At 44.8% G+C, this 141,051-nt stretch overlaps 7 protein-coding genes and 3 long non-coding RNA genes across 17 annotated transcripts in view; 7 read left to right on the forward strand and 3 right to left on the reverse strand.

Annotated features, from left to right (window-relative positions):
- nbeal2 (neurobeachin-like 2) overlaps positions 1-225 on the forward strand; it is a 140,251-nt gene extending 140,026 nt beyond the window's left edge. Inside the window, 1 exon segment of the mRNA XM_046334980.1 lies at positions 1-225. This exon segment is cut by the window's left edge and continues 212 nt beyond it. The gene's annotated coding sequence lies outside the window, so the exon portion shown is untranslated.
- Positions 226-16,705: 16,480 nt separating this feature from the next.
- Positions 16,706-42,179, forward strand: nradd (neurotrophin receptor associated death domain). The gene is made up of 6 exons (XM_046334988.1): positions 16,706-17,446; positions 37,007-37,139; positions 37,272-37,637; positions 39,866-40,109; positions 40,351-40,493; positions 40,745-42,179. Exons 1-6 carry the CDS (start codon positions 17,405-17,407, stop codon positions 41,065-41,067), a joined length of 1,251 nt encoding a protein of 416 aa, XP_046190944.1. The 5' UTR covers positions 16,706-17,404; the 3' UTR covers positions 41,068-42,179.
- Positions 42,180-49,948: 7,769 nt separating this feature from the next.
- setd2 (SET domain containing 2, histone lysine methyltransferase) lies at positions 49,949-94,867 on the reverse strand. The gene is made up of 24 exons (XM_046334981.1): positions 94,557-94,867; positions 92,825-92,946; positions 90,058-90,079; positions 85,407-89,836; positions 85,026-85,157; positions 81,999-82,127; positions 81,206-81,246; positions 80,819-80,907; positions 80,480-80,557; positions 78,067-78,164; positions 75,563-75,713; positions 70,960-71,094; positions 70,122-70,250; positions 68,456-69,907; positions 68,313-68,361; positions 67,849-68,167; positions 65,479-66,157; positions 65,014-65,220; positions 64,706-64,831; positions 64,143-64,291; positions 63,803-63,920; positions 54,622-54,696; positions 53,279-53,380; positions 49,949-52,318 (listed from the first exon to the last, which is right to left on the reverse strand). Exons 2-24 carry the CDS (start codon positions 92,851-92,853, stop codon positions 52,157-52,159), a joined length of 8,901 nt encoding a protein of 2,966 aa, XP_046190937.1. The 5' UTR covers positions 92,854-92,946; positions 94,557-94,867; the 3' UTR covers positions 49,949-52,156.
- Positions 94,868-95,702: 835 nt separating this feature from the next.
- On the reverse strand, positions 95,703-99,015 carry LOC124019588. 2 transcript variants are annotated; one of them, XR_006835804.1, is made up of 4 exons: positions 98,215-99,015; positions 97,178-98,093; positions 96,159-96,606; positions 95,703-96,045 (listed from the first exon to the last, which is right to left on the reverse strand). It is a non-coding gene; the product is annotated as an uncharacterized LOC124019588 (long non-coding RNA). The 2 variants fall into 2 exon arrangements; XR_006835805.1 differs by having other exon boundaries at positions 95,703-96,606.
- Positions 98,256-101,532, forward strand: LOC124019589. 3 transcript variants are annotated; one of them, XR_006835807.1, is made up of 4 exons: positions 98,256-99,204; positions 99,650-99,773; positions 100,299-100,386; positions 101,072-101,532. It is a non-coding gene; the product is annotated as an uncharacterized LOC124019589 (long non-coding RNA). The 3 variants fall into 3 exon arrangements; XR_006835806.1 differs by having other exon boundaries at positions 100,302-100,386; XR_006835808.1 differs by having other exon boundaries at positions 98,256-99,200; positions 100,302-100,386.
- Positions 101,533-104,511: 2,979 nt separating this feature from the next.
- On the forward strand, positions 104,512-115,849 carry LOC124019587 (RNA-binding protein 12B-like). 4 transcript variants are annotated; one of them, XM_046334975.1, is made up of 7 exons: positions 104,512-104,689; positions 113,256-113,335; positions 113,726-113,778; positions 113,892-113,976; positions 114,191-114,297; positions 114,509-114,561; positions 114,810-115,849. In XM_046334975.1, exons 2-7 carry the CDS (start codon positions 113,257-113,259, stop codon positions 114,817-114,819), a joined length of 387 nt encoding a protein of 128 aa, XP_046190931.1. In that variant the 5' UTR covers positions 104,512-104,689; position 113,256; the 3' UTR covers positions 114,820-115,849. The 4 variants fall into 4 exon arrangements, with proteins under 4 accessions (XP_046190931.1, XP_046190927.1, XP_046190932.1 ...); XM_046334976.1 differs by lacking the exon at positions 104,512-104,689 and adding an exon at positions 110,336-111,589; XM_046334972.1 differs by lacking the exon at positions 104,512-104,689 and adding an exon at positions 112,092-112,415.
- Positions 115,850-118,046: 2,197 nt separating this feature from the next.
- On the forward strand, positions 118,047-124,476 carry upp1 (uridine phosphorylase 1). Of its 2 annotated transcripts, XM_046334983.1 has the most exons (8): positions 118,047-118,305; positions 118,553-118,609; positions 119,169-119,286; positions 120,051-120,209; positions 121,437-121,551; positions 122,436-122,645; positions 122,907-123,053; positions 123,457-124,476. In XM_046334983.1, exons 2-8 carry the CDS (start codon positions 118,557-118,559, stop codon positions 123,651-123,653), a joined length of 999 nt encoding a protein of 332 aa, XP_046190939.1. In that variant the 5' UTR covers positions 118,047-118,305; positions 118,553-118,556; the 3' UTR covers positions 123,654-124,476. The 2 variants fall into 2 exon arrangements, with proteins under 2 accessions (XP_046190939.1, XP_046190940.1); XM_046334984.1 differs by lacking the exon at positions 119,169-119,286 and having other exon boundaries at positions 118,048-118,305.
- LOC124019597 lies at positions 120,246-121,428 on the forward strand. Its single transcript, XR_006835810.1, has 3 exons — positions 120,246-120,512; positions 120,643-120,923; positions 120,979-121,428. It is a non-coding gene; the product is annotated as an uncharacterized LOC124019597 (long non-coding RNA).
- Positions 124,477-125,892: 1,416 nt separating the features above from the next.
- Positions 125,893-138,680, forward strand: stmn2a (stathmin 2a). Its single transcript, XM_046334990.1, has 5 exons — positions 125,893-126,056; positions 131,646-131,744; positions 132,705-132,877; positions 133,447-133,638; positions 136,934-138,680. The coding sequence occupies exons 1-5, from the start codon at positions 126,038-126,040 to the stop codon at positions 136,991-136,993; spliced, it is 543 nt and encodes a 180-aa protein (XP_046190946.1). The 5' UTR covers positions 125,893-126,037; the 3' UTR covers positions 136,994-138,680.
- Positions 138,681-139,015: 335 nt separating this feature from the next.
- Positions 139,016-140,468, reverse strand: LOC124019601. Its single transcript, XM_046334989.1, has 2 exons — positions 140,261-140,468; positions 139,016-139,801 (listed from the first exon to the last, which is right to left on the reverse strand). The coding sequence occupies exons 1-2, from the start codon at positions 140,378-140,380 to the stop codon at positions 139,193-139,195; spliced, it is 729 nt and encodes a 242-aa protein (XP_046190945.1). The 5' UTR covers positions 140,381-140,468; the 3' UTR covers positions 139,016-139,192.
- Positions 140,469-141,051: the final 583 nt, after the last annotated feature.

Raw genomic sequence — 141,051 nt, forward strand, 5'->3', positions numbered from 1 at the left:
GTGCCTATTGGGTTCTGGTCAAGGACAGCAGTATATAGGGAACAGGGTGTCATTTGGGACACAGACATTTTTCTACCCACCAGCAGTGGATTTGCTGGATCAGAATGAAGGGAGTAGAGACCCTGGATGTTGGCGTCAGAAAGCCCACCCAGAACTTTACTGGACTGATAGACTGCTAAACGGCCTCTCCAAGCCTCTATGGGTCCCAGCCTCTCTGGGTTCAAGCCTCTCCAAGCCTCTATGGGTCCAAACCTCTCTGGGTCCAAACCTCTCTGGGTCCAAACCTCTCTGGGTCCAAACCTCTATGGGTCCAAACCTCTCTGGGTCCAAACCTCTCTGGGTCCAAACCTCTATGGGTTCAAGCGCTCTGAGAGAGACACGATAAACAAAGGCTTTTTTTCTACTAAAGGGAAAATGAAATATTTTTTGATTTAGGTGGTTTTATACTCTATTTTTAAAAAGGCATCATTCCAAAGATGACTCGTGTTTTGTAGACAAGAAAGGAGACTCTGTTTTATGTGACTCCCAACCCCTTTTACTGGGTTGTTCCGAGGCCAGTTGTGTGGCAATGGCACCTTGTCTAAAATTCCTTGAAACTTGAAAACCATAAACGTTGCAAGAGATTTCCATGGTGAAGTACCAGTGTAGACCACTAGGGGTGGGATTTCACTCTCTACATGTGTGCAATCCTGCTGAAAATAAAATGCAATAACCCGGTTGGAGTGGTCCAGACGGTATGTGCGGTTTGTATTGTCACATGATGGATGGTGATGTTCACAACAAATGGAACCACTGTTGCCTTAAATAGGAGAGAAGAGATGTTGTATGACTTGTACGGTATATAGCATCTGTATGTGCAGCTCACATATTACTGCTTTATAGAGGTCTGGTTTGATTGGTTGTGTGCTCCTGATGTGTTGCATTAATTGATGACTCATGTAGTTTGTCTGTGTCTTCATCTTCACTCTTTACACAGATACTATTTTCCAGCAGAAACCTTACTGTCGCTGTTGTTGTTGTTGTTTCAAACTAGTTTGAACTGAAAAGTGCCCGTCATCTTTTCCTCCAGCACTGATTGGCTGGAGATGAGATGATCCCCCCCCCCTTCCTTCTTTTTTTCGGTCTCTCATCTGCCTGCCATCTTTCCCTCCCTCCCTCCTGCTCTGTCCATCACTTTTTCTTCTGTAGCAGGCCGGTGTTTCACAGTAGCTCCAGTCTTCGTAAGAACCTGCGTGTCCTCGGCAACCAAATCTGCATCACTTGTAACTAGCGGTCATATTGTTGGTAAACTGTTATACAGCTGTGAAAGGGTCCTCATCCATCAGGACCATTTAACCTTTTATACTGCTGGCATCTTGTTCTTTTCTGAAGCACTGAGTTGAACCCTTTTGAACTAGAGATGGCTTGTGTCCCAAATGGCACCCTTTCCCCTATTATAGTGCACTACGTTTTGCTCAGGGCTCCGGTCCAAAGCACTGCACCATATAGGGAATAGGGTGCGATTTGAGAGGCAGTCGTGGTGTCTGTAGAACACATGGGTGGAAAGATAGACTTGGGCTCCCAACGAGCCAGTAGAGGAATGTACTTCCTGTGAAAACCCCCTTTATTCTGCGGTTGGGTTGGAGAGAGACTGTTGTTATGCACTGTCATGTTGGGATGGAAGAGACGCAAAGGGAGCGTTCCAAATAGCGCCATGTGTAGTGCACTACTTTTGACCAGGGCCCCATATATGGTGGCATTTGGGACTCAGTCACAAAGACAAAAGGGAACTGTTGGGGAAATGCAATGGCAACAAAATGGCGTCCACCAGCTAAACGCCTCCAGTCTCTACAAACAGGCTGCAATCTGGGATTGGATGGAGAGTGACTTTCAGAGACAAAGAGAGAATATTGCTGTAATCTTTTCCACCATTCCGACTCTCTCAGTAGCACTTGAGTCTGGGAACGAGGTTAATATGGCTGTAACTTTGATGGTTGTTTTACTGCGTGTCGCTATACTTTGTGTTTAAAAGGTCAAGGGTCACAATATATGGTAATGCGTTATTACATGTCTGTGTTAATGATCTGGCTGTGATGTTGACAGAATGTCTGGGTTTTATTGAAAAAGGTGGGCCTGAAATGCCTGCAGAAATTATACATGTCTGTTTGCTTTATTGTCTCTTGTCAATAGTTTCTCTATTGGCCCTGGTCCAAAGTCCTACACTATATAGGGAATAGGACCTATGGAACCCTGCTTTTTTTTCATAATCAGTTCATCCACTTTTATTCTCCTGACTGATCTCTCACCAGACCTGGGTTCAAATACTATTCAGAATCATTAAAAATACTTTATCTGAGCTTGATTGAGCATGCCTGATTTGATGGACCAATAGAATAGTCCCAAAATGGGAAACGCCATTTGGCATTCCTGGCAGGCTAGAGCCAAACTCTCCAAATATCTGAAAGATTAAAAGTAGTATTTTGATCCCAGGTCTGTGTCCCACACCACAGTCTAGACACGGATCTAGAATCAGGTCCCTGAGCCCCAGGACACTACTGCTGAATAAAGAACTCCAGGTGGAAGTTGCCTCTAGATACTGATCTAGAATCAGGTCCCTGAGCCCCAGGACACTACTGCTGAATAAAGATCTCCAGGTGGAAGTTGCCTCTAGATACTGATCTAGAATCAGGTCCCTGAGCCCCAGGACACTACTGCTGAATAAAGATCTCCAGGTGGAAGTTGCCTCTAGATACTGATCTAGAATCAGGTCCCTGAGCCCCAGGACACTACTGCTGAATAAAGAACTCCAGGTGGAAGTTGCCTCTAGATACTGATCTAGAATCAGGTCCCTGAGCCCCAGGACACTACTGCTGAATAAAGAACTCCAGGTGGAAGTTGCCTCTAGATACTGATCTAGAATCAGGTCCCTGAGCCCCAGGACACTACTGCTGAATAAAGAACTCCAGGTGGAAGTTGCCTCTAGATACTGATCTAGAATCAGGTCCCTGAGCCCCAGGACACTACTGCTGAATAAAGATCTCCAGGTGGAAGTTGCCTCTAGATACTGATCTAGAATCAGGTCCCGGAGCCCCAGGACACTACTGCTGAATAAAGATCTCCAGGTGGAAGTTGCCTCTAGATACTGATCTAGAATCAGGTCCCGGAGCCCCAGGACACTACTGCTGAATAAAGAACTCCAGGTGGAAGTTGCCTCTAGATACTGATCTAGAATCAGGTCCCTGAGCCCCAGGACACTACTGCTGAATAAAGAACTCCAGGTGGAAGTTGCCTCTAGATACTGATCTAGAATCAGGTCCCGGAGCCCCAGGACACTACTGCTGAATAAAGAACTCCAGGTGGAAGTTGCCTCTAGATACTGATCTAGAATCAGGTCCCGGAGCCCCAGGACACTACTGCTGAATAAAGAACTCCAGGTGGAAGTTGCCTCTAGACACTGATCTAGAATCAGATTCTAACCTTAAATGATAATGGGGAAAATTAAAAATGTATCTAATGGCCGAACTGTGTGTGTGTGTGTGTGTGTGTGTGTGTGTGTGTGTGTGTGTGTGTGTGTGTGTGTGTGTGTGTGTGTGTGTGTGTGTGTGTGTGTTCGCATACACCCCTAAAAGGCCTTCGCTTGAAAAAAATGGAAATAGTACTGTTTGTCCATTTTGAGACGCCGTAGCCAGTATACACTTCCTCAAAATTAATCAGAATTAGTCTAAGATAATTTAAGAAATCTGTAATTAATTTTTATGTTTTTGCTGCGCAATTTTACGGTGGTGGGAAAAGTACTCAATTGTCATGACTTAAGTGAAAGTAAAATACTACTTAAGTAAAAGGCTAAAAGTATTTGGTTTTAAATGTACTTCAGTATCAAAAGTAAATGTAAATGCTAAAATATACTTAAATATCAAAAGTAAAAATATTTTTAAATTCCTTATACTAAGCAAACCAGATGGCACAATTGTCTTGTTGTTTTAATTTACCGATAGCCATGGGCACACTCCAACATCATTCACAAACCAAGCATTTGTGTTTAGTGAGTCCGCCAGGTCAAAGGCAGTAGGGATGACCAGGGATGTTCTCTTGATAAGCTCGTGAATTTGACAAGTTTCCAAATGGGTGCCATTTGGGATGCATTCCATATAAATACTGTACATATCTGAGAGAGACTAAAAAGTGTGCTCATTTGCACCCAGCACAATCCCAACTGAAACCTGATGTGATGTGAGGTGAGGTGAGGTGAGGTGAGATGTAGTGAGGTGAGGTGAGGTGAGATGTAGTGAGGTGAGGGCAGGTGAGGTGAGGTGAGGTGAGATGTAGTGAGGTGAGGGCAGGTGTAGTGAGGTGAGGTGAGGTGTAGTGAGGTGAGATGAGGGCAGGTGAGGTGAGGTGTAGTGAGGTGAGGTGAGGTGAGGTGAGGGCAGGTGAGGTGAGATGTAGTGAGGTGAGGTGAGGTGTAGTGAGGTGAGGTGTAGTGAGGTGAGATGAGGGCAGGTGAGGTGTAGTGAGGTGAGGTGAGGTGAGATGAGGTGAGGTGAGATGAGATGAGATGAGGGCAGGTGAGGTGTAGTGAGGTGAGGTGAGATGAGATGAGATGAGATGAGGGCAGGTGAGGTGTAGTGAGGTGAGGTGAGATGAGGGCAGGTGAGGTGTAGTGAGGTGAGGTGAGATGAGGGCAGGTGAGGTGAGGTGAGATGAGGGCAGGTGAGGTGAGGTGAGATGAGGGCAGGTGAGGTGGGATGAGGGCAGGTGAGGTGAGGTGAGGTGAGATGAGGGCAGGTGAGGTGAGGTGAGGTGAGGTGAGGTGAGATGAGGGCAGGTGAGGTGAGGTGAGGGCAGGTGAGGTGAGGTGAGATGAGGGCAGGTGAGGTGAGGTGAGGTGTAGTGAGGTGAGGTGAGGTGAGGTGAGGTGAGATGAGGGCAGGCCTGTCTTGGTTTGGACCTGTTCTACTGCTTCTGAACTACTGGTTTGGTGTCTCTAATGTTCTTCTAAGCTGTTGAAATAACAAGCTTTTCTAATCAAACTGCTTGTCTGTCATGTGTATCCAGAAGCACACAGCTCACATTGTCAAGGTAATTCTCTCTGAGGTTGTTATTTTTCTCCAGTGTGAGGATCATCAAAATCAAGACAGTGCCGATCTGATGTTACTTCTTCAACTCAGCCCATTTCTATCTGATGTTACTTCTTCAACTCAGCCCATTTCTATCTGATGTTACTTCTTCAACTCAGCCCATTTCTATCTGATGTTACTTCTTCAACTCAGCTCATTTCTATCTGATGTTACTTCTTCAACTCAGCCCATTTCTATCTGATGTTACTTCTTCAACTCAGCCCATTTCTATCTGATGTTACTTCTTCAACTCAGCCCATTTCTATCTGATGTTACTTCTTCAACTCAGCCCATTTCTATCTGATGTTACTTCTTCAACTCAGCCCATTTCTATCTGATGTTACTTCTTCAACTCAGCCCATTTCTATCTGATGTTACTTCTTCAACTCAGCCCATTTCTATCTGATGTTACTTCTTCAACTCAGCCCATTTCTATCTGATGTTACTTCTTCAACTCAGCTTCTTCATTTCTATCTGATGTTACTTCTTCAACTCAGCCCATTTCTATCTGATGTTACTTCTTCAACTCAGCCCATTTCTATCTGATGTTACTTCTTCAACTCAGCCCATTTCTATCTGATGTTACTTCTTCAACTCAGCCCATTTCTATCTGATGTTACTTCTTCAACTCAGCCCATTTCTATCTGATGTTACTTCTTCAACTCAGCCCATTTCTATCTGGTGTTACTTCTTCAACTCAGCCCATTTCTATCTGGTGTTACTTCTTCAACTCAGCCCATTTCTATCTGGTGTTACTTCTTCAACTCAGCCCATTTCTATCTGGTGTTACTTCTTCAACTCAGCCCATTTCTATCTGGTGTTACTTCTTCAACTCAGCCCATTTCTATCTGGTGTTACTTCTTCAACTCAGCCCATTTCTATCTGGTGTTACTTCTTCAACTCAGCTCATTTCTATCTGATGTTACTTCTTCAACTCAGCCCATTTCTATCTGTTACTTCTTCAACTCAGCCCATTTCTATCTGATGTTACTTCTTCAACTCAGCCCATTTCTATCTGATGTTACTTCTTCAACTCAGCTCATTTCTATCTGATGTTACTTCTTCAACTCAGCCCATTTCTATCTGATGTTACTTCTTCAACTCAGCCCATTTCTATCTGATGTTACTTCTTCAACTCAGCCCATTTTGTTGTCAATACAGGAGATCATTCATTCACATGTATTCATTCACACAGGAAGAGAGGACATTTCAACGCTGCTTATTCTACCGCTCATCAACAGTTTTTCTGTTGTAGAGTTGTATGTTTTTGTTGAAAAGGTCACAGCAGGTTCACCACATTTACTTAAAGGGGATCCTTTGAGCCAACATCCTGTCAGCCGGCCCATAAACACCTCTAGGGGACAATTCAGCAGGCCGTGGGGGGGGGTAAAACAGGCCTGTAGCCCTTCCAGTCAATACAAGCAGAGAAGAAGAGGGGGTCAGGAAGGGATGGATGGAGGGGAGGAGGGATACAGAGGCTATTCTCCCTCTGATGTGGTCCTGTTGACAATGGGAGGAGGGCTTGACACCTTGCTCTCGGTTCTAGCAGGTAGATTGCTCTTGCTGTCCTATCCTCTCCTGTCTTGAGGGGAGTCCTTCCCTCCGCATCTCCCTGTCTCGCTCCCTCCCTCCCTGTCTTCTTCTCCCCTTCTCTCCCTCCCTTCTCTCCTTTCCTGTTTCCTTCCCTGTCTCGCTCCCTCCCTCCCTGTCTTCTTCTCCCCTTCTCTCCCTCCCTTCTTCTCTCCTTTCCTGTTTCCTTCCCTGTCTTCTCCCCTTCTCTCCCTCCGTCTTCTCTCCTCCCTGTCTTCTCTCGTCCCTCCCTCCCTGTCTTGTTCTCACCCTCCCTCCCTGTCTTCTCTCGTCCCTGTCTTCTTCTCCCCTTCCCTCCCTCCTCTTCTTTCCTGTTTCCTTCCCTGTCTTCTCCCCTTCTCTCCCTTCCTGTCTTCTCTCCTCCCTATCTTCTCTCGTCCCTCCCTCCCTGTCTTCTCCCCTTCCCCCCTTCCCTGTCTTCTCCCCTCTCCCCTTCCCTGTCTTCTCCCCTTCTCTCCCTCCCTGTCTTCTCTCGTCCCTCCCTCCCTGTCTTCTCTCATCCCTCCCTCCCTGTCTGCTCCCCTTCCCTCCCTCCCTGTCTTCTCTCGTCCCTCCCTCCCTGTCTTCTCCCCCCTCCCTCCCTCCCTGTCTTCTCCCCTTCCCTCCCTCCCTGTCTTCTCCCCTTCCCTCCCTCCCTGTCTTCTCCCCTTCCCTCCCTCCCTGTCTTCTCCCCTTCCCTCCCTCCCCGTCTTCTCTCCTCCCTCCCTCCCCGTCTTCTCTCCCTCCCTCCCTCCCTGTCTTCTCTCCTCCCTCCCTCCCTCCCTCCCTCCCTGTCTTCTCTCGTCCCTCCCTCCCTGTCTTCTCTCCTCCCTCCCTCCCTGTCTTCTCTCCTCCCTCCCTCCCTGTCTTCTCTCCTCCCTCCCTCCCTCCCTGTCTTCTCTCCTCCCTCCCTCCCTCCCTGTCTTCTCTCCTCCCTCCCTCGCTCCCTGTCTTCTCTCCTCCCTCCCTCCCTCCCTGTCTTCTCTCGTCCCTCGCTCCCTGTCTTCTCTCGTCCCTCCCTCCCTCCCTGTCTTCTCTCCTCCCTCCCTCCTTGTCTTCTCTCCTCCCTCCCTCCCTCCCTCCCTGTCTTCTCTCCTCCCTCCCTCCCTCCCTCCCTCCCTGTCTTCTCTCCTCCCTCCCTCCCTGTCTTCTCCCCTTCCCTCCCTCCCTGTCTTATCTTCTCTCCTCCCTGTCTTCTCTTCTCTCCTCCCTGTCTTCTCTCGTCCCTCCCTCCCTGTCTTCTCTCCTCCCTGTCTTCTCTCGTCCCTCCCTCCCTGTCTTCTCTCCTCTCTCCATCCCTGTCTTCTCCCCTTCCATACCTCCTTGTGTATTCTTGGCTGTAGGACAGACAGATCAGGGTTGTATTACTGCCTGACCTCTCGTCCTGAGGGGAGACTGAGGGAAGCAGAGGATGGCGGTCAGGGGGAGGGTGGATATCATGAGTTCCCCCTATCTTGGTGGTCTTCCTGACCAGAACCACAACTACCCTCAAACTATCTAACTATTCTCTGCTCTGACCTCTAGCTCCCTCCCTCCCTCCCTCCCTCCCTCCCTCCCTCCCTCCCTCCCTCCCTCCCTCCCTCCCTCCCTCCCTCCCTGTCTTCATCCTCTCCCTCCCTCCCTCCCTGTGTCTTCATCCTCTCCCTCCCTCCCTCCCTGTGTCTTCATCCTCTCTCTCCCTCCCTGTGTCTTCATCCTCTCCCTCCCTCCCTGTGTCTTCATCCTCTCCCTCCCTCCCTGTGTCTTCATCCTCTCCCCCTCTCCCTGTGTCTTCATCCCCTCCCTCCCTCCCTCTCTCCCTCCCTCCCTCCCTGTGTCTTCATCCTCTCCCTCCCTCCCTCCCTCCCTCCCTGTGTCTTCATCCTCTCCCTCCCTCCCTCCCTCCCTGTGTCTTCATCCTCTCCCTCCCTCCCTCCCTCCCTCCCTCCCTCCCTCCCTCCCTCCCTCCCTCCCCCTCCCTGTGTCCCTCCCTCCCTGTGTCTTCTCCCTCCCTCCCTCCCTCCCTCCCTGTGTCTTCTCCCCCCTCCCTCCCCCTGTGTCTTCATCCTCTCCCCTCCCTCCCTCCCTCCCTCCCTCCCTCCCTCCCTCCCTCCCTCCCTCCCTCCCTCCCTCCCTCCCTCCCTGTCTCTCCCCCCCTCCCTCCCTCCCTCCTCCCTCCCTCCCCCCCTCCCTCCCTCCCTCCCTCCCTCCCTCCCTCCCTCCCTCCCTCCCTCCCTCCCTCCCTCCCTCCCTCCCTCCCTGTGTCTTCATCCTCTCCCCCCCTCCCTCCCTCCCTGTGTCTTCATCCTCCCTCCCTCCCTCCCTGTGTCTTCATCCTCTCCCTCCCTCCCTCCCTCCCTGTGTCTTCATCCTCCCTCCCTCCCTCCCTCCCTCCCTGTGTCTTCATCCCCTCCCTGTGTCTTCATCCTCTCCCTCCCTCCCTCCCTCCCTGTGTCTTCATCCTCCCTCCCTCCCTCCCTCCCTGTGTCTTCATCCCCTCCCTGTGTCTTCATCCTCTCCCTCCCTCCCTGTGTCTTCTTGGCTGTCGGACAGACAGACCAGGGTTTTAATTATGTCCTTTACACTGAGCTGCTATTTCTCACCCTGGTATGATGACCACGGCCTGACCACTGACCTCCACCCCAGCCACTGGGCAATATGAGGATGCTGATGGTCTGGAGAACCTAGTCATCTCTGACAAACGCCTATGTTCAAAAAGACGCCCTTTTCCCTACGTAGTGCACTACTTTTGACCAGAGTCCTATGAGCCCATCACCACATTGTGACAGGGTGCCATTTGGGACTCAGCCCTAGTAATCACTGACTGTAGCCTATTGTTGTCGCAAGGATTTAGTCCCGAAAATGTACGATAAACTCACTTTTTGTGAAGTATACAGTTTAGAACATTTATAAAGTAGTGGTGTTTATATATTCTTTGTCTTGCCCATTCATCTCTGAATGGCACACACACAATCCATGTCTCAATTGTCCTCATGTTTAAAAATCCTTCTTTAACCCGTCTCCTCCACTTCATCTACACTGATTGAAGTGGATTTAACTTGTAACCTCCAATAAGGGATCATATCTTTCACCTGGATTCACCTGGTCAGTCTGTCACGGAAAGAGCAGGTGTTCTTAATGTTTTGTATACTCAGTAGAATCCATACAGTATTTCACTGCAAAGAATCATTTTAGAAAAACATTTTTACAAGGTTGGTTGGAAAACAGAGCTGAGCCTGAGAGAACGAACCACCAGAATAAACCAATAGAAATGTGTCAACTCGAACTGTCAGCACAAGCAGCTCACAGATGTTGTACTGGTCTTTATTGATCTAACACTAGATGTTGTACTGGTCTTTATTGATCTAACACTAGATGTTGTACTGGTCTTTATTGATCTAACACTAGATGTTGTACTGGTCTTTATTGATCTAACACTAGATGTTGTACTGGTCTTTATTGATCTAACACTAGATGTTGTACTGGTCTTTATTGATCTAACACTAGATGTTGTACTGGTCTTTATTGATCTAACACTAGATGTTGTACTGGTCTTTATTGATCTAACACTAGATGTTGTACTGGTCTTTATTGATCTAACACTAGATGTTGTACTGGTCTTTGTTGATCTAACACTAGATGTTGTACTGGTCTTTGTTGATCTAACACTAGATGTTGTACTGGTCTTTATTGATCTAACACTAGATGTTGTACTGGTCTTTATTGATCTAACACTAGATGTTGTACTGGTCTTTATTGATCTAACACTAGATGTTGTACTGGTCTTTGTTGATCTAACACTAGATGTTGTACTGGTCTTTGTTGATCTAACACTAGATGTTGTACTGGTCTTTGTTGATCTAACACTAGATGTTGTACTGGTCTTTGTTGATCTAACACTAGATGTTGTACTGGTCTTTGTTGATCTAACACTAGATGTTGTACTGGTCTTTATTGATCTAACACTAGATGTTGTACTGGTCTTTATTGATCTAACACTAGATGTTGTACTGGTCTTTATTGATCTAACACTAGATGTTGTACTGGTCTTTATTGATCTAACACTAGATGTTGTACTTTTTATTGATCTAACACTAGATGTTGTACTGGTCTTTATTGATCTAACACTAGATGTTGTACTGGTCTTTGTTGAACTAACTAGATGTTGTACTGGTCTTTGTTGAACTAACTAGATGTTGTACTGGTCTTTATTGATCTAACACTAGATGTTGTACTGGTCTTTGTTGATCTAACACTTGATGTTGTACTGGTCTTTGTTAAACTAACACTTGATGTTGTACTGGTCTTTGTTGATCTAACACTAGATGTTGTACTGGTCTTTATTGATCTAACACTAGATGTTGTACTGGTCTTTGTTGATCTAACACTAGATGTTGTACTGGTCTTTATTGATCTAACACTAGATGTTGTACTGGTCTTTGTTGAACTAACACTAGATGTTGTACTGGTCTTTGTTGATCTAACACTTGATGTTGTACTGGTCTTTATTGATCTAACACTAGATGTTGTACTGGTCTTTGTTGATCTAACACTAGATGTTGTACTGGTCTTTGTTGATCTAACACTAGATGTTGTACTGGTCTTTGTTGATCTAACACTAGATGTTGTACTGGTCTTTGTTGATCTAACACTAGATGTTGTACTGGTCTTTGTTGATCTAACACTAGATGTTGTACTGGTCTTTGTTGATCTAACACTAGATGTTGTACTGGTCTTTATTGATCTAACACTAGATGTTGTACTGGTCTTTATTGATCTAACACTAGATGTTGTACTGGTCTTTGTTGATCTAACACTAGATGTTGTACTGGTCTTTGTTGATCTAACACTAGATGTTGTACTGGTCTTTATTGATCTAACACTAGATGTTGTACTGGTCTTTGTTGAACTAACTAGATGTTGTACTGGTCTTTGTTGAACTAACACTAGATGTTGTACTGGTCTTTGTTGATCTAACACTAGATGTTGTACTGGTCTTTGTTGATCTAACACTAGATGTTGTACTGGTCTTTATTGATCTAACACTAGATGTTGTACTGGTCTTTATTGATCTAACACTAGATGTTGTACTGGTCTTTGTTGATCTAACACTAGATGTTGTACTGGTCTTTGTTGATCTAACACTAGATGTTGTACTGGTCTTTGTTGATCTAACACTAGATGTTGTGCTGGTCTTTGTTGATCTAACACTGGTCTTTGTTGATCTAACACTAGATGTTGTACTGGTCTTTATTGATCTAACACTATATGTTGTACTGGTCTTTATTGATCTAACACTATATGTTGTACTGGTCTTTGTTGATCTAACACTAGATGTTGTACTGGTCTTTGTTGATCTAACACTAGATGTTGTACTGGTCTTTATTGATCTAACACTAGATGTTGTACTGGTCTTTGTTGAACTAACTAGATGTTGTACTGGTCTTTGTTGAACTAACACTAGATGTTGTACTGGTCTTTGTTGATCTAACACTAGATGTTGTACTGGTCTTTGTTGATCTAACACTAGATGTTGTACTGGTCTTTATTGATCTAACACTAGATGTTGTACTGGTCTTTATTGATCTAACACTAGATGTTGTACTGGTCTTTATTGATCTAACACTAGATGTTGTACTGGTCTTTGTTGAACTAACACTAGATGTTGTACTGGTCTTTGTTGATCTAACACTAGATGTTGTACTGGTCTTTGTTGAACTAACACTAGATGTTGTACTGGTCTTTGTTGATCTAACACTAGATGTTGTACTGGTCTTTATTGATCTAACACTAGATGTTGTACTGGTCTTTATTGAACTAACACTAGATGTTGTACTGGTCTTTATTGATCTAACACTAGATGTTGTACTGGTCTTTATTGATCTAACACTAGATGTTGTACTGGTCTTTGTTGAACTAACTAGATGTTGTACTGGTCTTTGTTGAACTAACTAGATGTTGTACTGGTCTTTATTGATCTAACACTAGATGTTGTACTGGTCTTTGTTGATCTAACACTTGATGTTGTACTGGTCTTTGTTAAACTAACACTTGATGTTGTACTGGTCTTTGTTGATCTAACACTAGATGTTGTACTGGTCTTTGTTGATCTAACACTAGATGTTGTACTGGTCTTTGTTGATCTAACACTAGATGTTGTACTGGTCTTTATTGATCTAACTAGATGTTGTACTGGTCTTTGTTGATCTAACACTAGATGTTGTACTGGTCTTTATTGATCTAACTCTTGTACTGGTTGTTGAACTAACACTAGATGTTGTACTGGTCTTTGTTGATCTAACACTTGATGTTGTACTGGTCTTTATTGATCTAACACTAGATGTTGTACTGGTCTTTGTTGATCTAACACTAGATGTTGTACTGGTCTTTGTTGATCTAACACTAGATGTTGTACTGGTCTTTGTTGATCTAACACTAGATGTTGTACTGGTCTTTGTTGATCTAACACTAGATGTTGTACTGGTCTTTGTTGATCTAACACTAGATGTTGTACTGGTCTTTGTTGATCTAACACTAGATGTTGTACTGGTCTTTATTGATCTAACACTATATGTTGTACTGGTCTTTATTGATCTAACACTATATGTTGTACTGGTCTTTGTTGATCTAACACTAGATGTTGTACTGGTCTTTGTTGATCTAACACTAGATGTTGTACTGGTCTTTGTTGATCTAACACTAGATGTTGTACTGGTCTTTGTTGAACTAACACTAGATGTTGTACTGGTCTTTGTTGAACTAACACTAGATGTTGTACTGGTCTTTGTTGATCTAACACTTGATGTTGTACTGGTCTTTGTTGATCTAACACTAGATGTTGTACTGGTCTTTGTTGATCTAACACTAGATGTTGTACTGGTCTTTGTTGAACTAACACTAGATAGCTGCTTTATTGACTGTCGTGTTTTTATCGTACCAAACGTTTGTTTGTTTACATTCCCCTCAGTTGAGTCACACTGTTAATCTTTGTTGACATGTTCCTCTTGCAGTGAGAGAGTCTGATGTGCAGCGTTTTGGCCCCGAGATCTTCAAGTGGTCGAGTCACTTTCAAAGCCTATAGTTATTTTTCCTAGTGGTTACTGATATTTATATCTGTGGCTAATATTCTCCCCCGCCAGTCTTTTATTAACATGAATAACACTAATATTAGCCTATAGTTTTAGTAAATACACTACATGACCAAAATCATGGGCATTAATATGGAGTTGGTCCCCCTCTTTGCTGCTATAACAGACTCCACTCTTCAGGGAAGTCTTTCCACTAGATGTTGTAACATTGCTGCGGGGACTTACTTCCATTCAGCCACAAGAGCATCAGTGAGGTCGGACACTGATGTTGGGCGATTTGGCCTGGCTCGCAATCTGTGTTCCAATTCATCCCAAAGGTGTTCAATGGGGTTGAGGTCAGGGCTCTGTGCAGGCCAGTCAAGTTCTTCCACACCAATCTAAATAAATAATTTCTGTATGAACCAAGCTTTCTGCTAGTTGGCATTGTCATGCTGAAACTGGAAAGGGCCTTCTCCAAACTGTTGCCAGAAAGTTGGAAGCGCAGAATCCTCTAGAATGTCATTGTATGCTGTAGCGTTAAGATTTCCCTTCACTGGTACTAAGGGGCCAAGTCCGAACCATGAAAAACTGCCCCAGATCTTTATTCCTTCTCCACCAAACTTTACAGTTGGCACTATGCATTCGGGTAGGTAGCATTCTCCTGGCATCCGCCAAACCCAGTTTCATCCGTCAGACTGCCAGATGGTGAAGCATGATTCATCACCCCAGGTAATGTGTTTCCACTGCTCCAGGGTCCAATGGCAGTGAGCTTTACAACGCTCCAGACGACGTTTGGCATTGCGCGTGGTGATCTTAGGCTTGTGTGTGGCTGCTCGGCCATGGAAACCCATTTCATGAAATTCCCGACTAACAGTTATTGCGCTGATGTGGCTTCCAAAGGCAGTTTGGAACTCTGTAGTGAGTGTTGCAACTGAGGACAGACGATTTTTACGCGCTACGTCCTTCAGCACTCAGCTATCCCGTTCTATTAGCTTGTGTGGCCTACCGTTTTGTTTGCGGCTGAGCCGTTGTTGCTCGTAGACGTTTCCACTTCACAATAACAGCACTTACAGTTGCCTGGAGCAGCCCTAACATGGCAGAATAACAGCACTTACAGTTGCCTGGGGCAGCTCTAACATGGCAGAATAACAGCACTTACAGTTGCCTGGGGCAGAATAACTCCACTTACAGTTGCCTGGGGCAGCTCGAACAGGGCAGAATAACAGCACTTACAGTTGCCTGGGGCAGAATAACAGCACTTACAGTTGCCTGGGGCAGCTCTAACAGGGCAGAAATTTGATGAACTGACTTGCTGGAAAGGTGGGCATCCTATGACGGTGCCACAATTGAAAGTCACTGAGCTCTTCAGTAAAGCCATTCTACTGCCAGTGTTTGTTTATGGAGATTACATGGCCCTGTGCTCAATGTTATTCACCTGTCAGCAACGGGTGTGGCTGAAATATCCGAAGCCACTAATTTGAAGGAGAGTCCACATACTTTGTATACATAGTGTAGGTACATGCTTATAAAAGTATATGTTGTATACAAATTATATTGGATAATTAGTATGTCAATGTATAATATAACCTAGCACTTGTAAAACCAATATGTAGGCTAAGCTCTACTGTAGTAGCATGTTGAAGGACAATCACTGATATTTAGCTTAGGCCTAAATAATGTCTGGGCTATTTAATAGGCCTATTAGTTACAATCAGAGGTCATCCATTTTATGGGCGTGGCCCAGGCATGCAGAAAGTAGCAGCTTTTCAAGTTCATGTTAAATCTTTTAAATGATACAAAAGGATTTCTAGGACAAACATTGGGTGAATGACACACCTTGTAAATAGTTAAGAAGGCACCGCATGGGGTCCTGGGACTTCAGAGGGGGACAAATGGAGACGTCTCTCAGACACAATAGCAGTACCACTTCAAAGACTGTCTGGCTGCTGGAGAGAGAGAGAGACAGAAGAGAAGAGACAGAGAGAGAGAGAGAGAGAGAGAGAGAGAGAGAGAGAGAAGAGAAGAGAGAGAGACAGAGACAGAGACAGAGACAGAGACAGAGAGAGAGACAGAGAGAGAGAGAGAGAGAGAGACAGAAGAGAAGAGACAGAGAGAGAGACAGAGAGAGAGAGAGAAGAGACAGAGAGAGAGAGAGAGAGAGAGAGAGAGAGAGAGAGAGAGAGAGAGAGAGAGAGAGAGAGAGAGAGAGAGAGAGAGAGAGAGAGAGAGAGAGAGAGAGAGAGAGAGAGAAGAGACAGAGAGAGAGAGAGAGAGAGAGAGAGAGACAGAAGAGAAGAGAGAGACAGAATAGAACAATCAACAGAGAAGGTCACTGATATGTTACAACTCTGGTCGGCTACTGTCGGAATGTCCCAATGGCACCTTATTCCCTATCTAGTGCACTACATTTGAGCAGGGCACTATATAGGGAATATGGTGCCATTTGGGAAATAACATTAGGCTACTGTGTGAGACTACTTTCTCGGCTACTAAAATTAAGAAGTACCTGAAATGAGTTGTGTATAGAGGCAGCTGGTCCAAAAACCTAAAATATAGAGGCTATACCATATACCTTCCCTGTATATTTGAAAACTGTTTAAATAATGTCTGGGTATATTTTAGTCATTAGCAGACGCTGTTATCCAAAGCGACTTGCAAATAAGTACATTAATTAAATAGCCCTGACATTATTTAGGACTAAGCTAAATATCTGTGTTTGTGCTTCAATAGTCTATTACTGTACAGTTTAACCTACTTACCGGTATTACAACTGCTAGGTTACAATATTCTACATTGATATCTTAATTATCCTATATAATTTATATACAACATATATCATTTTATAAGCACGTGCTTATTTACATATATACTATAATAAAAAAAGAGTGTGACGGAGAATATTAGCCACAAAATAGTCATTTCTGTAACCCCACTGGAGAAATAACCGGGGGTTTAAAAATTAAGACCGCAAAATAAAGCCCGCAACATCAAAGTCCCAACGTCCATTATTTAAACCGATCCCTAAAGGCATCTTCCGGAATGTATCCCCTTTATTTATTACAGTGTATCAAGTTTCATCTCCATTTGAATATCACTTCAATGTGTTTATTGCCGTCGCGTATCAGCCAATCACAAAGCGAGGACCCGGGCTCCAGCCGTAGAGAGCTGAAGGCGTTGAAAGTGAACCAAGCGCTTGAAGATCGAGGGGCCAAAACGCTGCGCTTCAGACTCACACTCTGCAAGAGGAACATGCCAACAAAGATTGAAATGTGACTCAACTGTAGGGAATGTAACAAAGAAACGGTCTACAGTAAAAGTAGATGGTGTGTAGCCTAAAGAAGATGATTTTTTTACTGTTTTCCTTACGTTTCCTTTCATGGCAGTTGATTTCACTGAAGAGAAGCGGCACTCGGACTTGCTGTTGAGTTTTGGGACATTTTTTCTTCCGCCGTATGTGTAGGATACATTGATGCAGTTTTAAAAAATGCTCTCATTTGGTCGTGTTCTTGTTGCTCTCAAAGTGGTTTCTTGACAGCTGTGAAGAGTTTTTAGGAACCTAGGTGCGCTTTTTTGGCATTTACCTGGGTTACGTCTCACGGAGTAGGCTATTGAAGCATTCTTTGGTCCCAAAGACTTTTGAAGGGGTACAGCCAACTCATTGTACTGGATTTTCCGTCGGCGAAGAACTGTGACATGGATGCGCTTTGGGTCTGCACACTTTTTCTGCTCGTAAATGTAAGTGTCATATCGCTCCTATTCCTGATATACATAGGCTGTAACTCACTAATATATCTCATAGGCTACTATACAGTAATACACGAACAGAGCAATTCCCTCCCTGTTATTTTCTGCTGAGAGTGCAATGTATAGTAACGCACATTACTGTCCAACATGAGGCGAATTCATTATTTAGCCAATCTGCATAAAGTTAATGATTTTGGCTACATTGTAAACTGTTGGCATTACGCACGCGCTACATTGTAAACTATGTTGGCATTACGCACGCGCTACATTTTAAACTATGTTGGCATTACGCACGCGCTACATTGTACTTACATGCATTTATTTTATTTAACCAGGTCATTTGACTGAGAACACATTCTCATTTACTGCAGCGACCTGGGGAATAGTTACAGGGGGGAGGAGGGGGGTGGTGAATGAGCCAATTGGAAGCTGGCAATGATTAGATGCCTTGCGTCTTGGTTGTGTTACATTGTAATCTAGCCTACTTCTCACTCTACATTGACAATGTTCTGTATAGCTACAGAATGTGACATATTGTCATTATCTACAACTTTCCTGCTTTTACTCAGAGATAAACTCTGTTTTTCTTTTCTGATCTTAGTTTATCTTCCTTACCAATTGATAAGGCTTAGGCTGTATTATAAGTGTGTGTCATTTAAACGTTAATGCAGGTAGTTAAAGTTAGAGATTTGATTTGTACAGATCAAAGTGTCAGAATAAATCCTTTCCACAGCTGGAGAAGATGACACTGTGACACTCCATCTCCTTTCAAGTCCAACAGAGCCGAGGGCCTGTAGAGGAGAGGAGAGGCAGCATGTCTTGTCATGTTCTCAGGGCCTAACCCTTTCTTCAAGATCAAAGCGCTGGAGATAAAACTCCATCAGATCTTCATTCACTCTGCATTCATGTGACCCCGGAAAGATATTTATCTGTTTAATGAGGGGATAATAACAACAAACGTTCATTTTAAATGGAAAACAATTGTTTTCTTTCCCCAAAACACACCTTTGTTTCTATCACAGAGGTTTGTTTGAAAATTTAAAAAACAAACATTTTTTTTGGTGAACTTCTCCAATTAGTTCTCTGCTTAATATGAATGTTTGTTCAAACCTCAATGTATTAAAGATAATTATACTTCTCGTTGAATCACACCAGCCCACTAATGTTAGTGGTTTGATTGTCCAAGGTTCTCTGTTACATTACCAAACTGTATTACAATTCATAGATAAGTGCCATAGTCCTTCCTTGCGGCAATTCCTGGTAGAAATGCGTCATGAGTAAAACTATCGCTGCGGTCTGGAAATCCGGAGCAAAGAAATTATAATTTCTCTCAGTCTGTGGCGAGAGAAGGGCGACCCTGTTTGTAACAGAACAGTAAATGTAATTTCCATGTTGACGCTAAGCAGTTTTCTGATTGGTTTCCACTTGAACTCGCGACCGCCGCTTTGCTTTCCCACAGCGACATCTTTGAGACAGTAAATCAGCATATTGAGAATTTTAATAATAAATTGCAGACAGACAAACAGGCTTACAGTGGCACGGATATTGGTATCCAGTAGTTTGTCATGCTGTTAGGAGGAGATGGAAAGCTCAGCATATTCCCTGGCTGGAACAAAACATGGTTAACAAAAAAGAACAGTTCCAGATTCCGAACGTTGACTTTTTAAAGATGACCTGCTACTGCTGATGACGGTAATCAGTGTGCAGATTAAAATCATGGACCAATCAGACAGGCAAGCAGCTCTGGCTCCACCCTCCCTACACGTCCCTCTGCCTTAGTGTGTCTGTCCCAAAATGGCACCCTATTGTGTATATAGTTCACTGCCTCCCAAATGGCACGCTATTGCGTATATAGTTCACTGCCTCCCAAATGGCACGCTATTGCGTATATAGTTCACTGCCTCCCAAATGGCACCCTATTGCGTATATAGTTCACTGCCTCCCAAATGGCACCCTATTCCCTATATTGTGCACTACTTTTGACCAGGGCCGATAGGTCCACATTTTGACCAGACTTGCCCAGATAATGAGTCATGGAGGCAATTATGTGCATCCCAAATAGCACCATATTCCCTATATAAGTTCACTACAGGACCTCTATCTACATCTCCTGTTCTTCTGTCTGCTGGACGTCTCAGGGTGGAGGTGGTGACACCACGCTGCTGTCCTCAGTGTGGAGGTGGTGACACCACGCTGCTGTCCTCAGTGTGGAGGTGGTGACACCACGCTGCTGTCCTCAGTGTGGAGGTGGTGACACCAAGCTGCTGTCCTCAGGGTGGAGGTGGTGACACCACGCTGCTGTCCTCAGGGTGGAGGTGGTGACACCACGCTGCTGTCCTCAGTGTGGAGGTGGTGACACCACGCTGCTGTCCTCAGGGTGGAGGTGGTGACACCACGCTGCTGTCCTCAGGGTGGAGGTGGTGACACCACGCTGCTGTCCTCAGGGTGGAGGTGGTGACACCACGCTGCTGTCCTCAGGGTGGAGGTGGTGACACCACGCTGCTGTCCTCATTGTGGAGGTGGTGACACCACGCTGCTGTCCTCAGGGTGGAGGTGGTGACACCACGCTGCTGTCCTCAGGGTGGAGGTGGTGACACCACGCTGCTGTCCTCAGGGTGGAGGTGGTGACACCACGCTGCTGTCCTCAGGGTGGAGGTGGTGACACCACGCTGCTGTCCTCAGGGTGGAGGTGGTGACACCACGCTGCTGTCCTCAGGGTGGAGGTGGTGACACCACGCTGCTGTCCTCAGTGTGGAGGTGGTGACACCACGCTGCTGTCCTCAGGGTGGAGGTGGTGACACCACGCTGCTGTCCCCAGGGTGTGAGGGTCAGGGTGGAGGTGGTGACACCACGCTGCTGACCCCAGGGTGTGAGGGTCAGGGTGGAGGTGGTGACACCATGTTGCTGTCCCCAGGGTGTGAGGGTCAGGGTGGAGGTGGTGACACCATGCTGCTGTCCCCAGGGTGGAGGTGGTGACACCATGCTGCTGTCCCCAGGGTGGAGGTGGTGACACCAAGGTGCTGACCCCAGGGTGGAGGTGGTGACACCACGCTGCTGACCCCAGGGTGTGAGGGTCAGGGTGGAGGTGGTGACACCATGTTGCTGTCCCCAGGGTGTGAGGGTCAGGGTGGAGGTGGTGACACCATGCTGCTGTCCCCAGGGTGTGAGGGTCAGGGTGGAGGTGGTGACACCATGCTGCTGTCCCCAGGGTGGAGGTGGTGACACCACGCTGCTGTCCCCAGGGTGGATGTGGTGACACCATGTTGCTGACCCCAGGGTGTGAGGGTCAGGGTGGAGGTGGAGGGAGAGCCCTGCCTCCTGGGGCTCCGCACCCTTTCATGTGCTCATCACTCTCACGTGGAAACTCCATGCTGCTGCAGACAAGGAGTCAAATATCATGTCAAATGGGATTGCATTGCAAAAAGACCAAAGGGCGGCTTTAGGGAGTGTGTGTGCATGCTCACGACTGAGTGACTGCACGCTTCTGTGTGTACGTGCGCTTCTGTGTGTCCATGTGCTTCTGTGTGTATTCACACTTTTGTGTGTGTGTGTGCGTTGCTTATGTGTGTGTGTTGACGGAGTGACCGTGACAGCCGTGGAGTTCACAGCCCCTTTTGAAAGCAGATAGGGCTCCATGGAGGTCTCCTCTCACCAGGGAATCAAGTCCTCTACTACTGAAGTGGAGAGAGCAACTGCGGCCCCTCAACTCTCTCCAGTGGCCCTGGAGCAGACAGATCGGGTCTGTGTGTTCTCTTTTCTCATGGTCCTTGAGCCAACGAGGTGTCGACTGTGTAGGCTGCTTGGCTCTGTATGTAAGCAAGTCCGGAGCTACCACATAACAGTCTGAAAATGGTTTATATAAGCTAGCATATAACAGAACAGTACACAATGATTCTAATATAGTTCATCAAAATTCTAACAAGTCAGCACTTTTTTGGAACAAGATCTCACCCTGATGTCATAATGCAAATCGGCTCACGTTTCATGTTGACTTTCTCAACTGCCTATTCCTGTTCAGTAGGCGAGTACGGAGACCTTTTACACAGTCACACATTCCCTCTGAGGTCCATCAATCAGAGCTCTGTTAGTCCCAGTCCTGATTACTGTGGTCATTAAGCCCCGGGCAGGGTGGATGTTTATACACACACACACACACACACACACACACACACACACACACACACACACACACACACACACACACACACACACACACACACACACACACACACACACACACACACACACCACCCCATAAACTGGTGCACGGAGGGGAATATTTAACTCTATATTTGGTCAGCACAAGAGGAAATGCCAATTGGTCTGGCTCTGCAGAGCAAAGTAGAGCTGGAGTGGACCCTGTCTGGACTTTCTCGTGTGTGTGTGTGTAGTGTGTGTGTGTGTGTGTGCGTGTGTGTGTGTGTGTGTGTGTGTGTGTGTGTGTGTGTGTGGTTGCCAGTTTCTGGTCTACAGCACGATGAAGCAGCAGTTGGAGACACTACCAGACAGCATCGCTGCAACAAAACATTTATAATCCAGTGGATGGGTAATTGTATGTGTTGGGTACAGAGATGAGGTAGTCAATCAAAAATCATGTTAAACACTATTATTGCACACAGAGTGAGTCCATTCTACTTATTATGTGACTTGTTAAGCAAATGTTTACTTCTGAACTTATTTAGGCTTGCCATAACAAAGGGGTTGAATACTTAATGACTCAAGACATTATGGGGTCTTTTGTTTAGGTGAGTTACACAAAATCTGAATTGAATTCATTTTAAATTCAGGCTGTAAAGCAACAAAATGTGGAAAAAGTCAAGAGGTGTGAATCCTTTGTGAAGGTGCTGTACGTTCCCAGTTTAAAATGATACCAGTAGACAATGTACACCAGATTTAGGTACATGCCTTTTAAGTGCTGAAATATAAAATAGTTTAGTGCAAATCCAACCCTTGTAATTTAGGTGCAGGATGACATTTGTTTTAGATGACAGTTAGGCTACAGGAGGTGAACATTACAGGTAATATTCAAGATGCTGTGAAGACCAGCTGTAAACATTCTAGAATGCTGTGAAAACCAGCGTGCTGTAAACATTCTAGAATGCTGTGAAAACCAGCGTGCTGTAAACATTCTAAAATGCTGTGAAAACCAGCGTGCTGTAAACATTCTAAAATGCTGTGAAAACCAGCGTGCTGTAAACATTCTAAAATGCTGTGAAAACCAGCCCAGCGTGCTGTAAACATTCTAAAATGCTGTGAAAACCAGCATGCTGTAAACATTCTAAAATGCTGTGAAAACCAGCGTGCTGTAAACATTCTAAAATGCTGTGAAAACCAGCATGCTGTAAACATTCTAAAATGCTGTGAAAACCAGCGTGCTGTAAACATTCTAAAATGTTTTGTCACCAGTGCTTGTTTTGTTGAACTGTTGTCGTCCTCACTGTTTCTCCTACGACACTAATCTGGTGAGCACCTTTTGGAGCTCCGCCCAAGCAGGTCATTGGATTGGTTTGACATGTTGTGAGGGGTCACTGATTCCGGGTTCTGCCATGATTTCTGCCATGGAACTTCCCCGGGAAGCCTGGTTCACAACAAGGCTTGTGCATTCCAATTGGAACCCTACAGGATTCTGATCAAAACAAGTGCACCGAGTAGGGAATAGGGTGTATTTGGGACATAAGCTAAATACACGGCCGTTGAAAGAGACTACAAGCCATTGGCCAAGCTCTTCTCACACAACTCACTGTGATGGGCCATTCTCACATTTACATTTTCTGTCATTTAGCAGAGACTCTAATCCAGAGGGATTTACAGTCAGTAGTTATTTAGCAGAGACTCTAATCCGGAGTGATTTACAGTCAGTAGTTATTTAGCAGAGACTCTAATGCAGAGGGATTTACAGTCAGTAGTTATTTAGCAGAGACTCTAATGCAGAGTGATTAACCGACAGTGCATTCAACTAAGGTAGGTAGAACAACCACATATCACAGTGATAAGACAACCACAGCTCACTGTAGAAGCGCATGTGATCACTGAGATGAATACCTGTTGAAACTGAGCTCCCATCACCCTGATACTGCAGATCTGTGCTAGCTGAGGTTCAGATCACCCTGATACTGCAGATCTGTGCTAGCTGAGGTTCAGATCACCCTGATACTGCAGATCTGTGCTAGCTGAGGTTCAGATCACCCTGATACTGCAGATCTGTGCTAGCTGAGGTTCAGATCACCCTGATACTGCAGATCTGTGCTAGCTGAGGTTCAGATCACCCTGATACTGCAGATCTGTGCTAGCTGAGGTTCAGATCTTGTCTGGCTCCTCAAATAATGGTGCAATAAAACCTCTGTGCCGTTTGTCTTGGCATGAAACATACCCTCCTTCCCTTCAAAGCTGTGATGTTGTTCTTGGAATGAAACATACCCTCCTTTCCTTCAAAGTTGTGCTGTTGTTCTTGGAATGAAACAACCTCCTTTCCCTTCAAAGTTGTTCTCTTTCTAGTGGTGGAATTGTTTCAGTGCAGTTTTGTGACAGGAATGATCAAATCAAATTAAATATTATTTGTCATATTGGCCGAATACAACAGTGAATTCTTACTTACAAGTCCTTAAAAATAGAGTTATATTTACTAAATAAACTAAAGTAAAAATGTTTTATTAAATTAAAAGTAAGACAATAAAATAACAATAACGAGGCTATATACAGGGAGTCAATGTGCAGGGGTACAAGTTAGTCATTTGCACATTTGGTCCGCACATGCTCTGAGTACACATCCTGGTAATCTTTCTGGTCCCGCGGCCTTGTGAATGTTGATCTGTTTAAAGTTCTTGCTCACATCGACTACGGAGAACGTGATCAAACAGTCGTCTGGAACAGCTGGTGCTCTCATGCATGCTTAAGTGTTGCTTGCCTCGAAGCGAGCATAAAAAGGCATTTAGCTCATCTGGTAGGCTTGCGTCACTGGGCAGCTCGTGACTGGGTTTCCCTTTGTAGTCCATAATAGTTTGAATGCCCTGCCACATCCGACGAGCACAAGAGCCAGTGTAGTATTCAATCCTTGTCTTGTATTGACACTTTGCCTGTTTGATGGTTCGTCTGAGGGAATAGCGGGATTTTTTATAAGCATCCGGATTAGTGTCCTTCTTATTGAAAGTGGCAGCTTTAACCTTTAGCTAGGTGCAGATGTTGCCTGTAATCCATGGCTTCTGGTTGGGATATGTACGTACGGTCATTGTGGGGAAGACGACACAGATGCACTTATTAATGAAGCCTGTAACTGAGGTGGTATATTCCTCAATGCCATTGGATGTATCGCGAAACATATTCCAGTCTGTGCTAGCAAAACAGTCCTGTAGCGTAGCATCCACATCATCTGACCACTGGTATGGTGTGTGTGTGTGTTTGCGTGCGTTCATGTGTGCATTCTCGTTTGTGTGTTTGTGTGCGTTGGTGTGTGTTGGGCTCGTTGGAGAATCCACATGTTGACACAAGCTGCTTCTTGGAGCAGACATCGGAGACAGCGGTTTCTCCCAAATGGCACCCTATTCCCTACGTAGTGCCCTACTTTTGACCAGAATCCTATTGGCCCTGGTTAAAAGTGTGTACTATAAAAGGGAATAGGGTGCCATTTAGGAGTGAGTCGGGGAGAAATCAGAGGGTTGTTTAGCTGTTAGCAGGAGGTTAGTTGTTAGACATCTGTTAGTTCCTGTCTACCCTCAGGCTCCAGGGATAATGGCTAGTGGGTCAATCAGCCCTCAACATGGGCATGTTTCAGATGCCTGACTGCTTTAGAGGAGGGCCTTGATGGGGGGGAGGAGTGTGTGTGTGTGTGTGTGTGTGTGTGTGTGTGTGTGTGTGTGTGTGTGTGTGTGTGTGTGTGTGTGTGTGTGTGTGTGTGTGTGTGTGTTAGACATAGTGAGGGGCGGTCGGGAGGGAAGGGGTGACACACACACACACACCTGCAGGGCTGGGGGGGGGGACATCAAAGGCCCCCTCAAAATAGACACACATGCTGGGCTGCGGGGGCTAACTGACACACCCGCCTGGGGCTACAACGGTCTCCCCTCCTCCTCACCCTCCCTCCCTTCCTCCCACCCCTCACTGTGTCTGAGGACAAGAGACACACACACACATTGTGACTATAATGTCATTCACACCCATGTGGAATGTGTCAATGTGGGAGGAAGCCCTTTCTACTCCTTCCTCTTCCTCATGTCTCAGTGTTTTCCTTCTCCTTTGTTTTATTCTTTCCATGGGATTAAAGGCAGTCTGTTTATAGCCAGTCTGATTAAAGGCAGTCTGATTAAAGGCAGTCTGATTAAAGGCAGTCTGATTATAGCCAGTCTGATTAAAGGCAGTCTGATTAAAGGCAGTCTGATTAAAGGCAGTCTGTTTATAGCCAGTCTGTTTATAGCCAGTCTGTTTATAGCCAGTCTGTTTATAGCCAGTCTGTTTATAGCCAGTCTGTTTATAGCCAGTCTGTTTATAGCCAGTCTGTTTATAGCCAGTCTGTTTATAGCCAGTCTGATTAAAGCCAGTCTGATTATAGCCAGTCTGTTTATAGCCAGTCTGTTTATAGCCAGTCTGTTTATAGCCAGTCTGTTTATAGCCAGTCTGTTTATAGCCAGTCTGATTATAGCCAGTCTGATTATAGCCAGTCTGTTTATAGCCAGTCTGATTGAAAGGCAGTCTGATTGAAAGGCAGTCTGATTATAGCCAGTCTGATTATAGCCAGTCTGTTTATAGCCAGTCTGTTTATAGCCAGTCTGATTGAAAGGCAGTCTGATTATAGCCAGTCTGATTATAGCCAGTCTGATTGAAAGGCAGTCTGTTTATAGCCAGTCTGTTTATAGCCAGTCTGATTATAGCCAGTCTGATTGAAAGGCAGTCTGTTTATAGCCAGTCTGATTATAGCCAGTCTGATTGAAAGGCAGTTTGATTATAGCCAGTCTGATTATAGCCAGTCTGTTTATAGCCAGTCTGATTGAAAGGCAGTCTGATTATAGCCAGTCTGTTTATAGCCAGTCTGTTTATAGCCAGTCTGATTATAGCCAGTCTGTTTACAGCCAGTCTGTTTACAGCCAGTCTGATTACAGCCAGTCTGTTTATAGCCAGTCTGTTTATAGCCAGTCTGTTTATAGCCAGTCTGTTTATAGCCAGTCTGTTTATAGCCAGTCTGTTTATAGCCAGTCTGTTTATAGCCAGTCTGATTATAGCCAGTCTGATTATAGCCAGTCTGAATATAGCCAGTCTGAATATAGCCAGTCTGATTATAGCCAGTCTGATTATAGCCAGTCTGAATATAGCCAGTCTGATTATAGCCAGTCTGAATATAGCCAGTCTGAATATAGCCAGTCTGTTTATAGCCAGTCTGTTTATAGCCAGTCTGTTTATAGCCAGTCTGTTTATAGCCAGTCTGTTTATAGCCAGTCTGATTATAGCCAGTCTGATTATAGCCAGTCTGAATATAGCCAGTCTGAATATAGCCAGTCTGAATATAGCCAGTCTGATTATAGCCAGTCTGATTATAGCCAGTCTGAATATAGCCAGTCTGATTATAGCCAGTCTGAATATAGCCAGTCTGAATATAGCCAGTCTGAATATAGCCAGTCTGTTTATAGCCAGTCTGTTTATAGCCAGTCTGTTTATAGCCAGTCTGATTGAAAGGCAGTCTGATTATAGCCAGTCTGATTATAGCCAGTCTGTTTATAGCCAGTCTGATTGAAAGGCAGTCTGATTATAGCCAGTCTGTTTATAGCCAGTCTGTTTATAGCCAGTCTGTTTATAGCCAGTCTGATTATAGCCAGTCTGTTTATAGCCAGTCTGATTGAAAGGCAGTCTGATTATAGCCAGTCTGTTTATAGCCAGTCTGTTTATAGCCAGTCTGTTTATAGCCAGTCTGTTTATAGCCAGTCTGTTTATAGCCAGTCTGTTTAGCCAGTCTGATTGAAAGGCAGTCTGATTATAGCCAGTCTGATTATAGCCAGTCTGTTTATAGCCAGTCTGTTTATAGCCAGTCTGATTGAAAGGCAGTCTGATTATAGCCAGTCTGATTATAGCCAGTCTGTTTATAGCCAGTCTGTTTATAGCCAGTCTGTTTATAGCCAGTCTGATTGAAAGGCAGTCTGATTGAAAGGCAGTCTGATTATAGCTAGTCTGATTATAGCCAGTCTGTTTATAGCCAGTCTGATTGAAAGGCAGTCTGATTATAGCCAGTCTGTTTATAGCCAGTCTGTTTATAGCCAGTCTGTTTATAGCCAGTCTGTTTATAGCCAGTCTGTTTATAGCCAGTCTGTTTACAGCCAGTCTGATTACAGCCAGTCTGATTATAGCCAGTCTGATTACAGCCAGTCTGATTACAGCCAGTCTGATTACAGCCAGTCTGATTATAGCCAGTCTGTTTATAGCCAGTCTGTTTATAGCCAGTCTGTTTATAGCCAGTCTGTTTATAGCCAGTCTGTTTATAGCCAGTCTGTTTATAGCCAGTCTGATTGAAAGGCAGTCTGATTATAGCCAGTCTGATTGAAAGGCAGTCTGTTTATAGCCAGTCTGTTTATAGCCAGTCTGATTGAAAGGCAGTCTGTTTATAGCCAGTCTGATTATAGCCAGTCTGATTGAAAGGCAGTCTGTTTATAGCCAGTCTGTTTATAGCCAGTCTGTTTATAGCCAGTCTGATTATAGCCAGTCTGTTTATAGCCAGTCTGTTTATAGCCAGTCTGATTATAGCCAGTCTGTTTATAGCCAGTCTGTTTATAGCCAGTCTGATTGAAAGGCAGTCTGATTATAGCCAGTCTGATTATAGCCAGTCTGATTGAAAGGCAGTCTGTTTATAGCCAGTCTGATTGAAAGGCAGTTTGATTATAGCCAGTCTGATTATAGCCAGTCTGATTATAGCCAGTCTGATTATAGCCAGTCTGATTATAGCCAGTCTGATTATAGCCAGTCTGTTTATAGCCAGTCTGTTTATAGCCAGTCTGATTGAAAGGCAGTCTGATTATAGCCAGTCTGTTTATAGCCAGTCTGTTTATAGCCAGTCTGTTTACAGCCAGTCTGATTATAGTCAGTCTGTTTGTAGCCAGTCTGTTTATAGCCAGTCTGTTTATAGCCAGTCTGTTTATAGCCAGTCTGATTATAGCCAGTCTGAATATAGCCAGTCTGAATATAGCCAGTCTGATTATAGCCAGTCTGATTATAGCCAGTCTGATTACAGCCAGTCTGATTATAGCCAGTCTGTTTATAGCCAGTCTGATTGAAAGGCAGTCTGTTTATAGCCAGTCTGATTATAGCCAGTCTGTTTATAGCCAGTCTGATTGAAAGGCAGTCTGATTATAGCCAGTCTGTTTATAGCCAGTCTGTTTATAGCCAGTCTGTTTATAGCCAGTCTGATTGAAAGGCAGTCTGATTATAGCCAGTCTGTTTATAGCCAGTCTGTTTATAGCCAGTCTGATTGAAAGGCAGTCTGTTTATAGCCAGTCTGATTATAGCCAGTCTGTTTATAGCCAGTCTGATTGAAAGGCAGTCTGATTATAGCCAGTCTGTTTATAGCCAGTCTGTTTATAGCCAGTCTGTTTATAGCCAGTCTGTTTATAGCCAGTCTTTTTACAGCCAGTCTGATTAAAGCCAGTCTGATTATAGCCAGTCTGTTTACAGCCAGTCTGATTACAGCCAGGCTGTTTATAGCCAGTCTGTTTATAGCCAGTCTGAATATAGCCAGTCTGATTATAGCCAGTCTGATTATAGCCAGTCTGATTATAGCCAGTCTGATTATAGCCAGTCTGTTTATAGCCAGTCTGTTTATAGCCAGTCTGTTTATAGCCAGTCTGTTTATAGCCAGTCTGTTTATAGCCAGTCTGTTTATAGCCAGTCTGATTGAAAGGCAGTCTGATTATAGCCAGTCTGATTATAGCCAGTCTGTTTATAGCCAGTCTGTTTATAGCCAGTCTGATTGAAAGGCAGTCTGATTATAGCCAGTCTGATTATAGCCAGTCTGTTTATAGCCAGTCTGTTTATAGCCAGTCTGTTTATAGCCAGTCTGATTGAAAGGCAGTCTGATTGAAAGGCAGTCTGATTATAGCTAGTCTGATTATAGCCAGTCTGTTTATAGCCAGTCTGATTGAAAGGCAGTCTGATTATAGCCAGTCTGTTTATAGCCAGTCTGTTTATAGCCAGTCTGTTTATAGCCAGTCTGTTTATAGCCAGTCTGTTTATAGCCAGTCTGTTTATAGCCAGTCTGTTTATAGCCAGTCTGTTTACAGCCAGTCTGTTTACAGCCAGTCTGATTACAGCCAGTCTGATTACAGCCAGTCTGATTACAGCCAGTCTGATTACAGCCAGTCTGATTACAGCCAGTCTGATTATAGCCAGTCTGTTTATAGCCAGTCTGTTTATAGCCAGTCTGTTTATAGCCAGTCTGTTTATAGCCAGTCTGTTTATAGCCAGTCTGTTTATAGCCAGTCTGATTGAAAGGCAGTCTGATTATAGCCAGTCTGATTGAAAGGCAGTCTGTTTATAGCCAGTCTGTTTATAGCCAGTCTGATTGAAAGGCAGTCTGATTATAGCCAGTCTGATTATAGCCAGTCTGATTACAGCCAGTCTGATTATAGCCAGTCTGTTTATAGCCAGTCTGATTGAAAGGCAGTCTGTTTATAGCCAGTCTGATTATAGCCAGTCTGTTTATAGCCAGTCTGATTGAAAGGCAGTCTGATTATAGCCAGTCTGTTTATAGCCAGTCTGTTTATAGCCAGTCTGATTGATTGAAAGGCAGTCTGATTATAGCCAGTCTGTTTATAGCCAGTCTGTTTATAGCCAGTCTGATTGAAAGGCAGTCTGTTTATAGCCAGTCTGATTATAGCCAGTCTGTTTATAGCCAGTCTGATTGAAAGGCAGTCTGATTATAGCCAGTCTGTTTATAGCCAGTCTGTTTATAGCCAGTCTGTTTATAGCCAGTCTGTTTATAGCCAGTCTGAGCCAGTCTGATTAAAGCCAGTCTGATTATAGCCAGTCTGTTTATAGCCAGTCTGTTTACAGCCAGGCTGTTTATAGCCAGTCTGTTTATAGCCAGTCTGATTATAGCCAGTCTGATTATAGCCAGTCTGATTATAGCCAGTCTGATTATAGCCAGTCTGATTATAGCCAGTCTGTTTATAGCCAGTCTGTTTATAGCCAGTCTGTTTATAGCCAGTCTGTTTATAGCCAGTCTGTTTATAGCCAGTCTGTTTATAGCCAGTCTGATTGAAAGGCAGTCTGATTATAGCCAGTCTGATTATAGCCAGTCTGATTATAGCCAGTCTGTTTATAGCCAGTCTGATTATAGCCAGTCTGATTGAAAGGCAGTCTGATTATAGCCAGTCTGATTATAGCCAGTCTGTTTATAGCCAGTCTGTTTATAGCCAGTCTGTTTATAGCCAGTCTGATTGAAAGGCAGTCTGATTAAAGGCAGTCTGATTATAGCTAGTCTGATTATAGCCAGTCTGTTTATAGCCAGTCTGATTGAAAGGCAGTCTGATTATAGCCAGTCTGTTTATAGCCAGTCTGTTTATAGCCAGTCTGTTTATAGCCAGTCTGTTTATAGCCAGTCTGTTTATAGCCAGTCTGTTTATAGCCAGTCTGTTTATAGCCAGTCTGTTTATAGCCAGTCTGTTTACAGCCAGTCTGATTATAGCCAGTCTGATTATAGCCAGTCTGATTACAGCCAGTCTGATTATAGCCAGTCTGATTATAGCCAGTCTGATTATAGCCAGTCTGTTTATAGCCAGTCTGTTTATAGCCAGTCTGTTTATAGCCAGTCTGTTTATAGCCAGTCTGTTTATAGCCAGTCTGTTTATAGCCAGTCTGATTGAAAGGCAGTCTGATTATAGCCAGTCTGATTGAAAGGCAGTCTGTTTATAGCCAGTCTGTTTATAGCCAGTCTGATTGAAAGGCAGTCTGTTTATAGCCAGTCTGATTATAGCCAGTCTGATTGAAAGGCAGTCTGTTTATAGCCAGTCTGTTTATAGCCAGTCTGTTTATAGCCAGTCTGATTATAGCCAGTCTGTTTATAGCCAGTCTGTTTATAGCCAGTCTGATTGAAAGGCAGTCTGATTATAGCCAGTCTGATTATAGCCAGTCTGTTTATAGCCAGTCTGTTTATAGCCAGTCTGATTGAAAGGCAGTCTGATTATAGCCAGTCTGATTATAGCCAGTCTGATTGAAAGGCAGTCTGTTTATAGCCAGTCTGTTTATAGCCAGTCTGATTGAAAGGCAGTTTGATTATAGCCAGTCTGATTATAGCCAGTCTGATTATAGCCAGTCTGATTATAGCCAGTCTGTTTATAGCCAGTCTGTTTATAGCCAGTCTGATTGAAAGGCAGTCTGATTATAGCCAGTCTGATTATAGCCAGTCTGTTTATAGCCAGTCTGTTTATAGCCAGTCTGTTTATAGCCAGTCTGTTTGTAGCCAGTCTGTTTGTAGCCAGTCTGTTTATAGCCAGTCTGTTTATAGCCAGTCTGATTATAGCCAGTCTGAATATAGCCAGTCTGAATATAGCCAGTCTGATTATAGCCAGTCTGATTATAGCCAGTCTGATTACAGCCAGTCTGATTATAGCCAGTCTGTTTATAGCCAGTCTGATTGAAAGGCAGTCTGTTTATAGCCAGTCTGATTATAGCCAGTCTGTTTATAGCCAGTCTGATTGAAAGGCAGTCTGATTATAGCCAGTCTGTTTATAGCCAGTCTGTTTATAGCCAGTCTGTTTATAGCCAGTCTGATTGAAAGGCAGTCTGATTATAGCCAGTCTGTTTATAGCCAGTCTGATTGAAAGGCAGTCTGATTATAGCCAGTCTGTTTATAGCCAGTCTGATTGAAAGGCAGTCTGTTTATAGCCAGTCTGATTATAGCCAGTCTGTTTATAGCCAGTCTGATTGAAAGGCAGTCTGTTTATAGCCAGTCTGTTTATAGCCAGTCTGTTTATAGCCAGTCTGTTTACAGCCAGTCTGATTATAGCCAGTCTGATTATAGCCAGTCTGTTTACAGGCAGTCTGATTACAGCCAGGCTGTTTATAGCCAGTCTGTTTATAGCCAGTCTGAATATAGCCAGTCTGATTATAGCCAGTCTGATTATAGCCAGTCTGATTATAGCCAGTCTGATTATAGCCAGTCTGTTTATAGCCAGTCTGTTTATAGCCAGTCTGATTGAAAGGCAGTCTGATTATAGCCAGTCTGATTATAGCCAGTCTGATTGAAAGGCAGTCTGATTATAGCCAGTCTGTTTATAGCCAGTCTGTTTATAGCCAGTCTTTTTACAGCCAGTCTGATTATAGCCAGTCTGATTATAGCCAGTCTGATTGAAAGCCAGTCTGATTGAAAGCCAGTCTGATTGAAAGGCAGTCTGATTGAAAGGCAGTCTGATTATAGCCAGTCTGATTATAGCCAGTCTGATTATAGCCAGTCTGATTATAGCCAGTCTGTTTATAGCCAGTCTGATTGAAAGGCAGTCTGATTATAGCCAGTCTGTTTATAGCCAGTCTGATTGAAAGGCAGTCTGATTATAGCCAGTCTGATTATAGCCAGTCTGATTGAAAGGCAGTCTGATTATAGCCAGTCTGATTATAGCCAGTCTGATTATAGCCAGTCTGATTATAGCCAGTCTGATTATAGCCAGTCTGAATATAGCCAGTCTGAATATAGCCAGTCTGATTATAGCCAGTCTGATTATAGCCAGTCTGTTTATAGCCAGTCTGATTGAAAGGCAGTCTGATTATAGCCAGTCTGATTATAGCCAGTCTGTTTATAGCCAGTCTGTTTATAGCCAGTCTTTTTACAGCCAGTCTGATTATAGCCAGTCTGATTATAGCCAGTCTGATTGAAAGCCAGTCTGATTGAAAGCCAGTCTGATTGAAAGGCAGTCTGATTGAAAGGCAGTCTGATTATAGCCAGTCTGATTATAGCCAGTCTGATTGAAAGGCAGTCTGTTTATAGCCAGTCTGATTATAGCCAGTCTGATTATAGCCAGTCTGATTGAAAGGCAGTCTGATTGAAAGGCAGTCTGATTATAGCCAGTCTGATTATAGCCAGTCTGATTGAAAGGCAGTCTGATTGAAAGGCAGTCTGATTGAAAGGCAGTCTTGTTATAGCCAGTCTTGTTATAGCCAGTCTGGTTATAGCCAGACTAATTTAAAGCCAGTCTGATTGATAGCCAGTCTGATTATAGCCAGTCTGATTGAAAGGCAGTCTGATTATAGCCAGTCTGATTATAGCCAGTCTGATTATAGCCAGTCTGATTATAGCCAGTCTGATTTAAAGCCAATCTGATTTAAAGCCAGTCTGATTATAGCCAGTCTGATTATAGCCAGTCTGATTATAGCCAGTCTGATTATAGCCAGTCTGATTAAAGCCAGTCTGATTATAGCCAGTCTGATTATAGCCAGCCTGATTATAGCCAGTCTGTTTATAGCCAGTCTGAATATAGCCAGTCTGATTGAAAGCCAGTCTGATTGAAAGCCAGTCTGATTATAGCCAGTCTGATTATAGCCAGTCTGATTATAGCCAGTCTGATTAAAGCCAGTCTGATTAAAGCCAGTCTGATTAAAGCCAGTCTGATTAAAGCCAGTCTGATTAAAGCCAGTCCCTCCTGCTAGGCTGCACTGGGCTCTATAAGCCCTTAGGAATGTCTGATGTATCCCTCATGTTTAACACACACTGGGGCTGCCTCCCAAAAGGCACCCTATTCCCTATAGAGTGCACTACTTTTGAGCAGAGCCCGGCGAGCCCTATAGACCCTGTTCCAATGTAGAGCCCCATATAGGGAATAGGGTGCCATCTGGGCCTCAGTCTGGCCCCTCCATTACCCGGCCGGGGCAGATAAGCGCTCAGCACTCTGAAAACAGAGCCAGATCAAAATATAAAGAAATACTATTTTCAATACGCCCACCTTCTCCCCATTCTATTTTCAATACGCCCACCTTCTCCCCATTCTATTTTCAATACGCCCACCTTCTCCCCATTCTATTTTCAATACGCCCACCTTCTCCCTATTCTATTTTCAATACGCCCACCTTCTCCCCATTCTATTTTCAATACGCCCACCTTCTCCCCATTCTCTCCATCCGATGGCGAGGCAGGCAAAGGGGTCTGTGTAATTGATTTCCTGATTTCTACACGAACATTGAGGTCTTATTTTTGAGTCTTTGGTTCCTGTCGTTCTCAACCAACATCAAGGCGGTGGCCCGTTCCTGTAGGTTCATGCTCTACAACATCCGCAGAGTACGACCCTGCCTCACACAGGAAGCGGCGCAGGTCCTAATCCAGGCACTTGTCATCTCCCGTCTGGATTACTGCAACTCGCTGTTGGCTGGGCTCCCTGCCTGTGCCATTAAACCCCTTCAACTCATCCAGAACGCCGCAGCCCGTCTGGTGTTCAACCTTCCCAAGTTCTCTCACGTCACCCCGCTCCTCCGTTCTCTCCACTGGCTTCCAGTTGAAGCTCGCATCCGCTACAAGACCATGGTGCTTGCCTACGGAGCTGTGAGGGGAACGGCACCTCAGTACCTCCAGGCTCTGATCAGGCCCTTCACCCAAACAAGGGCACTGCGTTCATCCACCTCTGGCCTGCTCGCCTCCCTACCACTGAGGAAGTACAGCTCCCGCTCAGCCCAGTCAAAACTGTTCGCTGCTCTGGCCCCCCAATGGTGGAACAAACTCCCTCACGACGCCAGGACAGCGGAGTCAATCACCACCTTCCGGAGACACCTGAAACCCCACCTCTTTAAGGAATACCTAGGATAGGATAAGTAATCCCTCTCACCCCCCCCTTTAAGATTTAGATGCACTATTGTAAAGTGACTGTTCCACTCGATGTCATAAGGTGAATGCACCAATTTGTAAGTCGCTCTGGATAAGAGCGTCTGCTAAATGACTTAAATGTAATGTAAAATGTCTGGAACTGGACTGGCCTTGACTGAGACCAGCCGAGAGAGACGCTTGTGCTCTTACTCCTCCAAACATAGCTTGTCACCATAGTTTCCATCATAGTCTTGAACATGTCTGTGTGTTGGCTTGTTACCATAGTTTCCATCATAGTCTTGAACATGTCTGTGTGTTGGCTTGTCACCATAGTTTCCATCATAGTCTTGAACATGTCTGTGTGTTGGCTTGTTACCATAGTTTCCATCATAGTCTTGAACATGTCTGTGTGTTGGCTTGTCACCATAGTTTCCATCATAGTCTTGAACATGTCTGTGTGTTGGCTTGTCACCATAGTTTCCATCATAGTCTTGAACATGTCTATGTGTTGGCTTGTCACCATAGTTTCCATCATAGTCTTGAACATGTCTGTGTGTTGGCTTGTCACCATAGTTTCCATCATAGTCTTGAACATGTCTGTGTGTTGGCTTGTTACCATAGTTTCCATCATAGTCTTGAACATGTCTGTGTGTTGGCTTGTTACCATAGTTTCCATCATAGTCTTGAACATGTCTGTGTGTTGGCTTGTCACCATAGTTTCCATCATAGTCTTGAACATGTCTGTGTTGGCTTGTTACCATAGTTTCCATCATAGTCTTGAACATGTCTGTGTGTTGGCTTGTCACCATAGTTTCCATCATAGTCTTGAACATGTCTGTGTGTTGGCTTGTCACCATAGTTTCCATCATAGTCTTGAACATGTCTGTGTGTTGGCTTGTCACCATAGTTTCCATCATAGTATTGAACATGTCTGTGTGTTGGCTTGTTACCATAGTTTCCATCATAGTCTTGAACATGTCTATGTTGGCTTGTTACCATAGTTTCCATCATAGTCTTGAACATGTCTATGTTGGCTTGTTACCATAGTTTCCATCATAGTCTTGAACATGTCTGTGTGTTGGCTTGTTACCATAGTTTTCATCATAGTCTTGAACAGGTCTGTGTGTTGGCTTGTTACCATAGTTTCCATCATAGTCTTGAACATGTCTGTGTGTTGGCTTGTTACCATAGTTTCCATCATAGTCTTGAACATGTCTGTGTGTTGGCTTGTTACCATAGTTTCCATCATAGTCTTGAACAGGTCTGTGTGTTGGCTTGTTACCATAGTTTCCATCATAGTCTTGAACATGTCTGTGTGTTGGCTTGTTACCATAGTTTCCATCATAGTCTTGAACATGTCTGTGTGTTGGCTTGTCACCATAGTTTCCATCATAGTCTTGAACATGTCTGTGTGTTGGCTTGTCACCATAGTTTCCATCATAGTATTGAACATGTCTATGTGTTTGCTTGTCACCATAGTTTCCATCATAGTCTTGAACATGTCTATGTGTTGGCTTGTCACCATAGTTTCCATCATAGTATTGAGCATATCTATGTGTTGGCTTGTCACCATAGTTTCCATCATAGTCTTGAACATGTCTGTGTGTTGGCTTGTCACCATAGTTTCCATCATAGTCTTGAACATGTCTTTGTGTTGGCTTGTCAACCACTTAGCACTCATCAGTTTGATCTATAAAAAAGAGTTCCCTCATCACTGGCATCTACAGCACCGATAAATAAATCACTATGTATCTATCTGATCATTGATGCTAAGCTAACTGTTTTGTTTCTCCTTCCAGGTTGCTCTGGGAGATGCCTGCGTCAGTGGGCAGTTCAGCCAGTCAGGGGAGTGCTGTAGCCCGTGTCCTCCAGGCCATGGGGTGGAGGTAGAGTGTGGGATAGAGGACACCAAGTGCCAGCCTTGCCCTGAGGGTGAGTCATGGAGGCAATAGGGTTTAGATGCTGTTGCTTATGCCATTCCCCCAGTAGACATACAACTATAGTACATACATACTGATAACACTGTGAGATACATTCAAATCACCTATACCTTGTATGTTCTAGGAACGTTCTCCCCATCAGACGGTCTCTCCCCGTGCCTCCCCTGTGCCCGATGCCCAGCTGGCATCCCAGAACTCACCTCTTGCAGCGCCACCCAGGATACCCACTGTGACTGTGACCAGCACTTCTACCTGTGGCGGGATGGGGAGAGTGTGGCAGGGCTGTGTGCCGCCTGCACCATGTGTGGCCGGGGCGAGGGGGTGGTGAGGCTGTGTGGTGCCCAGGGGAACACCCAGTGCCAACCATGTCGCCCAGGAACGTTCTCAGAGGAGAAGAGTGATATCAAGCCCTGCCAGGCCTGCTCTCAGTGCTCTGACACTGAAGTGGAGATCAGAGCCTGCCAGCTCAACTCTGACACCCTCTGCATGGGTGCGTCTCTGTGTGTATGGTGTGTGTATGGACTTAAGTTGACCGGGGCAGCTTTAGCAGGGCAGACCGGGGCAGCACTAGCAGGGCAGACCGGGGCAGCTCTAGCAGGGCAGACCGGGGCAGCTCTAGCAGGGCAGACCGGGGCAGCTCTAGCAGGGCAGACCGGGGCAGCTCTAGCAGGGCAGACCGGGGCAGCTCTAGCAGGGCAGACCGGGGCAGCTCTAGCAGGGCAGACATTTGACAAACTGACTTATTGGAAAGATAGAATCCTATGACGGTGCCACGTTGAAAGTCACTGAGTTCTTCAGTAAGGCCATTCTACTGCCAATTTTTGTCTATGGAGATTGCATGGCTGTGTGCTCGATTTTATACAGTTGTCAGCAACGAGTGTGGCTGAAATAGCTGAATCCAATCATTTGAAGGGGTGTCCACATACACTATATATACAAAAGTATGTTTCCCATGCCAATAAAGCCCCTGGGAGAGCGAGAGAGCGAGAGAGAGAAGACATGTGGCCCACACCTGTACCCACACCTAATCTGAACACTTAGCAACACTTGAGGAAACATGAGCACAGTCCAACAGAGAGAAAACACTCTTAAGTGCTGCAGTCAAATGGCTCGGAGCCGACAGCTCTTAAAAAGGGCCTGACAATATAACTACCCCCACACCAGACCCCAGGGCCTTGGCACATTGGTGACCCCAGCATGGTAACCCCTCACCGGCTCCAAATGACCAAGCCTTGGTCTAGTGGCCTGGATCTCCCCAGGAGTCTGGTCATCTGAACACACACAGGACACCCCATCTGACACTGTAGATAGAGATATGTTGAGACGGGGATAAGGACAGGGCAGATATGTTGAGACGGGGATAAGGACAGGGCAGATGTGTTGAGACGGGGATAAGGACAGGGCAGATGTGTTGAGACGGGGATAAGGACAGGGCAGATGTGTTGAGACGGGGATAAGGACAGGGCAGATGTGTTGAGACGGGGATAAGGACAGGGCAGATGTGTTGAGACGGGGATAAGGACAGGGCAGATGTGTTGAGACGGGGATAAGGACAGGGCAGATGTGTGGAGACGGGGATAAGGACAGGGCAGATGTGTGGAGACGGGGATAAGGACAGGGCAGATGTGTGGAGACGGGGATAAGGACAGGGCAGATGTGTTGAGACGGGGATAAGGACAGGGCAGATGTGTTGAGACGGGGATAAGGACAGGGCAGATGTGTTGAGACGGGGATAAGGACAGGACAGATGTGTTGAGACGGGGATAAGGACAGGGCAGATGTGTTGAGACGGGGATAAGGACAGGGCAGATGTGTTGAGACGGGGATAAGGACAGGACAGATGTGTTGAGACGGGGATAAGGACAGGACAGATGTGTTGAGACGGGGATAAGGACAGGACAGATGTGTTGAGACGGGGATAAGGACAGGGCAGATGTGTTGAGACGGGGATAAGGACAGGGCAGATATGTTGAGACGGGGATAAGGACAGGGCAGATATGTTGAGACGGGGATAAGGACAGGGCAGATATGTTGAGACGGGGATAAGGACAGGGCAGATATGTTGAGACAGGGATAAGGACAGGGCAGATATGTTGAGACGGGGATAAGGACAGGGCAGATATGTAGAGACGGGGATAAGGACAGGGTAGATATGTTGAGACAGGGATAAGACAGGGATAAGGACAGGGCAGATATGTTGAGACAGGGATAAGGACAGGGCAGATATGTTGAGACAGGGATAAGGACAGGGCAGATATGTTGAGACAGGGATAAGGACAGGGCAGATATGTTGAGACAGGGATAAGGACAGGGCAGATATGTTGAGACAGGGATAAGGACAGGGCAGATATGTTGAGACAGGGATAAGGACAGGGCAGATATGTTGAGACAGGGATAAGGACAGGGCAGATATGTTGAGACAGGGATAAGGACAGGGCAGATATGTTGAGACAGGGATAAGGACAGGGCAGATATGTTGAGACAGGGATAAGGACAGGGCAGATATGTTGAGACAGGGATAAGGACAGGGCAGATATGTTGAGACAGGGATAAGGACAGGGCAGATATGTTGAGACAGGGATAAGGACAGAGCAGATATGTTAAGGCAGGGATAAGGACAGGGCAGATATGTCAGGTGGCCCCCTTCTATCCTTAGTGTTTCCTTCATGGTTCAGTGGTTCTCTAATAAACAGTCTCCCATCTCTCTCCAACCAACAGATAAGAAGCTCCACATCCTGTCTCGTCCCCCTGAGTCTGACGGCCCTCTGGCCGCTCCTCGCCTGCCTGGGTTAGGGTTGGTGAATGATGGAGAGGAGGCCAGCCCTGCCCCTGGAGGAGGAGCAGCCCCCAGGGCCCCCGGGTTCACCCCTCAGGATGATGGGAGCAGCAACCACATCCTGGTCTACGTATCTGTTCTGGCTGCTGTGGTGCTGGGCCTGCTGCTCTACGTCGCCTACAAGTGGTGAGTTGACAGGAGACACGCTGCAGTCTCATTGGCTGCATCCTGATTCTCCACACTTGAAGCGTTGCATTGGTGTGAGCATTGGCTGGAGGGAGTTGTTAAATGCATAACGGAGGGGTGGAGAATTGTTTGCAAACCTTTGGATTGCCGTGGTGTATTTCTGTTCTTGGTTGTGATGGAAATGATCCTGTTGTTGTGTTTAGTAAAGAGTGTAAACGCGTTTCCTCCCATGTCTCGTCAGCTGGATGTCGTATAAGCAGAAGCAGGCGTTGAGTAAAGCCCGCGCTGCAGAGCTGGGGACGTGTCCTGAAGGAGAAAAACTCCACAGTGACAGTGGCGTGTTCCTGGACTCACACAGCCTGCAGGATGGCCAACCAAGTAAAGGTAACAGCCAACAGCCATCTCACGACTACGCCACAATTAACCTCACTGCACTACACTGTTACTGCAGTGAGAACAGAAGCCCAAGTTAAATACATGTTCTAATCTCTCTCAATGTAGAGCACATTTAGCATTTATCAGACACTCTTATCCAGAACAACATACAGACGTCTTTTCTTATTGGCTTTTCTCATCTATTATAACTGTTGAATGGACTTGTGACGATGTGTGTCTGTTGTGTATTCTACCCCCAGGTAGTAAGAGGGACAGTAAGCAGGACGGCCGTCTGTACATCAACCTGCCCCCCCACAGACAGGAGGAGGTGGAGCGTCTGCTCCAGGAGGGGAGTGGGGGCCGCAGAGGCTCCTGGAGGACCCTGGGGGCCGCGCTGGGCTACGAGCCCGAGCAGATGGACCTGTTTGGGCACGGCGAGGCTCCTGTACACACCCTCCTTTCCAACTGGGCTCAGCAGGAGGGCTCCACTCTGGGGCTTCTGTGCTCGGCGCTGGCCCGCATCGAGAGGCCCGACGTAGCCGCCACCCTCACCTGCCCTGCCCAGGGGGTGTCTGTGGTCTGAGGAAGGAGCCATGGTTGGTCCCAAATGGCACCCTATTCCCTATATAGTGCACTACTGGTAAGCTAAAGGTCAAAAGTAGTGCACTATGTAGGGTGCCACAGAGCCATCATAAGGTGAATGCACCAATTTGTAAGTCGCTCTGGATAAGAGCGTCTGCTAAATGACTTAAATGTAAATGTAATGAGCCTGATAAGACTGGGTGGCATTCATTAGGAACCAAATGCAAGAAAACGGACTGAATCAGGGAGTGACGATCTGAACTTGAACCAATAAGAAATGTTTGTTTTCCGTTGCAAAACATACTGCTGCGGTGTGTATTAATGAATACGACCCTTGTGGACATAGGAGAGGATGGATGGGGCAAACAGCCCTCCTTCTCGCCCACTGGGATGGCATGGCATGCCAGGGGAGGTACTCTTGACTGCCCCATAATGCCTCAGACATTTGAACTGAAGAGGACAGTGGAAGTGTTGTTGCTGGCTTGTTCATCCTCTATTGGAAATGTACAGTATATCCACCATTCTTCCAGTATATATATATATATTTTACCATATTTGTGTATAATCTGCCCAAGCGTTCTAGGAATGGGTATTTATTTGCAGCAGTCAGAAGGATCCACTCTCTTTCCTGATTTGTTTTGCAGCAATGTGAGGAGGATGCACAACAGCTGACTAACTAACTGAACAGGCATGGGAATGAAATACTCTGTAGAATATTCTTTACATGAAATAAAGGCATTCTGTTCATATTAACAATCAGTCATGAATTTTAAGACCTTTGTAAATATTTGATCATACATTCATTGTAATATAGTGTTAGAAAGGTTTTCAAGCATGAAGGGGCAATCGCAAACCTCTGACTGAGGATGCATGATGACTCTCTCTCTCTCTCTCAGCTTCTCCATCTTAAAGACATTGGGAGGCCTCAAATCAGTGATGTACTATCAGCGTTGCTAGTCACTGCCTCTCTCCTATCATGGTTTCTGGTGTGGCTGGCTATCCAGAACATTATCGTTATGTAACAATCAATCACTTATTCTGGTCTATATTCTAATGTCATGGTGTGTGTTTTTCTAAGACGTCGTTTCATATAATAAATGCTTTTGAAGGTGAGTGAGTGAGAGTCAAACGGTGCTCTCTGAGCTTGTTGTGTTACATGCTCTGACAAGTACAGTGGTTTCTGTCCTACCCGGACGTAAAAGCAAGCAGCTACCTGCTCTGTGGTAGTTTATTCTGAAGATAATCAATGGCCGTCTTTGTTTGTCTCAGTCACCTAACTGAACAGGGGTGTGACTTGTAATAAATTAAACAAGTATGTGGTCATGTCAGAGGAAAGTATGGAAGACTTCCATTTACAGTTGAAGTCGGAAGTTTACATACACTTAGGTTGGGGTCATTAAAACTAGTTTTTCAACCACTCCACAACTTTCTTGGTAACAAACTATAGTTTTGGCAAGTTGGTTGGGACATCTACTTTGTGCATGACACGTATTTTTTACAACAATTGTTTACAGACAGATTATTTCACTTATAATTCACTGTATCACAATTCCAGTGGGTCAGAAGTTTACATACACTAAGTTGACTGTCCCTTTAAACAGCTTGGAAAATTACAGAAAATGATGTCATGGCTTTAGAAGCTTCTGATAGGCAAACTGACATCATTTGAGTCAATTGGAGGAGTAGCTGTGGATGTATTTCAAGGCCTACCTTCAAACTCAGTGCCTCTTTGCTTGACATCATGGGAAAATCTAAATAAATCAGCCAAGGCCTCAGATAAATATTTTTAGACCTCCACAAGTCTGGTTCATCCTTGGGAGCAATTTCCAAATGCCTGAAGGTACCACTTTCATCTGCACAAACAATAGTACGCATGTATAAACACCATGGGACCACGCAGCTGTCATTCCACTCAGGAAGGAGACGCGTTCTGTCTCCTAGAGATGAACGTACTTTGGTGCGAAAAGTGCAAATCAATCCCAGAACAACAGGTACTTGTGAAGATGCTGGAGGAAACAGGTACAAAAGTATCTATATCCACTGTAAAACGAGTCCTATATCGACATAACCTGAAAGGTCACTCAGCAAGGAAGAAGCCACTGCTCCAAAACCGCCATAAAAAAAGACTACGGTTTGCAACTGCAACTGCAAAAGATTGTACTTTTTGGAGAAATGTCCTCTGAAATGTCCTCTGAAATGTCCTCTGGTCTGATGAAACAGAAATAGTGTGGTTGGCCATAATGACCATCGTTATGTTTGGAGGACAAATGGGGAGGTTTGCAAGCTGGAGAACACCATCCCAACCGTGAAGCACGGGGGTGGCAGCATCATGTTGTGGAGGTGCTTTGCTGCAGGAGGGACTGGTGCACTTAAAAAATAGATGGCATCATGAGGAAGGAAAATGATGTGGATATATTGAAGCAACATCTCAAGACATCAGTCAGGAAGTTAAAGCTTGGTCGCAAATGGGTCCTCCAAATGGACAATGACCCCAAGCATACATCCAAAGTGGTGGCAAAATGGCTTAAGGACAACAAAGTCAAGGTATTGGAGTGGCCATCACAAAGCCCTGACCTCAATTCCATAGAAAATTTGTGGGCAGAACTGAAAAAGAGTGTACGAGCAAGGAGGCCTACAAACCTGACTCAGTTACACCAGCTGTGTCAGGAGGAATGGGCCAAAATTCACCCAACTTATTGTGGGACGCATGTGAAAGGCTACCAAAAATGTTGGAACCAAGTTAAACAATTTAAAGGCAATGCTACCAAATTCTAATTGAGTGTATGGAAACTTCTGACCCACTGGCAATGTGATGAAAGAAATAAAAGCTTAAATAAATCTCACTACTATTATTCTGACATTTCACATTCTTAAAATAAAGTTGTGATCCTAACTGACATAAGACAGGAATTTTTACACTGATTAAATTTAAATGTCAAGAATTTTGAAAAACTGAGTTTAAACTTCCAACTTCAACTGCAACTCTCGCCATTAGTACTGAATCTGAGAAGACTTCCATTTAACTCTCCCCATTAGTACTGAATCTGAGGAGACTTCCATTTAACTCTCCCCATTAGTGCTGAATCTGAGGAGACTTCCATTTAACTCTCCCCATTAGTGCTGAATCTGAGGAGACTTCCATTTAACTCTACCCATTAGTGCTGAATCTGAGGAATATAATGTTATACTAGGAATAATTTAATTTGTTTATATGGAGATGTCATAATAATTTACAGTTATTACATGTTGGTCTTGAATCATAATACCACTCTTTAACAGTTTTATTAAATACTCAATTACACCACTTGACAGGTCACACTGTTAAGAGGATTGGATTTAGGAGGGTATTTAAAGGGGTTGGGGCAGAGAGAGTATTAGGGGGTATTTAAAGGGTTTGGGACAGAGACAGTATTAGGAGGGTATTTAAAGGGGTTAGGACAGAGACAGTATTAGGAGGGTATTTAAAGGGTTTGAGACAGACAGTATTAGGAGGGTATTTAAAGGGGTTGGGGCAGAGACAGTATTAGGAGGGTATTTAAAGGGTTTGGGGCAGAGACAGTATTAGGGGGTATTTAAAGGGGTTGGGACAGAGACATTATTAGGAGGGTATTTAAAGGGGTTGGGCAGAGACAGTATTAGGAGGGTATTTAAAGGGGTTATGATAGAGAGTATTAGGAGGGTATTTAAAGGGTTTGTGGCAGACAGTATTAGGAGGGTATTTAAAGGGGTTGTGACAGAGACAGTATTAGGAGGGTATTTAAAGGGGTTGGGGCAGAGACAGTATTAGGAGGGTATTTAAAGGTTTTGGGACAGAGACAGTATTAGGAGGGTATTTAAAGGGGTTGGGGCAGAGACCGTATTAGGAGGGTATTTAGAGGGGTTGGGGCAGAGACAGTATTAGGAGGGTATTTAAATGGTTTGGGACAGAGACAGTATTAGGAGGGTATTTAAAGGTTTTGGGACAGAGACAGTATTAGGAGGGTATTTAAAGGGTTTGAGACAGTATTAGGAGGGTATTGGAGGGTATTTAAAGGGTTTCAGACAGTATTAGGAGGGTATTTAAAGGGGTTAGGATAGAGAGTATTAGGAGGGTATTTAAAGGGGTTATTAGGAGGGTATTTAAAGGGTTTGAGACAGTATTAGGAGGGTATTTAAAGGGGTTGGGGCAGAGACATTAGGAGGGTATTTAAAGGGGTTGGGGCAGAGACAGTATTAGGAGGGTATTTAAAGGGGTTAGGATAGAGAGTATTAGGAGGGTATTTAAAGGGGTTAGGATAGACAGTATTAGGAGGGTATTTAAAGGGGTTGTGACAGTATTAGGAGGGTATTTAAAGGGGTTGTGACAGAGACAGTATTAGGAGGGTATTTAAAGGGGTTGGGGCAGAGACAGTATTAGGAGGGTATTTAAAGGGGTTGGGACAGAGACAGTATTAGGAGGGTATTTAAAGGGGTTGGGGCAGAGACAGTATTAGGAGGGTATTTAAAGGGGTTGGGATAGAGACAGTATTAGGAGGGTATTTAAAGGGGTTAGGATAGAGACAGTATTAGGAGGGTATTTAAAGGTGTTAGGATAGACAGTATTTATTTAAAGGGGTTAGGATAGACAGTATTAGGAGGGTATTTAAAGGGGTTGGGACAGAGACAGTATTAGGGGGTATTTAAAGGGGTTGTGACAGAGACAGTATTAGGGGGTATTTAAAGGTGTTGTGACAGACAGTATTAGGGGGGTATTTAAAGGGGTTAGGACAGAGACAGTATTAGGGGGGTATTTAAAGGGTTTGTGACAGAGACAGTATTAGGGGGGTATTTAAAGGGGTTGTGACAGAGACAGTATTAGGAGGGTATTTAAAGGGGTTAGGGCAGAGACAGTATTAGGAGGGTATTTAAAGGGGTTAGGATAGAGACAGTATTAGGAGGGTATTTAAAGGGGTTAGGATAGAGACAGTATTAGGGGGGTATTTAAAGGGGTTAGGACAGACACAGTATTAGATAAGTCTTCACTCAACCTTTTTTTAAAGATATGCTTTCCCTTTCCTTGAGATTCCTGCTCCCTCCCCCCTCCATCCCAACCCCCTCCACGACTTCTACTCACTCTGTCCTCAGCTGAAATCTGTTCGTGATTTCTCTCTCTGCCTTTACTCTGTGCTCTAAGTGGGAGCAGGCCTGCGTCTCTCTCTAGCAGGGCCCGGGGCAGGCAGCGTTCCATGATTTCTCTCTCTGTCTTTACTCTGTGCTCTAAGTGGGAGCAGGCCTGCGTCTCTCTCTAGCAGGGCCCGGGGCAGGCAGCGTTCTATGTCGTCATGGACACCAGACACTCCAGCTTAACTGCGGTCTGGAGCACACAGGCATGGGGCTGTGGAATGCACATTAACTCAGAGTGGGATGGAGGTGAGGGGGGACCCGATACAGTGCACTTCTTTAAGACAGGACCATAAGGGTCTGTTCCCTATATAGTGCACTTCTTTTGTCCAGATCCCTATGGGTCCCATTTGAAATGTAGGGTGCCATTTAGGATGCAAGTCAGAGGCTTTCTGCCAGAAATGTTCCATAATTTGGCACAAATTTGTTTACATCTCTGATAGTAAGCACTTCCTCTTTGCCAAGATAATCATTCCACCTGACAAGTGTGGAATATCAAGAAGCGGATTAAACGGCATGGTCATTACACAGGTGCACCTTGTGCTGGGGACAATAAATAAAAGGCCACTCTAAAATGTTCTGTTTTGTCACACGTCACAATGTCACAGATGTCTCAAGTTTTGAAAGAGCGTGCAATTGGCACGCTGACTGCAGGAATGTCCACCAGAGCTGTTGCCAAATAATAGAATGTTAATTTCTCTACCATAAACTGCCTCCAACGTGGTTAAACGTGGTTTAAGAAAACAACCGCAGACTACATGTCCATGCGTTGTGTAGGCGAGCGGTTTGCTGTTGTGAACAGAGTGCCCCATGGTGGAGGTGGGGTTATAGTACGAGCAGGCATAAGCTGTGGACAACGAACACAATTGCATTTTTATTGATGGCAATTTGAATGCAAAGATACCGTGACGAGATCATAAGGCCCATTGTCGTGCCATGTTTCAGCATGATAACGCACGGCCCCATGTCGCAAGGATCTGTACACCATTCCTGGAAGCTGAAAATTATATACTCACCATATATATATATATATATATATATATATACACACACACTCACCAGACATATATACTCACCAGACATGTCACCCATTGAGCATGTTTGGGATGCTCTGGATCGATGTGTACGACAGCATGTTCCAGTTCCCGCCAATATCCAGCAACTTTGCACAGCCATTGAAGAGTGGGACAACATTCCACAGGCCACAATCAACAGCCTGATCGACTATGCGAAGGAGATGTGCCGTGCTGCATGAGGCAAATGGTGGTCACACCAGATACTGACTGGTTTTCTGATCCACGCCCCTATCGTTTAAAAAAAATGGTATCTGGGACCAACAGATCAGTGGAGGCTCCTCAGAGGAGGAAGGGGAGGACCATCCTCAGCAAATTTCATAAAAATGTTAAGACATTGAAAAAGTTGACCTTTTTAGATAAAAAACTACACTAAATATATTCACGTCACCAAACGATTAAAACACTGTTTGCAATGACTGTCTACAGCAGCCTCAACAGCAGTCTGTAAGGGTAGCACCATGGTGTAGCCGTAGGACAGCTAGCTTCCGTCCTCTTCTTGGTACATTGACTTCAATACAAAACCTAGAAGGCTCTTGGCTCCCACCCCCTTCCATGGACTTACACAGTAATTATGACAACTTTCAGAGGACGTCCTCCAACCTATCAGAGATCTTGCAGTATGAACTGACATGCCCAACCAATCAAAGTATCAGACAATTAATCTAGAGCTTGCTAGCACTGCAGTGCATAAAATGAGGTGAGTAGTTGACTCAAAGAGAGAAAGAAAATAGTTTAACAGTTGTCAACAAATTAATTTCTTAAAAAATGAAGGAGAAGCAAGAGAGCTAGTGTCATTCTTTTTCACTTTCAGTTTCACTTAACTAGCAAATGCAGCTGGCTAGTTTAGCCTACTAAAACACCCTGCTCAAACAGAGGGATGCTATGTTAGCTAGCTAGCTATGACAGAGGGATGCTAAGTTAGCTAGCTGGCTATGACAGAGGGATGCTAAGTTAGCTAGCTGGCTATGACAGAGGGATGCTAAGTTAGCTAGCTGGCTATGACAGAGGGATGCTAAGTTAGCTAGCTGGCTATGACAGAGGGATGCTATGTTAGCTAGCTGGCTATGACAGAGGGATGCTATGTTAGCTAGCTGGCTATGACAGAGGGATGCTAAGTTAGCTAGCTGGCTATGACAGAGGGATGCTATGTTAGCTAGCTGGCTATGACAGAGGGATGCTATGTTAGCTAGCTGGCTATGGCAGAGGGATGCTATGTTAGCTAGCTGGCTATGGCAGAGGGATGCTAATGTTAGCTAGCTGGCTATGACAGAGAGATGCATGTTAGCTAGGCTATGACAGAGGGATGCTATGCTAAGTTAGCTAGCTGGCTATGACAGAGGGATGCTATGTTAGCTAGCTGGCTATGACAGAGGGATGCTATGTTAGCTAGCTGGCTATGGCTACCCAACACAACACTGGATCTATTCCAAGTCAAGGTAAAGTTTTAGTTGTATTCAGTTTTTGCCACTGGACCGCCGGTGTGACGTTACTACATGATTGTAGCGGGTTTACTAACGCATTAGATTAGATCTATTAGCTGTTGACTAGGACATTACTTTAGCTGATAGGAGGACAGCAATGTAGGTTGTGTGTAGCGGTTATGACTTGGTTTGGTTTAGAAAGTTTTTTTCGTCTGGTCACATAAACGAAGGGAAAAGGTTGAGAGGGAATACGTGGCTGCTCTAACACTGAACTGTGTTTATGCGTGATCAGTGGTGTATTCATTCCGCCTCTTCTGTTGAAAAACGTTTCTTAAACGAAAGCAAACGAAACAAGGATACAAATTCCATGCATTTGTCCAATAGAAAACTCTCGTTTGCAACTGTTGGACTAATGATTAAACCCTAGATCAAATCAAATCAAATCAAATTTATTTATATAGCCCTTCGTACATCAGCTGATATCTCAAAGTGCTGTACAGAAACCCAGCCTAAAACCCCAAACAGCAAACAATGCAGGTGTAAAAGCATGTTCCCTGTAGATCAGCTAGAAGCAGGCAAGAGTGTGCAAGGCTGTATTGCATGTGTCACTGTCATCTTACATTTTTATCTTGACCTGTGTTGAAAACGTTCATTCATTGACTAGGTTGTAGCAACCTCATGATGGGTACAGGGAACATTTGACTATCGTGTAGTAGCCTAAACCTATCGATGTTACATTGAGCTGGGTGAATGGAATATGAATGACAGTCATCCAATATGCTGGAATAGAAATAAGGCCATGCTCATGAAAAATAAGTGCTCCCCCAGATAGTCAACAACAGACTGCCACTGTAACAGATGCATATCTGTATTCCCAGTCACGTGAAAGCCATAGATTAGCGCCTAATGAATGGTTTTCATTATATGAACTGTAACTAAGTAAAATATTTGAAATTGTTGCATTTATGTTTTTGTTCCGCATACATATTTCAAAATCAGTAAACAGGTCATCTACATCTTGTCAAAAGTAGTGCACTAAATAGGGAACAGGCTGCCATTTGGGATGTAGCCAGCCTGTCCCTCCATATGCACCCTGTATTGAAGGGGTAAGTACACAGTGAAACGGGGATTGGGTGGTATATGCAGTGCACTACTGGGTGTCTAACCATGTAGTGGAGGTACTTCTCATTTGGTTCTGGGTAAACTATAGAAATATTTCAATAGTGTGCAAGTTGAAAATGGAATACACATTTTTACAAAAACTTTATTTTTCTTTTAAAATGTTTGTACACTCAGTATGACAATGTGCTTGCACAGTACTTACAGTAGAGTTGGGGTGAAACTCTTTGTACAAAAAAAAAAAAAAAAAAAAAAAAGTCTCAAAACAAACAAAACAGAAAAATGCTGCAACCCCCACCACCAAAATAAAATAAAATTCAAACAAGAGGCTGTGAATAGGTGGAATCCTGGCTTTAGCTTACAGAGGAAGGAGGTGTTGATATGAGCTGCTGGAGCAGACAGGGGTACTCACCTCGAACCCCCCCCTTCATTCACCTGCGTTTGGTATACTGACACCAGGCTATTGACAGGTTATATCACGGACCAACTGTCCATCCTTTCACAAAGACTCACCTTACCTAAACATTCTCAAACTATTTCTCAATATATTCACATATAAAGCACTATAATACATGTGTTTGAACATGGTTTTAATGCAATTTAAATGGTGGTGTGAGAGTTACCTAAAGGATTAACAACCCCAAGCCTATGAACCGGTAACCCTGACGACAGGACACAAACCTTGTTACCCCGGAGACTAAGGAGTAAAACAGCTTGTGTAGCAACAAGACGACAGCACAGGCGCCTCTGATGCCCATCTAAAGGAATTATAATAGTAAAAAAAAAAAAAAAAAAAAAGTTAAAATGACCACGCCACACCCCATTGTGGAGGAGGGGGGTCGAAACGGAACGAGGGACAGACTGACTGACACATAAGCATCATGTGTCTGATAGCATCCAAATCCTGTTCACTTCATAGTACAAGTTAATTAAAGACAAAAACATTGATCAGTAACCCCGTCCCCTGCTGTTCCTTATTCACCACCAAGTCGTCCGTCCGTCCGTCCGACCCACTGAAGAGAACAAGCTTCATAATAAAGTTCATTCTTCAATTTTTGTATATAAAAAAAACATGTACTCAAGGAGGGAGCATTGGAACATGGACTATGTCCCAAATGAACACTATTCCCTACATAGAGCTCTCGTCTAAAGTAGTGCACTCTGGGATTCCCCTATGGGCCCTGGTCTAAAGTAGTGCTCTTTTTAGGGAATAGGGTGCTATTTGGTAAGTAGCCATGGAGGAATTCCCATAAGTACACCAGTCAGCACGATAGAACCGAACCCAGCCTCCATCCGGACCGAACCCAGCCTCCATCCGGACCGAACCCAGCCTCCAGCCGGACCGAACCCAGCCTCCAGCCGGACCGAACCCAGCCTCCAGCCGGACCGAACCCAGCCTCCAGCCGGACCGAACCCAGCCTCCACCCGGACCGAACCCAGCCTCCACCCGGACCGAACCCAGCCTCCATCCGGACCGAACCCAGCCTCCATCAAGCATTCATATAACAACAGAGGCTCCGGAGGATTGTGGTCTGAAGGCAAGGAGGGCACCAGATACCCTAGTCGAGTCAATGGCTGGCTTGGGGGTGTGGCGGGCGGGTGCACCAGGGGAAAGCCAGTCATATGGACAAACAGCGATTTTGTCTTTCTTTACACAGATCCATTTTGACCAGTTAATTGCCACTGCTGGACTTCATACAGCAACATCCCAACAGTGGAAAAACATTGAAGAGCATTTTAAAATGATGGTATGTCTGACTCTTTCATGAATCCTTTTCAGACAGAGGAGGAAGAGTTCTAGAGAGAATATGTAGATAAGATTTGAAAACATTGTTAGTTAGGTAAGAAAGTTAAACTGGAAAAAAATGTAGAAAGCTAACATGATAGTGACACTATAGGTCAATGTAGCACCCCTCTCTGGGTCTGAGTGCCAAACAGCACCCTATTCCCTACATAGGGCACAGAGAATAGGGTGCTAGTTGAGACGCAGACTAGGTGTCGCACACTTCTCTGTGGACACTTCACCTGGAGCCTCCGCCCCTTGGGAGACACCTCCCTCCTCGTCATGATTCTCGCCCCCCTCCCACTAGTCCCCTCCCATTAGTTAGTGGGCCCGGCGGCAAGCCTTCAAGGCATCAGTTTAAGACACAGTCTTAGTCAACATAAATATGTGTCTGGAGTGATCCCACCTCCACAGCTCAGTTTCCCAGCGTGACTTGACTTTAATCTGGGTTTCAGTGTGTCTCCTTTCACCGTTTGTGGGCCCCAAACAACTGTATCCTAATCATATTTTCAAGTCTTGATCCCCGTTCTGTTCCTCCAGTCAGACTCAGTGTTAGTCCAGCTCAGTGTCCTCTTTGGGCCGGTAGATGTTGCCGAACTTCTGCATGTATTTCTTGATGTACTCCTTGGTCTTGTGCTTGACGTTCTCGTTGCACTCCAGGTCCTCTGGGTTCTTACAGGACTTCAGCTCCTTGTTCATCACGCCGTGAGTTAGCTGGAGGAATAGAAAGGGGGAGACAAGGAAGATGTTTCTCCTGACAACAACATCGGTAATGGGTAACTTTCCCATAATTCCCAAGTTTTCTAGAATCCTGGTTTGAGGATTCAGGATCTTCTGCTAATTCCATCCTGATTCCATGAATCTTCCAAACATGATTTCTGGAAAACCTGGAAAGTTATGAGAATTTTACAACCCTGCAACAACAAAAGTGAAACTAACTCCATCATAAGGAAGAATGGAGGTTAGGTCACATTGTGAAGAGATGATGCTTTCATTCTGACTGATCCATTTCATGAGCTTTGTTCTCCTCCTAAAAATGTAGACAGTCAAATGTCAGGGCTGCGTCCCAAAAATCTCAGCTTTCTATATAAAACGAGTCAATCCAAAACGTTAGCTAGCGCTCTAGTTTAAGAGGTTCTGCTTTAAGGGTTTGTTCTGCACGGTATTAAATAAAAATGTGAACATGCCAGTTTACTTGGCCTCTCTTTTGTTTATTGTGACCATGTGCTCAAGAGTACTAGTGTGTCCAAATGGCACTCCATTTAAACAAGTCCCCAGCGAGTTGTGGTTGTCAACCCAGAGAAACACTCAAAAGTACTTGAGGGGGAAAAACAGAGCTTTATGCCCTTTGAAAAAAGGAATGCAGGCTGAGCATTGAGAGAGAATGTCCCAAATGGCACCATTTTCAATACATAGTGCACTACTTTGGAATAGGGTGCCATTTGGGATACAAGCAGAAGCAGTGTGAGCTGAAGGTTCAGGCGTTTAGTTCTGGTCTGGGGGAAGAGCTTTAGTGAGATGTGAAGGGGAAAACCTTAATCCTTTGAAGTTAATTGCTATCCAGGACTTTAATTCAATACTCTGACTGTTGGGAGAGGTTCATGTTTTCCATGGTTTGAGACAATAAAATACAAATATCCAAATGATCGCTTTCCACACACAACCCCCCCCTACCTTTCTGGCAAGGTGTTTGAAATCCTCGGTGTTGACAATGCGTCCCAGTTTGCAGTCTGGTTTCCGGAATGGATTCAAGCAGGTCACAATGAACTGTGACATCTAAACACAGGAAATAGGAGGTCAAATCGATCGTGTAGAGATGACATTCATTACATTTCAGTCATTTAATAACAGACACTCTTATCCAGAGCCACTTAAAAGTGCATTCATCTGAAGATAGCTAGGTGGAACGACCACGTATCTCAGTCATAGTCAGATGGGCTTGACATTAACTTGTAGCTTTTTTAGTCACTTGTCAAATGTGCAAACGCAGTTTTGCTAAACAAAAAAACAACATCTGATAAATACATAATTGAAAGACCACTCAACGCAAGCCTACTATAATTATACTCTGATAAGCTCTGCAGAGACCGGTAGGACCGAGAGTAAAACATCTCATCCCGGAGACACTTTCCATCCCTTTCTGATCGGAGTAGACTAATTGTTTGATATTGTTATTTTTTAACTTGTCCATTCAGACAACTTAAAGGTGTCGAAAGAGTTCCACAGGGATGCTGGCCCATGTTGACTCCAATGCTTCCCACAGTTGTGGCAAGTTGGCTGGATATCACCATGTGCAATGCCAAGTGTCATTTGGAGTGATGTATCACAGTTCACCATCTGGCAGTCAGACAGAAGAATCTGTGTTTGGCGGATGCCAGGAGAACACTACCTGTCCCACCCAATGCATAGTGCCAACTGTAAAGTTTGGTGGAGGAGGAATAATAGCCTGGATCTGTTTTTCATGTTTTGGGCGAGATCTCTTAGTTCCAGTGAAGGGAAACCCTAACACTATAGCATACAATAACATTCTAGACAATTCTGTGTTTCCAACTTTGCGGCAAGTTTGGGGAGGGCCCTTTCCTGTTTCAGCAGGACAATGCCCCGTGCACAAAGCGAGGTCCATACAGAAATTATTTGTCAAGATTGTTGTGGAAGAACTTGACTCGCCTGCACAGAGCCCTGACCTCAACCCCATCCAACACCTTTGGGATGAATTTTAACCCCGACTGCGAGCCAGGCCTAATCGCCCAACATCCGCGCCCGACCTCACTAATGCTCTTGGCTGAATGGACGCAAGTCCCTGCAGCAATGTTCCAACATCGAGTGGAAAGACTTCACAGAAGAGTGGAGGCTGATATAGCAGCAAAGGGGGAGACCAACTCCATATTAATGCCCATGATTTTGGAATGAGATGTTCGATGAGCAGGTATGCACATACTGTTGGCCATGTGTAGTTGAGGAGGTGAGGTGAGGAGAGGAGGAATCACAGGAAGACTGAGATATGGACGTTGACTCACCTCTTTCCGGAATGTCTCCTTGCTCCTCTTGGCCAGCTCACTGGATGTGTCTGCCTCTGCTGTCTTAGTAGAGAACTGTGGACACACACACACACACACACACACACACACACACACACACACACACACACACACACACACACACACACACACACACACACACACACACACACACACACACACACACACACACACACACACACACACACACACACACACACACACACGAGAGAGAGGTCAGGAAAATGTCAGTCTATAGAACAGTCACGTTTCGTTTGACTAGCTTAGTTCGGCCGTGGATTCATCTAAACGATCGCCTAGCAGTCTGTCTGGGTTATAGCTACTGACATTTTCTCAGCTGTGGCAGACAGCAGCAGGCGGCAGCCATTTCTTGGAGCTAAAAGGCCCAGATCAAAGGAAGTGAGGCTGTATCAGCCACAGCATGGAGACCATGGATGAAACATGGCAGGTGTTGAGCCGAGGCCCTGGACTTCAAGGCCAGTGGGGAAGGCAGGCAGGCCACACCTGGTCACCAGCCCCCTCCAACAGGAAAGGAGGGAGCCACACAAAGCAGGGATATCCTGCCAGGATAAAGGCAGGGCTCCCTCTCCGGCTAACAGTACCCACCCTACTCAGCCCCAGAGACAGGCAGTAGACAGTTGATGCCCTCCCACCCCCCAGCCCCAGAGACAGGCAGTAGACAGTTGATGCCCCCCAGAGACAGGCAGTAGACAGTTGATGCCCTCCCTCCCCCAACCCCAGAGACAGGCAGTAGACAGTTGATGCCCTCCCAGAGACAGGCAGTCCCCCCAGAGACAGGCAGTAGACAGTTGATGCCCCCCCCCAGAGACAGGCAGTCCCCCCCAGAGACAGGCAGTAGCCAGTTGATGCCCCCTAGCCCCCCCCAGAGACAGGCAGTAGCCAGTTGATGCCCCCCCCAGAGACAGGCAGTAGCCAGTTGATGCCCCCCCCAGAGACAGGCAGTAGCCAGTTGATGCCCCCAGAGACAGGCAGTAGCCAGTTGATGCCCCCAGAGACAGGCAGTAGCCAGTTGATGCCCCCCCCCAAGACAGGCAGTAGCCAGACAGGCAGTAGATGATGCCTCCCCAGAGACAGGCAGTAGACAGTTGATGCCCCCCCCCCAGCGACAGGCAGTAGACAGATGATGCCCCCCCCCCAGAGACAGGCAGTAGACAGTTGATGGCCCCCCCCACACAGTTCTCCTTCGTGCATCCTGAGGGGTGGTGTGCCCACGGAGAGTACCAGGGAGAAGCATTCAGACTGATAAGAGAACACTTTATGAGCCAGTGTTTAACCTAGATTATTTTCCAGGTGGGATGCAAAGCGCTCTAACCAAAACACCAAATTATTATCAGGGGTCAACAGAGCTGGGGAAAATAACATTTAAGTGGTGTCAGAAACTCAGTGGTTATCATTTCAGGTCCTGGTCAGTAGAGACAGACAGAGACAGACACAGGCACCACTATCAAGACATGTTGGAAATGGTCCTTGAGCTATTGCTTTTATTGGCCAATGACATCCCATCATAAAAAAAGAGATGGAGACATCCCATCGTAAAGAGAGAGAGATGGAGACATCCCATCGTAAAGAGAGAGAGAGATGGAGACATCCCATCGTAAAGAGAGAGAGATGGAGACATCCCATCGTAAAGAGAGAGAGATGGAGACATCCCATCGTAAAGAGAGAGAGAGATGGAGACATCCCATCGTAAAGAGAGAGAGAGATGGAGACATCCCATCGTAAAGAGAGAGAGAGATGGAGACATCCCATCGTAAAGAGAGAGAGATGGAGACATCCCATCGTAAAGAGAGATGGAGACATCCCATCGTAAAGAGAGAGACATCCCATCGTAAAGAGAGACATCCCATCGTAAAGAGAGAGACATCCCATCGTAAAGAGAGAGACATCCCATCGGAGACATCCCATCGTAAAGAGAGAAGATGGAGACATCCCATCGTATCGTAAGAGAGAGACATCCCATCGTAAAAGAGAGAGACATCCCATCGTAAAGAGAGAGACATCCCATCGTAGAGAGAGACATCCCATCGTAAAGAGAGAGAGACATCCCATCGTAAAGAGAGAGAGATGGAGACATCCCATCGTAAAGAGAGATGGAGACATCCCATCGATGAAGACATCCCATCGTAAAGAGAGAGAGATGAGACATCCCATCGTAAAGAGAGATGATGGAGACATCCCATCGTAAAGAGAGATGGAGACATCCCATCGTAAAGAGAGAGAGACATAAAGGAGACATCCCATCGTAAAGAAGAGAGAGATGGAGACATCCCATCGTAAAGAGACATCCCATCGTAAAGATGGAGACATCCCATCGTAAAGAGAGATGGAGACATCCCATCGTAAAGAGAGATGGAGACATCCCATCGTAAAGAGAGATGGAGACATCCCATCGTAAAGAGAGATGGAGACATCCCATCGTAAAGAGAGATGGAGACATCCCATCGTAAAGAGAGAGAGATGGAGACATCCCATCGTAAAGAGAGAAAGAGAGATGGAGACATCCCATCGTAAAGAGAGAGATGGAGACATCCCATCGTAAAGAGAGATGGAGACATCCCATCGTAAAGAGAGAGATGGAGACATCCCATCGTAAAGAGAGATGGAGACATCCCATCGTAGAGATGGAGACATCCCATCGTAAAGAGAGAGAGATGGAGACATCCCATCGTAAAGAGAGAGAGACATCCCATCGGAGGAGACATCCCATCGTAAAGAGAGATGGAGACATCCCATCGTAAAGAGAGGAGACATCCCATCGTAAAGAGAGATGGAGACATCCCATCGTAAAGAAGAGAGATGGAGACATCCCATCGTAAAGAGAGAGAGATGGAGACATCCCATCGTAAAGAGAGAGAGATGGAGACATCCCATCGTAAAGAGACATCCCATCGTAAAGAGAGAGAGACATCCCATCGTAAAGAGAGAGAGACATCCCATCGTAAAGAGAGAGAGACATCCCATCGTAAAGAGAGAGAGACATCCCATCGTAAAGAGAGAGAGATGGAGACATCCCATCGTAAAGAGAGAGAGACATCCCATCGTAAAGAGAGAGAGATGGAGACATCCCATCGTAAAGAGAGAGAGATGGAGACATCCCATCGTAAAGAGAGAGAGAGATGGAGACATCCCATCGTAAAGAGAGAGAGATGGAGACATCCCATCGTAAAGAGAGAGAGAGATGGAGACATCCCATCGTAAAGAGAGAGAGAGATGGAGACATCCCATCGTAAAGAGAGAGAGAGATGGAGACATCCCATCGTAAAGAGAGAGAGACATCCCATCGATGGAGACATCCCATCGTAAAGAGAGAGATGGAGACATCCCATCGTAGAGAGAGAGAGATGGAGACATCCCATCGTAAAGAGAGATGGAGACATCCCATCGTAAAGAGAGAGATGGAGACATCCCATCGTAAAGAGAGAGAGAGATGGAGACATCCCATCGTAAAGAGAGAGAGAGATGGAGACATCCCATCGTAAAGAGAGAGAGAGATGGAGACATCCCATCGTAAAGAGAGAGAGAGATGGAGACATCCCATCGTAAAGAGAGAGAGAGATGGAGACATCCCATCGTAAAGAGAGAGAGAGATGGAGACATCCCATCGTAAAGAGAGAGAGATGGAGACATCCCATCGTAAAGAGAGAGAGATGGAGACATCCCATCGTAAAGAGAGAGAGATGGAGACATCCCATCGTAAAGAGAGAGAGAGAAAGAGAGAGAGAGATGGAGACATCCCATCGTAAAGAAGGAGATCGTAAAGAGAGAGGAGACATCCCATCGTAAAGAGAGAGAGAAACCATCCCATCGTAAGAGATGGAGACATCCCATCGTAAAGAGAGAGAGAGATGGAGACATCCCATCGTAAAGAGAGAGAGATGGAGACATCCCATCGTAAAGAGAGAGAGAGATGGAGACATCCCATCGTAAAGAGAGAGAGAGATGGAGACATCCCATCGTAAAGAGAGAGAGAGAGATGGAGACATCCCATCGTAAAGAGAGAGAGAGAGATGGAGACATCCCATCGTAAAGAGAGAGAGAGATGGAGACATCCCATCGTAAAGAGAGAGAGAGATGGAGACATCCCATCGTAAAGAGAGAGAGAGATGGAGACATCCCATCGTAAAGAGAGAGAGATGGAGACATCCCATCGTAAAGAGAGAGAGGAGACATCCCATCGAGACATCCCATCGTAAAGAGAGAGAGAGATGGAGACATCCCATCGTAAAGAGAGAGAGAGATGGAGACATCCCATCGTAAAGAGAGAGAGATGGAGACATCCCATCGTAAAGAGAGAGAGAGATGGAGACATCCCATCGTAAAGAGAGAGAGAGATGGAGACATCCCATCGTAAAGAGAGAGATGGAGACATCCCATCGTAAAGAGAGAGAGAGATGGAGACATCCCATCGTAAAGAGAGAGAGGAGATCCCATCAAAGAGAGGAGACATCCCATCGTAAAGAGAGAGAGAGATGGAGACATCCCATCGTAAAGAGAGAGAGAGATGGAGACATCCCATCGTAAAGAGATCGTAAAGAGAGAGAGATGGAGACATCCCATCGTAAAGAGAGAGAGAGATGGAGACATCCCATCGTAAAGAGAGAGAGAGATGGAGACATCCCATCGTAAAGAGAGAGAGAGATGGAGACATCCCATCGTAAAGAGAGAGAGATGGAGACATCCCATCGTAAAGAGAGAGATGGAGACATCCCATCGTAAAGAGAGAGAGATGGAGACATCCCATCGTAGAGAGAGACATCCCATCGTAAAGAGAGAGAGATGGAGACATCCCATCGTAAAGAGAGAGAGACATCCCATCGTAAAGAGAGAGAGAGAGATGGAGACATCCCATCGTAAAGAGAGAGAGATGGAGACATCCCATCGTAAAGAGAGAGAGATGGAGACATCCCATCGTAAAGAGAGAGAGATGGAGACATCCCATCGTAAAGAGAGAGAGATGGAGACATCCCATCGTAAAGAGAGAGAGATGGAGACATCTCATCGTAAAGAGAGGGTCTCTCACTCTCTGGAGACACACATATGAAAACATTTCAGCTCAGAGACAAAAGGGCCCAGTACGTAGACGCTAAACCAAGAAACCACAAACCTGGTTTCCATTACGATCAAAGAAGAGGGGAAACAAATGACAGAAAAGAGCGAGCGAGCGAGAGCTCAAGGGAGAAATTCATAATAACCATTCCTACAACCCATATAGGCCCCCTCAGATCAGACCTATGCCACTCCTGCCCACCCCATGCCCCCACTCCCACAAAGAGGGCCTCAACAAGCCAATGGCATGTACCAGATGCTCAGCAGGTTCTGCTCACACTTACTGGTCTGAGGCCAAACCACACGATTAACAACATTGGACACTTTATGGAACACAAAGCCTTCACTATATCATCCTGGAATATCCAAGGCCTGAGGTCATCTGCCTTTGGCCTAAAGAGCAGGAACTTCACTAAAGAAATACAGACATTGTCATCCTACAAAAAACACGGTATAGAGATGGACTCATTGGTTACCCTCTAGGTTACAGAGAGCTGGTAGTCCCATCCACCAAACTACCAGGTGTGAAACAGGGAAGGGTCTCAGGGGCTTTGCTTATTTGGTATAGAGCAGACCTAACTCACTCTCTTAAATTAATCAAAACAGGAACATTTTATATTTGGCTAGAAATTCAAAAGGAAATGAACTAAACAGAGAAAAATGTCCTACTGTGTGCTACCTATACCCCCCTACTAGAATACCTTTACTTTAATGTAGACAGCTTCTCCATCCTGGAGGGGGAAAATCAACCATTTCCAGGCCTAGGGACATGTACTAATTTGTGGCAACAAACACCTACCTGGAAGTGACAGCATTCCCTTACCCATCCATATAACCCCCTAGGCACAACGACAACAATCTAACCAACAAAACAGGTCAACTCCTGCAGCTCTGTCACACACTGGGTATATACACAGAGTCCATGGAAGGCTTCGAGGGGACTCCTATGGTAGGAACACCTACAGCTCATAGACTACTTTATCACTGACGTCAACCCACATTCTCTCAGAGTGTTCAGTCAGCCCACTGACACCCCTATCAGATCGCAGCAACATCACAGTCTATTTGAACAGAGCAATACTCAATCATGAAGCATCAAAGCCAAGGCAACTGAATAATATTAAGAAATGCTACAGATGGAAGGAAAGTAGTGTGGAAACCGAACCAAAAAAACAATTAGGTAAATTCAACCCCTGTTAGACAACTGCCTGGACAAAATGTAATACTGAAGATGTAACCTTGGCAGTAGAAAACAAACAGTATATCTCAGCTTCCCTATCAAATCAAAACTGTCAAGACAACATAAGAAAAGTAGCATCAATGACAAATGGTTTGATGAAGCAAAAAAAAACTAAAGAAAGAAATTGAGAAACCTGTCCAACCAAAAACAGACCCAGAAAACCTGAGTCTACGCCTTCACTATGGTGAATCACTAAAACAATACAGAAATACACTACGGAAAAAGAAGGAACAGCACGTCTGAAATCAGCTCAATGTAATTGAAGAATGCATAGAATCTAACCACTTCTGGGAAAATGCTAAAGAAACAACACAAAGAGCTATCTATCCAAAAACAGAGATGTGTGGATAAACCACTTCTCCAATCCTTTTGGCTCTATAACAAAGAACAGCAAAAACATATACATGATCAAATACAAATCTTAGAATCAACTATTAAAAGACGACCAGAATCCACTGGATTCTCCAATTACATTGAATGAACTACAGGACAAAATACAAACCCTCCAACCCAAAAAGGCCTGTGGTGTTGACAGTATCCTTCTTTCCACAGGGCCATGGGCTAAGACAGGGATGCAGCTTAAGCCCCACCCGCTTCAACATATACATCAACGAATTGGCGAGGGCACTAGAACAGTCTGTAGCACCCAGCCTCACCCTACTAGAATCTGAAGTCAAATGTCTACTGTTTGCTGATGATCTGGTGCTTCTGTCCCCAACCAAGGAGGGCCTAGAGCAGCACCTACATCTTATGCACAGATTCTGTCAGACCTGGGACCCGACAGAAAATCTCAGTAAGACAAAAATAATGGTGTTCCAAAAACGGTCCAGTTGCCAAGACCACAAATACAAATTACATATAGACACCGTTGCCCTAGAGCACACAAAAAACTAGACATACCTCGGCCTAAACATCAGCGCCACAGGTAACTTCCACAAAGCTGTGAACGATCTGAGAGACAAGGCAAAAAGGGCCTTCTTTGCCATCAAAAGGAACTTAAATTCAACATACCAATTAAGATCTGACTAAAAAAAATATATACTTGGATCAAACCATTGCCCTTTATGGTTGTGAGGTTTGGGGTCCGCACACCAACCAAGAATTCACAAAATGGGACGAATACCAAATTGAGACTCCACATGTAGAATTCTGAAAAGATCTCCTCGGTGTACAACGTAAAACACCAAATAATGCAGAGCGGACCAGGAATGATGTGTGGGTTGGATCTTGTAGCTCCTAAACCTAGTTCACCCTTACCTTCAGATGTTGATGAAGATGTGTGCGTTGATTTAACAGCTCCTAAACCTAGTTCACCCTTACCTTCAGATGTTGATGAAGATGTGTGGGTTGATTTAACAGCTCCTAAACCTAGTTCACCCTTACCTTCAGATGTTGATGAAGCTTTTTAAAAGATGTGATTCACTGCATCAAATCAACTGCATCTGCAGCTAGCGGTATAGTGTCTGTCTACATCTCAAATGGAACCCTCACCCCTATGTAGTGCACTACTTTAGACCAGGACGCATAGGGTAGTGGTGCACTATGTAGGGAATAGGGTGCCATTTTAGGATGTAGCCTCTGTATGACACTCCAGACTAGAGGCCCTTCGGAGGGGGTGATTTTCTCTCCCAGGAGAGGAACCACAGCTGAAAATAATCCCTTTTCCAACATCTTCAATTAACCGATGGGAGGAACACCATCATCATGTTTTACACGCAAGCACAGACATTCCAGGAAGCAAACCAAGCTCAAATAGTTTTGCTTTCGCACCGATGAGTTAGACTAGATCTGTTTTTCACACCATCATCTATTAGAAAAACCTCTCGTGTCCAAAAACCACAAGGCAATGTAATGGATATTATAGCAGGGTTTCTACTCCTAGACTCACAACACTAGGGGCTCGGACCTAAAAGACTGTATGGAACTCTGCTGACCATGTATGACCATAGTCCCGTGGACAAATGACACCGCAGTCCCTGGACAGTGCACTACATTTGACTAGTCCTGTGTGAATCTGATTCAACCGTGAGACATGAGAACATGCGTCATGTGATGACATGTTGTGTGGTCCTCCCACTACGACTGGTCAGGAACGCCTGCAGTTTATTAGGCTGCAGATGAAATAAATTATTCACTTCACAGGGTGATGAGCTTGATGCTCCTTTCCAATAAACATCCAGAGAAGACCATCAATAGAGTTGAAAATGAGACGGAAACCCATTTCACTTGGATTTAAAACGCAAAAAGTATTTTTTTAACCTTTATTTAACTAGGCAAGTCAGTTAAGAACAAATTATTATTTTCAATGACGGCCTAGGAACAGTGTGTTAACTGCCTGTTCAGGGGCAGAACCACAGATTTGTACCTTGTCAGCTCAGGGATTCGAACTTGCAACCTTCCGGTTACTAGTCCAACGCTCTAACCACTAGGCTACCCTGCCGCCCCAAGTACACTGTCATCACACACAGCCTTTCATCTGCAAGAAGTCAATTTGATGGAAACATGTCTGGGGGAAAAATACACAATGGTTTTTATGCAGATTTTAGAATATTCGTCACCAATTGGATGGAATCTGTCACCGATTGGACATCTGTCACCAATTGGACATCTGTCACCAATTGGACATCTGTCACCAATTGGACATCTGTCACCAATTGGACATCTGTCACCAATTGGACATCTGTCACCAATTGGACATCTGTCACCAATTGGACATCTGTCACCAATTGGACATCTGTCACCAATTGGAAACCTAGCTAGTGATTATATCACTATATCACCTTATATGATTATAAGGATGAAAGGATGCATTTGAAAGGTCTTGGCCTGTGTGTTTTCAGGGTCAAAGGTCACCTTGGAGGGGTTCTCGTCGTAGGTGGGCGTCCCCAGGTCCATCTCAGCCTCGTGGTCTAAGCTGTGAGAGTCTTCACTGACCCCGTCCCAGCTGCTGGGAGGATCCCACTGAGTCTGCCTGTAGGAGGGAGGGGTTAGATACACAGTAAGACACACAATTCCAGGCAGACAAACGCAGCCAGACACACAGAGCTAGTCAGACATGTGCAGTCAGACCGACAAGCTGACAGATACACACAGTTACAAAAGCAGACAGGCAGAGACCCGGGGCAGAGACCCGGGGCAGAGACCCGGGCAGAGACCCGGGGCAGAGACCCGGGGCAGAGACCGGGCAGCCTACCTGGTGATGACGTGATAATAGTAGATCTTTCCTTCTCCGTCCCGTGCTACCTTCCAGCTGGGGGGCAGGACAATGGTTTTGGGTTTGGGAGGAGAGGGAGGGGGCAGGTCTATCATACTGTTGGGGACTAACAGAGTGTTGGGCATCTCCTGCACAGAGGAAAAGAGGCAGGTGAAAAGGCAGGAAGTCTCCTCTAGTGGTTATAAAACAACTGTTTATGAGGCCTTCATCATGATAAAAAACATAGTATGAAACTGCTGGACAAGAATCAAGACGACTATCACGTTGATACACTGCCTCCCCCTTGTGGTAGCTTGGGGAAGGGTACGGCCAGACAGATGTGGTGTATGAGGTAGTGAGACAATGTTTTTGTTTAGTTTAAGAGTCATCCACTGACGGATGATGGACAACCGAGAGGACGCGCAACATGTCGACCTTTGTGAGTCTGCAACTCGTCTGAAAGTCATTGACTTTGTGTGAAGTTTTAACAGACAACTACGGACAACGATTAATGCATATATTTCATCAGTGTTCATGCGTCTGGGTCTGGTTGGAGGCCTTACCTGCTGGACAGTCTGTGAGGTGACGATGGTAGTGACCGTACCCCCCTGCTGAACCACCACTCCTTGCTGGTGACCTGTGTACACCGGCTGACCATGGAGGTAGTTGGCAGCCGGATCAGCGTAGGCCTGGCCAGAACAGGGTTGACAGATCACACAGAGATCACACAGAGATCACACAGATACTCAGAGAGAGACCTTCTGATCTAGTCATGAAACAGGTATTTTTTCATGCGTTGTTTGAAAGCCTCTATCTACGAAGGGCGATATGTGTTGAGTGTTCATAGACACTGTGCAGTGTGTGTGCCTACCTGCAGGACAGGTGTGTTAGCCTGTGGATAGGCAGTGGGGATACTGTAGATGGTCTGACAGGGCTGGCCCTGGTAGTAGATGGCTGTCTGGGTGGGAGGTGGTGCTGGGACAACCTGGTACTGTGGTGCTACCTGGGTCTGTACCGTCACAGCCTGCTGGGTGGTAGGGTCCCACAGCGTGGCGTAACTCCCCTGGCCCGCCGACACCTACAACAATAATATAGGACGTTTTGAGTTAGGGGACCAGACGGAATTTGCAACTTGCACCGATGCGGCCAATTAAAACTGTTTACTCGCATAGTCAAGTCAAAGGGACCAAAATGAGACCAATGGCAGCACTCTGGAGCCATGAATAATAATGAATGTTATTTACAGCGCTTTTCAAAACACCGAAAGTCACTTTACAATAAAAAAAAATCAAATAAAAACCCCATTAAAATGATGAGAAATCTAAAGGTAAAGCACCTGAGGGGGCGCTGACACGGCTGACAGCACGCCTCCACCTGGGTCCTGGCCCGCCACGCTGGGCTGCTGGGCATACTGCTGGGCGGTGCCGGGGTGGAGCTCCAGAGGCCTAGTGGGTTGGTGGATGTGTTGGGAGATGCTGGAGAGGTTGGAGACTGGAGGGGGCTGGGAGGTAGAGGAGGGAGAGGTCATGCCCAGCTCGGTGATCAGAGCCTGAGGAGGGGTCTGCTCCAAGACCAGAGTGGCTGGGACCAGGGGCTCCACGGGAGGGGTAGGCAGCAGCACCTTGCCTGCGTTGGGGTTGACGGGGTCCACATAGGTCTGGAGGGGGTAGCCGGGGGGGTAGTGGATGAAGCCAGCTGGGCTGGTATTGTAGGTCAGGGCTGCATCGTAGGCTAGAGTCTGGAGCTGCTGCTGCCGCTGTTGATGTAACTGTTGATGTTGTTGTTGTTGTTGTAACTGTTGTTGTTGTTGTTGTTGTAACTGTTGTTGTTGATGTTGTTGTAACTGTTGTTGTTGTAACTGTTGTTGTTGATGTTGTTGTAACTGTTGTTGTTGTTTCTGGACCTCGCGCTGGGCCACCTCCTGCTCAAACAGCTTCCTGCGCTCCTCTGTGGACAGCTTGGTGCGTTCCTTGGTGATGGAACGGATCTTCTTACTGCTGTTAGCCAGGTCAAACCTAGAAACACACAGTCAATACTACTGTCTACAGAAATCAACACAACAGACATTTCTACAAGTCAACAACAGTTTTGGTATGCGTCCCAAATGGCTCCCTATATAGTACACTACTTTTAACCAGAGCCCTCTGGGACCCTATTCAGTACACTACCTTTGGGAAAAGGGTGCAATTTGAAAAGGAGCCTAAAGTCATCAAGTTTTGTTTCTAAAACCGTGGAAGTTTTCTAGAACGATTCAGAAAGTCCATGCAGTCCTACAGTCCAAGGACATGTGATCATTCATAGCTAGTCAGTCTATATGTTGGTGTTCCAGCCAGTCCTACAGTCCAAGGACATGTGATCATTCATAGCTAGTCAGTCTATATGTTGGTGTTCCAGCCAGTCCTACAGTCCAAGGACATGTGATCATTCATAGCTAGTCAGTCTACATGTTGGTGTTCCAGCCAGTCCTACAGTCCAAGGACATGTGATCATTCATAGCTAGTCATTCATGTTGGTGTTCCAGCCAGTCCTACAGTCAAGTCATTCATAGCTATCAGTTGTTGTGTTCCAGCCAGTCCTACAGTCCAAGGACATGTGATCATTCATAGCTAGTCAGTCTACATGTTGGTGTTCCAGCAGTCCTACAGTCCAAGACATGTGATCATTCATAGTCAGTCTAGTCAGTCCTACAGTCCAAGGACATGTGATCATTCATAGCTAGTCAGTCTACATGTTGGTGTTCCAGCCAGTCCTACAGTCCAAGGACATGTGATCATTCATAGCTAGTCAGTCTACATGTTGGTGTTCCAGCCAGTCCTACAGTCCAAGGACATGTGATCATTCATAGCTAGTCAGTCTACATGTTGGTGTTCCAGCCAGTCCTAGTCATGTCATTCATAGCTATGTTGGTGTTCCAGCCAGTCCTACAGTCCAAGGACATGTGATCATTCAGTCCTAATGGACATCCTACAGTCCAAGGACATCATTCATAGCTAGTCAGTCTAGTTGGTGTTCCAGCCAGTCCTACAGTGGACATTGGCTGTCAGTCTATATGTTGGTGTTCCAGTCCTACAGTCCAAGGTGATCATTCATAGCTGTCAGTCTACATGTTGGTGTTCCAGCCAGTCCTACAGTCCAAGGACATGTGATCATTCATAGCTAGTCAGTCTACATGTTGGTGTTCCAGCCAGTCCTACAGTCCAAGCACATGTGATCATTCATAGCTAGTCAGTCTACATGTTGGTGTTCCAGCCAGTCCTACAGTCCAAGGACATGTGATCATTCATAGCTAGTCAGTCTACATGTTGGTGTTCCAGCCAGTCCTACAGTCCAAGGACATGTGATCATTCATAGCTAGTCAGTCTATATGTTGGTGTTCCAGCCAGTCCTACAGTCCAAGGACATGTGATCATTCATAGCTAGTCAGTCTACATGTTGGTGTTCCAGCCAGTCCTACAGTCCAAGGACATGTGATCATTCATAGCTAGTCAGTCTATATGTTGGTGTTCCAGCCAGTCCTTCCAAGGACATGTGATCATTCATAGCTAGTCAGTCTATATGTTGGTGTTCCAGTCCTACAGTCCAAGGACATGTGATCATTCATAGCTAGTCAGTCTACATGTTGGTGTTCCAGCCAGTCCTACAGTCCAAGGACATGTGATCATTCATAGCTAGTCAGTCTACATGTTGGTGTTCCAGCCAGTCCTACCGGTCCTCCTGTCTCCTGCTGCTCCTCTCGTATGCTGAGGGCGGTGGGGAGGTGGAGGCACGTCTCCTCCGTCTCTCTGTGCTGCGGGGTGTCTTCTCAGAGTCTCTGTCCCAGTCTCTCTCCCGGTCTCTCTCCCAGTCCCTGTCCCTGTCCCTTTCTCTGTCACGCTCCCGGTCACGCTCCCTGTCCCGTTCTCGTTCTCGATCTCGTTCCCTGTCCCTCTCCCTGTCCCTGTCCCGCTCCCTCTCACGTTCCCTCTCACGTTCCCGGCTGCCGGAGGGGGTGCGAGCCGGGGCGGCGTCTCGGTCTCGACTACGATCTGTATACGTGGAACAATGGAAACAGGTTAAAGCCTCACACCAACGGTAGGCTGTCAGCACTGTTGAAAATAAAACGTGACACTGTAACAGGTGTTGACACAGACCTGGTGAGAGAAAGAGCAGGAGAGAGGGGCAGAGGCCTACCGTGTATCTCTTTCTCCACCTGGCTCTTCTTGGGGATCCTGTACACCTCCTGAAGGATGAGTCACACGGCACACATGTAAATAACAATAAACTCTGTGTGTGTGTGTGTGTGCGTTTATTTATTGATCAGTGTTTGTCCTTGCCTTCAGGTCCTTCCAGCTGTCCAGCAGCCTAGCAGCCATGTCTCCTATATCCACAGCACTGAGCAGAGCTTCCTGGCTCCTCTCGCTCTCTACATCAGACACACCATCCTCCTCATCCTGCGAGGGTGTCCCCACCGCCGCAGGCTCCACGGGGACCACCGGAGAGGGAGGTGGAGGGGCCTCCGAGGCAGGGGTCACTACCTGGGCAGCGTCCTCAGTGCCAGGGGCCACCTCCGGGGGACCCTCGGGGGCCACCTGGCCTGGATGTTCCTGGCTGCCTGGAGCCTTTTCTGTATCTTCAGTCCCAGTCTCTGCTGTGGTGGTCTCCTCTTCCTTCTCCTCGGAAGGCTGCTCCGCTGAAGGGGTCTCAGTAACTTCTGTCTGAATATGTGATGATTCCTGGACCTCCACGTTGGCCTGCTCTCCTGCCACAACCTCCCTCTCTTCCACTGACTGCCTTGCCTGCTGCTGCTCCTCCTCCTCCTCTCTGCTCTCCTTCTGTCCCTCACTCCTCTCGTCTTTCACCTCCTCGTCACCGCCCTTCTCATTCACCTCCTCCTGATCTGTAGCGTCTTGGCTCTCCGCTTGGGGTTCTGTGATCTCCATGGTCTCCACCACCTCCTCTGGTGTTTCCTTCAGCTCTGTGATTGGCTCTTCTGTCAGCTCCTCCGTTGTGGGAGTCTGAGCCTGGACCTCAACCACCAGCTCTGTGATTGGCTCTTCTGTCAGCTCCTCCGTTGTGGGAGTCTGAGCCTGGACCTCAACCACCAGCTCTGTGATTGGCTCTTCTGTCAGCTCCTCCGTTGTGAGAGTCTGAGCCTGGACCTCAACCACCAGCTCTGTGATTGGCTCTTCTGTCAGCTCCTCCGTTGTGGGAGTCTGAGCCTGGACCTCAACCACCAGCTCTGTGATTGGCTCTTCTGTCAGCTCCTCCGTTGTGGGAGTCTGAGCCTGGACCTCAACCACCAGCTCTGTGATTGGCTCTTCTGTCAGCTCCTCCGTTGTGGGAGTCTGAGCCTGGACCTCAACCACCAGCTCTGTCATGGACCGTTTGCTGCTCTCCACTGGAGGCTCAGATCGCGAGACCTCCTCGTCCTCCATCTCCTCTTCATCCTCCTCTTCCTCCTCCTTACCGTCAGAGGCCTTGCTGGCGTCCGACATGGCGCTGTCCAGGCTGTTCTCGCTGATCTTGAGGCGACGGTAAACGGCCCGTTTGGGAGTGTCGCTGTCCAACTCAGGGCCCAGTTTGGCGACGGAGGCAGAGGAGCCGTCGGGAGTGTTGAGAGGGGTCTGGGCGCGAGACATGTTCTCACTGGAGTAGCCGTCCTGTTCGGCCCCGGGGGCCCGGGGGAGGGAGTGTGTTTGGGCCCAGCGCTGGATGAGGCTCAGGACATGACTCTCCTCCAACATGTTCTTAGTGGAGATAGGCAGCGCTGACAGGGTCTTCATGATCTGGAGACACAGGGAATATTCAGTTGGTTACAACACACACACCTTGTTTTGATATTCCTAGGCCCTTTGAATTAAAACAATCGGAATTGGTTTATTCTAAAGTGCATTCTCATATAGATTCAGTGATCATGGTTGTCATGATCACAAGTGGGAGGGATGAGCAACCGACATTAAATATAGATTTTTTTGGACCCCGAACGGATTTAATTGTCACCTGAAACTGCAGTTTGATGTTGTTGACACTGTTGCCCTTGGCTTCAGAGAGCTCCACCATGAAGATCCACAGTAGAGACAGACCGTGATGGTCCAGGAACTGCTTCAGACAGGATGGGCTCTGGGTATCCTGTTCATACACAACCACCAAGTCAACATTATGGTAGAGAAACCCTCCACACAATATAACAACTTATTAAATCACATTTTGTCACATACACGTGTGACAAACTGATTCAGAGGGATACCAAAATAAAACAAGCAACTGAAATAAAATGTTCGTCCCAAATGACCAGGGCCTATAAATATATACATCTATAAGTATAGTACACTATAAATGACCAGGGCCTATAAATATATACATCTATAAGTATAGTACACTATAAATGACCAGGGCCTATAAATATATACATCTATAAGTATAGTGCACTATAAATGACCAGGGCCTATAAATATATACATCTATAAGTATAGTGCACTATAAATGACCAGGGCCTATAAATATATACATCTATAAGTATAGTGCACTATAAATGACCAGGGCCTATAAATATATACATCTATAAGTATAGTACACTATAAATGACCAGGGCCTATAAATATATACATCTATAAGTATAGTACACTATAAATGACCAGGGCCTATAAATATATACATCTATAAGTATAGTACACTATAAATGACCAGGGCCTATAAATATATACATCTATAAGTATAGTACACTATAAATGACCAGAGCCTATAAATATATACATCTATAAGTATAGTGCACTATAAATGACCAGGACCTATAAATATATGTGTGGTATATATATATAATATATATAGGTGTGCTTACTTGTATAAGTTTGAGGCAGATGAGTTTCTGCTCCATGGTCTCCACTCTGACCATCAGCCTGCAGAGAGACACCACCTCCTTCTCATCATACAGACCCTCCCCGTTCTCCAGCAGAGCCTCTAGTTCCTCGTCCACCTGGTGACACAGCAGACCAGCATTAACACACTGAGCAGTAAGAGACCAGCAGTAACACCCTTAGTAGTAATAGACCAGCAGTAACAGACCAGCATTAACACCCTGAGCAGTAACAGACCAGCATTAACACACTGAGCAGTAAGAGACCAGCAGTAACACCCTGAGCAGTAACAGACCAGCATTAACACCCTGAGCAGTAACAGACCAGCATTAACACCCTGAGCAGTAACAGACCAGCATTAACACACTGAGCAGTAACAGACCAGCATTAACACCTGAGCAGTAACAGACCAGCATTAACACCTGAGCAGTAACAGACCAGCATTAACACACTGAGCAGTAACAGACCAGCATTAACACACTGAGCAGTAACAGACCAGCATTAACACACTGAGCAGTAACAGACCAGCATTAACACACTGAGCAGTAACAGACCAGCATTAACACACTGAGCAGTAACAGACCAGCATTAACACCAGCATTAACACCCTGAGCAGTAACAGACCAGCATTAACACACTGAGCAGTAACAGACCAGCATTAACACACTGAGGAGTAACAGACCAGCATTAACACACTGAGCAGTAACAGACCAGCATTAACAGACCAGCATTAACACACTGAGCAGTAACAGACCAGCATTAACACACTGAGCAGTAACAGACCAGCATTAACACACTGAGGAGTAACAGACCAGCATTAACACCCTGAGCAGTAACAGACCAGCATTAACACACTGAGCAGTAACAGACCAGCATTAACACACTGAGGAGTAACAGACCAGCATTAACACACTGAGGAGTAACAGACCAGCATTAACACACTGAGGAGTAACAGACCAGCATTAACACACTGAGGAGTAACAGACCAGCATTAACACACTGAGGAGTAACAGACCAGCATTAACACACTGAGGAGTAACAGACCAGCATTAACACACTGAGGAGTAACAGACCAGCATTAACACACTGAGGAGTAACAGACCAGCATTAACACACTGAGGAGTAACAGACCAGCATTAACACACTGAGGAGTAACAGACCAGCATTAACACACTGAGGAGTAACAGACCAGCATTAACAGACCAGCATTAACACACTGACCAGTAACAGACCAGCATTAACAGACCAGCATTAACACACTGAGGAGTAACAGACCAGCATTAACACACTGAGGAGTAACAGACCAGCATTAACACACTGAGGAGTAACAGACCAGCATTAACAGACCAGCATTAACACACTGACCAGTAACAGACCAGCATTAACAGACCAGCATTAACACACTGACCAGTAACAGACCAGCATTAACAGACCAGCATTAACACACTGAGGAGTAACAGACCAGCATTAACAGACCAGCATTAACACACTGAGGAGTAACAGACCAGCATTAACACACTGAGGAGTAACAGACCAGCATTAACACACTGAGGAGTAACAGACCAGCATTAACACACTGAGGAGTAACAGACCAGCGTAGCGAATTTTTACGATGAGCCACTTGAGCCTCCTATGCCAAGGTTTCATTGAACATGAATGGGAGAGTCTCACGCTCAGCAGAAGTTAGTGTAGCTCTATCAAGACCACAGATAATCCATTCAACGTACTAAACACAGAACTGACAAAACTACTACTTCAAATCAAATCAAATTTTATTTGTCACATACACATGGTTAGCAGATGTTAAATGCGAGTGTAGCGAAATGCTTGTGCTTCTAGTTCCGACAATGCAGTGATAACCAACAAGTAATCTAACTAACAATTCCAAAACTACTGTCTTATACACAGTGTAAGGGGATAAGGAACATGTACATAAGGATATATGAATGAGTGATGGTACAGAGCAGCATACAGTAGATGGTATCGAGTACAGTATATACATATGAGATGAGTGTGTAGACAAAGTAAACAAAGTGGCATAGTTAGTGGCTAGTGATACATGTGTTACATAAGGATGCAGTCGATGATGTAGAGTACAGTATATACATATGCATATGAGATGAATAATGTAGGGTAAGTAACATTATATAAGGTAGCATTGTTTAAAGTGGCTAGTGATATATTTACATCATTTCCCATCAATTCCCATTATTAAAATGGCTGGAGTTGGGTCAGTGTCAATGACAGTGTGTTGGCAGCAGCCACTCAATGTTAGTGGTGGCTGTTTAACAGTCTGATGGCCTTGAGATAGAAGCTGTTTTTCAGTCTCTCGGTCCCAGCTTTGATGCACCTGTACTGACCTCGCCTTCTGGATGATAGCGGGGTGAACAGGCAGTGGTTCGGGTGGTTGATGTCCTTGATGATCTTTATGGCCTTCCTGTAACAACGGGTGGTGTAGGTGTCCTGGAGGGCAGGTAGTTTGCCCCCGGTGATGCGTTGTGCAGTCCTCACTACCCTCTGGAGAGCCTTACGGTTGAGGGCGGAGCAGTTGCCGTACCAGGCGGTGATACAGCCCGCCAGGATGCTCTCGATTGTGCATCTGTAGAAGTTTGTGAGTGCTTTTGGTGACAAGCCAAATTTCTTCAGCCTCCTGAGGTTGAATAGGCGCTGCTGCGCCTTCTTCACGACGCTGTCAGTGTGAGTGGACCAATTCAGTTTGTCTGTGATGTGTATGCCGAGGAACTTAAAACTAGCTACCCTCTCCACTACTGTTCCATCGATGTGGATAGGGGGGTGTTCCCTCTGCTGTTTCCTGAAGTGCACAATCATCTCCTTAGTTTTGTTGACGTTGAGTGTGAGGTTATTTTCCTGACACCACACTCAGAGGGCCCTCACCTCCTCCCTGTAGGCCGTCTCGTCGTTGTTGGTAATCAAGCCTACCACTGTTGTGTCGTCCGCAAACTTGATGATTGAGTTGGAGGCGTGCGTGGCCACGCAGTCGTGGGTGAACAGGGAGTACAGGAGAGGGCTCAGAACGCACCCTTGTGGGGCCCCCGTGTTGAGGATCAGCGGGGAGATGTTGTTGCCTACCCTCACCACCTGGGGGCGGCCCGTCAGGAAGTCCAGTACCCAGTTGCACAGGGCGGGGTCGAGACCCAGGGTCTCGAGCTTGATGACGAGCTTGGAGGGTACTATGGTGTTGAATGCCGAGCTGTAGTCGATGAACAGCATTCTCACATAGGTATTCCTCTTGTCCAGGTGGGTTAGGGCAGTGTGCAGTGTGGTTGAGATTGCATCGTCTGTGGACCTATTTGGGCGGTAAGCAAATTGGAGTGGGTCTAGGGTGTCAGGTAGGGTGGAGGTGATATGGTCCTTGACTAGTCTCTCAAAGCACTTCATGATGACGGAAGTGAGTGCTACGGGGCGGTAGTCGTTTAGCTACCTTAGCTTTCTTGGGAACAGGAACAATGGTGGCCCTGTTGAAGCATGTGGGAACAGCAGACTGGTATAGGGATTGATTGAATATGTCCGTAAACACACCGGCCAGCTGGTCTGCGCATGCTCTGAGGGCGCGGCTGGGGATGCCGTCTGGGCCTGCAGCCTTGCGAGGGTTAACACGTTTAAATGTCTTACTCACCTCGGCTGCAGTGAAGGAGAGACCGCATGTTTCCGTTGCAGGCCGTGTCAGTGGCACTGTATTGATCATCCGATCAGAGGTATGAAATAACTACATGCCACTGTAGTTCATCTATTGGCCCGAGTTTAAAGATGAACTCAATGGCACGTCAGACTATGTTGAATCAATCTAGCAGTTACAAAATTGGACTATTATGGGTCAACAGCAACAACAAAAAATGTTTTTTTAAATGTGTGGAATCCTAACTACCAGGGTGAAAACATAAACCAAAATCGCAGGGGAAGGGAACAGATTGTAGCTTCGGCAGTTGTATTTCAAATGAGTTGAATTCTATATTTACACACTAGGAGGTTGGGATAATACTGTGAAAATGATGATAATGCCATTTTAGTGTAATAGCTGTTTGAAAAGGCTGAAATTTCAGCCCAGCTTGGTGGGATAATGGTTTGTCCTCCCGGGTGACACGACACCAGGTGGTAAATTAGTTAACTGACAGATAAGAAAGAGTTCCAAACTTCTCCTCTCTACTCAGTCCACTCCCAAACAAAAACAGGCCTAGCTACATTCTTGCTGGAGTAATTGCTCTTCGCTAAGAAGCCATTGTTTGTTTTTTTGACCATTTTAATTTAAAACAATCACAGTAAGGTATTTAATTGTTACCTCAGAAATGATTTGATATTGAGATAAAAACAGGTGCATATTGGACCTTTAAATATTCCCTCTGGTTGATAGAGACATGAACTCCACAACAGGTCACATCCCCAACACCTTTTCAAGTGATGGCTGTTCAGACACAGTCAGTCCTAAAGGTTCACAACATGTTGATCACTTCTTTGTATTGAAGATTCCCCAGATGTCCTACTTATTCCAGGAATCTTCCAAAACAGCATTTATGGAAAACCTGGGACTCTTGGGGGAGAGCCATTACCAAACCTGACCCACACACTCACCGTAGTGAGTGCATTGCTCACGGAGGTGTCCTTCTTGCGAGGGCGCTCTTTCTTCATCTTCCCTGCCGCTGCTCTTACACTGACCCTGTTCTCCCCGCCCAGGAAGCCTCGGCAGCTGGGAGCCCCACAGAAGCACTTCTGGGCCTCTTTCCTGGCGTGTACAGAGGAGAAGGAGTAAAAACACGACACCGTAGCTATGTGGTCGGTCCAGAGAGCAACAGGGGCTTAATAATGTATCGTTATGTTTTCAATGACCACAACAGCAGGGTGACGTATTAGAACAGACAAACATTGATATGTTACAACAGACAGTTAAAATACAAAAAGAGAGAATCTGCGTCCTAAATGGCATCCTATGGGTCTTGGGCAAAAATAGCTCACTTAAAAGGGAATAGTGTGCCATTTGGGACAAAGGGAGAGAGACACTAACCCCTACCTCTGGAACTGGTAATCGAAGGGGGAGAGAGACACTAACCCATACCTCTGGAACTGGTAATCGAAGGGGGAGAGAGACACTAACCCATACCTCTGGAACTGGTAATCGAAGGGGGAGAGAGACACTAACCCATACCTCTGGAACTGGTAATCGAAGGGAGAGAGACACTAACCCATACCTATGGAACTGGTAATCGAAGGGAGAGAGACACTAACCCATACCTCTGGAACTGGTAATCGAAGGGGGAGAGAGACACTAACCCATACCTCTGGAACTGGTAATTGAAGGGAGAGAGAGAGAGAGACACTAACCCATACCTCTGGAACTGGTAATTGAAGGGAGAGAGAGAGAGAGAGAGACACTAACCCATACCTCTGGAACTGGTAATTGAAGGGAGAGAGAGACACTAACCCATACCTCTGGAACTGGTAATTGAAAGGAGAGAGAGACACTAACCCATACCTCTGGAACTGGTAATTGAAGGGAGAGAGAGACACTAACCCATACCTCTGGAACTGGTAATTGAAGGGAGAGAGAGAGAGAGAGAGAGACACTAACCCATACCTCTGGAACTGGTAATTGAAGGGAGAGAGAGACACTAACCCATACCTCTGGAACTGGTAATTGAAGGGAGAGAGAGAGAGAGAGAGACACTAACCCATACCTCTGGAACTGGTAATTGAAGGGAGAGAGAGACACTAACACCATACCTCTGGAACTGGTAAGGGAGAAGGGAGAGAGAGACACTAACCCATACCTCTGGAACTGGTAATTGAAGGGAGAGAGAGACACTAACCCATACCTCTGGAACTGGTAATTGAAGGGAGAGAGAGACACTAACCCATACCTCTGGAACTGGTAATTGAAGGGAGAGAGAGACACTAACCCATACCTCTGGAACTGGTAATTGAAAGGAGAGAGAGACACTAACCCATACCTCTGGAACTGGTAATTGAAAGGAGAGAGAGACACTAACCCATACCTGGTAATGAAGGAACTGGAACTAATTGAAGGGAGAGAGAGAGAGACTAACCCATACCTCTGGAACTGGTAATTGAAGGGAGAGAGAGACACTAACCCATAACACTGGAACTGGTAAATGAAGGGAGAGAGACACTAACCCCTACCTCTGGAACTGGTAATCGAAGGGAGAGAGAGACACTAACCCATACCTCTGGAACTGGTAATTGAAGGGAGAGAGAGGAACTGGTACTAACCCATACCTCTGGAACTGGTAATTGAAGGGAGAGAGAGACACTAACCCATACCTCTGGAACTGGTAATTGAAGGGAGAGAGAGACACTAACCCATACCTCTGGAACTGGTAATTGAAGGGAGAGAGAGACACTAACCCATACCTCTGGAACTGGTAATTGAAGGGAGAGAGAGACACTAACCCATACCTCTGGAACTGGTAATTGAAGGGAGAGAGAGAGAGAAGAGAGACACTAACCCATACCTCTGGAACTGGTAATTGAAGGGAGAGAGAGACACTAACCCATACCTCTGGAACTGGTAATTGAAGGGAGAGAGAGAGAGAGGAACTGAATTGAAGGGAGAGAGAGACACTAACCCATACCTCTGGAACTGGTAATTGAAGGGAGAGAGAGACACTAACCCATACCTCTGGAACTGGTATACCTCTGGAACTGGTAATTGAAGGGAGAGAGAGAACTGGTAATTGAAGGGAGAGACTAACCCATACCTCTGGAACTGGTAATTGAAGGGAGAGAGAGAGAGACACTAACCCATACCTCTGGAACTGGTAATTGAAGGGAGAGAGAGGAACACTAACCCATACCTCTGGAACTGGTAATTGAAGGGAGGAGAGAGAGGGACACTAACCCATACCTCTGGAACTGGTAATCGAAGGGGGAGAGAGACACTAACCCATACCTCTGGAACTGGTAATTGAAAGGAGAGAGAGACACTAACCCATACCTCTGGAACTGGTAATTGAAGGGAGAGAGAGACACTAACCCATACCTCTGGAACTGGTAATCGAAGGGAGAGAGAGACACTAACCCCTACCTCTGGAACTGGTAATCGAAGGGAGAGAGATACTAACCCATATCTCTGGAACTGGTAATCGAAGGTAAGCTCTGTACCAGCTGTGACGGTCTTGGAGGTGAAGAACCCAACTCTCAGCTGGCCGTTCACAGTCCACTGAAATACAGAAACCAAGAAAGAAACATTAGCGAGATCAGGATAAAACAAACTTGCTTTTTGACTTTGCTGATAAATACTTTGTTGAGGGAAAGTGTACTTGTCATGACCGTGATGTGCTGTTGTCTCACCCAGCCGTCTTAAGACGAATGACTAATTGTAAATCCCTCTGGATAAGAACGCCTGATAAACGACTCAGATGTCAAATGAAATCACAGCCTGAGATGCAGCTCACTGATAAAGGAGCCTCAGTGCCCGTCTGTGTTAGAATGCAAACTTCTTGTTGCTCATTGTCATGTTTGGCTTGACAACGGCAGCAATGGAGCTGGCAAGAGAAGACAGGCACAAGGTACCAGCCTAAAAGTAGAGCGAAGTACAGGCACAAGGTACCAGCCTAAAAGTAGAGCGAAGTACAGGCACAGGGTACCAGCCTAAAAGTAGAGCGAAGTACAGGCACAAGGTACCAGCCTAAAACTGTAGAAGGGAAGTACAGGCACAAGGACACTACCAGCCTAAAAGTAGAGCGAAGTACAGGCACAAGGTACCAGCCTAAAAGTAGAGCGAGAGTACAGGCACAGGGTACCAGCCTAAAAGTAGAGCGAAGTACAGGCACAGGGTACCAGCCTAAAAGTAGAAGCGAGAGTACAGGCACAGGGTACCAGCCTAAAAGTAGAGCGAAGTACAGGCACAGGGTACCAGCCTAAAAGTAGAGCGAAGTACAGGCACAGGGTACCAGCCTAAAAGTAGAGCGAAGTACAGGCACAGGGTACCAGCCTAAAAGTAGAGCGAAGTACAGGCACAGGGTACCAGCCTAAAAGTAGAGCGAAGTACAGGCAAATATGGTTCTGAACCAAGACAAGTGAATGAAATGTATTTACATTTTACAATGAACTGTCCAGTGAAATTCTTACTTTTAAATGCTCGTAATCTGTTAACTCGTACGCAAATAAATGTTGTTGACACGTGTGTGGCCGAAGCATCAATTAGAGAGAAATAAACCCCACTTCAAACTTATAAATCAAACAGACCTTTTCAAAAATGCTTGCTATTTCCTCATATAGAGGATACGGTCATGTTTTTAGCCGAGGCAGCTAACTGGCTGAGCTGGCCAGTCAGCCATTTACCGTCCCGTTGTTGTTGTTGGGGGTGAGCCCGCACCGTCCCGCTGTTGTGGGTGAGCCCGCACCGTCCCGCTGTTGGGGGTGAGCCCGCACCGTCCCACTGTTGGGGGTGAGCCCGCACCGTCCCGCTGTTGGGGGTGAGCCCGCACCGTCCCGCTGTTGGGGGTGAGCCCGCACCGTCCCGCTGTTGGGGGTGAGCCCGCACCGTCCCGCTGTTGGGGTGAGCCCGCCCGCTGTTGGGGGTGAGCCCGCACCGTCCCGCTGTTGGGGTGAGCCCGCACCGTCCCGCTGTTGGGGGTGAGCCCGCACCGTCCCGCTGTTGGGGGTGAGCCCGCACCGTCCCGCTGTTGGGGGTGAGCCCGCACCGTCCCGTTGTTGGGGGTGAGCCCGCACCGTCCCGCTGTTGGGGGTGAGCCCGCACCGTCCCGTTGTTGGGGGTGAGCCCGCACCGTCCCGTGGTTGTTGGGGGTGAGCCCACACCGTCCCGTTGTTGTTGGGGGTGAGCCCACACCGTCCCGTTGTTGTTGTTGGGGTGAGCCCACACCGTCCCGTTGTTGTTGTTGGGGTGAGCCCACACCGTCCCGTTGTTGTTGAGCCCACACCGTCCCGTTGTTGGGGGTGAGCCCGCACCGTCCCGTTGTTGTTGGGGGTGAGCCCACACCGTCCCGTTGTTGTTGGGGGTGAGCCCACACCGTCCCGTTGTTGTTGTTGGGGGTGAGCCCACACCGTCCCGTTGTTGTTGTTGGGGGTGAGCCCACACCGTCCCGTTGTTGTTGTTGGGGGTGAGCCCACACCGTCCCGTTGTTGTTGTTGGGGGTGAGCCCACACCGTCCCGTTGTTGTTGTTGGGGGTGAGCCCACACCATTAAAAACATATAAAAGCTGCTTTTTAACATAGTTTTTCTTCCCAAAAATTGTAATGAACTATTTCACTCATATTATAGATCCTATTTCATAAACATCTGGAAACACTGGACAGATACCAGGTAGCCTAGTTGTTAACGCGTTGGGCCAGTAACCGAAAGGTTGCTAGATCAAATCCCCGAGCTGACAAGGTAAAAAAAAATCTGTCGTTCTGCCCCTGAACAAGGCAGTTAACTCACTGTTCCTCATTGTAAATAAGAATATGTTCCTAACTGACTTGCCTAGTTAAATAAAATAAAAACATACCGAAAGGGGCTCCTGGGCTACATACCTTCTGGGTCTCACAGTTGGGCTCACAGCTGTGGTTCATGAAGCGAGAGCAGTTCCCCTTTAGTGTGGCATCTATGATCTGAGAAGAACCAGAGGAAAGGAGTTTCAGGTAACCTTCCACATTACCTGTCAGTTGTAAACAATACAGCACTTGGTGTATTCCCAAAATGGCACCCTATATAGCCACTACTTTTGACCAGAGCCAAATCAGGGTGTCATTTGGGATGCACACGTAAAAGTTGTTTGGTAGTGCACTTTATAGGGAACCATGTTGGACGCAGCCTACACTTGTTCCTGCTTCAGGAGTTCAGTGGACATGTCAACGTTCCAGTGGTCTCACCTCGTTATTCTTCAAGGCCATGAAATAGTAGTGGATGTTCTTCATACTGGCGTATTTCTTCACCCGTGTCTTGAACTCCTTATGGTCAACTTTATCCAGGGAAATGGGATTCAAATGGTGGGGGGAATGACAGTACCTCACAAAGGTGTTTCCTGCTTCAGGTAGTTCAGCACAAAGGTGTTTCTGAAATGGGATTCAAATGTGGTCTGAAATGGGATTCAAATGGTGTATTCTTCAAATGGTGGGGGGAATAGAGCAGTACTCCAGCACAAAGGTGTTTCTGAAATGGGATTCAAATGGTGGGGAATGAGCAGTACTGGCAAAGGTTTCTTCAAATGGTGTCTTGAACTCCTTTCTGATGGGATTCAAATGGTGGGGGGAATGAGCAGTACTCCAGCACAAAGCAGTACTCCAGCACAAAGGTGTTTCTGAAATGGGATTCAAATGGTGGGGGGAATGAGCAGTACTCCAGCACAAAGGTGTTTCTGAAATGGGATTCAAATGGTGGGGGGAATGAGCAGTACTCCAGCACAAAGGTGTTTCTGAAATGGGATTCAAATGGTGGGGGGGGAATGAGCAGTACTCCAGCACAAAGGTGTTTCTGAAATGGGATTCAAATGGTGGGGGGGGAATGAGCAGTACTCCAGCACAAAGGTGTTTCTGAAATGGGATTCAAATGGTGGGGGGGGAATGAGCATGACTCCTTTGTGTACAGCTTTTTAGTACAATGACCAGGGCTCCATCTCATTATGTCTTTACGCAATTCCTCGCATCCTATCGCCACACCTCCTTCTCAACCGTATTGGAGAAGGTCCATGGGGTTTCTCTCAGACCTTCCTCTCCTATGTGTGTTGAGGAGGTGAGGAGATAGGATGCGAGGAATCAAGGTTAAGATCTATTGAGAACGAGCCCTGGGTGCTAGTTATAACATTATTATGAATCAAGGAGTACAGGTCTCCTGAGTTGTGCAGTGGTCTAAGGCACTGTATCTCAGTGCAAGAGATGTAACTACAGTCCCTGGTTCGAATCCAGGCTGTATCACATTGGGCAGCGCACGATTGGCCCAGTGTCGTCCAGGTTTGGCAGGTGTAGACCGTCATTGTAAATAAGAATTTGTTCTTAACTGACCAGCCTAGTTAAATAAAAGGTTACATTTAAAAATAAGATGTAAGAGCCTTACGGTATCAGGTCCCTGGCTGCCCTCAGTCCCCAGCCCTTATCTTCAGTCAGGATGACCTCAAAGTCTGCATGCAGTTTCATCTGGAAGCGCCGGTTGGAGCAGTAGCCTTCATTCAGGCAGCGTGACGAGCTGCAAAAGACATGGACATTACATTTGTTTTCATTTTGGCCATTTAGCAGACGCTCTTCTTCAGACTTAGTCAGTGCATTCGACTAGGTTAAACAAGGCAACCACACATCAGTCATTGCAAATCTTCCTATGTTTGAAGATGAACTGGTAAAGGACCAATGATGTAAAACTATCGTGCATTTGGGAAGTATTCAGACCCCTTGACTTTTTCTACATCGTTACATTAGAGCCTTATTCTAAAATGGATTGAATGTATTTTCCCCCTCATCCATCTACACACAATACCCCATAATGACAAAACAAAACAGAACACAAAAAAACAGGTAAAAATAATTTAACAATTTTATTAAAAATAAAACTTGAATATCACAAAAGTAAATCAGAACCTTTAAGTAGTACTTTGTTGAAGCACCTTTGGCAGCGATTACAGCCTTGAGTCTTCTTGGGTATGACGCTACAAGCTTGGCACACCTGTATTTTGGGAGATTCTCCCATTCTTCTCTGCAGATCCTCTCAAGCTCTGTCAGGCTGGACGGGAGCTTTGCTGCACAGCTATTTTTCAGGTCTCTCCAGAGATGTTCGATCGGGTTCAAGTTCGGGGTCTGGCTGGGACACTCAAGGACATTCAGAGACTTGTCCCGAAGGCACTCCTGCGTTGTCTTGGCTGTGTGTGTTGTCTTTTTGGAAGGTGAACCGTCACCCCAGTCGGAGGTCCCGAGAAGGTTTTCATGAAGGATCTTCGTACTTTGCTCCGTTCATCTTACCCTTGATCCTGACTTGTCTCCCAGTCCCTGCCGCTGAAAACATCCCCACAACATGATGCTGCCACCTCCAGATGTGACGCTTGGCATTCAGACCAAAGAGTTCAATCTTGGTTTCATCAGACCAGAGAATCTTATTTCTCATGGTTTGAGAGTCCTTTAGGTGCATTTTTGGCAAACTCCAAGCGGCCTGTCGTGTGCCTTTTACTGAGGAGTGGCTTCCGTCTGGCCAGTCTGCCATAAAGGCCTGATTGGTGGAGTGCTGCAGAGAGTTCTCATTCTGGAAGGTTCTCCCATCTGCACAGAGGAACTCTGGAGCTCTGTCAGAGTGACCATCGGGTTCTTGGTCACCTCCCTGACCAAGACCCTTCTCACCCAATTGCTCAGTTTGGCCAGGCGGTCAGCTCTAGGAAGGGCCTTGGTAGCTCTAAACTTCTTCCATTTAAGAATGATGAAGGCCACGGTGTTCTTGGGGACCTTCAATGCTGCAGACATGTTTTGGTCCCTTCTCCAGATTTGTGTTTCGACACAATGCTGTCTCGGAGCTCTACGGGGAATTCCTTTGACCTCATGGCTTGGTTTTTGCTCTGACATGCACAGTCAACTGTGTGACCTTATACCGGGCGGTAGGTAGCCTAGTGGTTAGAGCGTTGTACTAGTAACCTAAAGGTTGCAAGATTGAATCCCCGAGCAGACAAGGTAAAAATCTGTCGTGCTGCCCCTGAACAAGGCAGTTAACCCACTGTTCCTAGGCCGTCATTGAAAATAATAATTTGTTCTTAACTGACTTGCCTAGTTAAATAAAAAGGTTTTAAAAAAGAAGAGATTTTCAAGCCGATTTAAGTCAAAACTACCTCTGCCACTCGGGAACATTCCAAGTCGTCATGGTAAGAAACTCATGTAGCTCAGTTGGTAGAGCATGGCGCTTGTAACGCCAGGGTAGTGGGTTCGATCCCCGGGACCACCCATACGTAGAATGTATGCACACATGACTGTAAGTCGCTTTGGATAAAAGCGTCTGCTAAATGGCATATATTATATTTGGCATAGTGTTTTAGGTTATTGTCCTGCTGAAATGTGAATTTGTCTCCCAGTGTCTGTTGGAAAGCATGTTTTCCTCTAGGATTTTTATCCTAAAAGCCCCTTAGTCCTTGCCAATGACAAGCATACTCATAACATGATGCAGCCACCACCATGCTTGAAAATATGAATAGTGGTACTCAGGGATGTGTTGGATTTGCCCCAAACATAACGCTTTATTCAGGACCAAAATTATTTCTTTGCCACATTTTTTACAGGTTCACTTTACTGCAAACAGGATGAATGTTTTGCGTTATTTTTTATTCTGTGCAGGCTTCCTTCTTTTCACTCTGCCATTTAGGTTAGCATTGTGGATTAACTACAATATTGTTGATCCAGCATCCGTTTTCTCCTATCACAGCCATTAAACTCGGTAACTGTTTTAAAGTCACCATTGGCCTCATGGTGAAATCCCTGAGCGGTTTCCTTCCTCTCTGGCAACTGTTAGAAAGGATGCCTGCATCTTCATAGTGACTGGGTGTATTGATGCACCATTACAACATGTCATTAATAACTTCATGTTCAAATGGATATTCCATGTCTGTTTTTATTTATTTATTTGTAACCATCTACCAATAGGTGCTCTTCTTTGCAAGGAATTGGAAAACCTCCCCTGGACTTTGTGGTTGAATAGGTGTTTGAAATTCACTGCTCTACTGAGGGATCTTACAGATAATTCTGTGTGTGGGGTACAGAGGAGGTAGTAATTCAAAAACCATGTTAAAACACTATCATTGCGTACAGAATGAGTCCATGCAATTTATTATGTGACTTGTTAAGCATATTTTTATTCCTGAATTTATTTTGCCAAAACAAAGTGGTTGAATAACATTTCAGCTTTTCATTTATTATTCATTTGTAAACATTTTGAAAAACATAATTCCACTTTAATATTCTGGGGAATTGTGTGTAGAGGCCAGTGATACAAAATGTAAATACATTTTAAAACACAACAAAACGTGGACGAAGTCAAGGGGTGTGAGTACTTTCTGAAGACACTATTTCATCTGCTTTACAGTTTGGTATTACCAGGGTGACGCAAAGGAGAAGAACTCACCACTCGATCATCAGCAGACGGTTAAGGCAGTCCTCCCCACAAGCCATCATTCCACGAGACCTCTCCTCCCTCGAGAGCATAGAGCACTCACACTGCATTCGCTTGATGTCTCGGTGAGACTTGTTCTTCTTCCTGTACAGATCAACAGAAATCCCTCAGTTTCTCTACAGTCAGATTTATTTTACCTTTATTTAACCAGGTAGGCAAGTTGAGAACAAGTTCTCATTTACAACTGTGACCTGGCCAGATACTTATGTTGAAGTCATATGATGTTAATTGCTTTTAAATTATTTTCAACTAATTTATAAAATAAAACATGGCATGCAAAGTCATTGAAACTAACTACTGAAAAAAAAAACTAAAAATGGAACAAAATCTCACCGTTCAGTCAGATACAGGTTTTCCTCAATCAGGTCAAAGTATGGTGGCATCTTCTTAGACCTTGCCATCTCCCTCCAGTTGCTGGCGTCCCGGAAGTCCCTCAGACTGAGCAAAGGGCGTTGCACCTCAGCCTGACCTGGAATCTCCCTGGATTCTTTGGAGACCTTGGGGAGCTCCCTCTCTGCCAGTCGCTCCCTTTTTCTAGCCAGCACAGGTTCTGCCTCGCTGTCCGAATCTGACTCCATTTCTGGACGCCTTTTCTTGGGAGGACCCCTGCCTCTGTGGGGCCTTGAGTTGTCCTTGTCTCTGGGGAGTTCAACTATGGAAATAGTCTCTGGAGTGGCGTTGACAGAGCCTCTACAGTTGCTACTTATTTCATGGGCTTGTACGAAGGCTAGCGAGCCTGGAAGCTTGGGACCATTGCATTCAACATCTAGTCTACTAAGGCCTGCTGGTTTCCCTTCACTGTACTCATCACAGTCATTAGTCAAGGAGTCAGGATGGACTTGACCAACAGGCTCCTGATAATGTGTTGCAGGCACATGGAGGTAGACCGGTCTGCAGGTGGTTGGAGTTGTAGTTGGTAGTTGGGTCCAGTAGGCCCCATTGTTTGTCCTGTACACCTGCCCCAAAGAAGAGTTCCCTGGCTGTTGTGTGTTAGGATGCTGTTGGGATGCCCCATAGCTGCTGTCAGGCTGCTGGTACGTACTGCTGGGCTGCTCCGACTGTGTGAAGTCCCAGCCCAGACTGCTGTTGAAGTCATCAGAGCTAGCAAAGTCTCCATGTTGGTAACGGGAAAGCATCCTGCCACCCCTGCCACTTCCATAATGCTGTGGATGCCCTGTGTCAGACTGCCTGAAGGAGTTCTCAAGGCTGTGGGCAGCAATCTGGCTCACCGTTGCATCACCAATCTTTGGTCTCTCACGGGCACTGTTATAAGGATCCTTAGAAGACTGGGCATCGGTGGCGTTGGAGCCCTCGAGCTGGCTGGTGCTATCGACCATGTTGCTCTGCGATTGGTATACCATGATGTCATGTGCAGAGAGACTTCCATCAACACAAGGATTACTGGCCTGCCTAGTGCTCTCACACATGGCGGGAAAGCCTCTATGTCTCTGCTGAGGGCTTAATCTGCTTGGGATCTCATTCCTGTCCAGATCACCCTCTTGGCCACTGGCCCTGTTAGCGTGTTGTTGACGTCCTGGGCTAGTGCTTAGAGTGCAGGGAGACGCGGGCTTGTCTGTTGTGTCCGAGTGAGTCAGGGTGGAATTCTTTGGTACAACCACCACAGAGTGCATCCGTTTCACGGCAACACCGCAGTCTGAGTCAGACTCTGAATCGTCAGTGTCACTGTCCTCGCTTTGGCCTACAGCGTCCTGGCTCGACACTAGTGTCGTCAGCGGTTTGCTCTTGTGAGGGCCATCTTTAGGTTTCTCTTCATTACCATTGTCATTCCTACACTGCTCCCTTCTAGCTCGGTCTACATGTGAGGTATTATTTAAAAGTGATGGATCTCCATCCATTTGGCTGACGTGGGGTTTGATGTCTAAATGGTCACTGCTGGTTTCACAGGTGCCTGGTTGTGCAGTTGGGTTTGCGGACTCTGATTGGTCGTTCCCAAAAGTTATTGGTGCCGAGCTGTGTTCTTGTGTGACGATCATTTCTTGCTTAATCGTCTTGGAATGCAACTCTGCTTCCCATTTCAGTTGACCCTTCAGAGACGGATCTTCCTGGCTGACGTCTTGAGAAAACTCAATTCTCTTGACGGAGATGACCTTTTTCACAGCAGGTTTACTTTCATGGGAAGACAATTTCTGAGGATTATCACTGTCTGAGGCGTCTTGTCCAACAATATCCCAGCGTGATTGTTTTGTTTTCCCTCTGTTTTTCCTTAAACTAGAGTTCTGTTGTTCAGTCTGGTTGGAAAACTGAGGTTCAGGACTAGAGGGTTCAGATTTGAGAGGGACGTTTTTGCAAGACTGCATGTTGATATTCACATTTCTACTCGAACACACAGTATTTTCTGGTTTAGTGTTCTGCTTAGGGTGGTCTCTGATAGATACATCTACTGTAGATGGTAATGACTTTGACCCAACTGAATCTTGAAAAACAGTCTTATCCTGGCTGGGTATTACTCTGTCATTACTGCAGGAAAAGCTGGAGTTGGTTACATCAACCCACTTCTCAGTGGATTCTATTTGGGGGTCTACACACTGTGCATCTTTCGGTTGTTCAGAGCAAAGGCTTTTATTAACATTGTCAATGTCCCCTAAGGCAAATTTTTCACATAATTGGTCTCCACTAGAGTTGTTCGGTAAAGTTGCTGCCGAGTCATTCTGAACCTCAATGCAATGATGGATCTTCTCATTAACTAGATCCAACGCTGGTTCTTGCAATCTGTCAGTTGGATCACAATTTGACGGTAAAGACAGAGTTGGTTTTTGTGAGCCTTTATCTTGGGATGTGATGTCATTCATGTTGCCAACATCCTCCCTTTGGCAAGTATCTGCTAGATGGGAATCTGCTCCTGCTATGTCATTTTTGCTCTGAGGGTGAGCATCAGAAGGGGTTTGTATCTTATTGGGACTGTGAAACGTGTCCTTTGATTGTCTATTAGTTTTCACTGATGACATGGTGGCAGACATTTGCTTAGAGTCTGACTTACTGGTGGAAGAAGTCCATGCCCCTTCAGACCCAGAAGAGCGATCAGAGCCCTGTGACTGAGACTTCCCTTTGCGAGCTACCTCAGATTCACTATAGCTACTTCTCTGGAGACGTTTGTCTGATGTTTGAGAGAGGGCATGTGGACTGGAACGAGTGGATCGAACACTGATGTCCGGCTTGTAGTGGGTGTTGGATTTCCTGTGATTAGGTTCTACATCAGTGGAGCACTTTTGGAGGGAACTGGAGTCAACAGTTCTCTTTGAGGCCCTCTCAGACTTAGAAGATTGTGTTATTTTATCCATCCCTGAATCTCGTTCAGATTTCGAGTCTCGCTCAGATTTCGAGTGAGATAAGTATGACTTTGAATCTCTCTGTAAGCTAGAATGGGTGGAGGACCTGCTGGAATCACTTGTTCTAGTCCGAGTTCTTCTGTGGTCATCTTCAGAGTCAGAGCTGTCGCCGCGGACTCTGCTGCTATCGGTCCGAGAGCGAGAGCTGCCTCTCCTCTCTCTGTACGGAGAACTTCTGTGACCCCCTGACCTCCGCTCAGAGTCGTAATATGACCGATCAGACCGTGATCCTGACCCTCTCTCGCTTCTAGATCTCTCAGATCTGGAGCGTGTCTCAGATCTGGAACTCGTCCGGGGACCTCTTGATCTGGACCTCGACCGACTCTTAGTCCTTCTGCGGCCTTTGTCAGAGCGGGATGACCGCGAGGGTGTGTGCTTTGATTCTCGGTCAGAGGTTGACCTTAATTCTCGGTCAGAAGTTGACCTTAATTCTCGGTCAGAAGTTGACCTTAATTCTCGGTCAGATTTTGAGTAACTCGAGGTTCTTTCGTCCTTCTCAGAACGTGAATGGTTAGAACTTTTTTCTGTGTCCTCTAATTTGGAGCGAGAAGAGGACATATTTTTTGTATCGTTACTTCTACTCTCCAACTTTGCTGTGGCCTTGGGTTCACCTGACTTGTAGCTAGAAGACGTCTGCACTGAATCAGCATCAGATTCTGAGCCAGGGAGTATGCTGTCCGACCGGGAACGGATTTGTATGTTTTCTGAGGTGTCTTGCTGCTCTGTTATACTGGGAGTGTTTACATCCACTTTCCCTTTGTGGGAGGAGTCAGTGGGTTCCTTGAGACTGAGGTCCAGCTTCACATCAGATACATGAGTTAGAGCATTCTCAGAGGGGCCGTCATTGTCCATGTTCTGAAGATCGTTCTGAGACTGGGGCGTTTGTGTTGGGGTGACAGTTTCAATGTTACCTGAAGATTCCGTTAAAACTTGTTGCTCAGAAGGGGGTGGATCCTGTAAGACAACACTGGTTATGGGACTCTCTTCAATAACAGATGCACTGAGGATCTGTTTCTTGAAGTGCATCTTTCCCAAGTCCACTTTAGGTTTGGGGACGGAGGAGACTGCCGTCTGAGGTGCAAGAATCTCTGCTACTGGTGTGGGCACCAACAATGGTGGCTGCATTTGCTCATTTTGGCTTTCCGTATGCTGCCCTGCTCTGTCCTGAGGGAGTGAGGTTGTAGGTGACAGGACAGAGGAGAGTTCAGCAAGAGATTTTTCCTGACTGGGAGGGGCAAGGAATAAGTTCTGCAGCGGTTTCTTTGTCAGAGAGAAGCTGAAAGACACTTTCTGGCGACCCTGATCGTCCAGGTTCACCTTCCTCTTGGTTCCTTTAGGCAGGAGATGGCTGGACAACATCACTCGAGGCGAGAGGCCTTTGAGTAAAGCTGCCTTGGTGAGGCCCTCAACCTTGACCTGTACAGTGAACAAAATAAGTAGATGTTACCATGGCTATAATTTGAGGAGAAACTATTACAGTAAACCAAATCATACGACCGATCATTCAGTTTCCCCAAAAGGTGATTTCTATGTTATTGAAATGGTCAAGCTCAAAGAGATCCACAACACCAGCTATTTGTCCAATAGAAAACAGATGAACAAAGACGTATTCATCACACGTTTAATAATAGACTTACCGAGGTATCGCCTCCCTCTTCCCTGAGGTAACATTAGGAGTGCATGGGGGGGGGAACAAAAAACAAATCAATGTAAACTATTCATAGACATATTGCAACATCTGAAAAATCCCTTCAACGCTTTAGCAATCACACAAAATGTATTATGAAATGTAATGTAAATCGATGTCCAATAAGGCAATGGTAAAACATATTAAAAAAATAAAAAATTCATGCAAAGATGTAGACCACACGGCCGCTTGAGGGATACTCTGGCGGTTGGTGAAAAATGTTTAATGCAGGGGGTCTCATCATAGAAACTACATGTCATCGCAGTGTAAAAAAAAAAGGCCTAATTCACATTTATGACAAAGTAATCAACTCTTTTGTTCTACTAGGAGGACTCAATATTGTCGTAGTTTTCTTTAAGGTACAACAAGCTGCTAGGCAACAAACTGGGTGACGTATTCCTTTAGGACTTGATGTTCTCGTTTTCCTCTGTGACCTTCAAAAGTCAGACCCTTCTAAAATTACCGTTACCAACATGGGAGGAGCCTTTTCATGTCCACTTTAGTGTCAGTTCCTGTTATTTTAACAAATGATAAAACAGGATTGTGGTTTCATTCATTTGAATTTAGGCTATACCAATCACAAACCCCACGCATCCTCCTAAAATAGGCATATCTGCAATACATCATTATAAACATATTGAATTAGCTGTATTTACAAATAGCAAAAAATATTTTTAGAGTCCGGTTTGAATAGTATTTTTTTTTAACATTGAGGTAGACAATGTGTAAGGGTGGCAGAATGTTACTTGAGAAATAAGCTATCTGACAAAAATAGTGCTGAGCCATGAATCAAAATATCACTTGTTTTGTTATTAAACAACTAATTGACTGATGTCGGTTCAATTACTTGAATACAATGTCGTTTTTTTTGTGAGCCAAATGCGCCGTTTCTCAAGAGAAATCAAAATCATTCACGAGAGAAATCAAGTCAAGAACTATGTGGGACGCTGGGTGAAGGGAGTTGTAGTTTTCATTAAGGAAATATTCAACCTAGTTAAGCGCAGAAACGTGGTAATTAACTACAATGACCATAATCTATTGTGCCTGTTCTTTCTGGCTCAGACAGAGATGGATACACTTATGCCTGCTACTTTAGGTCAAATATACAGACTGCATGAGAGGAATGTACACAACAACTAGGGATAGAAACAGTTTGTGAAAGTTTACCTTATCTACTTTGAAGAACTAGTAGAAGGATTGTCAGAGAGCTTTGCAGCATACTTAGGCAGGCTAGCTAAATAAGATGACTAAAGACAGTACAGTATGGAGAGCACAGAGACAACGTTAGATGGCCTGGCTGGCTGCTACTATCTGAGCAGAGCTGAGCTGATGACTAAGGAATGAAAATAATAAAATAAAAACTAAGTAATATACACAACTGAAATATTATATTATTTCATAGCAATTTCATGTTTTTCCTTCTGATGTCTACCCAATGTGGACCTGACAGAGACAATGGAAAATGTTCAATGCTTTGGCAATTGAATATTCACCATTTTTATTCCAAAAGAATTTCGATTGAAAAGCTCATTATTTCATAATGCATTTAATGTTTAAAAAAACAAACGCAATCTTAACACATCAAGTGAACCCTGTCATCATCTCTCAAGGACAAAGGATAAAGAGTCATGGAATCTTTGCACTCAGGTTGTGCACCTTTTGTCTGTTAATATTCTGTGAGGTTGACTGCTGCCATGGTGACCAAGACTTCTGAGTCCACACCAGGTTGGTTGAGCAAACAAACTCGGCAGACACAGGCTGAAGCTTGGGCACACATTAACATCTATAGGACAGGGGCACTTGACATACTAGCCGATATCTGATGTAACCTCCCATTGTATGCAGAGAGATTAACCCCCGGGAAGAGGGGCGTCGAAAAGTCGGATCTGCAGCCACTTTTTAAAAAAAAGTTCTTATCTAGCTAGCCCTTTTACAAGCTAGGTTGATAGAACACATTCTCCTGGTGAGTATCGTCGTTTTTATTAGGGTCCAATTACGACTGCTTTGACCTTGCTCACATTGAGTAACGAAATTCAGCAACTTTCCTCAAATAACAAAGTTATGATGGGCACAAAGCACTGACAGAATGTGGTCAAAGTATACAGTAAACAACTCCATCAACCTACAACAAGGCAGGTGCTTTTCAAACAGAGGCCTTTCCCTAAAGCAGCACTGATAGTCTTTAGAACTGGAGCAATGGGATGAGATCAACATTCCAGAATTCAACACACCATGAATGATGTCATGGCTATTCATTGGATACACCAATGGACCAAATGACCAATAGGAGGGGAGGTGGGTGTCTTTTTAGATCCAAATGAAGTTGTTCAGGGGTGTGGTCTACTTTGCATGCATACATACATTCCAATGCCCACCATTGAGGGTGACAATCTCCAGGGCCAGTGTTTCCCAACACCAGTCCTTGATTACCCACAACAGCACACATTTTTGTTGTAGCCCCTGACAAACGCACCTAATTCAACTCATTGAGGGCTTGATGATTAGTTGAATCGGGTGTGTCTGTCCGGAGCTACAACAAACATGTGTACAGTTGGCAGTACTCAAGGACTGGAGTTGAGAAACACTGTCCTAGGCTCTAGTGTCACTTCAGTTAGCTAGCAAAGAGCATTGATTACAGACAGTCTATAGTGCCACTCTGACACTCAGTCAAAAGGGAAAAAAAGATCCCTGTGTGTGTGTGTGTGTGTTGGTAGTACCTGATCTCTGAGTCTACCAGAGCATCCATTACACAGTGGTTCTGGCGTTTGTAGCCCAGTAGAAGCTGCTGGCCAAGAATAAACCAGTTCAGAGCAGTGAGCTCTCCAACGCGATGTCACACCTAACAAAATATTAAAACAAATACTTTGGGTTACACACCAACAATAAACATACAATACGCAGTCTCAAAAGAATTTAAGCTGATCCCCCAACTCAAATCGGGTAGACAATTCGGGGGTTGAGCTGCTACCATCTCTGTTATCTTTAAAACCATAGGTTCAAATCAAAGAACATCTGGCTGCGTTTGTTTACCTTATGACCACCACATGTTCAACACTGGAGGTTGCTTGTAAACAAAGCTTTTTGACTAGAAAATGTGCAAACTGTTTTCTGTGCAAATGAACACATTAGTTTAAACGTTGAACACAAACTACAGCCAGTAGCTAATGCCTCTGAATAAACTGTGTATATGTCATCTCTGCAGATGATTATTTTCTGCCTGAAGGGCCCAGCGGCATGCCACAACACTTACAAACAGGAGTAAAATAGAAGAATGTATAAATTATGTATAAATCTACCCAATGTTTACATGGTGGTTCTAGCTACAATTCTTACTAAATGCCATTAAATAAGAGTATGTATGACATAGACCCGTTTCCTCTGACCCGTTGGTCAGAAACGGCAATATCTGTCCTTTCAATCTGGCAGAAAGAGGAAGCCATTGCTCGCATTGACATTCATAGTAGTCAGTGGGATTGAAAGCAAGTGATTAGCTCATGATAGAGGAGCCGTCTTGCGATATAACAACACAGTAGAGAAAATAACACAATTCAAAAACATTACACAGAAATGTTTTGACGCTTCCACTAAATCACATATAGCAAGGTTATCTGGGCTGGCTAGCTACACCAACAGCGAGAAGACAAGGCGACATGACAATCTTCTCATCGCACAGCTTGCAAATGTGGGGTAACCGATTAGTTTAATATGTAACGTTACACAGATGAGATCAACAACAGAGCCAAGGGCCTCTTCTGTGAACGGGTTTAACGTTAAATACATAGACAAAAATGCATACACTTGAATGGCATGGAGTTTCTATAAAAATCTACTCCATAAGACCGGGTCTAACATTTTACAACGAGGAGTCGAGGCCTGCAAGTGAGGCCTGTTGTGGTGGGAGGAGGGGGGGGTGACTGAATTGGCTAACGTTAGCACAACCTAGTTAATTAATAACTGAGTAATGTTTGTGTTGTAAACTTAACTGTCTGTTCCCAAAAGTAAGGTGCACAACATCTAGCTAACCAGCTAGCTTGCAACCAATGCATCGTCCATTATTAAATACATCCAGCAACATTGGTGGCTAACTATACTAGGTTGGGTGGTGTTAACTAAATATAAGGCTAGCTGCCGGTGTACATAGGAGGGTTGAGATCATGTCGCATTCACTAAATACAACATGCCACTTTACCATAGTTAGCTATGTTTCATGAAACAACAAGCTATGTGACCACAAAGGTTAACTCCAACACTAGTTTGTGTAGGAAACTAGACTGGAATGCTAACTAGCGTAGCGTGCATGGAAACGGCTAAGCTAACGTTAGCTGGTATCTAGCTAGCCTGTAACTAAATAACACTTTGGGAAGTTGTGTGTATTATGGCAAGCCCCGATAAATCATCAACAACAACAACAACAAAATAATACAGAAAATAAGCCAGCCAAATACTCACTCTTTCGGGTGCTCTGGGTCATAAAGGTCCCCCATCTCCTAACATGAACCTCACGCCGATAACAAACAGCTCCCGTCTGGGCTGAACAACATCCACACGGGGGTCGAAATGGTACCTAGCCTATTAAAATCAGAAAAGCGGTGCAAAGTTGTGATTACTACTCAATTTGGTGAGTTATTCTAACAAAAATAAATAAAGAGGCAGCTAATTAAACATGTGATTTATAGCTGGGTTGCACAATTTTGTTGGCTAACGTTATATTTTCTTTTGACAATGGCTACCTAGATAAATGTCTAGAAATGCCGTGCTACAACGGCGACTCCTCCCCTCTCGACATTCCATCATGACGATAAACTATAGTTTTATATATATATATATATATATATAGTGGGAAAGCTAAATATATGCCACAACACGTATATATATATATTTAGCTTTCCAACTGTTTCCCATCAACTATCTAGTTGAATAATAACGTGCAAACTGGAAACGTCCAAGTGTCTGGAAGTTCTGCTTGTGGAACGAAGCTAAAGTTAATCACCTGGCTGGCGGATTGTTTGTAACAAACACCCCAATGTTTGTAGGTAGCCTACGTTCATGATTAGCTCGCTATGTGTGATACACGTCTAATGTGATAGATATTCAGTTAGTTACCATACAAGCTCAATGTTTATGTTGAAAAGTGAGGACAAAAAAGGGATGTTCCTCGTGATTTGACTAGTTGGTGTTTTGTTCTGTTTATCAGAGCACAGTTGTGCTAGCTGGATCACTGCAAGACCATACTGATTGATGTCTGCAGATGTGCTACAGGTTGGCCAGTGTGTAAACCAGCTGGGCTTGGAATGGAGACTCATTACTAAGAGTGGTGCAGTCCAGAGCAAGCAGAATGACAGGCAGAATGACAAGCAGAATGACAGGTGATTTTTAAAAATTGTAAGTATCATTGCATGTCCATAGTTCACAGTACCAAAGTGACTGTGACTTGAACAAGGTACTTGAACAATCCCTAAATAGCTTGTGAGGGATACCAGGGCTATATGCTAACTTTTTCCCCCAAGGGGTACATATGCTTCTAAATTTGAAAAAAAATGTAGAAGCACACAAATTTAGGAGCACAATGAAACATTTTCAAGTAACAGAGTTTATTAACAAACAATTTACTACATACATATTTATACTGCGTGCGTGTACTAAGGGACACATACCACCAATCACACATTGACTCCTCATGGCTACTAGACGCAAAGGATATCAGTTGTCCAGCTGCTTTTGTATGTTGGCCGTCTGGCACGCTTAGAGGTCAGCCAGCAGTCCACATCAGGAGTGGGATCCAACACCTCGACAGAAGCCCCACAGGCTGATCCTTATCAGGTCTTCGGTGGTAGAGACCCCAAGGCAGCTTCTTGTCAATCTTAATCCGGTTCTGTGCAGAGAAGCCTCACTCACACCGGGCGGCTGAAATGGGCAGCACCAGCATAAGCTGCACCAACTCCAGTATGTTGTAGGGAAAAGATGATATCTTTCATTTAAATCTTACCATTAACTTATCAAAACCAACCATAAAAGGATACCATACATAACCACTCTGGGCTGTTAGTCTACCTTGTAATCGTGCCTGTAGGGGTCCTTTGTCAACATGGTCTCCCACATGCCACTACGACTTGTCCTTGAAATTGTGGCTGACCAGGATTTTCAGCCCCTGCCACTCATCCTGGATTGCAGCCAAGTGAGTTTACAAATATGCAAATATAACATTGTCTCATATGGCAATGCAGTGTCAAATAAATTCTCATCTCCTTGAAATGCCTCATCAGGTCTGCCCACCATCATCGCCAAAGGTGAGAAGGCTGGCCTGGTCTTCTGGCCATGTGTCAGGGTTTAGCACTCTGAAAGACTCCACTGGGGTCTGGACACCCTCATTCTTCAGAAAACCACCAAACCTGGCTTTGAGATCATCCACGCCAATGTTGATGGCCGCCTCCATGTGCTGCTTCAGCTAGGGATTGGTGAGGTCTGTGAAGCCTTTCAGATTCCCCTTCAGTGTTATACCCTTTAACAGAAATAACACACACACACACACACAATGACATGTCTGGCCATTTGTCTGTCTCCCATAAACATTTTTTGAAGACTTCTCCACTGCATTTCTCTCCTTATCCTCAAATTGTTCTATTGGGTAACGAATACATAGATTCTCAGTGTGGGAATCAGTCTTAATCGTCGAGTTTAATAATCGATTTCTCTTGCATCCTAACAAGCTCTCAGCCTAACACCTGGAATCTCCTCTCATCACCCTGCTGCTGAGCAAGCATGGTCTGGATCTTCTCCAGCATGCCTCCTGCCTTTGCCCTAAGCTTTAGTGCTTCCAGTCAGGCCACAGTCTTCCTCAACTCTGACATGGCTTGGGGGAGGATCAGATAATTTCTTTGCAGGGTGAGGCTAAGTGAGGATAACTCCTCAAACATGTCAGAGAAAATGGCAGAATAAACATGTGCATTCTCCATTTCCCGCTTTACCGGTTAAAAAAACTAGCACCTGTAAATTACTTTATTCTGAAAGTTCATTTGACCTATTTAAAAAAAAAACTAGTGTGTGTATTCCATTTCCTGTGTAAAACTGACCTTCTTTGCCTGCCCAAGAACATCTGCTGTTGTTGATGTGTTGCAGAACAACGGAGTACTGGCCTTCGTCAGCGGTAAGGTCCTTGTCTTGTCCATGCCTCAGGAACACTGAGGGCTCTGTGGACATAGGGGATCCAGCGAGTTCCCTTGACACTAGAGGTCCTTGTCTTGTCCATGCCTCAGGAACACTGAGGGCTCTGTGGACATGGGGGATCCAGCGAGTTCCCTTGACACTAGAGGTCCTTGTCTTGTCCATGCCGCAGGAACACTGAGGGCTCTGTGGACATGGGGGATCCAGCGAGTTCCCTTGACACTAGAGGTCCTTGTCTTGTCCATGCCGCAGGAACACTGAGGGCTCTGTGGACATGGGGGATCCAGCGAGTTCCCTTGACACTAGACGGTGTGCAAATATCTACACTGAGCTCTTGCCCGAGAACATAGAGCTCTCGTTTGGATTTTCCGCTGAAGTGATACATCTTCTGAAGTGATACATATCAGATTCAGAAGATCATACAGACACATTTGGCTCTTTCTTCTGAATGGTCATTATTGCCAGCTCTAGCCTGTGAAAGTCAGAACTGAATCTTCCAAACAATTCATCCCCCCCATCTCTTGTGCCAACAGAAAACAATAATTCTGAGGTACTTACCATTCCAGAGCACACACAGACACACACAGTATTGTTTAACATTATATGCTAGCAAATAAAACTAAATCAGATAATTTATTAGTTACAAATACATGTGGCATACAGTGGATTGGGATTATATGCCCCCCTGCCCCTCTCTGCAGGTGGTCAATCACTCCCCCACGGTGGCACCATCTGCCCCGAAGGAGACCCACTTCTTCATCCATGACCCTCCATCTTCCTCTGGGCAAACAGCACGAAATGCGGCCTTGGTGGCATCCAAAACACCTGGAATGGACAAAAAAACAAAACAATAACAAAAGTATTTATTACAAAATAAATTATATCTCCATTACGAATAATGATTAAACTTTACTCCAAAATAACGCCTATAAAGATAAAAATTTACCAATGGCATGGAGTGTTCCGAAGTCTGTTGTCCGACCAAATTTGACTAAAGGTTCTTTCGCAATTTAGTATGTTATGTTTATCTTATTTTCAGCTGTCTCCTCCTCAGACAGAAACACTTGCCTCCTCAAGGCTGCTTGACACCGTGCTTTATGATGTCTCCTGTCTCAACATGTTCAGATCTCTGCACTGGATATGCCGCAGACAGATGTTATGTTTCGCTGCGCTATAGCTCTTTTTCCTGACCCGAAGGACGGGTTGCCCGCCTGTTTCAACCTTCTACAATATTTGCAGAACATTACATTGTTTTCTAACTCTAGCCATGGTGACATTTTGAGCCAATTCGCGGTGACATTTTGAGCCAATTCGCGTTGAATCTATATGTTCTCCCTCCGCCGGCTACAGTGGACGTTGAAGTGACAGCCGGAGTCACCGTAGCTTCGCTAACCGCCTCATGTAAACCTTGTGAAGAGGCTTCATTAGTTGAACCTTGCGAATCCGCCTCGCCTGATTACTATTTCTCCTCGTCTCTTATTCGCTTAAAATAAACTGTAATGGGCTTCATTTTTAGCGAAGTCTGCACGTTAATTTACAGCCTATACCAATACTTTTCCCCCAGTGTTGTTCACCTTTCTCTCACTCTGACTGGACTGCGTCAGCACTGAAAACACTACTGTGGTTGGCGCTTGTGGGGTAAAAAAAAAATAGATTACGGTAGATTGTAGTCTTTACTCGCACACTGTGCTCGTAAATCATTTTTCCGGTTCGCACAAATCAATTTAAGGGCAATTCGCTTGTAGAGCCCTGGATACCTTTTACAGAATGGTCTTGAGTTGTTATGATACGCTATTTAAACCCACAAGGTTACAATGAACATTGGGGCGAGGAGAGTAATAGTTTACTCCAGCAGACGATGCAGGTGGAGAGAATAGATTACGACATTGGAGGGGTGCTACTTCACAGCCTGAGTGGGGGACACAGGATCTGGTGGGTAAGCATGGGACCAGTCCCAAATGGCACCCTGTTCTCTATGTAGTGCCCTACTGTTGACCAGTGCCCATAGGGATATGGGGCTCTACTCAAAAGTAGTGCACGTTATAGGGGAAAAAAAATGTAATTTGAGATGCAGACATGGGCTCTAGCATAATTTGGAAAGAATAGAGGTCAGTGACCAGTAATAAGGGCCAGTTTCCCAGACACAGATTAAGCCTAGTCCTGGACTAAACAACACAGTCAATGGAGAATCTCCATTGAAATAGCTTTGTAGTCCAGGACTGAACGTATTATCTGGGTCTGGGAAACTGGCCCTGATGGTGTGTAGTCGCGATCTTCAGATAAATGTCCTTTATGCTGATAGGTAACATCTAGTCATCTAGGCAGCATAACATAATTGGCGATGATGAGTTTGCTGACTGTTTGTGCTGTCATTGTTCCAGGGCTCAGTTCCAAGCTGTGTGAGGAGATCCGTGACATTTTGACTGTATCAGTGGCGCCGCACCAAAGTGCAGAGAATCCCGTTCAACACTACAGCACACTGCTGAGTTTAGCCTCACTGCAAAGGTATGTGTTTGTCTTCTTTGAGTCAAAAGTAGCCTTCGTTGCCCAATAATACTAAACACAGAAGGAATACCAAATGTCTAGTTGAGTCAGACCTGGGCCTGTATTCAAAAAGCTTTAGTAGGACTGCTGATCTAGGATCAGGTCCTCCCTGTCCATAATAATCTTATTCAACATCAAATTATATTTTATTGGTCGCATACACATATTTAGTAGATGTTATTGCGGGTGTAGGTAAATGCTTGTGTTCCTAGCTCCCAGCAGTTCAGTAATATCTAGCTGTAAAGACATCAAGGACAGTATGTGGATAGAATATTTAGTATATCTAGAATACGTAGGATAGAATAGTGACTATGATATAAAAGGCAAAACTGATCCTAGATCAGCACTCAGAAGTTTTATGAATATGGGCCCTGGTCCTCCCCTGCCTTCAGGTCTGCTGACAATGTGCTCCTGTTTCATAATGACCAGGCCCTACAGAGGGCGCTCATGAGCACATCATCCTGTCTCTCTCTGTTGTTCCACCAGCAGCAGAATCCCTCTCTGTGATGAATACACACATCATCTCACGCATGGCTGGACTACTGCTGCCTGTCCACAGCCTTACCACAGTCAGGTAGGTACCCATAGTCAGACACTAGGTCTGTATCCCAAATGGCACCCTATTCTCTATATAGTGCACTACTTTTGACCCTAGCGCTTGTCAAAAGTAGTGCACTATGTACAGAATGGTGTTCCATTTGGGATGCAAACCAAGGACAATGACCACATTGTGATAGAAGGGCAATACCAATACTCTGCTGACCATAGCATTTAGTTACTAATGCCTTGTATTAAATACATGTCAATTCAATTGTCCCTCAGTGTAAATTGCTGATGTTGGTGGTTTCTCCAGTGGCCTGAGTTGAGGTGTGGAGCCCTTGGAACTGATTAAGTCTGTGTGCCCTTTACCTGCAGCCAGACTCCTTCACCCCTCAGGCTTGTTCCAGATGTGCCATTACAAATGCTTGTATGATGTCCATCTGAAAGACTTATTGGAAAATCGCATGTCTTTATTACATTGTAATTACATGTGTAAGTACAGTGTTTGGATGGATCAGTTGAATTATTTAATACACAGGGAATTGCTGGTCTGTCAGCGAAAGTGTTCGTTTGTGTCCGAATGGCACCCTTCTATTTACAGTGGACTACTTTTGACTAGGGTCCCTACAGGTCTCTGGTCAAAAGTAGTGCACTACACAGGGAGTAATGTGCCATTTGGGACTTAACCTGTATGTATTGTGATGCCTCTCCCTCTTCAGTGAGAAGATTCGCTGGGAATCCTTGGCCAGCTGTACCCTCCAACCTGTTCCACAGCTTTCCCCCACAGGGAAATCTGTATCCTTCAAACTATTGTCCAGATTCAACTCCAATTGCCGTTTTTAAGATCAATGGTGATATTTTTTTTTATGGCAAATTTTCCCTGAAATCAAGAGGCCTGTGTTTGGATATCTCTCACACCCAAGTCAGACTGTTCTCTCTGCTACCACACAGCAAGTGGCACCAATGCACCAAGTCTGCAACCAACAGCACCCTGAAAAGCTTCAACCCGCAAGCCATAAGACTGATAAATAGCTAATCAAATGGCTCCCTGCATTGACCCTATTTTGCAAACTCTCTTGCACTGACTCTATACACACATACTGGACTCTACCCACACACTGACACATACTGGACTCTACCCACACACTGACACATACTGGACTCTACCCACACACACACACTGGACTCTACACACACACACACACTGGACTCTACACACACACACACACACACACACACACACACACACACACACACACACACACACACACACACACACACACACACACACACACACACACACACACACACACACACACACACACACACACACACACACACACACACACACACTGTTGCTACTGTCTTATCTATCCTGTTGCCTAGTACCGTGACCCAAACCTATATGTACAGTACATAGTCATTATTTACAATGACGGCCTACACCGACCAAACCCTAACCCGGACAACGCTGGGCCAATTCTGCGCTGCCCTATAGGACTCCCAATCACGGCCGGTTGTTATACAGCCTGGAATCAAACCAGGGTCTGTAGTGACGCCTCTAGCACTGGGATGCAGTGCCTTAGAACGCTGTGCCACTCGGGAGCTCAGTGGGGTGGAAGGTATGGTGAAGTGCTCGGAGACCGAGCTTGCGTCGACGGACATGATAAAGAAGAATCTGGTCCGGTGGGAGTGACATTTTTTGTGAGTAGTGGATCTGTGCCATCACAGAGGGATAGGCCATCGAGTGATGTAAGGTTGGCTTCTTAGCAAATGGTTATCAACAGTACCGCAGCAATGGAACATAAATCACAGAAAATAGATGTTGTGGTGTCAGCTTGCAGAGGGGTATTTGGGTATATGAGATTTAACTTCAGAAGAGTTACAGGGTGTGTTGAGTAGTGGTGTCCCATCCTCCCAGGCCATTTGCATGGTGCAGGAGCAGATAGGGTAAACGTTTAGACACACCTACTCATTCAAGGGTTTTTCTTTATTTTGACTATTTTCTACATTGTAGAATAATAGTGAAGATGTCAAAACTATGAAATAACACATATGGAATCATGTAACCAAAAAAGTGATAAAACAAATCAAAATATATTTTATTTTTTAAATTCTTCAAACTAGCCACCCTTTCCTTTGCCTTGATGACAGCTTTGCACACTATTGGCGTTCTCTCAACCAGCTTCATGAGGTAGTCACATGAATGGATTTAAATTAACAGGTGTGCCTTGTTAATTTGTGGAATTTCTTTCCTTCTTAATGCATTTGAGCCAATCAGTTGTGTTGTGACAAGATAGGGTTGGTACACAAGTTCATATTATGGCAAGAACAGCTCAAATAAGCTAAGAGAAACGACAGTCTATCATTACTTTAAGACATGAAGGTCAGTCAATCCAGAAAATTTCAAGATATTTGAAAGTTTCTTCCAAGGGCAGTCGCAAAAACCATCAAGCGCTATGATGAAATTGTCTCATGAGGACCGCCACAGGAAAAGAAGACCCAGAGTTACCTCTGCTGCTGAGGATAAGTTAATTCGAGTTACCAGCCTCAAATCGGCAATTAACTGCACCTCAGATTGCAGCCCATATAAATGCTTCACAGAGATCAAGTAACAGACACATCTCAACATCAACTGTTCATAGGAGACTGCGTGAATCAGGCCTTCATGGTTGAATTGTTTCAAAGAAACCACTACTAAATGACACCAATAATAAGAAGATACTTGCTTGGGCCAAGAAACATGAGCATTGTGAGACGCAGAGTATGTGAACAGATGATCTCCGCATGTGTGGTTCCCACCGTGAAGCATGGAGGAGGAGGTGTGTGGGTGCGTTGCACCAAGAAGGAGAGTGAAGGAGTGCTGCATCAGATGACCTGGCCTACACAGTCACCCGGCCATAAAGATCATCAAGGACAACAATCACCCGAGCCACTGCCTGTTCACCCCGCTATCATCCAGAAGGCGAGGTCAGTACAGGTGCATCACAGCTGGGACCGAGAGACTGAAAAACAACTTCTATCTCAAGGCCATCAGACTGTTAAACAGCCACCACTAACATTGAGTGGCTGCTGCCAACACACTGTCATTGACACTGACCCAACTCCAGCCACTTTAATAATGGGAATTGATGAGAAATGATGTAAATATATCACTAGCCACTTTAAACAATGCTACCTAATATAATGTTTACATACCCTACATTATTCATCTCATATGTATACGTATATACTGTACTCTACATCATCTACTGCATCCTTATGTAATACATGTATCACTAGCCACTTTAACTATGCCACTTTGTTACATACTCATCTCATATGTATATACTGTACTCGATACCATCTGTTTATTTTATTTATTTATCTGTTATTATACCAGGTAAGTTGACTGAGAACACGTTCTCATTTGCAGCAACGACCTGGGGAATAGTTACAGGGGAGAGGAGGGGGATTAATGAGCCAATTGTAAACTGGGGATTATTAGGTGACCATGATGGTTTGAGGGCCAGATTGGGAATTTAGCCAGGACACCGGGGTTAACACCCCTACTCTTACAATAAGTGCCATGGGATCTTTAATGACCTCAGAGAGTCAGGACACCCGTTTTAATGTCCTATCCGAAAGACGGCACCCTACACAGGGCAGTGTCCCCAATCACTGCCCATTTTCTCATATTGCCATTGACAGTTTTTTCTATTGTCTCTTTTTGGTCCATTTAGATTGTAAATGAAGATTGTATACAATTTTTTATATTTTTTATGTTATGGTTAAAAATGTTCCTGTTTTACTGTGACTTGTTGTAGGCTCCTAAGTGAACCATAAGGTTAAAAACCAAACCAAATTTAGAAAAGTAAACTAAAAAAATTAAATAGAAAACTAAGTAACTCAGCCAGAGTGTCTCTTTTGGGTCACTTTTGCAGGTCCCAAACCCGGATAAAGGAGGAGGGTTGGAATTGTGACATAAAAGAAACCAAGAATGGACAGAAGAACATTCATTTGTAATTCTAAACATATTTAGGGTGTTTTTTTAACTCACCTTTTTATCTCTCCCACGACGTTATTCCTCTCTCTCTCCTACAGCGTACATCACAATTACATACACATTGTCAATTGTACAAAATAAGCGATGACGTCATTTATGGACTTTTAGGACAGCCAATAGCCACGTTCCTTACTGAGGAGTCGGCAACACTGACATTGCGAGATCTTCTAACTTCTCCGTTTCCGTATTTCCAAACGTCAAAGAAGGGCAAAAATATATTATTTCCCGCCATCCTTTTGATTTTTTTGTCACATTTTCTAAGAAATAACTTTTTTTTTTCCTCGCTGCCTGTGTAAGTTTCTCTCTTCGGTGTGACTCTTGGGATGAAATGATCATACTAGCGTAGCGTTATTTTACGAGTAGCCAGGCTACTAGGCCCTGCTAGCTAGCGTTGTTAGCTACGCTAGCTGATATGTAGCTAGCTAACGTTAGATTACGACTTTCTTTTTTTTTTGTTATACTCATTCAGTGTTTAATGTTGTATTGTGTATTTTGCTTGTGCATTATCTTAGGTAACTAAAACGCTGACATTGTGGCTGTTCAACTGTGAACTAACCGGTTAGCATACACAGTGGCTAGCTAGCTAACGTCAGGAACCGTGCTATGGTGGGCTGTTTTTTTATTTTATTTGACCTTTTATTTAACTAGGCAAATCAGTTAATAAGAGCAAATTCTTATTTTCAATGACGGCTTAGGGACAGTGTGCTAACTTCCTCAAGTGATAGCATAGCTTTTGGTTTTTCTAACTAGTTTCACGGATTTGCTCTAGCCAGATGAGTGCGTTTCTCACTGGTTGCTTTGTGATGGTTTTCTCTTCTCGGCATTTAACTGAAATGTCGCCCCCTCCAATTATGTTCATGGGCGATGATTATGAAACCCTGAATCACGGTGTGCGACTGGAGATTTTCTATCTCGCCCGCCGTAAAAAGTAATCTATCTATATATATGCCATTTAGCAGACGCTTCTATCCAAAGCGACTTACAGTCATGTGTGCATACATTCTACGTATGGGTGGTCCCGGGGATCGAACCCACTACCCTGGCGTTACAAGCGCCATGCTCTACCAACTGAGCTACAGAAGGACCACAATCTAGTTTATACAAATTATATATTTTTAAAGGTGTCAGTATGTGTTGGCGTTAAATCGACCAATGGCGTGGCGTGTGTGTGCTCTACATGAAATGTATTTTGTGGCATGACGTTTTGACTAGTGGCAGTCACAGTAGGGTGTGGGCTGCTTCTTTTTGATTTGTGCAGCAGAACGACCAATCATGCTCAAGTATGCCAGCTATTACTCTTATGCCTATGGTGCATTTCCAGTAGACTTTACCCTGGTGTTTGGACTTTTCCACCTCTGAGGCCTGTCCCCTCAAAATCGAAAGGTCTTGGGCCGTGAACTTACTCAGGCCAGATCTGGGAAAGTTACTTTTTTTTTTGAACATGGTTAACACACTTCACAAAGTAACTGTTCCAAGTCCTTAGCGTAGTGATGTAAACACTTTTCTTATTAGTAATACACCAGGGTGTATGGACTGGAGTAACAACACTGCTGTATTGGAAAAGCCCATATCTGACTCTCTGTGGACTGATACATATCAAAGGGATTAAAAGCACGGGGTGGCACAATTCTATCCAGGCGGCGCGGTCGGTGGTTCTCATTGCATACGGAAGCCGCTCAGCCAGAGAAAATAGGATTCTGCTCTTATTTTCTAGGGGTGCCGTTGTTGACCAATCACAGTAGAACATGTAGTAGAACACATCCACACTGACGTCCAACAGCAGGATCAGCTAACTTGCCCACTGGCAAACACTTGTCAGTTTAGAGTCACGTTTAACAATACATTTTTTTTCTCCCTAATACATTTTTTGGATTTATAATTTCTGTTGCGTGTAAATACTTTTTAAAATGAATGCTTATAGCGTTTCTTCGTTCGTACATCGATTATGTTTATTTCGTTACTATGGTCACAGTCTTTGGAACAGCTGCCGGAGACACTAGCCGCTTTGATTTGAGGGACAAGTGGTGTACTCAGAGGGGCACTAGGCAATATTCTGTTGTCCGAAAAGCGCTTAACTATGTCCATGGCTAATCTCATTCCCCTATTTATCAATTATGATGTGTATGGTATGTCGAGATGTAGGCCTAATGATTATATATATATTGATGGGTTATTGCTAGATATTAAGTATCTACAGAAATGTGTTTTTTGTGGTCTGGATATTCTGATGGTCTGAAATATATGCCTGTGTCTCATATAGTTTGGAGAGTTTCTGGCAAATACACAATTTTATGCCAGTGACGCAGAGAATAAATACTTTTGTATATATAGTGTATGTGGACACACCTTCAAATTAGTGGATTTTGTCATTTCAGCCACACACGTTACAGACGGGTGTATAAAATCGAGCACACAGCCATGGCCAAGCAGCCGCACACGAACCTAAGATCACCATGTGCAATGCCAAGTGTCGGCTGGAGTGGTGTAAAGCTCACCGCCATTGGACTCTGGAGCAGTGGAAATGCGTTCTCTGGCGTGATGAATCACGCTACACCATCTGGCAGTCCGACGGACAAATCTGGGTTTGGCGGATGCCAGGAAAACCCTACCTGCCTCATTGCATAGTGCCAACTAACGTTTTGGGAGGAGGAATAATGGTCTGTGGCTGTTTTTCATGGTTCGGGCTAGGCCCCTTGGTTCCAGTGAAGGGAAATCTTAACACTAGCATACAATTTCATTCTAGATGATTCTGTGTTTCCAACTTTGTGGAAACAATTTGGGGAGGGCCCTTTCCTGTTTCAGCACGACAATGACCCCGTGCATAAAGTGAGGTCCATACAGAAATGGTTTGTCGTGTGGAAGAACTTGACTGGTCTGCACAGAGCCCTGAACTCAACACCGTTGAACACCTTTGGGATTAATTGGAACGCAGACTGCAAGGCAGTCCTAATTGCCCAACCTCACCAATGCTCTTGTGGTTGAATGCAAGCAAGTCCCCGCAGAAATGTTCCAACATCTAGTGGAAATCCTTCCCAGAAGAGTGGAGGCTGTTATAGCAGCAAAGGGGGGACCAACTCCATATTAATGCCTGTGGTTTTGGAATGACATGTTCGACGAGCAGGCGTCAACATACTCTTGGTCATGTAGTGTATATGTGACTTAATGAAGGAGAATATTGCATGAACTTGTGAACCTTTTAACACTTTATTGAATGAAGTGAAGCCTGGAATTGTAGATTGAAAGCCTGCCATTATACTATGGTGAAGGTTCATACCTGATGCATTTAATGTATGCACAGCTGATTTGAGATGAAACACTGTGAAAGGGACATCCAGTTTAATGGTTGAACTTTGTCACTCCTGGAGATGACATACTAATCTTTCAGATGTTAGAATCTCCGACCTACCGTTGTTGCCTGTATATATATTTTTTATGGTGTTTCCATTTTTGTAGTGGCGTAAGTGTCGTATTGGGACCTTCAGATTTGTGCACAGCGTAGTCCTTTCAGAACGTTTTCAGTTGCTGTTTTCATTCTCAAGGTGTCACCTGTTTTGGTGATGTTATAGTGGAATGGTCTGGAGAGCATTGGTGAGCTGGACACGACTGTTCTGCAATAATGCTATTATGTACCCCTCTGTCTACAGGTGGTGCTGTTTGTGCTGTTGTCGGAATGGTGGTGGTCATCCATTTACAGGGGCTCAGAATCACTGCAGGTTCTGAGGACGTTCGCAATTTCTTCACTGGCCTCAAAATCCCAGATGGTGGGGTCCACATTATTGGTGGGGAGCGTGAGGAGGCTTTCATAATCTTTGCTTCCGATGAAGACGCGAGGCGGGCGATGACCCGTTCGGAGGGATCCATCAAAGGTTTTCCGGTTCACTTACGGCTGAGCAGCAAGTCAGAAATGCAGGCCGTTCTCAAGCAAAGTATAAAACCTGAGGTGACCAAAAAGAGGCCGTATAAGGAAGGTTTCAGAAGACCGGAAAGAGAAGGCAGGAATGAGGAACCTGGAAGAAAAGAGCTTGTAGAGATGGGCAGTAGATCAGGGTCTTACAGTAATGTACGTAGTCAGGCCCGAAAGCCTCCACAGCTAAGCAGTCAAGATTACTTGTATTTGGTTATGCAAGGCATGCCTTTTACTACGAAAGAAGACGACGTGAAAGAATTCTTTAGCGGATTAGAGGTGGAGGACATTATTATAATGAGAAATGACTGTGGCCAACCAAATGTGAAAGGAATTGTCAAGTTCAAATCCAGACGGGATGCTAGAGAGGGTCTGAAAAGAAATCGGCATTACATTGGAACTAGGTTTGTGGAACTCGATGCATGCACGGAAGAGGAGTATTTTAAGGCAGATGTTGGTAGGGAAAAGATGTTGGCATGGAACAGCAGTGGTAAGTATAGAAGAGGGCCTTCCTCAGCTCCCACTAAGAGGTCTCCTCCAGAACGTGCTAGGTCTTTCTCACCAGTGGCCTACAGGTCTAAGTCCCCTTCTCCTTCCAATGATGAGTTCTGTGTCTTGGTGGAAAACCTTCCCTACTTAGTGGAGAAGAAGGACATAAAGGAGATCTTCATTCATGCAGACCTCAAGTATGATCAGATCCTTCACCTTCTTGACAAGTATGGGTCAGAGACAAGGTCCGCATTTGTGCTGTTCAACAACCTGAGGGACTACGGTGCTGCCTTGACTCTTCACAAGAAGAAATTTCTCAAACGATGTTTGTACATCTCTCCTATCTCGAAAGAGAAAATGTTCACCATGCTAGAATCTGGGGGAAATACAATGGAGGGCACACCACCCTCTGAAAGGTCTTGCAGCCGATCTCAGGAAAGGCCTCCAAGAGAGACCGAGAAGGATGTGTATGAATCTGAGAAGATTTGCTTGTATGTGCGAAACCTGCCTTTTGACGTGCTCAAAGTTGAGATTGTGGACTTCTTCCTAGGCTTCAGAATCTCAGAGGAGGCTGTTGTTTTGCTGCTTGACCATAAGGGCAATGGGCTTGGAGAGGCTTTGGTTATCTTTCAGACTGAGGAGGAGGCTATGAGGGCACAGTCTCTGAATGGGCAAGGGTTTCTTGGAACAAATCTCATCCTGAAATGCATTTCTCTGGCTCAGATGCGTGAATTTGGTGTTGGTGAACCTGCAGTGAAAGAGCAAAAGATAGAGAGAAGCTCAGAGAGGTACCTGGCCAGGAACAGTGAGTCGATGTCCCATCTGTACACTGATTACAGGGTCAACCCTGATATAGGCCATCTTCCTATGAACGACCTGCAGGTTCAAATTCATGGAGGCAGCAGTCTGGGTCTCGATTCTCAAATGATGGAAAGCCCTGTTCTGCTTGACAACCAGGGCAATGGCTCTGCTCATAGACGTGGAGGCTATGGACCTTCTGCACCGCAGCAGTTTGATGGTCCAACATGCCTGAAACTGGTTAATCTGCCTTTGACTATCAGAATTGACGCAATCTATGACTTTTGCTATGGATATCATGTAATTCCTGGATCGGTCTCATTGCAGTATGACAACAAAGGGATTCCCAAAGGCTCAGCAACGGTCGTTTTTGGATCTCGCTTGGAGGCATTATCGGCAGTTGAGGAATTGAGTGGAAGACCAATAGGCAGCAGAAAAGTAAAACTAGTTTTTGTGTAAAAATTTGTCCTCCGTATAGAACAGAAAATAATATTTTTGGGCTTTAAAATGTGATGTTCTAGGAAGAACAACTCACAGTTTTATGGTTAGTTTGATGGATTCCAACAATGGCGACTGAACAATTGTAGAATTAAAAAATACTGTGTGTGTATGTGTATATAGCCTTCTACTCAATGTGTAACGGACAAACCTTTTGTCCATAGTTTTTCCCCCCTTAAAGAATAACAAAATGATTTATTTGTATTTTGCCCATCGCTTGCTTGCCATGTAGCCTGTTTCTGAAGCTTTTTCTTTTTAGTGAAATTTGCCTGAAATTGTATTTTCTTTAACAGCTGGTTGAAGGTAGAACTTAATTTTGCTACTATTTGTTTAAATGTTTATTGCATTCTGTAGTGTAAAAGTTGTCCATTTAAACTTAGTGGAAATTCTTTGATTAAAATTCATAATGTTCTCCTGTTGTCGTCTTCCAAGATTGTCGAAGATATTGTGTTGTATGATAAATACTGCATTGCCCATGGTCCTTTTTTCCCCCTGTGGTCAATCTGGTGGTCTTTGGAATCAGAATGACCATGAATGCAATGTTATTTTACTTTAGCTGGGGGACACACGCTAACACTCAAATTGTTAAGTATCTATATACGTTAGGTATTCCCCAAATCATACGGCAAGTTATACAGGATTTAACACACGCAAAGGGCGTAACTGTCTGCATTCACTCCCTTTTTATTTTATTCTCTTGCAGATGCATATATTTAGTTTGTCAGGAGCAGTGAGAATAAAGCCCGAGTTTAGAATGCAGGAGACTTTCACGCTTTACTGAGAATCCGTGAATTGCACCTACATTAATTCCAGCTACCCAATTTCCAGAAGTAACCAAGAGTTGGACTACGGTGACCAAAGGATAGAATGTTGTTCACTATTCTCACAGAAATTACGGTTTTCCCCTTTAAACCTTGAAGTAATAACTGGGTGGCCGGTAGCCTAGCGGTTAGAGCTGTGGGACAGTAATCAAAAGGTCACTGGTTCGAATACCTTGGAGAAGAGCCCTAAGAATGGTCAAGAACTCCGCCCACCCAAGTCATAGACTGTTCATTCTGCTACCATACAGCAAGCTCGGGCCTCCTGAGTGGTGCAGCGATCTAAGGCACAATATCTCAGTGCCTGAGGCGTCACTACAGGCACCCTGGTTCGAATCCGGGCTGTATCACACCCTGCCGTGATTGGAGTCCCATAGGGCAGCACACAATTGGCCCAGCATCGTCTGGGTAGGGCTGGTGTAGGTTGTCATTGTAAATAAGAATTTGTTCTTAACCGACTTGCCTAGTTAAATAAGAAAAAGGAAAAAAAGCTGCGCCAGGTCGGGAACCAAAAGGCTCCTTAACAGCTTCTACCACCAAACCATAAGGCAGCTGAGAAACTCATACGAACACTTTCTCACCCATCACATGCTGCTGTTACGTTATCCTGATTACCTCGTCTCTTTTACCCCTACCCACATGTACAAATTACCTCAACTACCTCGTACCTCTGCACATTGACCTGGTAAGGCTTCTTGTATATAGCCTGATTATTTTGTCTTACTATTTACTTTTTGTGCTAATCCCCCTTTACTTTTTAACTGCATTGTTGGGAAAGGGTTCCTAAGTAAGCATTTCACGATAAAGTCTACTACACCTGTTGTATTCGGCGCATGTCACAAATAAAATTAGATTTTGACAAGGTGTCGATGTGCCCTTGAGCAAGGCACTGCAGCTATCCGGTATATGTGACCATTTTATATATATACATATAAAATGAATCGATAGGTACATTTCTTCTTTCCAGTCTAATGGCCCAGGGCGTTGTACCATAGAGCGCTCTTGTGGCATAAACATGAACTTTACTACATACTGACACGCCAATTACATTTATTGAAATAATTGTCAATTATCCTATTTCTGTAACACAAATGTATATTTAAGCAATACGGCCAGATAACTGAACAGACAGATTTGCCTTTGAAAATGTGCAGCAGAACTTTTAAGTTATTTTATCAAACGGTGAACATACCGATACTTGGGACGATAAAGCAGCAAAACGCCGTTTGATATCAGTATGATATTCTAAAAATTTGTTCTGCACGGATCTCAATAGGGACAGATTGCGTCCGTCACCCGTTCGTCTCCGCTCTCGTGTATTTCGTTCGAAACGTCACTTTGCTGCGCGTCTGGTGTTGAACCTTTGTTTTGCTGCGCGCCTGGTGTTGAACCTTTGTTTTGCTGCGCGTCTGGTGTTGAACCTTTGTGACCAGAGCAGAAGCGGCACCTCATCAGTGTGGCATCTCTCGGAAGGGAAGGGCACTCCTGTGTCGCCGAACATACAGGGTCAGGTAAATATGACCTAGACACAATAATGGTAGCCTGCTAGGGTTTTCATAGTGAACAGAACTTGATAAACTTTGTTTTTGTTTGTTGCCATGATAAATAAATTACGGTCAGCATTATTCGGAAGAAAAACAAACTATGTCCAACGAGATAACGTTTAGGTGGCAGCCATGGTTATTCAGCCAGCCGCCTAGTGATGATGGCAATGCTAGCGCTGAAAGTTTTCACCGAGATACTGCATCCATTTAGTAGCTATTTCACGCGAAATGACTGTCACAACTTAACAACTAACTTAGCCAAGTTCAATTGATTAAAAGCCATAAATCAAAGTTGATTAAACATAGCTAGTTTTTCTAACGTTATCCGTTGGATTTCTAAGGGGGTTGCCAGTGCTAGCTAGGCTTTTTGGAATTAGCAAATCAGCTGACTGGGAGAGTTTTTAGGATAGTTTAACTCATCTGTCAAATTATCTGTTGCTAGTTTATTAAAGACAACATTCACATCTTATGTAACTAGCCTCGGTCAAAACATCAAACTTCCTAGAATAATAAACGTATATATCACCTTTTTATGGGAGCAAATCAATTCAAGTCAACACTTCAGCTTTTGCAGTGCTGATGAAAGACCTGAGGTCATGTTTTTATCAAATGTGGTGGGTGACACGCAGCACTTTGAATTAGCGTGAGTGACAAATCTGTGCCGACATAATCATACAATTGTCTCTCATTGTAGCTTGACAATCCGAGCAGGCAAGAGCACAAACAGATCTGGGACCAGACTAACTTTAAATAGACTTGACCATGACATCCTAAGTTAGACGGCTTCATTACACTCTGCTGTTACAGGATGGAGGTGTCAAGGAGGCGGATCTTACAGAAGCACCTGCAGCCAGCCAGACCACTGCGGCGCTGCAGTACTGACCAGGGTAAACTTAACTGGACTAGTTCACTCTCTCTCATGTTCAACTGTCAACCTACACCTCTTGCTACTTTTTAAGTCATCCTTGGCCCAATTTTATGAAGTGTGATCCTCACAAACAGTCATGGACGAAGAACAAAAATGAATGAATGTGTCGGCTAACAGGCAGTATTCAAGATCCGATTCCTTACCTACCCTTCTACCCAAAGTGTGTTCTTGCTCCCTCCCTATTATATTTAAAAGCATAGGATTGGTGTTGGCAAAGGTTGTCAGTTTCTACGAGATTTCTTACTCAAGTCAATTCCTTTTTGAGGGGAAGTGAGTGAGTGAGTGTACACTTCAAAGAGAAGGGTAGAGAATCCAACTGCAGCCAGTGTCCCACTTTCTCTTTATACAGATTCCTACTTTAGAAATGAGACATCTGCGTGTGGACAAGCTGGAGAAAAAACAGTGAGTGATGCATAGTTTTACCCAGAGAACAGACAATTACTTGCTCGGATAAGTAGGCAGTCTATAAGATGAATCTATTTCTTGCATTGACCATGTTTTTATCCTGTGGAAAGATTAACAGTATTGGAGTGGAACAGTTTTTTGAAATCCTCCATCTCCATACTCAGACACCACAAAAAGACTCCACCCCAACTAAAGGTAAGCTATCTATCTATAGAAGTGTGAGTTGAAAATGTTTGAATTACTTTAGTCCATAGTTGTGTCCCAAATGACACTCTATTCCCTATAATGCACTACTGTTGACCAAGGCTCAAAGGAAGTGCACTATATAGGGAATAGGGTGCCATTTGGGACACACAACATATGTTATCGTGTATGGATGTTGACTGATTCAAGTGATTCTCTCTCCTAGTGAGGATATCTTACACTAGAGACTTTCTGATTCAACTGGCCAGTTCCCCCATTGCCAAAAGAAAACCGGACTTCTTACCAGAACATCCTGTTGTTTTGGAAAAGGCGGTAAACTCGTCATTCGACTCGTACTCAATTATGGCTTGTTTAGTAGTTCCTTTATTGAATCAGAGTAAATTCAGAAGCCTCTCCTTTTGATTTACCTTTCGTATCACTTGCCAACCTGCTCAGTATGTTTACCTTTAACCTGTTCTCAGTGCCATAGCTTAACGTGGCTTATTGCACATTCCTGATATTGAATGTTCATTCATTTCCACAGAGAGAACCTGGTGTGCCATGGTTGGAGAAGAGGTTTGATGAAAACAATGAAATGTAAGTAAAAATACAAGCGTGTCAATGAACTTGCCTGCTGCGAAGATACATTTGTAAAGAATATCTAGTTATTAGGTGAAGATTTGAGAGATTCTGTGAAATCGGACCAAAGTGTTTTCCTTTACCACAGCTTCTGTAGAAGTCAATAAAGCGTCTTTTTTTTGGTGCAATATCTATTTTAACACAATTGTAGAAATAATGAATGATTTATTAATCCAACATGTTTGTGTGAATATTTTCTCATTTAGGCTTGCCTAGGCTAACATGGAGCCAGGAAGTCTGGTTGCTGCTGCTTGTCAAACCACACACCACTACAACTTGATCTGCCATTGAGTGATATACCAACAACAACAACAACAAATCCCAGTTGAGCCCAGAACACCACAGGCATGTAATGCGTCCCAAATAGCACACTATGTCCTATTTAGTGCACTACTCTTGACCAGGGTCGATAGGGTTCAGATCATAAACAGCCATGACCGTGAGAGTTGTAAGCGAGAGGTATATCTTTTTTTTTTTTAGTTCCTTTGACAAATGTTGGTTCCTTTGGTGGACATAAACCTGAAAATGTACCCGTAGCCTACATGTTTTAAATTGTGTGTTTCGGTCTAAAATAATAATGCGTGGTTGAATGATGTGCCTTGATGCTAACAAATGCCCCTTGCACTGTGTGATGTTTACATATGGCATAATGCTAATAACGCCTCAGTGGAGACCATTGACTCTGAGTAACCTTACAACGACCTCCAAGACCAACACTACATTCATTTAACCCTCTCACTTTTTCATATGTTGGAGTATGGGTGTTTTAGGTTTGATATTGTCACTGAAGATAGATTATTGACTTATATCAACTAGTTGAATGTTGATGTATAGGCCTGCTGCATAACTTGTCTGTATTCCCCCATTGAAAACTGTTGCTTGAAATGATTCGGCTTCTAAGCCTGCCTTTGCACACTATCCTTCTGAGGGTCAGTCCTGTAGTCACATCAAATAGTACATCTCTCCCCCACTTCTCTGAGGGTCAGTCCTGTAGTCACATCAAATAGTACATCTCTCCCCCACTTCTCTGAGGGCCAGTCCTGTAGTCACATCAAATAGTACATCTCTCCCCCACTTCTCTGAGGGCCAGTCCTGTAGTCACATCAAATAGTACATCTCTACCCCACTTCTCTGAGGGCCAGTCCTGTAGTCACATCAAATAGTACATCTCTCCCCCACTTCTCTGAGGGCCAGTCCTGTAGTCACATCAAATAGTACATCTCTCCCCCACCCCACTTCTCTGAGGGCCAGTCCTCTAGTCACATCAAATAGTACATCTCTCCCCCACTTCTCTGAGGGTCAGTCCTGTAGTCACATCAAATAGTACATCTCTCCCCCTGTACACATTCTCTGAGGGTCAGTCCTGTAGTCACATCAAATAGTACATCTCTCCCCCACTTCTCTGAGGGTCAGTCCTGTAGTCACATCAAATAGTACATCTCTCCCCCACTTCTCTGAGGGTCAGTCCTGTAGTCACATCAAATAGTACATCTCTCCCCACTTCTCTGAGGGCTCAGTCCTCTAGTCACATCAAATAGTACATCTCTCCCCCACTTCTCTGAGGGCCAGTCCTCTAGTCACATCAAATAGTACATCTCTCCCCCACTTCTCTGAGGGTCAGTCCTCTAGTCACATCAAATAGTACATCTCTCCCCCACTTCTCTGAGGGTCTCCTCACATCAAATGACATCTCTCCCCCACTTCTCTGGGGTCAGTCCTCTAGTCACATCAAATAGTACATCTCTCCCCCACTTCTCTGAGGGTCAGTCCTCTAGTCACATCAAATAGTACATCTCTCCCCCACTTCTCTGAGGGTCAGTCCTCTAGTCACATCAAATAGTACATCTCTCCCCCACTTCTCTGAGGGTCAGTCCTCTAGTCACATCAAATAGTACATCTCTCCCCCACTTCTCTGAGGGCCAGTCCTGTAGTCACATCAAATAGTACATCTCTCACCCACTTCTCTGAGGGTCAGTCCTGTAGTCACATCAAATAGTACATCTCTCCCCCACTGCACCTTTTCTCAGTTTATTCTATAGTAGTTGAATGTGAATAACGGCTGTCTAAATTAGCACAGAGTTAGTGAAACCCGCCACCTTGACTTGCCTGTGTACATAAGCGGTAGTTTATTATGTAACTTGTGTTCGGAGACTGTTGTGGTTCTAGTGTGGAATGGGGAAATTGAGTGCCTGCTTATTTTTGAAGTGTATTTATTTTATTTATCCTTATTTTGTTATAAGCTATTTGCCTATCAAGGCTTAGTCATGGTGGCGGGCTTCATGCCAAGATGTTGGCTTTTTGTTGATACACGGCTGAGAGGACTTTCCTATGCTAATGTAAAGGGACTGCCAAAGTGTAACCATCTATTTTCAGATATGCAGTAGGTTAAATAAGTTCCCCTCCACACATTGATTTTGACTTTCAAGTTGCACATTGTGAAGATAGTACACAAAATTAAATAGGCTATGGTGCACATCCTCTCATTGCTCCAAGACGTATGAGCTGATCTGGGATCTGCCCTAATAGCCCTGTACATTTCTGTGCTCTTATTAAAAATAAAAAAATTGTATGACAAATGTTGTCTTGTGAAGTATCATTTTTACACCAGAAGCAGCTCAAATGCTGACTATACCTCAAATTCGAACCTTGCATTATCAACATATGTAAAAATGAAACCTCGCCATGTAATCTAGTTTACATGTAAGACTAAAACAGCAATTTTAGTCACACTGCGTAAACGAGAAACCAGAGACAATAACCATTCTAGTGGTCATTCACTGGTGTAAAAACTGCGCCAGTGGTGCGCACAGATCCTGTGTAACATCTCCCGTTCTTGCGTTTTGATGTTAATGAGTTACGTCTACTGTGAGTCCAGTCAGATTAATATAATAGTTCGTTTTAAAACGTTTACATGTTCTGCAAGAACGATTTTCCTAATCATGTTTGCATGGACGCATCTGAAATCAGGCTACCCGATGGGACTTTAATAAATTCAAAAAATTGCCAATAAACGTTCTACCACCGAAATCATGTTATTTTTGCCAAGTCTATTTGATTCAGAGTTGGGACATAAAGTTTGTATGTGAACTATTTGTAAATTGCATACTTTGTAAATTGCATAATTCCAGAGTCACTCGCGCATAAGAGGCGGTGCTAGCACATGCGCAGATCAGATACTCCGTATGCTTCTATTTTGAATTTACGACGATTAACATAAACAGATTAAAGTGTTTACTTGACTATTGCCGTACTCGGCCAACTGCCATAATCCGTATAATATCGAATTATAAATGCGCATGTAAACGTACTCACTAGTGACACCTTCAAATACAGTCAATGGCAGGGTCATCACGAGTTGCCACAGCCACAAAGTCATAATTATGGCTAAACCCCGCCTATTTCTACAATTTATCTTCTTAAAACCAGATGTTAAACCCAAACAGCACTGCTAACCTTTTCATGCCTCACATTTTAATTAAGACCAAAAACAAATTGTTGTTTTCATGAATTTTTAATTAAGATCTACACAATTTTGACTTTGTGGCTGTGATAACTAGTGACAACCCAATGTCAGTGACAAGTTCTTTAGCACAGCTTTCAATTACTGCATCTTATACATGTACTACATTGCAGATAGATATTTAGGAAACGGGACGCATCTAACGCAGCATCGTGCATATGCGAATCATCCACCTGCTACAGGTAATCTACATATATTCAATCGCTGTTTCTCTGACATACCATCCGGCATATTGTTGGTAGTAGTCGATGTTAGCCTACAGACTACGATATGGGATACATCACATCCTCGCAGAAACCGATGTTCGTATCACTAACTGGACCAGTAGTGACGATATCTATGTCTGAATTTGACAAATCCAACATTTGGAAATCAAGTTCATTTTCATGTGTTTGCTCCGGTGGTTTGTGCTTCTTACGTTTTTTTCAGGAATATGGCACCAGGACCAGGTTTCAGTGATGAAAAGAACGAGACATTGTGCGAGAGGTACAGTAACATCTAATAAGTAATGGTTGGATCACGTCATTGTCTATAACTATATCATCAAAGTGATTTGATTCGTGTTGTCGTCTGAAAATTAAATGAATTCAACGTCAACATGACAAATAACACCCGGATAAAGCTTTTACTTTTGTACTGTACATTTTTACATTGACTTGTGTACTGTACATTTTACATTGACTTGTGTACTGTCCATTTTACATTAACTTTTGACAGTAGGCTAACCACTCCCTTTAATCAGTGGACTATATTTGAGGTAATCCGTAAAAGCAGGAAACAGCAGAGAGGTGTGTCATCCAGAGAAATGGACTTCCTGCACAGAAGCACGTATCATTGAGCATTACATTACACCCTACAAGCATAAAGGAAAATGACTCACAACCAGGCGATTATATCCTATTGCCAAACAGTAATACGAAGACAATGTTGAACATGTCGAAACCAAAACCAAATATGCTTCATGAACACGGACCCAGAAGTTTAGGAGGTCGTCCAATAATAGACTGGTCTTCCCTAAATGTCCTTGTATGATTGATTTTCTTAGTGAAAGTACTGTCTATGTGCATAACCCCCACCTGGATGGGATGAAAGATGACGTTCTCTACCACTTTAACCTGGGGACCTCCACACACAACCTGCCTGCCATGTTTGGCGATGTCAAAGTAAGATTACTGATTGATTCATTAGGCTACTAGCTAGATTGCGTCAGTAAATGGACATTCATAACATCTTATTTCCTGCATTCAATAAGGTCAGCTTTTCTGTATTCCTCACACATTGGGCTGGTTTACCAGATACACATTAAGTTTAGTCCTGGACTAAAAAACCCTTTCAATGGACGTTCACCAAAGACCATGGTGTTTTAATCCAGGACTAGGTTTATTGTATTGTTGTCTCTACCTTCTTGTCCTTTGTGCTGTTGTCTGTGCTCAATAATTGTTTGAACCATGTTTTGTGCTGCTACCATGTTGTTACCATGTTGTTGTCATGTTGTGTTGCTACCATGTTGTTACCACGTTGTTGTCATGTTGTGTTGCTACCATGTTGTTGTCATGTTGTGTTGCTACCATGTTGTTGTCATGTTGTGTTGCTACCATGCTGTGTTGTCATGTGTTGCTGCCTTGCTATGTTGTTGTCTTAGATTTCTCCTTATGTAGTGTCTCTCTTGTCGTGATGTGTGTTTTGTCCTATATTTTAATTTCTAATCCAAGCCCCATTTCCCACAGGAGGCCTTTTGGTAGGCCGTCATTCTAAATAATCATTTGTTCTTAACACACCTGCCCAGTTAAATAACGGTTAAATAAAATAAAAAATAGAGTAGGAATAATCTGTGTTCAGGAAAGCAGTCCTGCATTTCTATTGATGTTTTGTATTCCTTCCCAGGACGTTAACATTTACGTCGTCTGTTCTTATGTTCATGTCTCAGTTTGTGTGTGTTGGGGGCAGTCCCTGGAGAATGAAGTCCTTCATAGAGTACATTGCTGGAGAGCTGAGTCTGGAGGACCCCAAGGCTGAGTACCCCAACATCTGTGCAGGAACTGACCGCTATGCCATGTACAAGATTGGCCCTGTGTTGTCCGTCAGCGTAAGTGAAGAAATACAATACCACTAGCCATTTCAAACACTTGTAGTTTATTATAGTGTCACTAGATGTTAGTAGGTTTAACACAGGTTTCAATCACTTGTAGTTTATTATAGTGTCACTAGATGTTAGTAGGTTTAACACAGGTTTCAATCACTTGTAGTTTATTATAGAGTCACTAGATGTTAGTAGGTTTAACACAGGTTTCAATCACTTGTAGTTTATTATAGTGTCACTAGATGTTAGTAGGTTTAACACAGGTTTCAATCACTTGTAGTTTATTATAGTGTCACTAGATGTTAGTAGGTTTAACACAGGTTTATTATAGTGTCAATCACTTTCAATCACTTGTAGTTTATTATAGTGTCACTAGATGTTAGTAGGTTTAACACAGTTTCAATCACTAGTTTATTATAGTGTCACTAGATGTTAGTAGGTTTAACACAGGTTTCAATCACTTGTAGTTTATTATAGTGTCACTAGATGTTAGTAGGTTTAACACAGGTTTCAATCACTTGTAGTTTATTATAGTGTCACTAGATGTTAGTAGGTTTAACACAGGTTTCAATCACTTGTAGTTTATTAGAGTCACTAGATGTTAGTAGGTTTAACACAGGTTTCAATCACTTGTAGTTTATTATAGTGTCACTAGATGTTAGTAGGTTTAACACAGGTTTCAATCACTTGTAGTTTATTAGAGTCACTAGATGTTAGTAGGTTTAACACAGGTTTCAATCACTTGTAGTTTATTAGAGTCACTAGATGTTAGTAGGTTTAACATGAGTTGTATCTCAAATGGTACTCTATATTAAACTACTTTGGACAAGGGCTCTGGACAAAGGCCGTCTCTAGGTAATATGCTGCAATTTGGGACGCACTCACAATGTTGCACCTTTGGGTGGAATTGTAATCCATATCCTGGGTTTGAAAGGTAATATAAAGTAATAGATAAGGTTTCTTTGTAAAATAAATGAACATGTTAGTGTAGCAAAGGTAATATAAAGTAATAGATAAGGTTTCTTTGTAAAATAAATGAACATGTTAGTGTAGCAGTGTGTTCTGCCGAACAGACTGAATTGAGTGGCTTAATCAGTGTCGTCCTTCTAACTCAACCGCGTTGCCATGAACTAGTGCAGACGAGGTCGCCACGCTATCTGACGTGAGACTGTGGTGGTGGAATGTGCTACATCTATGACATCACGTGTCTCTCTCTCTCTCTTTGTTTTTCAGCATGGCATGGGTATCCCTTCCATCGCCATCATGTTACACGAGCTCATCAAGCTCCTCTACCATGCTCGCTGCACTGATGTTACCATCTTTCGCATTGGGACCTCCGGTGGATTAGGTAGGCCTAGAGAGTTTGTTTAGACGTTTTCTGTCTGGTTGTACTTCTCATGTGCTTTGGATATGATTGAATTCCTTTCTGATTAACCACAACACATCTGAATCCCACTGTAGTCAAACTAGTAATAACGCTAATATGGGGTGTTTCAATCAATCAATCAATCAATCAATTAAAGTCCTTTGATTAATCTAAATATGTGTTCCAAACGGCACCCTATTCCCTATATATGTATATATTTTTCTTTAACCTTTAACCAGGCAAGTCAGTTAAGAACAAATTCTTATTTACAATCACGGCCCTATGGGACTCCCAATCACGGCCCTATGGGACCCCCAATCACGGCCCTATGGGACTCCCAATCACGGCCCTATGGGACTCCCAATCACGGCCCTATGGGACTCCCAATCACGGCCCTATGGGACTCCCAATCACGGCCCTATGGGCCTCCCAATCACGGCCCTGTGGGACTCCCAATCACGGCCCTGTGGGACTCCCAATCACGGCCCTATGGGACTCCCAATCACGGCCCTATGGGACTCCCAATCACGGCCCTATGGGACTCCCAATCACGGCCCTATGGGACTCCCAATCACGGCCCTATGGGCCTCCCAATCACGGCCCTGTGGGACTCCCAATCACGGCCTTATGGGACTCCCAATCACAGCCAGATATGATGCAGCCTGGATTCAAACCAGGGATTGCAGTGATGCCGCTTGCACTGAGATGCAGTGCCTTAGACCGCTGTGCCACTCGGGAGCTCAAAAGTATGGCCCAAAAGTAGTGTACTTTTATAGGGAAAAGGGTGCCATTTGGAACACAGGCCTATAAACAAGCCATATTTGCTGTACATTGTCTATCCACTCTGTTCCCCTTTCTCTCCCCAGGCCTTGAGCCTGGCACGGTTGTTGTCACCAAGCAGTCAGTAGACGCCACCTTCCTGCCCAGGTTGGAGCAGGTCATCCTGGGGAATACTGTGGTACGCAGCACGGACCTGGACCAAGGTCTGGCTGAAGAGCTGCTCCAGTGTAGCAAGGACCTGGGTCAATTTGAGACGGTCATCGGAAACACTATGTGCACAATGGATTTCTATGAAGGTGTCGGTTATTATACGCTACTTCACTTTTCTGCTTGTTGTCTCCGAATCTGTCTTTTAAAAAAAATGTTATGCTGTGTTAACTTGATACCTGATCTGTCTGTGCCCCTGTCAACTCCATTGCTGTCATTGTAAAGCCCAACATGTTAGGCATGACAGTGAGTGAGTTGGCATGATGGCATTAACAGACTGGCACTCAGGTTATATGGATGTGCCCTACTAGAGTTACTGTGTGTATCTAGCTGGTATTTTGTGTGTCCAGGACAAGCGCGTCTGGATGGGGCCTTCTGCTCCTACACAGAGAAGGATAAACAGGACTACCTGACCAAGGCCTATGAGTCTGGGGTTCGGAACATCGAGATGGAGTCTTCTGTGTTCGCTGCCATGTGTAAACTCAGCGGTCTGAAAGGTACCCCACGGGTGTAGTTGTAGCTCTCCATGATGACAGTACCGGCCGTATTACCAGTGTTGTTCGCAGACATAAAGCTTTTTTTTTAAATAAAGAAACAAAACCTTTGACTTTATATGCGTTAAAGATTAAATAAAGATGCATATGTATTTGAATAGATGTATTAAATATGTGTTTTTACATCATATTCATTCCCTTGAAGGTCCTAATGTTGAACCTTTTGGTAGGATCAAAGTTCTGTATTGTGTTGCTGGTAGATAAATAAGGTGGTCCTTGATCTGTTTGTGTTGTCGTGCCAACTCTCTGTCTCATGTTCGAGGAGTTGGCATGATACTGTAGCAGACTGGCACTCAGGACTAGTAAATAATCCATCTCTGTCCTCTGTCACTGTGTCCCTCTGAAGCGGCCGTGGTGTGTGTGACGCTATTGGACCGTCAGAAAGGTGACCAGCTGATCAGCTCTCATGAAGTTCTCCACAGCTACCAACAACGTCCTCAGATACTGGTCGGTCACCTGATCAAGAAGATGCTCCAAACCTCAGCCTCAGCCTCAGCCTCAGTTCTTGACAAAAAAACGTTGCTCCAGGCACCGACTACATAACCCATTCAAAGGCAGGTTTGTCTTGCCCTTTCACCATCTGAATGGCTCACATAGACAATCCATGTCTCTATTGTCACAAGGCTTAAAAACCCTTCTTTAACCCGTCTCCTCCACTTCATCTACACTGATTGAAATGGATTTAACATGTGACATCAATAAGGGATCATATATTAAGCTTAATGTTGGCTTAATGTTTTGTATACTCGGTGTAAGTGTAATTTAGGGCAGCACTGATTCACAGTCATTCATTCCATATAGCCTGGCTGCTTTCACTATGGATTTTCGCAATCATTCTCAATAGCATTCGTTGACCGTATAGAAGCCAATATATATCTATATCTATCATATCTATTGTTTCTGGATTGTAGCTAAGTGTAACCAAATTAGTCATGAGAAACATCAAACACACCTCTTACCTGACACTACCTCTTTTTTATACCAAATAAACCAATGCTGAGCAAAGTAAAGTAGCTTGTTCCATAAGTTGTTGCTTTGTGTAACATTAGAAAATATATTATACACAGTTTGTTTTTTAACCCCAAGCCTTTAAGATGAAATGTTTTGTTTTAATTCACCAGTATGTATATTTTAGTTTTATATGCTGTAGCTATGGTAACGAGCAAGTTATGAATATTAAAGATAAGACTTCTCTGCACCTCTTTAGCTACTTTGAAGACTTATCAACACTGCATTGTACTGTACTATCAAATGTTGCTCTGAAACCATAATCATACATTCAATGTGTCGTCCTGTTACTGAGAAAATATGTAACTGAGTGCTTCTAATGTCACCTAATGAGTAATAAAACCACAAATACTGTAAATATTTCAGTGTGATTCAAATGGGTTTATGTCATCAACCTTAGGAAGCAGCTAATGGGGATCCTTAGTAAGTACAGATACAGAAGCCGTCCCTGTACGGGAGGTTTCCTGGACACAGATTAAACCTGGACCTGGACTTAAAAGCAAGATCAGTGTAGACTCTCCATGGAAACTATCTTTATAGTCCAGGACTATCTGTGTCCGGGAAACTGGCCCACAGTGTCGGGCAGGCCTTGGATTTTCTGTCATGCATATTTCAGTTGATTGACTCTTGCGCCTAGCAGCATTGCCTTGTCTCATTGATAAATGCACTAATTCTCTATACCAACATTGTGATGATGCTCCATGTTTCCCCTTTTTGGCTGTGTCTGAAGCCATTCACAAGGTCTGGTAGCCTATAGCATACGTGAGCTAGGGGCGCGTTCAAGTGGGACCTGTGAATATGTTTAGGTCATTAATGTGTTCCATAGGTTTATATACTGTAATATACACTATATATACAAAAGTATGTGGACAGCCCATCAAATTAGTGGATTCGGCTATTTCAGCCACACCTGTTGCTGACAGGTGTATAAAATTGAGCACACCGCCATGCAATCTCCATAGACAAACATTGGCTGTAGAATGGCCTTACTGAAGAGCTCAGTGACTTTCAATGTGGCACCGTCATAAGATGCCACCTTTCCAGCAAGTCAGTTTGTCAAATTGTTGCCCTGCTAGAGCTGCCCTGATAGAGCTAGCCTGGTCAACTGTTCAGTAAGTGCTGTTATTATGAATTGGAAACGTCTAGAAGCAACAACGGCTCAGCCGCGAAGTGGTAGGACACATGAGCGCACGCACGGGACCGCCAAGTGCTGAAGCACGTGGAGCGTAAACATTCTCTGTCTTTGGTTGCAACACTCACTATCAAATTCAAACTGCCTCTGGAAGCACAATCAGGACTGTTCATCGGGAGCTTCATGAAATGGGTTTCCATGGCCGAGCAGCCACACACAAGCCTAAGATTACCATGTGTAATGCACAACCTCACTAATGTCCTTGTGGCTAAATGGAAGCAAGACCCCACAGCAATGTTCCAACATCTAGTGGAAATTCTTCCCAGAAGAGTGGAGGCTGTTATTGCAGCAACGGGGGACCAACTCCATATTAATGTCCATGATTTTGGAATGAGATGTTCAATGAGCAGGTGTCAGCACACTTTTGGTAAAGTTGTGTATTTGTAAGTATTTAAACATTTCAAATATAATACTTTGTTCGTTTTTCCTCAAAATGTACCTCTGTAACATTTTTACTGCAGGCTATTCCTCCGGTACCGCCAGGCATATTCTACTGCTGTGGATGGAATGTCTGATCTCGACGAGAGATGCGCGTCAAAGGACGGAGGGTGGCCAAGCAATCTGCTCATGCGCAGAGACGCTCATAATTCAACCGCTCCCATCTTCCAGCTCGCTCCGCACCTCTCATCCTGATCTCAGCCCCCGGTCTGGTCTTTTTCGCTGACACAGTGCCTTAAACAATATTTTCGCCCTTCAGACCATAGCCGCAAAACACCCGCAGACAGCCATGGCCAAAACTGCAATTGGTAAGGATGCGAGTAAGATTTTTCAGCATGGATTATTGTTAGAGTTTGTTATAGGGATGGAGGCTGAGATCTGCGCGGACACCTGCATCGTCCTCATTATTTTATTACAGTATATGGGCCCGTAGGGACGGCAGCCAAAAACTGCTCTTCTAGATTGGACATTTTATGAATGTTACGATTTTATATCAAGTGTAAGATTTATTTTGTTTAATATGTTGGCGCGATAGTTATTTTCTTATGTATAGCGGTTTTATTTACAACGCTGCACCTACTGCTGGTGATACGGCGGCGGCTCTAGTAGAACCATAATGCAGAGAGACCCCACCCAATACTCCGGTCTGACTACCATTTCAACTCAGTTTGACAGGCTGAGATATAATTTATTTTTTCATTTATGTACTTTTATGAGTATACTCATATAACGGTTATATCGCTTGTTTGAGTTCGAATATGATAGAGAATCAATTTTAGGTGAATGAAAGGGGCGTGCTGACAATGCATTGAATTCGGTGGTTCATTTGTTGGGCTACAATAGTTAGTCATGTTTTTGTTACCGTCTGATATGTATATAGGATCATTTGGCAGTTTTGTGTGTTTTAATTCAATTACAGTAAATGTGGTTTACATTTAATATATTAAACAAAAAGTATAAATGAATAAGGGCCTTGTCATCAATATCAGCCATGATATGCCAATGCTAAACAATAAGGCCTAGAGTATATTGTTTTAGTGGAGGATTCTACACTGAATTAAACTGTTCTATGTCAATATAACACACAGTAAGGCCTAGAGTATATTGTTTTAGTGGAGGATTCTACACTGAATTAAACTGTTCTATGTCAATATAACACACAGTAAGGCCTAGAGTATTTTGTTTTAGTGGAGGATTCTACACAATAAAGGGGGAGAGAAAACTATTTGTTGCTTTATCTCTTGTTTGACATTTTTCTGAGTTGTTTCTTAGTGGATCTGTAAAAGTGATTGATTATCCAAAAGAGTTGATTCTCTTTTCTGTCTAGTCTGACAATAGAATTAGCCAACACTTAAAAGGCATAGGCCTACTTCCTGTTCTCTGATCTCTGTTTTACCTAGAAATATTTGCTCTTGGGCTTCCATAGTGCCGGAATGTATTCTATGTTCAGTAGGGCCTATATTCTATCATGGAATGGAAATGGTTCCATGCAGTTCCATTGGATCTTAGTGATTCTGATGACATGTGGCAGCAGGCTGTGTTGAGCAGTGGGCCATGGCACGCAGGTGTAGCAGGCCGCCAGACAGCAGGCTGTGTTGAGCAGTGAGCCATGGCACGCAGGTGTAGCAGGCCGCCAGACAGCAGGCTGTGTTGAGCAGTGGGCCATGGCACGCAGGTGTAGCAGGCCGCCAGACAGCAGGCTGTGTTGAGCAGTGAGCCATGGCACGCAGGTGTAGCAGGCCGCCAGACAGCAGGCTGTGTTGAGCAGTGGGCCATGGCACGCAGGTGTAGCAGGCCGCCAGACAGCAGACTGTGTTGAGCAGTGGGCCATGGCACGCAGGTGTAGCAGGCCGCCAGACAGCAGGCTGTGTTGAGCAGTGAGCCATGGCACGCCTTGTATAGCAGGCCGCCAGACAGCAGGCTGGGATAGTGGCCAGCCCTGCAGCAATGGGCCGCTCCACACGCTGCTGGCCTTTGCAGTAGTTGGCTAATCAGTATTGACAATCTGCAATCTTCTTCGGACAGAGCTCTCTCTCTCGCTCTCTGACGCTGTACCTTAGTGGAGTCAGAGCTACTAGAACCTAATACAGTAGGGTGATAGTAATACACTAGGTATTTATTTTTGTGTTGGTATTGAGGTAGAGACTTCGTGTGTGCCATATGGGGCCCTGATCCAAAGGGTGCCATTTTGAATTTGGACAGAGCCTGTCTCTTCTAAATCCCTCTGTCACTATTGAAGTGATGACTTCCTCGTAATAACGACAATTTAAACACTATTAAGATAGAGTGGCATCTAGCCTTTAGCTAATGTCCATTAGCTTACTGTTGTCAGATCATGATAGAATTCATTAATAGAGCTCAAGTTCAACAGAAAATCATGATCAGTTATGGGCTGCTCTGGCAAGGCGTTTTATTATTTTATTTAACCAGGCAAGACAGTTAAGAACAAACTCTTATTTACAATGACGGCCTAGGAACAGTGGGTTAACTTCCTTGTTCAGGTGCAAAACCACAGATTTTTACATTGTCAGCTTGGGGATTTGATCTAGCAACCTTTCAGGTTACTAGCTCAATGCTCTAACCACGAGGCTACCTGCCGCCCCAACCACTACCCACTAGACTACCTACCTGCAGCCCCAACCACTACCCACTAGGCTACCTACCTGCAGCCCCAACCACTACCCACTAGGCTACCTACCTGCAGCCCCAACCACTACCCACTAGGCTACCTACCTGCAGCCCCAACCACTACCCACTAGGCTACCTACCTGCCGCCCCAACCACTACCCACTAGGCTACCTACCTGCAGCCCCAACCACTACCCACTAGGCTACCTACCTGCCGCCCCAACCACTACCCACTAGGCTACCTACCTGCCGCCCCAACCAACCACTACCCACTAGCTACCCCACCTACCTACCTGCCGCCCCAACCACTACCCACTAGGCTACCTACCTGCAGCCCCAACCACTACCCACTAGGCTACCTACCTGCAGCCCCAACCACTACCCACTAGGCTACCTACCTGCAGCCCCAACCACTACCCACTAGGCTACCTACCTGCAGCCCCAACCACTACCCACTAGGCTACCTACCTGCAGCCCCAACCACTACCCACTAGGCTACCTACCTGCCGCCCCAACCACTACCCACTAGACTACCTACCTGCAGCCCCAACCACTACCCACTAGACTACCTACCTGCCGCCCCAACCACTACCCACTAGGCTACCTACCTGCCGCCCCAACCACTACCCACTAGGCTACCTGCCGCCCCAACCACTACCCACTAGGCTACCTACCTGCCGCCCCAACCACTACCCACTAGACTACCTACCTGCAGCCCCAACCACTACCCACTAGGCTACCTACCTGCAGCCCCAACCACTACCCACTAGGCTACCTACCTGCAGCCCCACAACCACTACCCACTAGGCTACCTACCTGCAGCCCCAACCACTACCCACTAGACTACCTACCTGCCGCCCCAACCACTACCCACTAGGCTACCTACCTGCCGCCCCAACCACTACCCACTAGGCTACCTACCTGCCGCCCCAACCACTACCCACTAGGCTACCTACCTGCCGCCCCAACCACTACCCACTAGGCTACCTACCTGCAGCTCCAACCACTACCCACTGTTGGCTACCTACCTGGCCACTACCCACTAGGCTTTGACCTACCTGTCAGCCCCAACCACTGACTAGGCTACCTACCTGGGCCGCCCCAACCACTACCCACTAGGCTACCTACCTGCAGCCCCAACCACTACCCACTAGACTACCTACCTGCCCTACCTGCCCCAACCACTACCCACTAGACTACCTACCTGCAGCCCCAACCACTACCCACTAGATTACCTACCACTAATAAAAACCTGCAGCCCCAACCACTACCCACTAGGCTACCTACCTGCAGCCCCAACCACTAACTAGGCTACCTACCTACTGTTCCCCACTAACCACTACCCACTAGGCTACCTACCTGCAGCCCCAACCACTACCCACTAGGCTACCTACCTGCAGCCCCAACCACTACCCACTAGGCTACCTACCTGCAGCCCCAACCACTACCCACTAGGCTACCTACCTGCAGCCCCAACCACTACCCACTAGGCTACCTACCTGCAGCCCCAACCACTACCCACTAGGCTTATTTCATCCTGCAGCCCCATGTCACTACAATGTGAAAACCACTAAAAACTACCTACCTGCCGCCCCAACCACTCCCACTAGGCTACCTACCTGCAGCCCCAACCACTACCCACTAGAAATCTACCTGCAGCCCCAACCACCCAGAATGTTCTCACTGGGCTACCTATACTGCAGCTCCAACCACTACCCACTAGGCTACCTACCTGCCAGTTTAATAGTCATGAAGCAAGCCTGTATGAATGTTCTCTATGGGCGCTCTGGCCCGCAGGTTTATACTGAGTGTGAAGCAAAAGCCTGTATGAATGTTCTCTATGGGCCGCTCTGGCCCCACAAGGCTTTATACTGTCAGTGTGAAGCAAGCCTGTATGAATGTTCTCTATGGGCCGCTCTGGCCCGCACAGAGGATACTGTCAGTGTGAAGGCAAGCCTGTATGAATGTTCTCTATGGGCCGCTCTGGCCGAACACATAGAACTTTATACTGTCAGTGTGAAGCAAGCCTGTATGAATGTTCTCTATGGGTCCCCTTAGTAGCTCTGGCCCGCACAAGGCTTTATACTGTCAGTGTGAAGCAAGCCTGTATGAATGTTCTCTATGGGCCGCTCTGGCCCGCACAAGGCTTTATACTGTCAGTGTGAAGCAAGCCTGTATGAATGTTCTCTATGGGCCGCTCTGGCCCGCACAAGGCTTTATACTGTCAGTGAGAAGCAAGCCTGTATGAATGTTCTCTATGGGCCGCTCTGGCCCGCACAAGGCCAATACTGTCAGTGAAGCAAGCCTGTATGAATGTTCTCTATGGGCCTGGCCCGACAAAGAAACACGCTTTATACTGTCAGTGAGAAGCAAGCCTGTATGAATGTTCTCTATGGGCCGCTCTGGCCCGCACAAGGCTTTATACGGTCAGTGAGAAGCAAGCCTGTATGAATGTTCTCTATGGGCCGCTCTGGCCCGCACAAGGCTTTATACTGTCAGTGTGAAGCAAGCCTGTATGAATGTTCTCTATGGGCCGCTCTGGCCCGTACAAGGCTTTATACTGTCAGTGTGAAGCAAGCCTGTATGAATGTTCTCTATGGGCAACTCTGGCTCAAACAAGGCTTTATACTGTCAGTGTGAAGCAAGCCTGTATGAATGATCTTTATTCCACAGTCAATAAACAGCATAATGACAATGTTATCTCCTATAGGTGCCATTCCATAGTCGCCTAGCTAGCGGATGGCGAGCAGTTCACGGTTACCCACATCATGGAATGGCCAGGACATAAGGATGAACATCGTCAGACTGGAAAACTCCACGTCTGAAGCTGACAGAAGTAAGAGGATAGGAGAGCGGACGTGTTCTTTAGAGAGCTCCTGGGCACTTACACGTCTTGACAGAAGTAAGAGCTGTGAGAGGGCAGCAATCGCCGGTGAAATTAGAACCCCAAAGCATCTGAACTCCACGAGGAAGTGTCCCTAGATGAAAAGACATCCAGAAGAAATTGGCGAGACCAAACGGCAACCCGGTGCCCTGAGGACCGGAGGAGGGTGAGTCCAGTAGAACCTGGCTCCCTGCAGAAGTGTCTGACTTTGGTTGTGTCAAAAATGGCACCCTGTTCCCTATAGTGCTTTACTTTTGCACTATATAGAGAATAGGGTGCTAAAGTACTATATAGGGAATAGGGTGCTAAAGCACTATAAATGGAATAGGGGGCCATTTTGGACTCCTCCACGTAGTTAACAGTCTGGTGTGTTTGTATTCCCTCAGCATACAGAGAGAAGATGAAGGAGCTGTCTGTCTTCTCCCTCATCTGTTCCTGCTTTTATCCAGAGGCACGCAACAAGCTGGTCGTCTGTGAGTTCGAAGGTAAGAACCAGGTCACACGAGAGGTAAGAACCAATCAGGATAGGAAAGTTACTACAGATATTGCAGGAGTTTCCTCTTGAAATCAGACATGTCTGTGGTAAGGACAGCTTAGTGGCTGATTATCTCCCAAGGGTGGGCAGGTAATACGTTTTGTGTTTTGCGTTCAGCCAGTTTGTTGCCCTGGCTCACAATTTGTTTTGAGTATTGTCTTGGCTGAGCTCGTTCCGAGGGGACGAGAGTTATAGAAGCGTACGTGAGTTTTTCAAAAACACGTGAGTTTTAGGAAACTATAAGAAAAAAAAAAAAGGAAAAAAAAGATTTTAAAATAAAAAATATAAAAAAAATAAAATATATATTTACTGTATATATATAAAATACCAGTCAGAAGTTTTACACACCTCATTCAAGGGTTTTTCAACAGGACAATGACCCAACACACCTCCAGGTAACCTCAAAGGCAAAGGGTGTCTACTTTGAAGAATCTTAAATATAAAATATATTTTGATTTATTTAACACTTTTTGGTTACTACATGATTCCATATGTATTATTTCATCATGTTGATGTCTTCTACAATGTAGAAAAGAGTAAAAATAATATAAGACCAGTCCCCAGAAGACCAGACCTCAGAAGACCAGAACCCAGAAGACCAGACCCCAGAACACAGAAGACCAGACTCCAGAAGACCAGACCCCAGAAGACCAGTACCCAGAAGACCAGAAGACCAGAACCCAGGAGACCAGAACCCAGAAGGCCAGACCCCAGAAGACCAGACCCCAGAAGACCAGACCCCAGAAGACCAGACCTCAAAATCCAGAAGATCCGACCCCAGAAGGCCAGAACCCAGAAGACCAGACCCAGAAGACCAGACCTCAAAACCCAGAAGATCCGACCCCAGAAGGCCAGAACCCAGAAGACCAGACCACAGAAAAAAATAATACATCTTTTCACTTGTTTTCAGACATGGAGGTGAAGCCAATCAACAAGCGGGCATCGGGCCAGGCCTTTGAGGTGATTCTGAAGCCCCCTTCCCCGGTGTCAGATACGGCCCACAGCATCGCTTCGCCCCCCAAGAGGGAAGTGTCCCTAGAGGACATCCAGAAGAAATTGGAGGCAGCTGAGGACCGGAGGAGGGTGCGTAGTAGAACTATAGAACTAGAATGATAAAAACAGTAGGTACTCTAAGAAAAAAGATCCCAAAAGTGTTCTTCGGCTGTCCCCTTAGTAGAACCCTTTTTGGTTCCATGGTTCTACCTGGAACCAAAATGACGGCTGTCTGATAGCAGCTTTTTTCCCTTAGAGTGTATAGAATTCTAGATCTTTGAGTAGGCAACCCCAGGGCCCTGCGTTTTGATATAATCATTAATATACATATAATTAGAATCAACAGAACAGCTGTCCCATTCAAGTTCATATTCCGTGGTGGATGGATCGGCGGCCATATTGAATGTACCAGTCAAATTACTATTGTCTGGGCCTCCCGGGTGGCGCAGTGGTCTAGGGACGCATGGCTTTCGACCTTTGTCTCTCCCGAGCCCGTACAGGAGGTGTAGCGATGAGACAAGATAGTAATTACTAACAATTGGATACCACGAAATTAAAATCAAATACAACTTGTTTTTAAATTACTATTGTCTGAGGTGCTTTGACCATTCTAGTGATTCCAACTCTATGGTGACATCCATGGTCTCTCTGTGGTCCAGTCCCAGGAGGCCCAGGTGCTGAGGGCCCTGGCAGAGAAGAGGGAGCATGAGAGGGATGTGCTGCTCAAGGCCATGGAAGAGAACAACAACTTCAGCAAAATGGCAGAGGAGAAGCTCACCATGAAGATGGAGCAAATCAAGGAGAACCGGGAGGCCCACCTGGCAGCCATGATGGAACGCCTGCAGGAGAAGGTGAGAGAAGACTGGCCAGTAGTACTGTAGAAGTAGTAATGGAATAGTAGAACCAGTAGTAGATGTAGTAGTTGTAGTAATAATGGAGTACTAGTAGTAGTATTAGTATTAGTATAAGTATTAGTATTAGTAGTAGCAGTAGTACAGTAGTAGTAGTAGTAGTAGTAGTAGTAGTAGTAGTAATGGAGTAGTAGTAGTAGTATTTGTAGTAGTAGCAGTATTAGTAGTAGTAATGGAGTAGTAGTAGTAGTAGTAGTAGTAGTAGCAGTAGAAGTAGTAGTAGTAATAATGGAGTAGTAGTAGTAGTAGTAGTAGTAGTAGTAGTAGTAGTAGTAGTATACTACTACTACTACAGTATTACTACTACTAATACTACTGCTACTACTACTACTACTACTAATACAGTCCTACTGCTACTACTATTACTAAAACTACTAGTATTACTACGACTACTACTACTGCTACTATTCTACTACTACAGTACTACTGCCACTACTAATACTAATACTAAGATTACTACTACTGCTACTACTACTACTACTAATACTACTACTAGCAGTAGTATCAATGGAGTAGCAGTAGTAGTAGTAATATTAGTATCATAATAGTGGCAGTAATACTGTAGTAGTAGTAATAATGGAGTAGTAGTAGTTGTAGTAATACTGGAGTACTAGTAGTAGTAGTAGTAGTAGCAATGGAGTAGTAGTAGTAGTAATACTGTAGTAGTAGTAGTAGTAGTTGCAGTAATGGAATAGTAGTAGTAGTAATAGTAGTAATAGTACTGTAGTAGTAGTAATTGAGTAGTACTAGTAGTAGTGGTATAAGTAGTAATAGCAGTAGTAGTAGTGTAGTAGCAGTAATAGAGTAGTAGTCATAGTAGTAGTAGTATTAGTAGTAGTAGCAATGGAGTAGTAGTAGTAGTAGTAGTAATGGAGTAGTAGCAGTAGAAGTAGTAATATTGTAGTAGTCGTAGTAGTAGTATTAGTAGTAATATCAATGGAGTAGTATTAGTAGTAATGGAGTAGTAGCAGTAGAAGTAGTAGTAGTGTAGTAGTAGTAGCAGCAGTAGTAGTACTACTGTAGTAGTAGTAACAATGGAGTAGTAGTAGTAGTAATGCAGTAGTAGCAGTAGAAGTAGTGATAGTGTAGTAGTAGCAGTAGTAGTAATACTGTAGTAGCAGTAGTACTGTAGAAGTAGTACTGGTGTAGTAGTCATGGAGTAGTAGTAGTAGTAAATCAAATCAAATTTCAAATCAAATCAAATGTATTTATATAGCCCTTCGTACATCAGCTGATATCTCAAAGTGCTGTACAGAAACCCAGCCTAAAACCCCAAACAGCAAGCAATGCAGGTGTAGAAGTAGTAGTAGTAGTAGTAGTATTAGTACTATAGTAGTAGTAGTAGTAGTAGTGGTAGTAGTAATGTAGTAGTGGTAGTAGTAGTAGTGGTAGTAGTAATGTAGTAGTAGTAGTAGTAGTAGTAGTAGTAGTAGTAGTAGTAGTAGTAGTAGGAGTGTAGTATTAATGGAGTAGTACTAGTAGAAGTAGTTATGGAGTAGTAGTAGTACTAGTAGTAGTAGTATTGTAGTATTAGTAGTAGTGTAGCAGTAGTAATAGAGTAGTAGCAGTAGTAGTAGTAGTAGTAGTAGTAATAGTAATAGTAGTAGTACTGTAGTAGTATTAATGGAGTTGTAGTAGTAGTAGTAGTAGTTGTATTGTAGTATTAGTAGTAGTGTAGCAGCAGTAGTAGTATTAGTAGTAGTAGTAGTAGTACAGTAGTAGTAGTAGTAGTAGTAATAGTAGTAGTAATAGTAATGTAGTAGTATTAATGGAGTTGTAGTGGTAGTAGTAGTAGTAGTAGCAGTAGAGACAGTCCAGTTCAGTAGCAGTGAGCTCCCTTCTCCTATTGTAGAGCGTTAGAGAGGTGAAGGTCTTCCCATCCTCATCCCATCTCTCCAGGGTCAGGAGACAGTCTGAGCACGTTGTCAGGAGAACCTCAGTAACAGGGCTGGGGCTCACTGAGGTCCATGTGTTATTGTCATGCAGAGTAAAGTTAGAGTTGATCCTGAAGCACCAGAGTCCTCTGATCCGGAATACTGAAGCCAAAGAAGTCTAAGACCTTTATCCAGGCACTGTGTAATACGGTATTCAGTATTAGCTACCAGTGGTATTACTAGTATGAATACTGTAGTAATTGTAGTACTGTATTAGTACTACTGTCGTAATAGTAATACTGTAGTAGGAGAACTGTAAATCTAGTAGTAGTAGCAGTACTGTAGTAGTTGTAGTAGTAGTAATAGTAATACTGTAGTAATACTGTTGTAGTAGTAGTAGTAGTAGTAGTACTGTAATAGTAGTAGTAGTAGCAGTACTGTAGAAGTTGTAGTAGTAGTAGTAGTCGTAATAGTAATACTATAGTAGTACTACTGTAATAGTAGTAGTAGTAGTAGTAGTGTAGTTGTAGTAGTAGTAGTATTGAAATAGTAGTAGTAGTACTGTAGAAGTAGTAATAGTACTGTAGTTGTAGTAGTAGTAGTATTGAAATAGTAGTAGTAGTACTGTAGTTGTAGTAGTAGTAGTAGTATTGAAATAGTAGTAGTAGTACTGTAGAAGTAGTAATAGTACTGTAGTTGTAGTAGTAGTAGTATTGAAATAGTAGTAGTAGTACTGTAGTTGTAGTAGTAGTAGTATTGAAATAGTAGTAGTAGTACTGTAGTTGTAGTAGTAGTAGTAGTATTGAAATAGTAGTAGTAGTACTGTAGAAGTAGTAATAGTACTGTAGTTGTAGTAGTAGTAGTATTGAAATAGTAGTAGTAGTACTGTAGTTGTAGTAGTAGTAGTATTGAAATAGTAGTAGTAGTACTGTAGAAGTAGTAATAGTACTGTAGTTGTAGTAGTAGTAGTATTGAAATAGTAGTAGTAGTACTGTAGTTGTAGTAGTAGTATTGAAATTGTAGTAGTAGAAGTAGTAGTAGTACTGCAGTAGCAGTACTAGTTATGTGGTAGTAGTAATGGTATTGTAGTAATGGTGTAGCAGGGTAGTAATGTAACAGTAATGTAAGATGGAGCAGATCAAGGAGAACCGCCAGGCCACCCTGGCAGCCATGATGGAACGCCTGCAGGAGAAGGTGTGATCTAGAATTAGAATGATAGAACTATAATGAAACTAGAGACTTCATTCTAAGAGACCACTAGGGGTGCATCCTGCCTGTGTAAGCTACAGCTCTAACTTCCTGTCCAGTGTGGATGTTAACTTCCTCCTCTCTATCTGTGGTGTCTGTGACCTGTGTTTCAGGAGAGACACGCAGCCGTGGTTCGCAGGAACAAAGAGCTGAGGGAGGAGCTGACAGCGTGAGCCCCACCTCTCCCCAACGTCCACCAATCACGTCCCTCCACCCAGCCTCACCCCTGGAAACTCCACAGCAGACAGCAAGCCCTGGAGTCCTGGAGGGTGGAGGACTTCACTACCAACACACTACACCACCCACCCTGACCCATCCATACACACATGCACACACACACACACACACACACACACACACACACACACACACACACACACACACACACACACACACACACACACACACACACACACACACACACACACACACACACACACACACACACACACACACACACACACACACACACACTCAGTATTAACAGTATTTTCCATTAGATAATTCATGAAATCATGGGTATTATTTTGTAAATAGTTCCTTTTTGTATCTATCTTGATGGGTAGGCTAGGCTGATTGAGCGCAAACAAGTGTATCAAATGCACTGTGTTGTACAATTTCAAATGTTTCTTTTGTTATCTAATTATTTATTGGTTATTGAAATTTGAATCTACAATAATTTCTTTGTGAAAGTCTTTTTTTGGTGTTGTGAGTTGGTTGTTAGCTGACGTTTGCATTGTTTTCTGATGATGTCAGTTTCTGTGTCTTTGTGAAGAATGTTAACAGGTAGTGAACTCAGACTCCTGACAGCGCATCCCATCTTATCAACACACACACACACACACACACACACACACACACACACACACACACACACACACACACACACACACACACACACACACACACACACACACACACACACACACACACACACACACACACACACACACACACACACACACACACAATTACACACATGCTGTGAACTCACATTAAAAATCTGCCAAACTCTCGGCTTAAAATGTCCACATGTCCTCAAATGATCTTGAGGTAGCTGGAACAAGAGAGGTGATTGGTCCTCTTTAACAATGTGTCTCCAGAGGGTGCAGCTGTTTATCACTTCCTCCAGACTGACCCCTGACTATATATGGCAGCCTGTTCCCTATAAAGTGCACTGCTGTTGACCAGAGTAGTGCAGAAAAAAAGGGTGTAGTGTTCCATTTGGGATGCAGGCCAGGTGATTAACTTTAGCTTTACTCGAGTCTGATATGTCCACGGAATCTGGAGACTTGAATGTTATGATGACATCATAGAGCCCCCATACATGACATCATAGAGCCCCCATACATGACATCATAGAGCCCCCATACATGACATCATAGAGCCCCCATAAATGACATCATAGAGCCACCATACATGACATCATAGAGCCACCATACATGACATCCTGGCCAGTAGAATGTTCTAAAGCCCCCTTTCCTTTATCTTGACAGACTAACACCAACACACATGTCCACTCTAAGTCTACGTGTGTGTGTGTGTGTGTGTGTGTGTGTGTGTGTGTGTGTGTGTGTGTGTGTGTGTGTGTGTGTGTGTGTGTGTGTGTGTGTGTGTGTGTGTGTGTGTGTGTGTGTGTGTGTGTGTGTGTGTGTGTGTGTTTCAAGTGAGGTGTCATATCTCTCTGGTAGTTCCATACATAGAGAATGGATACTCTACATTCAGCACACTACAATGACTCTGTTTAAATATGTCACAACTATCTGCCTGCATCCTCCACATGCTGACTACTACAGCACAAGTGTTCTCCCTCCATGTGTCTCAAGCTTCGCTGAATAAAGCTTTGGGCTTCTGTCAACATGACATGTACCATCTCATTATTTTCTGTGCTAAAGACAAGGGAACATTTAAACTGCCAAATAAATGAACAAATGACCTAAACATGTTGAGTGGTTGATGTTTTAGGAATGACTGTCCTGCTGTCGATAAGAGACGTTGAGTAGGCTACTGTAAGTGATGTCAGTAGAACAGGGGTCCCTAACTCGGTCCTGGGGACCAAACGTTCCCTTGGGGGCCCCGGGACCCAGTTTGAGAAACCCGGAAGTAGACTTTCACCCATTATTTTATTTCCTTTTCTTTTTACATGCTCCCGATTGTAGCTGGTTATTGGGACAAACAAAACAATGTAAATCACATTTGTCTTAATCTGGATTTATTGTGTTGAATGTAGAGCAACATGAGCAGAGTGGAGTTTGGATCCACATCAAGGCATCAGGGACTGTTTACAGGCTTGCTGGGTTAGGTACTGTAACCCTGGGTTACTGTTGCCCACATGGTGTGCAGCAAACCAATCAGGGAATGAGGATTAATCATTACCAGAAAATGTCAGAAAATGCCTGATAAACAGAATTCTTTAATTGTTCAAATGCATTTCTGAGCATTCTTGGAATCTCTGAAATAAGTTCAACTGCATTCTCAACTTCCTTCGCAATTTGATCTTCTACGAGTGGAGTTGTGTCGAGACAGAGCTCTTTCTTTGGATCAATGAACATCGCTGGTGGCAGACTGAGACAATCCACCTGTTTCATATAGAAGTCTAGTTCAGTAGCAGTGAGCTCCCGTCTCCTACTGTAGAGTGTTAGAGAGGTGTAGGTCTTCCCATCATCATCCCATCTCTCCAGGGTCAGGAGACAGTCTGAGCACGTTGTCAGGAGAACCTCAGTTACAGGGATGGGGCTCACTGAGGTCCATGTGTTATTGTCATGCAGAGTAAAGTTAGAGTTGATCCTGGAGCATCCGAATCCAAAAGTATTTAGATGTGGAATACCGATGCCATAGAACTGAGCGATGTCAAGAATGTTGTTCTGGGTACCGACCGGCACAGAGACCTCTATCCAGGCACTGTGTAATAAGGTATACAGTATTTGTTCCCAGAAAGGACGGTCTGAACTCTCAGCAATATACATCCACTTCCCCAGAGTCTGCAAGATGGAAAGGCAGGTAGACAATAACTGGGTCAGCTGACACAAACAACCCTGTCTCTCTAATCATTGTTGGACAGACAGACGACGGACAGACAGGCGTACGGACAGACAGACAGACAGACAGGCGTACGGACAGACAGACAGACAGACAGACAGACAGACAGACAGACAGACAGACAGACAGACAGACAGACAGACAGACAGACAGACAGACAGACAGACAGACAGACAGACAGACAGACAGACAGACAGACAGACAGACAGAGTGACAGACGGAGTGACAGACGGAGTGACGGAGTGACGGACAGACGGACAGACGGACAGACGGACAGGTAGACAGGTAGATGGACAGACAGATGGACAGTCAGGTCGACGGACAGACAGACGGACAGACAGGTAGACGGACAGACAGACAGGTAGATGGACAGACAGACAGTACAGTTCAGTAGATAGTACCTGAGTGACACTGCTCAGTTCCAGTGGTCTCAGGAGATCCTCACAGGTTAAAGGGGCCGCCTGGGAGCCACTCACTGAGAGAAGGCCCAGGACAACAGTGACACACACAGCCAGCATCATATCTGTCTCACTCTGCCTGTTGATGTTTCAGTAATGCTAATGATAGTTCCAGTCTTTATATGATCTAATGTTTGCTCTTCTCTGCCTTTCATGGTACAACAGATCAGCCAGTACAATGAGGCCGTCCTCCCATAGCTCCTCCCACTGTCCTGTTCTGCTGTCTGGGTTCACAGTTCCACCACTATTGCTTAATATAAAAAGACTCCTAATCTCGAGTGGACAGACAACATCATTTAAAATGAGTATCTGGAGCAAATAAGTAACATTTTAGTTCTGAGTTTCTGAAATTAACCTATTTTTAAACAAAACTTGAACTGAAGTGTCAACACAACATACTGACTGTAAAAACAACCTGAACTCAGGGGTCAACATAACATACTGACTGTAAAAACAACCTGAACTCAGGGATCAACATAACATACTGACTATAAAAACAACCTGAACTCAGGGGTCAACATAACATACTGACTATAAAAACAACCTGAACTCAGGGGTCAACATAACATACTGACTATAAAAACAACCTGAACTCAGGGGTCAACATAACATACTGACTATAAAAACAACCTGAACTCAGGGGTCAACCATACTGACTATAAAAACAACCTCTCAGGGATCAACATAACATACTGACTATAAAAACAACCTGAACTCAGGGGTCAACATAACAT

Source organism: Oncorhynchus gorbuscha, unplaced genomic scaffold (assembly GCF_021184085.1).
Source record: "Oncorhynchus gorbuscha isolate QuinsamMale2020 ecotype Even-year unplaced genomic scaffold, OgorEven_v1.0 Un_scaffold_634, whole genome shotgun sequence".
Lineage (NCBI taxonomy): Eukaryota > Metazoa > Chordata > Actinopteri > Salmoniformes > Salmonidae > Oncorhynchus > Oncorhynchus gorbuscha.

Bases quoted from the DNA above. Each gene is read 5' to 3' on its own strand.
- upp1 (XM_046334983.1), top strand. From the start codon at position 118,557: ATGGCACCAGGACCAGGTTTCAGTGATGAAAAGAACGAGACATTGTGC. The intron at 119,287-120,050 runs GTAAGATTACTG...TTCATGTCTCAG, and splicing joins CCATGTTTGGCGATGTCAAA to TTTGTGTGTGTTGGGGGCAG. The intron at 121,552-122,435 runs GTAGGCCTAGAG...TTCTCTCCCCAG, and splicing joins TGGGACCTCCGGTGGATTAG to GCCTTGAGCCTGGCACGGTT.
- LOC124019601 (XM_046334989.1), bottom strand. From the start codon at position 140,380: ATGATGCTGGCTGTGTGTGTCACTGTTGTCCTGGGCCTTCTCTCAGTG. The intron at 139,802-140,260 runs GTACTATCTACT...TCCATCTTGCAG, and splicing joins AACTGAGCAGTGTCACTCAG to ACTCTGGGGAAGTGGATGTA.
- setd2 (XM_046334981.1), bottom strand. From the start codon at position 92,853: ATGGATGCTCTGGTAGACTCAGAGATCAG. The intron at 65,221-65,478 runs GTGCTTTACCTT...TTATTGTTGTAG, and splicing joins CCGTGTCAGCGCCCCCTCAG to GTGTCGGCGGGCCAGGGGAG. The intron at 53,381-54,621 runs GTGAGTCAACGT...TCCTGTGTTTAG, and splicing joins AGGAGACATTCCGGAAAGAG to ATGTCACAGTTCATTGTGAC.
- stmn2a (XM_046334990.1), top strand. The intron at 131,745-132,704 runs GTAAGAACCAGG...ACTTGTTTTCAG, and splicing joins GGTCGTCTGTGAGTTCGAAG to ACATGGAGGTGAAGCCAATC. The intron at 133,639-136,933 runs GTGAGAGAAGAC...CCTGTGTTTCAG, and splicing joins TGGAACGCCTGCAGGAGAAG to GAGAGACACGCAGCCGTGGT.
- LOC124019587 (XM_046334971.1), top strand. From the start codon at position 108,068: ATGGTGGTGGTCATCCATTTACAGGGGCTCAGAATCACTGCAGGTTCT.
- nradd (XM_046334988.1), top strand. From the start codon at position 17,405: ATGGATGCGCTTTGGGTCTGCACACTTTTTCTGCTCGTAAAT. The intron at 37,140-37,271 runs GTGAGTCATGGA...TGTATGTTCTAG, and splicing joins GTGCCAGCCTTGCCCTGAGG to GAACGTTCTCCCCATCAGAC. The intron at 37,638-39,865 runs GTGCGTCTCTGT...TCCAACCAACAG, and splicing joins CTCTGACACCCTCTGCATGG to ATAAGAAGCTCCACATCCTG.